Below are 144,179 nucleotides of genomic sequence, written 5' to 3' on the forward strand. Positions count from 1 at the left end.
GCAAGTTACTTGGGAAAGGGGGAAAACGCAAACTCCTGGGATTAGGTTTAGGCTGCAACTCCAATGGTTAGGGTTAGAGTAGAGAACAGGGGAGGGATAGCACGTTCGATCGCATTAAGACACTTGGAGACCAGGGTTGGTTCGGCAAGTTACTTGGGAAAGGGGGAAAACGCAAACTCCTGGGATTAGGTTTAGGCTGCAACTCCAATGGTTAGGGTTAGAGTAGAGAACAGGGGAGGGATAGCACGTTCGATCGCATTAAGACACTTGGGGAACCGGGAAAACGCATTAAGACACTTGGGGAACCGGGAAAACGCATTAAGACACTTGGGGAACCGGGAAAACGCATTAAGACACTTGGGGAACCGGGAAAACGCATTAAGACACTTGGGGAACCGGGAAAACGCATTAAGACACTTGTGGAACCCTAACCCTAACCCTAACCCTAACCCGGGGGTGGCGTTTTTAAGGCACTTCTCTAACCCTAACCCCAGGGGTCATTAAGACACTTGGAGACCAGGGTTGGTTCGGCAAGTTACTTGGGAAAGGGGGAAAACGCAAACTCCTGGGATTAGGTTTAGGCTGCAACTCCAATGGTTAGGGTTAGAGTAGAGAACAGGGGAGGGATAGCACGTTCGATCGCATTAAGACACTTGGGGAACCGGGAAAACGCATTAAGACACTTGGGGAACTGGGAAAACGCATTAAGACACTTGGGGAACCGGGAAAACGCATTAAGACACTTGGGGAACCGGGAAAACGCATTAAGACACTTGGGGAACCGGGAAAACGCATTAAGACACTTGGGGAACCGGGAAAACGCATTAAGACACTTGTGGAACCCTAACCCTAACCCTAACCCGGGGGTGGCGTTTTTAAGACACTTCTCTAACCCTAACCCCAGGGGTCATTAAGACACTTGGAGACCAGGGTTGGTTCGGCAAGTTACTTGGGAAAGGGGGAAAACGCAAACTCCTGGGATTAGGTTTAGGCTGCAACTCCAATGGTTAGGGTTAGAGTAGAGAACAGGGGAGGGATAGCACGTTCGATCGCATTAAGACACTTGGAGACCAGGGTTGGTTCGGCAAGTTACTTGGGAAAGGGGGAAAACGCAAACTCCTGGGATTAGGTTTAGGCTGCAACTCCAATGGTTAGGGTTAGAGTAGAGAACAGGGGAGGGATAGCACGTTCGATCGCATTAAGACACTTGGGGAACCGGGAAAACGCATTAAGACACTTGGGGAACCGGGAAAACGCATTAAGACACTTGGGGAACCGGGAAAACGCATTAAGACACTTGGGGAACCGGGAAAACGCATTAAGACACTTGGGGAACCGGGAAAACGCATTAAGACACTTGGGGAACCCTAACCCTAACCCTAACCCTAACCCTAACCCGGGGGTGGCGTTTTTAAGACACTTCTCTAACCCTAACCCCAGGGGTCATTAAGACACTTGGAGACCAGGGTTGGTTCGGCAAGTTACTTGGGAAAGGGGGAAAACGCAAACTCCTGGGATTAGGTTTAGGCTGCAACTCCAATGGTTAGGGTTAGAGTAGAGAACAGGGGAGGGATAGCACGTTCGATCGCATTAAGACACTTGGAGACCAGGGTTGGTTCGGCAAGTTACTTGGGAAAGGGGGAAAACGCAAACTCCTGGGATTAGGTTTAGGCTGCAACTCCAATGGTTAGGGTTAGAGTAGAGAACAGGGGAGGGATAGCACGTTCGATCGCATTAAGACACTTGGGGAACCGGGAAAACGCATTAAGACACTTGGGGAACCGGGAAAACGCATTAAGACACTTGGGGAACCGGGAAAACGCATTAAGACACTTGGGGAACCGGGAAAACGCATTAAGACACTTGGGGAACCGGGAAAACGCATTAAGACACTTGGGGAACCGGGAAAACGCATTAAGACACTTGTGGAACCCTAACCCTAACCCTAACCCTAACCCGGGGGTGGCGTTTTTAAGACACTTCTCTAACCCTAACCCCAGGGGTCATTAAGACACTTGGAGACCAGGGTTGGTTCGGCAAGTTACTTGGGAAAGGGGGAAAACGCAAACTCCTGGGATTAGGTTTAGGCTGCAACTCCAATGGTTAGGGTTAGAGTAGAGAACAGGGGAGGGATAGCACGTTCGATCGCATTAAGACACTTGGAGACCAGGGTTGGTTCGGCAAGTTACTTGGGAAAGGGGGAAAACGCAAACTCCTGGGATTAGGTTTAGGTTGCAAATCCAATGGTTAGGGTTAGAGTAGAGAACAGGGGAGGGATAGCACGTTCGATCGCATTAAGACACTTGGGGAACCGGGAAAACGCATTAAGACACTTGGGGAACCGGGAAAACGCATTAAGACACTTGGGGAACCGGGAAAACGCATTAAGACACTTGGGGAACCGGGAAAACGCATTAAGACACTTGGGGAACCGGGAAAACGCATTAAGACACTTGGGGAACCGGGAAAACGCATTAAGACACTTGTGGAACCCTAACCCTAACCCTAACCCTAACCCTAACCCGGGGGTGGCGTTTTTAAGACACTTCTCTAACCCTAACCCCAGGGGTCATTAAGACACTTGGAGACCAGGGTTGGTTCGGCAAGTTACTTGGGAAAGGGGGAAAACGCAAACTCCTGGGATTAGGTTTAGGCTGCAACTCCAATGGTTAGGGTTAGAGTAGAGAACAGGGGAGGGATAGCACGTTCGATCGCATTAAGACACTTGGAGACCAGGGTTGGTTCGGCAAGTTACTTGGGAAAGGGGGAAAACGCAAACTCCTGGGATTAGGTTTAGGCTGCAACTCCAATGGTTAGGGTTAGAGTAGAGAACAGGGGAGGGATAGCACGTTCGATCGCATTAAGACACTTGGGGAACCGGGAAAACGCATTAAGACACTTGGGGAACCGGGAAAACGCATTAAGACACTTGGGGAACCGGGAAAACGCATTAAGACACTTGGGGAACTGGGAAAACGCATTAAGACACTTGGGGAACCGGGAAAACGCATTAAGACACTTGGGGAACTGGGAAAACGCATTAAGACACTTGGGGAACCGGGAAAACGCATTAAGACACTTGTGGAACCCTAACCCTAACCCTAACCCTAACCCGGGGGTGGCGTTTTTAAGACACTTCTCTAACCCTAACCCCAGGGGTCATTAAGACACTTGGAGACCAGGGTTGGTTCGGCAAGTTACTTGGGAAAGGGGGAAAATGCAAACTCCTGGGATTAGGTTTAGGCTGCAACTCCAATGGTTAGGGTTAGAGTAGAGAACAGGGGAGGGATAGCACGTTCGATCGCATTAAGACACTTGGAGACCAGGGTTGGTTCGGCAAGTTACTTGGGAAAGGGGGAAAACGCAAACTCCTGGGATTAGGTTTAGGCTGCAACTCCAATGGTTAGGGTTAGAGTAGAGAACAGGGGAGGGATAGCACGTTCAAACGCATTAAGACACTTGTGGAACCCTAACCCTAACCCTAACCCGGGGGTGGCGTTTTTAAGACACTTCTCTAACCCTAACCCCAGGGGTCATTAAGACACTTGGAGACCAGGGTTGGTTCGGCAAGTTACTTGGGAAAGGGGGAAAACGCAAACTCCTGGGATTAGGTTTAGGCTGCAACTCCAATGGTTAGGGTTAGAGTAGAGAACAGGGGAGGGATAGCACGTTCGATCGCATTAAGACACTTGGAGACCAGGGTTGGTTCGGCAAGTTACTTGGGAAAGGGGGAAAACGCAAACTCCTGGGATTAGGTTTAGGCTGCAACTCCAATGGTTAGGGTTAGAGTAGAGAACAGGGGAGGGATAGCACGTTCGATCGCATTAAGACACTTGGGGAACCGGGAAAACGCATTAAGACACTTGGGGAACTGGGAAAACGCATTAAGACACTTGGGGAACCGGGAAAACGCATTAAGACACTTGGGGAACCGGGAAAACGCATTAAGACACTTGGGGAACCGGGAAAACGCATTAAGACACTTGTGGAACCCTAACCCTAACCCTAACCCTAACCCGGGGGTGGCGTTTTTAAGACACTTCTCTAACCCTAACCCCAGGGGTCATTAAGACACTTGGAGACCAGGGTTGGTTCGGCAAGTTACTTGGGAAAGGGGGAAAACGCAAACTCCTGGGATTAGGTTTAGGCTGCAAATCCAATGGTTAAGGTTAGAGTAGAGAACAGGGGAGGGATAGCACGTTCGATCGCATTAAGACACTTGGAGACCAGGGTTGGTTCGGCAAGTTACTTGGGAAAGGGGGAAAACGCAAACTCCTGGGATTAGGTTTAGGCTGCAACTCCAATGGTTAGGGTTAGAGTAGAGAACAGGGGAGGGATAGCACGTTCGATCGCATTAAGACACTTGGGGAACCGGGAAAACGCATTAAGACACTTGAGGAACCGGGAAAACGCATTAAGACACTTGGGGAACCGGGAAAACGCATTAAGACACTTGGGGAACCGGGAAAACGCATTAAGACACTTGGGGAACCGGGAAAACGCATTAAGACACTTGGGGAACCGGGAAAACGCATTAAGACACTTGTGGAACCCTAACCCTAACCCTAACCCTAACCCGGGGGTGGCGTTTTTAAGACACTTCTCTAACCCTAACCCCAGGGGTCATTAAGACACTTGGAGACCAGGGTTGGTTCGGCAAGTTACTTGGGAAAGGGGGAAAACGCAAACTCCTGGGATTAGGTTTAGGCTGCAACTCCAATGGTTAGGGTTAGAGTAGAGAACAGGGGAGGGATAGCACGTTCGATCGCATTAAGACACTTGGAGACCAGGGTTGGTTCGGCAAGTTACTTGGGAAAGGGGGAAAACGCAAACTCCTGGGATTAGGTTTAGGCTGCAACTCCAATGGTTAGGGTTAGAGTAGAGAACAGGGGAGGGATAGCACGTTCGATCGCATTAAGACACTTGGGGAACCGGGAAAACGCATTAAGACACTTGGGGAACCGGGAAAACGCATTAAGACACTTGGGGAACCGGGAAAACGCATTAAGACACTTGGGGAACCGGGAAAACGCATTAAGACACTTGGGGAACCGGGAAAACGCATTAAGACACTTGGGGAACCGGGAAAACGCATTAAGACACTTGTGGAACCCTAACCCTAACCCTAACCCTAACCCGGGGGTGGCGTTTTTAAGACACTTCTCTAACCCTAACCCCAGGGGTCATTAAGACACTTGGAGACCAGGGTTGGTTCGGCAAGTTACTTGGGAAAGGGGGAAAACGCAAACTCCTGGGATTAGGTTTAGGCTGCAACTCCAATGGTTAGGGTTAGAGTAGAGAACAGGGGAGGGATAGCACGTTCGATCGCATTAAGACACTTGGAGACCAGGGTTGGTTCGGCAAGTTACTTGGGAAAGGGGGAAAACGCAAACTCCTGGGATTAGGTTTAGGCTGCAACTCCAATGGTTAGGGTTAGAGTAGAGAACAGGGGAGGGATAGCACGTTCGATCGCATTAAGACACTTGGGGAACCGGGAAAACGCATTAAGACACTTGGGGAACTGGGAAAACGCATTAAGACACTTGGGGAACCGGGAAAACGCATTAAGACACTTGGGGAACCGGGAAAACGCATTAAGACACTTGGGGAACCGGGAAAACGCATTAAGACACTTGGGGAAACGGGAAAACGCATTAAGACACTTGTGGAACCCTAACCCTAACCCTAACCCTAACCCTAACCCGGGGGTGGCGTTTTTAAGACACTTCTCTAACCCTAACCCCAGGGGTCATTAAGACACTTGGAGACCAGGGTTGGTTCGGCAAGTTACTTGAGAAAGGGGGAAAACGCAAACTCCTGGGATTAGGTTTAGGCTGCAACTCCAATGGTTAGGGTTAGAGTAGAGAACAGGGGAGGGATAGCACGTTCGATCGCATTAAGACACTTGGAGACCAGGGTTGGTTCGGCAAGTTACTTGGGAAAGGGGGAAAACGCAAACTCCTGGGATTAGGTTTAGGCTGCAACTCCAATGGTTAGGGTTAGAGTAGAGAACAGGGGAGGGATAGCACGTTCGATCGCATTAAGACACTTGGGGAACCGGGAAAACGCATTAAGACACTTGGGGAACCGGGAAAACGCATTAAGACACTTGGGGAACCGGGAAAACGCATTAAGACACTTGGGGAACCGGGAAAACGCATTAAGACACTTGGGGAACCGGGAAAACGCATTAAGACACTTGGGGAACTGGGAAAACGCATTAAGACACTTGGGGAACTGGGAAAACGCATTAAGACACTTGGGGAACTGGGAAAACGCATTAAGACACTTGGGGAACCGGGAAAACGCATTAAGACACTTGGGGAACCGGGAAAACGCATTAAGACACTTGTGGAACCCTAACCCTAACCCTAACCCTAACCCTAACCCTAACCCGGGGGTGGCGTTTTTAAGACACTTCTCTAACCCTAACCCCAGGGGTCATTAAGTTACTTGGACACCAGGGTTGGTTCGGCAAGTTACTTGGGAAAGGGGGAAAACGCAAACTCCTGGGATTAGGTTTAGGCTGCAACTCCAATGGTTAGGGTTAGAGTAGAGAACAGGGGAGGGATAGCACGTTCGATCGCATTAAGACACTTGGGGAACCGGGAAAACGCATTAAGACACTTGGGGAACCGGGAAAACGCATTAAGACACTTGGGGAACCGGGAAAACGCATTAAGACACTTGGGGAACTGGGAAAACGCATTAAGACACTTGGGGAACTGGGAAAACGCATTAAGACACTTGGGGAACTGGGAAAACGCATTAAGACACTTGTGGAACCCTAACCCTAACCCTAACCCTAACCCGGGGGTGGCGTTTTTAAGACACTTCTCTAACCCTAACCCCAGGGGTCATTAAGTTACTTGGAGACCAGGGTTGGTTCGGCAAGTTACTTGGGAAAGGGGGAAAACGCAAACTCCTGGGATTAGGTTTAGGCTGCAACTCCAATGGTTAGGGTTAGAGTAGAGAACAGGGGAGGGATAGCACGTTCGATCGCATTAAGACACTTGGGGAACCGGGAAAACGCATTAAGACACTTGGGGAACCGGGAAAACGCATTAAGACACTTGGGGAACCGGGAAAACGCATTAAGACACTTGGGGAACCAGGAAAACGCATTAAGACACTTGTGGAACCCTAACCCTAACCCTAACCCTAACCCTAACCCGGGGGTGGCGTTTTTAAGACACTTCTCTAACCCTAACCCCAGGGGTCATTAAGTTACTTGGAGACCAGGGTTGGTTCGGCAAGTTACTTGGGAAAGGGGGAAAACGCAAACTCCTGGGATTAGGTTTAGGCTGCAACTCCAATGGTTAGGGTTAGAGTAGAGAACAGGGGAGGGATAGCACGTTCGATCGCATTAAGACACTTGGGGAACCGGGAAAACGCATTAAGACACTTGGGGAACCGGGAAAACGCATTAAGACACTTGGGGAACCGGGAAAACGCATTAAGACACTTGGGGAACTGGGAAAACGCATTAAGACACTTGGGGAACTGGGAAAACGCATTAAGACACTTGGGGAACTGGGAAAACGCATTAAGACACTTGTGGAACCCTAACCCTAACCCTAACCCTAACCCTAACCCGGGGGTGGCGTTTTTAAGACACTTCTCTAACCCTAACCCCAGGGGTCATTAAGTTACTTGGAGACCAGGGTTGGTTCGGCAAGTTACTTGGGAAAGGGGGAAAACGCAAACTCCTGGGATTAGGTTTAGGCTGCAACTCCAATGGTTAGGGTTAGAGTAGAGAACAGGGGAGGGATAGCACGTTCGATCGCATTAAGACACTTGGGGAACCGGGAAAACGCATTAAGACACTTGGGGAACCGGGAAAACGCATTAAGACACTTGGGGAACCGGGAAAACGCATTAAGACACTTGGGGAACCAGGAAAACGCATTAAGACACTTGTGGAACCCTAACCCTAACCCTAACCCTAACCCTAACCCGGGGGTGGCGTTTTTAAGACACTTCTCTAACCCTAACCCCAGGGGTCATTAAGTTACTTGGAGACCAGGGTTGGTTCGGCAAGTTACTTGGGAAAGGGGGAAAACGCAAACTCCTGGGATTAGGTTTAGGCTGCAACTCCAATGGTTAGGGTTAGAGTAGAGAACAGGGGAGGGATAGCACGTTCGATCGCATTAAGACACTTGGGGAACCGGGAAAACGCATTAAGACACTTGGGGAACCGGGAAAACGCATTAAGACACTTGGGGAACCGGGAAAACGCATTAAGACACTTGGGGAACTGGGAAAACGCATTAAGACACTTGGGGAACCGGGAAAACGCATTAAGACACTTGGGGAACTGGGAAAACGCATTAAGACACTTGTGGAACCCTAACTCTAACCCTAACCCTAACCCTAACCCTAACCCTAACCCGGGGGTGGCGTTTTTAAGACACTTCTCTAACCCTAACCCCAGGGGTCATTAAGTTACTTGGAGACCAGGGTTGGTTCGGCAAGTTACTTGGGAAAGGGGGAAAACGCAAACTCCTGGGATTAGGTTTAGGCTGCAACTCCAATGGTTAGGGTTAGAGTAGAGAACAGGGGAGGGATAGCACGTTCGATCGCATTAAGACACTTGGGGAACCGGGAAAACGCATTAAGACACTTGGGGAACCGGGAAAACGCATTAAGACACTTGGGGAACCGGGAAAACGCATTAAGACACTTGGGGAACTGGGAAAACGCATTAAGACACTTGGGGAACTGGGAAAACGCATTAAGACACTTGGGGAACTGGGAAAACGCATTAAGACACTTGTGGAACCCTAACCCTAACCCTAACCCTAACCCTAACCCGGGGGTGGCGTTTTTAAGACACTTCTCTAACCCTAACCCCAGGGGTCATTAAGTTACTTGGAGACCAGGGTTGGTTCGGCAAGTTACTTGGGGAATGGGGTAAACGCAAATTCCACTGATTAGGGTTAGGCTGCAATCCACTGTGATTAGGTTTAGGCTGCAACCTCCGAGGGTTAGGGTTAGAGTAGGGAACTGGGGAGGGATAGCATGTTCGATCGCATTAAGACACTTGGGGAACCGGGAAAACGCATTAAGACACTTGGGGAACCGGGAAAACGCATTAAGACACTTGGGGAACCGGGAAAACGCATTAAGACACTTGGGGAACCGGGAAAACGCATTAAGACACTTGGGGAACCGGGAAAACGCATTAAGACACTTGTGGAACCCTAACCCTAACCCTAACCCTAACCCTAACCCTAACCCTAACCCGGGGGTGGCGTTTTTAAGACACTTCTCTAACCCTAACCCCAGGGGTCATTAAGTTACTTGGACACCAGGGTTGGTTCGGCAAGTTACTTGGGAAAGGGGGAAAACGCAAACTCCTGGGATTAGGTTTAGGCTGCAACTCCAATGGTTAGGGTTAGAGTAGAGAACAGGGGAGGGATAGCACGTTCGATCGCATTAAGACACTTGGGGAACCGGGAAAACGCATTAAGACACTTGGGGAACCGGGAAAACGCATTAAGACACTTGGGGAACCGGGAAAACGCATTAAGACACTTGGGGAACTGGGAAAACGCATTAAGACACTTGGGGAACTGGGAAAACGCATTAAGACACTTGGGGAACTGGGAAAACGCATTAAGACACTTGTGGAACCCTAACCCTAACCCTAACCCTAACACGGGGGTGGCGTTTTTAAGACACTTCTCTAACCCTAACCCCAGGGGTCATTAAGTTACTTGGAGACCAAGGTTGGTTCGACAAGTTACTTGGGAAAGGGGGAAAACGCAAACTCCTGGGATTAGGTTTAGGCTGCAACTCCAATGGTTAGGGTTAGAGTAGAGAACAGGGGAGGGATAGCACGTTCGATCGCATTAAGACACTTGGGGAACCGGGAAAACGCATTAAGACACTTGGGGAACTGGGAAAACGCATTAAGACACTTGGGGAACCGGGAAAACGCATTAAGACACTTGGGGAACCGGGAAAACGCATTAAGACACTTGTGGAACCCTAACCCTAACCCTAACCCTAACCCTAACCCTAACCCGGGGGTGGCGTTTTTAAGACACTTCTCTAACCCTAACCCCAGGGGTCATTAAGTTACTTGGAGACCAGGGTTGGTTCGGCAAGTTACTTGGGAAAGGGGGAAAACGCAAACTCCTGGGATTAGGTTTAGGCTGCAACTCCAATGGTTAGGGTTAGAGTAGAGAACAGGGGAGGGATAGCACGTTCGATCGCATTAAGACACTTGGGGAACCGGGAAAACGCATTAAGACACTTGGGGAACCGGGAAAACGCATTAAGACACTTGGGGAACCGGGAAAACGCATTAAGACACTTGGGGAACTGGGAAAACGCATTAAGACACTTGGGGAACTGGGAAAACGCATTAAGACACTTGGGGAACTGGGAAAACGCATTAAGACACTTGTGGAACCCTAACCCTAACCCTAACCCTAACCCTAACCCTAACCCGGGGGTGGCGTTTTTAAGACACTTCTCTAACCCTAACCCCAGGGGTCATTAAGTTACTTGGAGACCAGGGTTGGTTCGGCAAGTTACTTGGGAAAGGGGGAAAACGCAAACTCCTGGGATTAGGTTTAGGCTGCAACTCCAATGGTTAGGGTTAGAGTAGAGAACAGGGGAGGGATAGCACGTTCGATCGCATTAAGACACTTGGGGAACCGGGAAAACGCATTAAGACACTTGGGGAACCGGGAAAACGCATTAAGACACTTGGGGAACCGGGAAAACGCATTAAGACACTTGGGGAACCAGGAAAACGCATTAAGACACTTGTGGAACCCTAACCCTAACCCTAACCCGGGGGTGGCGTTTTTAAGACACTTCTCTAACCCTAACCCCAGGGGTCATTAAGTTACTTGGAGACCAGGGTTGGTTCGGCAAGTTACTTGGGAAAGGGGGAAAACGCAAACTCCTGGGATTAGGTTTAGGCTGCAACTCCAATGGTTAGGGTTAGAGTAGAGAACAGGGGAGGGATAGCACGTTCGATCGCATTAAGACACTTGGGGAACCGGGAAAACGCATTAAGACACTTGGGGAACCGGGAAAACGCATTAAGACACTTGGGGAACCGGGAAAACGCATTAAGACACTTGGGGAACTGGGAAAACGCATTAAGACACTTGGGGAACTGGGAAAACGCATTAAGACACTTGGGGAACTGGGAAAACGCATTAAGACACTTGTGGAACCCTAACCCTAACCCTAACCCTAACCCTAACCCTAACCCGGGGGTGGCGTTTTTAAGACACTTCTCTAACCCTAACCCCAGGGGTCATTAAGTTACTTGGAGACCAGGGTTGGTTCGGCAAGTTACTTGGGAAAGGGGGAAAACGCAAACTCCTGGGATTAGGTTTAGGCTGCAACTCCAATGGTTAGGGTTAGAGTAGAGAACAGGGGAGGGATAGCACGTTCGATCGCATTAAGACACTTGGGGAACCGGGAAAACGCATTAAGACACTTGGGGAACCGGGAAAACGCATTAAGACACTTGGGGAACCGGGAAAACGCATTAAGACACTTGGGGAACTGGGAAAACGCATTAAGACACTTGGGGAACTGGGAAAACGCATTAAGACACTTGGGGAACTGGGAAAACGCATTAAGACACTTGTGGAACCCTAACCCTAACCCTAACCCTAACCCTAACCCGGGGGTGGCGTTTTTAAGACACTTCTCTAACCCTAACCCCAGGGGTCATTAAGTTACTTGGAGACCAGGGTTGGTTCGGCAAGTTACTTGGGGAATGGGGTAAACGCAAATTCCACTGATTAGGGTTAGGCTGCAATCCACTGTAATTAGGTTTAGGCTGCAACCTCCGAGGGTTAGGGTTAGAGTAGGGAACTGGGGAGGGATAGCATGTTCGATCGCATTAAGACACTTGGGGAACCGGGAAAACGCATTAAGACACTTGGGGAACCGGGAAAACGCATTAAGACACTTGGGGAACCGGGAAAACGCATTAAGACACTTGGGGAACCGGGAAAACGCATTAAGACACTTGGGGAACCGGGAAAACGCATTAAGACACTTGGGGAACCGGGAAAACGTATTAAGACACTTGGGGAACCGGGAAAACGCATTAAGACACTTGGGGAACCCTAACCCTAACCCTAACCCGGGGGTGGCGTTTTTAAGACACTTCTCTAACCCTAACCCCAGGGGTCATTAAGTTACTTGGAGACCAGGGTTGGTTCGGCAAGTTACTTGGGAAAGGGGGAAAACGCAAACTCCTGGGATTAGGTTTAGGCTGCAACTCCAATGGTTAGGGTTAGAGTAGAGAACAGGGGAGGGATAGCACGTTCGATCGCATTAAGTTACTTGGAGACCAGGGTTGGTTCGGCAAGTTACTTGGGAAAGGGGGAAAACGCAAACTCCTGGGATTAGGTTTAGGCTGCAACTCCAATGGTTAGGGTTAGAGTAGAGAACAGGGGAGGGATAGCATGTTCGATCGAATTAAGACACTTGGGGAACCGGGAAAACGCATTAAGACACTTGGGGAACCGGGAAAAAGCATTAAGACACTTGGGGAACCGGGAAAACGCATTAAGACACTTGGGGAACCGGGAAAACGCATTAAGACACTTGGGGAACCGGGAAAACGCATTAAGACACTTGGGGAACCGGGAAAACGCATTAAGACACTTGGGGAACCGGGAAAAAGCATTAAGACACTTGGGGAACCGGGAAAACGCATTAAGACACTTGGGGAACCGGGAAAACGCATTAAGACACTTGGGGAACCGGGAAAATGCATTAAGACACTTGGGGAACCGGGAAAACGCATTAAGACACTTGGGAACCGGGAAAACGCATTAAGACACTTGGGGAACCCTAACCCTAACCCTAACCCCAACCCCAACCCCTACCCCTACCCCTACCCCTAACCCTAACCCCTAACCCTAACCCTAACCCTAAAACCCTAACCCTAACCCTAACCCTAAAACCCTAACCCTAACCCTAAGATTCTCCTTTAACCCTAACCCCAGGGGTCATTAAGTTACTTGGAGACCAGGGTTGGTTCGGCAAGTTACTTGGGAAAGGGGGAAAACGCAAACTCCTGGGATTAGGTTTAGGCTGCAACTCCAATGGTTAGGGTTAGAGTAGAGAACAGGGGAGGGATAGCACGTTCGATCGCATTAAGTTACTTGGAGACCAGGGTTGGTTCGGCAAGTTACTTGGGAAAGGGGGAAAACGTTCGATCGGTCGCATTAAGTTACTTGGAGACCAGGGTTGGTTCGGCAAGTTACTTGGGAAAGGGGGAAAACGTTCGATCGGTCGCATTAAGTTACTTGGAGACCAGGGTTGGTTCTGCAAGTTACTTGGGAAAGGGGGAAAACGTTTGATCGGTCGCATTAAGTTACTTGGAGACCGGGATTGGCGTCATGTTCCCCTAACCCTAACCCTAACCCTAACCCTAACCCGGGGGTGGCGTTTTTAAGATTCTCCTCTAACCCTAACCCCAGGGGTCATTAAGTTACTTGGAGACCAGGGTTGGTTCGGCAAGTTACTTGGGAAAGGGGGAAAACGCAAACTCCTGGGATTAGGTTTAGGCTGCAACTCCAATGGTTAGGGTTAGAGTAGAGAACAGGGGAGGGATAGCACGTTCGATCGCATTAAGTTACTTGGAGACCAGGGTTGGTTCGCAAGTTACTTGGGAAAGGGGGAAAACGTTCGATCGGTCGCATTAAGTTACTTGGAGACCAGGGTTGGTTCGGCAAGTTACTTGGGAAAGGGGGAAAACGCAAACTCCTGGGATTAGGTTTAGGCTGCAACTCCAATGGTTAGGGTTAGAGTAGAGAACAGGGGAGGGATAGCACGTTCGATCGCATTAAGTTACTTGGAGACCAGGGTTGGTTCGGCAAGTTACTTGGGAAAGGGGGAAAACGTTCGATCGGTCGCATTAAGTTACTTGGAGACCAGGGTTGGTTCGGCAAGTTACTTGGGAAAGGGGGAAAACGTTCGATCGGTCGCATTAAGTTACTTGGAGACCGGGATTGGCGTCATGTTCCTCTAACCCTAACCCTAACCCTAACCCGGGGGTGGCGTTTTTAAGATTCTCCTCTAACCCTAACCCCAGGGGTCATTAAGTTACTTGGAGACCAGGGTTGGTTCGGCAAGTTACTTGGGAAAGGGGGAAAACGCAAACTCCTGGGATTAGGTTTAGGCTGCAACTCCAATGGTTAGGGTTAGAGTAGAGAACAGGGGAGGGATAGCACGTTCGATCGCATTAAGTTACTTGGAGACCAGGGTTGGTTCGGCAAGTTACTTGGGAAAGGGGGAAAACGTTCGATCGGTCGCATTAAGTTACTTGGAGACCAGGGTTGGTTCGGCAAGTTACTTGGGAAAGGGGGAAAATGTTCGATCGGTCGCATTAAGTTACTTGGAGACCGGGATTGGCGTCATGTTCCCCTAACCCTAACCCTAACCCTAACCCGGGGGTGGCGTTTTTAAGACACTTCTCTAACCCTAACCCCAGGGGTCATTAAGTTACTTGGAGACCAGGGTTGGTTCGGCAAGTTACTTGGGAAAGGGGGAAAACGCAAACTCCTGGGATTAGGTTTAGGCTGCAACTCCAATGGTTAGGGTTAGAGTAGAGAACAGGGGAGGGATAGCACGTTCGATCGCATTAAGTTACTTGGAGACCAGGGTTGGTTCGGCAAGTTACTTGGGAAAGGGGGAAAACGCAAACTCCTGGGATTAGGTTTAGGCTGCAACTCCAATGGTTAGGGTTAGAGTAGAGAACAGGGGAGGGATAGCATGTTCGATCGAATTAAGACACTTGGGGAACCGGGAAAACGCATTAAGACACTTGGGGAATCGGGAAAACGCATTAAGACACTTGGGGAATCGGGAAAACGCATTAAGACACTTGGGGAACCGGGAAAACGCATTAAGACACTTGGGGAACCGGGAAAACGCATTAAGACACTTGTGGAACCCTAACCCTAACCCTAACCCTAACCCTAACCCGGGGGTGGCGTTTTTAAGACACTTCTCTAACCCTAACCCCAGGGGTCATTAAGTTACTTGGAGACCAGGGTTGGTTCGGCAAGTTACTTGGGGAATGGGGTAAACGCAAATTCCACTGATTAGGGTTAGGCTGCAATCCACTGTAATTAGGTTTAGGCTGCAACCTCCGAGGGTTAGGGTTAGAGTAGGGAACTGGGGAGGGATAGCATGTTCGATCGCATTAAGACACTTGGGGAACCGGGAAAACGCATTAAGACACTTGGGGAACCGGGAAAACGCATTAAGACACTTGGGGAACCGGGAAAACGCATTAAGACACTTGGGGAACCGGGAAAACGCATTAAGACACTTGGGGAACCGGGAAAACGCATTAAGACACTTGGGGAACCGGGAAAACGTATTAAGACACTTGGGGAACCGGGAAAACGCATTAAGACACTTGGGGAACCGGGAAAACGCATTAAGACACTTGGGGAACCCTAACCCTAACCCTAACCCGGGGGTGGCGTTTTTAAGACACTTCTCTAACCCTAACCCCAGGGGTCATTAAGTTACTTGGAGACCAGGGTTGGTTCGGCAAGTTACTTGGGAAAGGGGGAAAACGCAAACTCCTGGGATTAGGTTTAGGCTGCAACTCCAATGGTTAGGGTTAGAGTAGAGAACAGGGGAGGGATAGCACGTTCGATCGCATTAAGTTACTTGGAGACCAGGGTTGGTTCGGCAAGTTACTTGGGAAAGGGGGAAAACGCAAACTCCTGGGATTAGGTTTAGGCTGCAACTCCAATGGTTAGGGTTAGAGTAGAGAACAGGGGAGGGATAGCATGTTCGATCGAATTAAGACACTTGGGGAACCGGGAAAACGCATTAAGACACTTGGGGAACCGGGAAAAAGCATTAAGACACTTGGGGAACCGGGAAAACGCATTAAGACACTTGGGGAACCGGGAAAACGCATTAAGACACTTGGGGAACCGGGAAAACGCATTAAGACACTTGGGGAACCGGGAAAACGCATTAAGACACTTGGGGAACCGGGAAAAAGCATTAAGACACTTGGGGAACCGGGAAAACGCATTAAGACACTTGGGGAACCGGGAAAACGCATTAAGACACTTGGGGAACCGGGAAAATGCATTAAGACACTTGGGGAACCGGGAAAACGCATTAAGACACTTGGGAACCGGGAAAACGCATTAAGACACTTGGGGAACCCTAACCCTAACCCTAACCCCAACCCCAACCCCTACCCCTACCCCTACCCCTAACCCTAACCCCTAACCCTAACCCTAAAACCCTAACCCTAACCCTAACCCTAAAACCCTAACCCTAACCCTAAGATTCTCCTTTAACCCTAACCCCAGGGGTCATTAAGTTACTTGGAGACCAGGGTTGGTTCGGCAAGTTACTTGGGAAAGGGGGAAAACGCAAACTCCTGGGATTAGGTTTAGGCTGCAACTCCAATGGTTAGGGTTAGAGTAGAGAACAGGGGAGGGATAGCACGTTCGATCGCATTAAGTTACTTGGAGACCAGGGTTGGTTCGGCAAGTTACTTGGGAAAGGGGGAAAACGTTCGATCGGTCGCATTAAGTTACTTGGAGACCAGGGTTGGTTCGGCAAGTTACTTGGGAAAGGGGGAAAACGTTCGATCGGTCGCATTAAGTTACTTGGAGACCAGGGTTGGTTCTGCAAGTTACTTGGGAAAGGGGGAAAACGTTTGATCGGTCGCATTAAGTTACTTGGAGACCGGGATTGGCGTCATGTTCCCCTAACCCTAACCCTAACCCTAACCCTAACCCGGGGGTGGCGTTTTTAAGATTCTCCTCTAACCCTAACCCCAGGGGTCATTAAGTTACTTGGAGACCAGGGTTGGTTCGGCAAGTTACTTGGGAAAGGGGGAAAACGCAAACTCCTGGGATTAGGTTTAGGCTGCAACTCCAATGGTTAGGGTTAGAGTAGAGAACAGGGGAGGGATAGCACGTTCGATCGCATTAAGTTACTTGGAGACCAGGGTTGGTTCGCAAGTTACTTGGGAAAGGGGGAAAACGTTCGATCGGTCGCATTAAGTTACTTGGAGACCAGGGTTGGTTCGGCAAGTTACTTGGGAAAGGGGGAAAACGCAAACTCCTGGGATTAGGTTTAGGCTGCAACTCCAATGGTTAGGGTTAGAGTAGAGAACAGGGGAGGGATAGCACGTTCGATCGCATTAAGTTACTTGGAGACCAGGGTTGGTTCGGCAAGTTACTTGGGAAAGGGGGAAAACGTTCGATCGGTCGCATTAAGTTACTTGGAGACCAGGGTTGGTTCGGCAAGTTACTTGGGAAAGGGGGAAAACGTTCGATCGGTCGCATTAAGTTACTTGGAGACCGGGATTGGCGTCATGTTCCTCTAACCCTAACCCTAACCCTAACCCGGGGGTGGCGTTTTTAAGATTCTCCTCTAACCCTAACCCCAGGGGTCATTAAGTTACTTGGAGACCAGGGTTGGTTCGGCAAGTTACTTGGGAAAGGGGGAAAACGCAAACTCCTGGGATTAGGTTTAGGCTGCAACTCCAATGGTTAGGGTTAGAGTAGAGAACAGGGGAGGGATAGCACGTTCGATCGCATTAAGTTACTTGGAGACCAGGGTTGGTTCGGCAAGTTACTTGGGAAAGGGGGAAAACGTTCGATCGGTCGCATTAAGTTACTTGGAGACCAGGGTTGGTTCGGCAAGTTACTTGGGAAAGGGGGAAAATGTTCGATCGGTCGCATTAAGTTACTTGGAGACCGGGATTGGCGTCATGTTCCCCTAACCCTAACCCTAACCCTAACCCTAACCCGGGGGTGGCGTTTTTAAGACACTTCTCTAACCCTAACCCCAGGGGTCATTAAGTTACTTGGAGACCAGGGTTGGTTCGGCAAGTTACTTGGGAAAGGGGGAAAACGCAAACTCCTGGGATTAGGTTTAGGCTGCAACTCCAATGGTTAGGGTTAGAGTAGAGAACAGGGGAGGGATAGCACGTTCGATCGCATTAAGTTACTTGGAGACCAGGGTTGGTTCGGCAAGTTACTTGGGAAAGGGGGAAAACGCAAACTCCTGGGATTAGGTTTAGGCTGCAACTCCAATGGTTAGGGTTAGAGTAGAGAACAGGGGAGGGATAGCATGTTCGATCGAATTAAGACACTTGGGGAACCGGGAAAACGCATTAAGACACTTGGGGAATCGGGAAAACGCATTAAGACACTTGGGGAATCGGGAAAACGCATTAAGACACTTGGGGAACCGGGAAAACGCATTAAGACACTTGGGGAACCGGGAAAACGCATTAAGACACTTGGGGAACCGGGAAAACGCATTAAGACACTTGGGGAATCGGGAAAACGCATTAAGACACTTGGGGAACCCTAACCCTAACTCTAACCCGGGGGTGGCGTTTTTAAGACACTTCTCTAACCCTAACCCCAGGGGTCATTAAGTTACTTGGAGACCAGGGTTGGTTCGGCAAGTTACTTGGGAAAGGGGGAAAACGCAAACTCCTGGGATTAGGTTTAGGCTGCAACTCCAATGGTTAGGGTTAGAGTAGAGAACAGGGGAGGGATAGCACGTTCGATCGAATTAAGTTACTTGGAGACCAGGGTTGGTTCGGCAAGTTACTTGGGAAAGGGGGAAAACGCAAACTCCTGGGATTAGGTTTAGGCTGCAACTCCAATGGTTAGGGTTAGAGTAGAGAACAGGGGAGGGATAGCATGTTCGATCGCATTAAGACACTTGGGGAACCGGGAAAACGCATTAAGACACTTGGGGAACCGGGAAAACGCATTAAGACACTTGGGGAACCGGGAAAACGCATTAAGACACTTGGGGAACCGGGAAAACGCATTAAGACACTTGGGGAACCGGGAAAACGCATTAAGACACTTGTGGAACCCTAACCCTAACCCTAACCCTAACCCTAACCCTAACCCTAACCCGGGGGTGGCGTTTTTAAGACACTTCTCTAACCCTAACCCCAGGGGTCATTAAGTTACTTGGACACCAGGGTTGGTTCGGCAAGTTACTTGGGAAAGGGGGAAAACGCAAACTCCTGGGATTAGGTTTAGGCTGCAACTCCAATGGTTAGGGTTAGAGTAGAGAACAGGGGAGGGATAGCACGTTCGATCGCATTAAGACACTTGGGGAACCGGGAAAACGCATTAAGACACTTGGGGAACCGGGAAAACGCATTAAGACACTTGGGGAACCGGGAAAACGCATTAAGACACTTGGGGAACTGGGAAAACGCATTAAGACACTTGGGGAACTGGGAAAACGCATTAAGACACTTGGGGAACTGGGAAAACGCATTAAGACACTTGTGGAACCCTAACCCTAACCCTAACCCTAACCCTAACCCGGGGGTGGCGTTTTTAAGACACTTCTCTAACCCTAACCCCAGGGGTCATTAAGTTACTTGGAGACCAGGGTTGGTTCGGCAAGTTACTTGGGAAAGGGGGAAAACGCAAACTCCTGGGATTCGGTTTAGGCTGCAACTCCAATGGTTAGGGTTAGAGTAGAGAACAGGGGAGGGATAGCACGTTCGATCGCATTAAGACACTTGGGGAACCGGGAAAACGCATTAAGACACTTGGGGAACTGGGAAAACGCATTAAGACACTTGGGGAACCGGGAAAACGCATTAAGACACTTGGGGAACCGGGAAAACGCATTAAGACACTTGTGGAACCCTAACCCTAACCCTAACCCTAACCCTAACCCGGGGGTGGCGTTTTTAAGACACTTCTCTAACCCTAACCCCAGGGGTCATTAAGTTACTTGGAGACCAGGGTTGGTTCGGCAAGTTACTTGGGAAAGGGGGAAAACGCAAACTCCTGGGATTAGGTTTAGGCTGCAACTCCAATGGTTAGGGTTAGAGTAGAGAACAGGGGAGGGATAGCACGTTCGATTGCATTAAGACACTTGGGGAACCGGGAAAACGCATTAAGACACTTGGGGAACCGGGAAAACGCATTAAGACACTTGGGGAACCGGGAAAACGCATTAAGACACTTGGGGAACTGGGAAAACGCATTAAGACACTTGGGGAACTGGGAAAACGCATTAAGACACTTGGGGAACTGGGAAAACGCATTAAGACACTTGTGGAACCCTAACCCTAACCCTAACCCTAACCCTAACCCTAACCCGGGGGTGGCGTTTTTAAGACACTTCTCTAACCCTAACCCCAGGGGTCATTAAGTTACTTGGAGACCAGGGTTGGTTCGGCAAGTTACTTGGGAAAGGGGGAAAACGCAAACTCCTGGGATTAGGTTTAGGCTGCAACTCCAATGGTTAGGGTTAGAGTAGAGAACAGGGGAGGGATAGCACGTTCGATCGCATTAAGACACTTGGGGAACCGGGAAAACGCATTAAGACACTTGGGGAACCGGGAAAACGCATTAAGACACTTGGGGAACCGGGAAAACGCATTAAGACACTTGGGGAACCAGGAAAACGCATTAAGACACTTGTGGAACCCTAACCCTAACCCTAACCCTAACCCGGGGGTGGCGTTTTTAAGACACTTCTCTAACCCTAACCCCAGGGGTCATTAAGTTACTTGGAGACCAGGGTTGGTTCGGCAAGTTACTTGGGAAAGGGGGAAAACGCAAACTCCTGGGATTAGGTTTAGGCTGCAACTCCAATGGTTAGGGTTAGAGTAGAGAACAGGGGAGGGATAGCACGTTCGATCGCATTAAGACACTTGGGGAACCGGGAAAACGCATTAAGACACTTGGGGAACCGGGAAAACGCATTAAGACACTTGGGGAACCGGGAAAACGCATTAAGACACTTGGGGAACTGGGAAAACGCATTAAGACACTTGGGGAACTGGGAAAACGCATTAAGACACTTGGGGAACTGGGAAAACGCATTAAGACACTTGTGGAACCCTAACCCTAACCCTAACCCTAACCCTAACCCTAACCCGGGGGTGGCGTTTTTAAGACACTTCTCTAACCCTAACCCCAGGGGTCATTAAGTTACTTGGAGACCAGGGTTGGTTCGGCAAGTTACTTGGGAAAGGGGGAAAACGCAAACTCCTGGGATTAGGTTTAGGCTGCAACTCCAATGGTTAGGGTTAGAGTAGAGAACAGGGGAGGGATAGCACGTTCGATCGCATTAAGACACTTGGGGAACCGGGAAAACGCATTAAGACACTTGGGGAACCGGGAAAACGCATTAAGACACTTGGGGAACCGGGAAAACGCATTAAGACACTTGGGGAACTGGGAAAACGCATTAAGACACTTGGGGAACTGGGAAAACGCATTAAGACACTTGTGGAACCCTAACCCTAACCCTAACCCTAACCCTAACCCTAACCCGGGGGTGGCGTTTTTAAGACACTTCTCTAACCCTAACCCCAGGGGTCATTAAGTTACTTGGAGACCAGGGTTGGTTCGGCAAGTTACTTGGGGAATGGGGTAAACGCAAATTCCACTGATTAGGGTTAGGCTGCAATCCACTGTGATTAGGTTTAGGCTGCAACCTCCGAGGGTTAGGGTTAGAGTAGGGAACTGGGGAGGGATAGCATGTTCGATCGCATTAAGACACTTGGGGAACCGGGAAAACGCATTAAGACACTTGGGGAACCGGGAAAACGCATTAAGACACTTGGGGAACCGGGAAAACGCATTAAGACACTTGGGGAACCGGGAAAACGCATTAAGACACTTGGGGAACCGGGAAAACGCATTAAGACACTTGGGGAACCGGGAAAACGCATTAAGACACTTGGGGAACCGGGAAAACGCATTAAGACACTTGGGGAACCGGGAAAACGCATTAAGACACTTGGGGAACCCTAACCCTAACCCTAACCCGGGGGTGGCGTTTTTAATACACTTCTCTAACCCTAACCCCAGGGGTCATTAAGTTACTTGGAGACCAGGGTTGGTTCGGCAAGTTACTTGGGAAAGGGGGAAAACGCAAACTCCTGGGATTAGGTTTAGGCTGCAACTCCAATGGTTAGGGTTAGAGTAGAGAACAGGGGAGGGATAGCACGTTCGATCGCATTAAGTTACTTGGAGACCAGGGTTGGTTCGGCAAGTTACTTGGGAAAGGGGGAAAACGCAAACTCCTGGGATTAGGTTTAGGCTGCAACTCCAATGGTTAGGGTTAGAGTAGAGAACAGGGGAGGGATAGCATGTTCGATCGAATTAAGACACTTGGGGAACCGGGAAAACGCATTAAGACACTTGGGGAACCGGGAAAAAGCATTAAGACACTTGGGGAACCGGGAAAACGCATTAAGACACTTGGGGAACCGGGAAAACGCATTAAGACACTTGGGGAACCGGGAAAACGCATTAAGACACTTGGGGAACCGGGAAAACGCATTAAGACACTTGGGGAACCGGGAAAAAGCATTAAGACACTTGGGGAACCGGGAAAACGCATTAAGACACTTGGGGAACCGGGAAAACGCATTAAGACACTTGGGGAACCGGGAAAACGCATTAAGACACTTGGGGAACCGGGAAAACGCATTAAGACACTTGGGAACCGGGAAAACGCATTAAGACACTTGGGGAACCCTAACCCTAACCCTAACCCGGGGGTGGCGTTTTTAAGACACTTCTCTAACCCTAACCCCAGGGGTCATTAAGTTACTTGGAGACCAGGGTTGGTTCGGCAAGTTACTTGGGAAAGGGGGAAAACGCAAACTCCTGGGATTAGGTTTAGGCTGCAACTCCAATGGTTAGGGTTAGAGTAGAGAACAGGGGAGGGATAGCACGTTCGATCGCATTAAGTTACTTGGAGACCAGGGTTGGTTCGGCAAGTTACTTGGGAAAGGGGGAAAACGCAAACTCCTGGGATTAGGTTTAGGCTGCAACTCCAATGGTTAGGGTTAGAGTAGAGAACAGGGGAGGGATAGCATGTTCGATCGAATTAAGACACTTGGGGAACCGGGAAAACGCATTAAGACACTTGGGGAACCGGGAAAAAGCATTAAGACACTTGGGGAACCGGGAAAACGCATTAAGACACTTGGGGAACCGGGAAAACGCATTAAGACACTTGGGGAACCGGGAAAACGCATTAAGACACTTGGGGAACCGGGAAAACGCATTAAGACACTTGGGGAACCGGGAAAAAGCATTAAGACACTTGGGGAACCGGGAAAACGCATTAAGACACTTGGGGAACCGGGAAAACGCATTAAGACACTTGGGGAACCGGGAAAACGCATTAAGACACTTGGGGAACCGGGAAAACGCATTAAGACACTTGGGAACCGGGAAAACGCATTAAGACACTTGGGGAACCCTAACCCTAACCCCAACCCCAACCCCTACCCCTACCCCTACCCCTAACCCTAACCCCTAACCCTAACCCTAACCCTAAAACCCTAACCCTAACCCTAACCCTAAAACCCTAACCCTAACCCTAAGATTCTCCTTTAACCCTAACCCCAGGGGTCATTAAGTTACTTGGAGACCAGGGTTGGTTCGGCAAGTTACTTGGGAAAGGGGGAAAACGCAAACTCCTGGGATTAGGTTTAGGCTGCAACTCCAATGGTTAGGGTTAGAGTAGAGAACAGGGGAGGGATAGCACGTTCGATCGCATTAAGTTACTTGGAGACCAGGGTTGGTTCGGCAAGTTACTTGGGAAAGGGGGAAAACGTTCGATCGGTCGCATTAAGTTACTTGGAGACCAGGGTTGGTTCGGCAAGTTACTTGGGAAAGGGGGAAAACGTTCGATCGGTCGCATTAAGTTACTTGGAGACCAGGGTTGGTTCTGCAAGTTACTTGGGAAAGGGGGAAAACGTTTGATCGGTCGCATTAAGTTACTTGGAGACCGGGATTGGCGTCATGTTCCCCTAACCCTAACCCTAACCCTAACCCTAACCCGGGGGTGGCGTTTTTAAGATTCTCCTCTAACCCTAACCCCAGGGGTCATTAAGTTACTTGGAGACCAGGGTTGGTTCGGCAAGTTACTTGGGAAAGGGGGAAAACGCAAACTCCTGGGATTAGGTTTAGGCTGCAACTCCAATGGTTAGGGTTAGAGTAGAGAACAGGGGAGGGATAGCACGTTCGATCGCATTAAGTTACTTGGAGACCAGGGTTGGTTCGCAGGTTACTTGGGAAAGGGGGAAAACGTTCGATCGGTCGCATTAAGTTACTTGGAGACCAGGGTTGGTTCGGCAAGTTACTTGGGAAAGGGGGAAAACGCAAACTCCTGGGATTAGGTTTAGGCTGCAACTCCAATGGTTAGGGTTAGAGTAGAGAACAGGGGAGGGATAGCACGTTCGATCGCATTAAGTTACTTGGAGACCAGGGTTGGTTCGGCAAGTTACTTGGGAAAGGGGGAAAACGTTCGATCGGTCGCATTAAGTTACTTGGAGACCAGGGTTGGTTCGGCAAGTTACTTGGGAAAGGGGGAAAACGTTCGATCGGTCGCATTAAGTTACTTGGAGACCGGGATTGGCGTCATGTTCCTCTAACCCTAACCCTAACCCTAACCCGGGGGTGGCGTTTTTAAGATTCTCCTCTAACCCTAACCCCAGGGGTCATTAAGTTACTTGGAGACCAGGGTTGGTTCGGCAAGTTACTTGGGAAAGGGGGAAAACGCAAACTCCTGGGATTAGGTTTAGGCTGCAACTCCAATGGTTAGGGTTAGAGTAGAGAACAGGGGAGGGATAGCACGTTCGATCGCATTAAGTTACTTGGAGACCAGGGTTGGTTCGGCAAGTTACTTGGGAAAGGGGGAAAACGTTCGATCGGTCGCATTAAGTTACTTGGAGACCAGGGTTGGTTCGGCAAGTTACTTGGGAAAGGGGGAAAACGTTCGATCGGTCGCATTAAGTTACTTGGAGACCGGGATTGGCGTCATGTTCCCCTAACCCTAACCCTAACCCTAACCCTAACCCTAACCCGGGGGTGGCGTTTTTAAGACACTTCTCTAACCCTAACCCCAGGGGTCATTAAGTTACTTGGAGACCAGGGTTGGTTCGGCAAGTTACTTGGGAAAGGGGGAAAACGCAAACTCCTGGGATTAGGTTTAGGCTGCAACTCCAATGGTTAGGGTTAGAGTAGAGAACAGGGGAGGGATAGCACGTTCGATCGCATTAAGTTACTTGGAGACCAGGGTTGGTTCGGCAAGTTACTTGGGAAAGGGGGAAAACGCAAACTCCTGGGATTAGGTTTAGGCTGCAACTCCAATGGTTAGGGTTAGAGTAGAGAACAGGGGAGGGATAGCATGTTCGATCGAATTAAGACACTTGGGGAACCGGGAAAACGCATTAAGACACTTGGGGAATCGGGAAAACGCATTAAGACACTTGGGGAATCGGGAAAACGCATTAAGACACTTGGGGAACCGGGAAAACGCATTAAGACACTTGGGGAACCGGGAAAACGCATTAAGACACTTGGGGAACCGGGAAAACGCATTAAGACACTTGGGGAATCGGGAAAACGCATTAAGACACTTGGGGAACCCTAACCCTAACCCTAACCCGGGGGTGGCGTTTTTAAGACACTTCTCTAACCCTAACCCCAGGGGTCATTAAGTTACTTGGAGACCAGGGTTGGTTCGGCAAGTTACTTGGGAAAGGGGGAAAACGCAAACTCCTGGGATTAGGTTTAGGCTGCAACTCCAATGGTTAGGGTTAGAGTAGAGAACAGGGGAGGGATAGCACGTTCGATCGCATTAAGTTACTTGGAGACCAGGGTTGGTTCGGCAAGTTACTTGGGAAAGGGGGAAAACGCAAACTCCTGGGATTAGGTTTAGGCTGCAACTCCAATGGTTAGGGTTAGAGTAGAGAACAGGGGAGGGATAGCATGTTCGATCGAATTAAGACACTTGGGGAACCGGGAAAACGCATTAAGACACTTGGGGAACCGGGAAAAAGCATTAAGACACTTGGGGAACCGGGAAAACGCATTAAGACACTTGGGGAACCGGGAAAACGCATTAAGACACTTGGGGAACCGGGAAAACGCATTAAGACACTTGGGGAACCGGGAAAACGCATTAAGACACTTGGGGAACCGGGAAAACGCATTAAGACACTTGGGGAACCGGGAAAACGCATTAAGACACTTGGGGAATCGGGAAAACGCATTAAGACACTTGGGGAACCCTAACCCTAACCCTAACCCGGGGGTGGCGTTTTTAAGACACTTCTCTAACCCTAACCCCAGGGGTCATTAAGTTACTTGGAGACCAGGGTTGGTTCGGCAAGTTACTTGGGAAAGGGGGAAAACGCAAACTCCTGGGATTAGGTTTAGGCTGCAACTCCAATGGTTAGGGTTAGAGTAGAGAACAGGGGAGGGATAGCACGTTCGATCGCATTAAGTTACTTGGAGACCAGGGTTGGTTCGGCAAGTTACTTGGGAAAGGGGGAAAACGCAAACTCCTGGGATTAGGTTTAGGCTGCAACTCCAATGGTTAGGGTTAGAGTAGAGAACAGGGGAGGGATAGCACGTTCGATCGCATTAAGTTACTTGGAGACCAGGGTTGGTTCGGCAAGTTACTTGGGAAAGGGGGAAAACGCAAACTCCTGGGATTAGGTTTAGGCTGCAACTCCAATGGTTAGGGTTAGAGTAGAGAACAGGGGAGGGATAGCATGTTCGATCGAATTAAGACACTTGGGGAACCGGGAAAATGCATTAAGACACTTGGGGAACCGGGAAAACGCATTAAGACACTTGGGGAACCGGGAAAACGCATTAAGACACTTGGGGAACCGGGAAAACGCATTAAGACACTTGGGGAACCGGGAAAACGCATTAAGACACTTGGGGAACCGGGAAAACGCATTAAGACACGTGGGGAACTCTAACCCTAACCCTAACCCTAACCCCATCCCCAACCCCAACCCCAACCCCTACCCCTAACCCTAACCCTAACCCTAACCCCTAACCCTAACCCTAACCCTAACCCTAACCCTAAAACCCAAACCCTAACCCTAACCCTAAAACCCTAACCCTAACCCTAAGATTCTCCTCTAACCCTAACCCCAGGGGTCATTAAGTTACTTGGAGACCAGGGTTGGTTCGGCAAGTTACTTGGGAAAGGGGGAAAACGCAAACTCCTGGGATTAGGTTTAGGCTGCAACTCCAATGGTTAGGGTTAGATTAGAGAACAGGGGAGGGATAGCACGTTCGATCGCATTAAGTTACTTGGAGACCAGGGTTGGTTCGGCAAGTTACTTGGGAAAGGGGGAAAAGGTTCGATCGGTCGCATTAAGTTACTTGGAGACCAGGGTTGGTTCGGCAAGTTACTTGGGAAAGGGGGAAAACGTTCGATCGGTCGCATTAAGTTATTTGGAGACCAGGGTTGGTTCGGCAAGTTACTTGGGAAAGGGGGAAAACGTTCGATCGGTCGCATTAAGTTACTTGGAGACCGGGATTGGCATCATGTTCCCCTAACCCTAACCCTAACCCCTAACCCTAACCCTAACCCTAACCCTAACCCGGGGGTGGCGTTTTTAAGATTCTCCTCTAACCCTAACCCCAGGGGTCATTAAGTTACTTGGAGACCAGGGTTGGTTCGGCAAGTTACTTGGGAAAGGGGGAAAACGCAAACTCCTGGGATTAGGTTTAGGCTGCAACTCCAATGGTTAGGGTTAGAGTAGAGAACAGGGGAGGGATAGCACGTTCGATCGCATTAAGTTACTTGGAGACCAGGGTTGGTTCGGCAAGTTACTTGGGAAAGGGGGAAAACGTTCGATCGGTCGCATTAAGTTACTTGGAGACCAGGGTTGGTTCGGCAAGTTACTTGGGAAAGGGGGAAAACGTTCGATCGGTCGCATTAAGTTACTTGGAGACCAGGGTTGGTTCTGCAAGTTACTTGGGAAAGGGGGAAAACGTTTGATCGGTCGCATTAAGTTACTTGGAGACCGGGATTAGCGTCATGTTCCCCTAACCCTAACCCTAACCCTAACCCGGGGGTGGCGTTTTTAAGATTCTCCTCTAACCCTAACCCCAGGGGTCATTAAGTTACTTGGAGACCAGGGTTGGTTCGGCAAGTTACTTGGGAAAGGGGGAAAACGCAAACTCCTGGGATTAGGTTTAGGCTGCAACTCCAATGGTTAGGGTTAGAGTAGAGAACAGGGGAGGGATAGCACGTTCGATCGCATTAAGTTACTTGGAGACCAGGGTTGGTTCGGCAAGTTACTTGGGAAAGGGGGAAAACGTTCGATCGGTCGCATTAAGTTACTTGGAGACCAGGGTTGGTTCGGCAAGTTACTTGGGAAAGGGGGAAAACGCAAACTCCTGGGATTAGGTTTAGGCTGCAACTCCAATGGTTAGGGTTAGAGTAGAGAACAGGGGAGGGATAGCACGTTCGATCGCATTAAGTTACTTGGAGACCAGGGTTGGTTCGGCAAGTTACTTGGGAAAGGGGGAAAACGTTCGATCGGTCGCATTAAGTTACTTGGAGACCAGGGTTGGTTCGGCAAGTTACTTGGGAAAGGGGGAAAACGTTCGATCGGTCACATTAAGTTACTTGGAGACCGGGATTGGCGTCATGTTCCCCTAACCCTAACCCTAACCCTAACTCGGGGGTGGCGTTTTTAAGATTCTCCTCTAACCCTAACCCCAGGGGTCATTAAGTTACTTGGAGACCAGGGTTGGTTCGGCAAGTTACTTGGGAAAGGGGGAAAACGCAAACTCCTGGGATTAGGTTTAGGCTGCAACTCCAATGGTTAGGGTTAGAGTAGAGAACAGGGGAGGGATAGCACGTTCGATCGCATTAAGTTACTTGGAGACCAGGGTTGGTTCGGCAAGTTACTTGGGAAAGGGGGAAAACGTTCGATCGGTCGCATTAAGTTACTTGGAGACCAGGGTTGGTTCGGCAAGTTACTTGGGAAAGGGGGAAAACGTTCGATCGGTCGCATTAAGTTACTTGGAGACCGGGATTGGCGTCATGTTCCCCTAACCCTAACCCTAACCCTAAATATTTTTGCATTACCAATATTTTGAGAGCTATAATATTTCCACATTTTGGTCCACATAGTCATGTGAGGTCTTGTTTTTTGCGGGACGACTTGACGTTTTTATTGGTAACATTTTCGGGCACGTGACCTTTTTTGATCGCTTTTTACTCCGATTTTTGTGAGTCAGAATGACCAAAAACCAGCTATTCATAAATTTCGTTTGGGGGACGTGTTTATACCGTTCCGCGTTTGGTAAAATGGATAAAGCATTTCTATTCTTCGCGTCAGTACGATTACAGCGATACCTCATTTATATCATTTTTTTATGTTTTGGTGCTTTTATACGATAAAAACTATTTTACAGAAAAAATAATTATTTTTGCATCGCTATTCTGAGGACTATAACTTCTTTATTTTTTCGCTGATGATGCTGTGTGGTGGCTCGTTTTTTGCGGGACAAGATGACGTTTTCATCGGTACCATGGTTATTTATATCCGTTATTCCACTGTTTGTTTGGCAGTATGAGAATGAAGCGTTGTTTTTTGCCTGTTTTTTTTTTTTTTTTTTTTTTTTACGGTGTTAACTGAAGGGTTTAACTAGTGATATAGTTTTATAGGTCGGGTCGTTACAGACGCGGCGATACTAAATATGTGTACTTTTATTGTTTGTTTTTTTATTTAAAGAAATGTATTTATGGGAATAATACATATTTTTTTTCATTATTTAGGTTTTTTTTTATTTTTATTTTTTGCACATTTGGAAAAAATTTTTTTTAACTTTTTTACTTTGTCCCAGGGGGGGACATCACAGATCGATGATGTGACAGTTTGCACAACACTCTGTCAGATCACCGATCTGACTTACAGCTGTGCAGGCTTACCAACCGCCTGCCCTGAGCAGGCACTTGGTAAGCCACCTTCCTCCCTGCAGGACCCTGATGCCGCGGCCATCTTGGATCCGGGCCTGGAGCAGGGAGTGAGGTAGGGAGACCCTCGCAGCAACGCGATCACATCGCGTTGCTGCGGGGGTCTCAGGGAAGCCCGCAGGGAGCCCCTCCCTGCGCGACGCTTCCCTGTACCGTCGGCACACCGCGATCATGTTTGATCGCGGTGTGCCAGGGGTTAATGTGCCGGGGGCGGTCCGTGACCTCTCCTGGCACATTGTGCCAGATATCAGCTGCGATAAGCAGCTGACACCCGGCCGCGATCGGCTGCACTCCCCCCGTGAGCACGGCCGATCGCTATGACGTATTATCCCGTTGAGGGTCAGATAGGCCCAGGGCACCTCGACGGGATAGTACGTCTAAGGTCAGAGAGGGGTTAAAAAAAAAAAAACAACAGGCAAACGTGAGATTTGAACCCAGGAAAGCTTTCTTATAGAGTCCGCAGCAAGCATCCTTACCATTGTACCACAAGCTCAAGTGATACCCAGCATTGATTTTCTTTACCTATGAAATATATGCACACTCTCAGGAACTGGAACTAAATCATTTTGATTTTTATTTCTGATATATGATATGTGACTTACTTAGACTAGTTTCACACTTGCGTTCGGCAAGGCTGCGGAGGGCTGCATAGTTCCTCCATGAAGCCCCGCCTCTTCATTCAGCTCCGCCTACGGCTGCATGCGACATGGGCACCCTATCTTTACCATTGGGCAGGCCGTGGCGATGTATGCGGATGCCTTGGCATGCGTCGATTTGACAGTGTGGCAACCGCACCAAATTGCAAGTCGCTGCATGCGGCACAGGTCGCCGCACCGTCAAAATGATGCATGTGGAGGCATCAGCATACATCGGCATGGCCTGCGTACCGACGTAGATGGAGCTGACCGGAGGAGGCGCGGCGGTGGGCAGAGCTTTACGGAAGAGGTACACAGCCCTCCATCAGCATGTCCGGTGTGGTGTAGTATATAAAGAATGTGTCCCGTGTGGTGTAGTATATAGAGGATGTGTCCTGTGTGGTGTAGTATATACAGGATGTGTCCTGTGTGGTGTAGTATATAGAGGATGTGTCCGGTGTGGTGTAGTATATAGAGGATGTGTCCAGTGTGGTGTAATATATAGAGGATGTGTCCTGTGTGGTGTAGTATATACAGGATGTGTCCCGTGTGGTGTAGTATATAGAGGATGTGTCCTGTGTGGTGTAGTATATAGAGGATGTGTCCTGTGTGGTGTAGTATATAGAGGATGTGTCCTGTGTGGTGTAGTATATACAGGATGTGTCCTGTGTGGTGTAGTATATAGAGGATGTGTCCGGTGTGGTGTAGTATATAGAGGATGTGTCCTGTGTGGTGTAATATATAGAGGATGTGTCCTGTGTGGTGTAGTATATACAGGATGTGTCCCGTGTGGTGTAGTATATAGAGGATGTGTCCCGTGTGGTGTAGTATATAGAGGATGTGTCCTGTGTGGTGTAGTATATAGAGGATGTGTCCTGTGTGGTGTAGTATATAGAGGATGTGTCCTGTGTGGTGTAGTATATAGAGGATGTGTCCTGTGTGGTGTAGTATATAGAGGATGTGTCCTGTGTGGTGTAGTATATAGAGGATGTGTCCAGTGTGGTGTAGTATATAGAGGATGTGTCCTGTGTGGTGTAGTATATAGAGAATGTGTCCTGTGTGGTGTAGTATATAGAGGATGTGTCCTGTGTGGTGTAGTATATAGAGGATGTGTCCTGTGTGGTGTAGTAGAGGATGTGTCCTGTGTGGTGTAGTATATAGAGGATGTGTCCTGTGTGGTGTAGTATATAGAGGATGTGTCCTGTGTGGTGTAGTATATAGAGGATGTGTCCTGTGTGGTGTAGTATATAGAGGATGTGTCCTGTGTGGTGTAGTATATAGAGGATGTGTCCTGTGTGGTGTAGTATATAGAGGATGTGTCCTGTGTGGTGTAGTATATAGAGGATGTGTCCTGTGTGGTGTAGTATATAGAGGATGTGTCCTGTGTGGTGTAGTATATACAGGATGTGTCCTGTGTGGTGTAGTATATAGAGGATGTGTCCTGTGTGGTGTAGTATATAGAGGATGTGTCCAGTGTGGTGTAGTATATAGAGGATGTGTCCTGTGTGGTGTAGTATATAGAGGATGTGTCCCGTGTGGTGTAGTATATAGAGGATGTGTCCTGTGTGGTGTAGTATATACAGGATGTGTCCAGTGTGGTGTAGTATATAGAGGATGTGTCCTGTGTGGTGTAGTATATAGAGGATGTGTCCTGTGTGGTGTAGTATATAGAGGATGTGTCCTGTGTGGTGTAGTATATAGAGGATGTGTCCTGTGTGGTGTAGTATATAGAGGATGTGTCCTGTGTGGTGTAGTATATACAGGATGTGTCCTGTGTGGTGTAGTATATAGAGGATGTGTCCTGTGTGGTGTAGTATATAGAGGATGTGTCCAGTGTGGTGTAGTATATAGAGGATGTGTCCTGTGTGGTGTAGTATATAGAGGATGTGTCCCGTGTGGTGTAGTATATAGAGGATGTGTCCCGTGTGGTGTAGTATATACAGGATGTGTCCAGTGTGGTGTAGTATATAGAGGATGTGTCCTGTGTGGTGTAGTATATAGAGGATGTGTCCTGTGTGGTGTAGTATATAGAGGATGTGTCCTGTGTGGTGTAGTATATAGAGGATGTGTCCTGTGTGGTGTAGTATATAGAGGATGTGTCCTGTGTGGTGTAGTATATAGAGGATGTGTCCAGTGTGGTGTAGTATATAGAGGATGTGTCCTGTGTGGTGTAGTATATAGAGGATGTGTCCCGTGTGGTGTAGTATATAGAGGATGTGTCCTGTGTGGTGTAGTATATAGAGGATGTGTCCTGTGTGGTGTAGTATATACAGGATGTGTCCTGTGTGGTGTAGTATATAGAGGATGTGTCCTGTGTGGTGTAGTATATAGAGGATGTGTCCTGTGTGGTGTAGTATATAGAGGATGTGTCCTGTGTGGTGTAGTATATAGAGGATGTGTCCTGTGTGGTGTAGTATATAGAGGATGTGTCCTGTGTGGTGTAGTATATAGAGGATGTGTCCAGTGTGGTGTAGTATATAGAGGATGTGTCCTGTGTGGTGTAGTATATAGAGGATGTGTCCTGTGTGGTGTAGTATATAGAGGATGTGTCCCGTGTGGTGTAGTATATAGAGGATGTGTCCTGTGTGGTGTAGTATATAGAGGATGTGTCCAGTGTGGTGTAGTATATAGAGGATGTGTCCTGTGTGGTGTAGTATATAGAGGATGTGTCCCGTGTGGTGTAGTATATAGAGGATGTGTCCCGTGTGGTGTAGTATATAGAGGATGTGTCCTGTGTGGTGTAGTATATAGAGGATGTGTCCTGTGTGGTGTAGTATATAGAGGATGTGTCCTGTGTGGTGTAGTATATAGAGGATGTGTCCTGTGTGGTGTAGTATATAGAGGATGTGTCCTGTGTGGTGTAGTATATAGAAGATGTGTCCTGTGTGGTGTAGTATATAGAGGATGTGTCCAGTGTGGTGTAGTATATAGAGGATGTGTCCTGTGTGGTGTAGTATATAGAGGATGTGTCCTGTGTGGTGTAGTATATAGAGGATGTGTCCTGTGTGGTGTAATATATAGAGGATGTGTCCTGTGTGGTGTAGTATATAGAGGATGTGTCCTGTGTGGTGTAGTATATACAGGATGTGTCCTGTGTGGTGTAGTATATAGAGGATGTGTCCTGTGTGGTGTAGTATATAGAGGATGTGTCCTGTGTGGTGTAGTATATAGAGGATGTGTCCTGTGTGGTGTAGTATATAGAGGATGTGTCCTGTGTGGTGTAGTATATAGAGGATGTGTCCTGTGTGGTGTAGTATATAGAGGATGTGTCCTGTGTGGTGTAGTATATAGAGGATGTGTCCTGTGTGGTGTAGTATATAGAGGATGTGTCCTGTGTGGTGTAGTATATAGAGGATGTGTCCTGTGTGGTGTAGTATATAGAGGATGTGTCCTGTGTGGTGTAGTATATAGAGGATGTGTCCCGTGTGGTGTAGTATATAGAGGATGTGTCCTGTGTGGTGTAGTATATAGAGGATGTGTCCTGTGTGGTGTAGTATATAGAGGATGTGTCCAGTGTGGTGTAGTATATAGAGGATGTGTCCTGTGTGGTGTAGTATATAGAGGATGTGTCCTGTGTGGTGTAGTATATAGAGGATGTGTCCCGTGTGGTGTAGTATATAGAGGATGTGTCCTGTGTGGTGTAGTATATAGAGGATGTGTCCTGTGTGGTGTAGTATATAGAGGATGTGTCCTGTGTGGTGTAGTATATAGAGGATGTGTCCAGTGTGGTGTAGTATATAGAGGATGTGTCCTGTGTGGTGTAGTATATAGAGGATGTGTCCTGTGTGGTGTAGTATATAGAGGATGTGTCCCGTGTGGTGTAGTATATAGAGGATGTGTCCCGTGTGGTGTAGTATATAGAGGATGTGTCCTGTGTGGTGTAGTATATAGAGGATGTGTCCCATTTGGTGTAGTATATAGAGGATGTGTCCCATTTGGTGTAGTATATAGAGGATGTGTCCAGTGTGGTGTAGTATATAGAGGATGTGTCCTGTGTGGTGTAGTATATAGAGGATGTGTCCCATTTGGTGTAGTATATAGAGGATGTGTTCGGTGTCGTGTAGCATTTAGAGGATCTCTCCTGCTGCAACCCACGGTTCACATTGTTACAACTGATTAAGGCTATATGCACACGTTCAGGAAAGTGTGTAAAATTTTCCTGAGCGAATCCGGACTACTTTTGCAGGAAATCCGCATGTGTATTTTTTGCATTTTTATTGCGTTATTTTTGCACGTTTTTTTTGCAGACTTTTCGCGGATGCTTAATGTAAGCGTTTTTAAGTGTTTTTTCAGCGGAAAACCTCCGAAAAAAGGAGAAAAAATGCTAAAATCCAGAACGTGTGCACATAGCCTTACATTAAAAACCCTAAAATTAAAGAGACATTATCAAGTGGAATTTCATCTAATGCCTGCATTTATTAGTGATGATACATGGAGATACGGAGGCCGTGCAATATTCAGTATAAAGACTTAGGGTGACAGCAAATATGTAATGACCTAATAGAAAAACATAGGAAGGCCACGATTATCACATTATTAATTAAATGTGACTCAATTATGGCAATCAGGAGAGAAACAAAGATAGCATCATCATCGTGTCCTGCGGTCAATGTGGGGTAGTGGAGTGGACAGAATGGCTGACACGCTAGCTTCTTACAATGGGTTTTATATTGGTGACCATTGCGCACAGCCTTACAAGTATACATATTTACAATGTACGGGCTTTACAGGCGGCAGCACTCATCATTATGCCAGATGCCGACGTGGCTCTCCTGCCATCTCCCCTCTGTTTTCAGCTGCTGATTTTGGTTAACATTTTGTTGAGAGCTTGTTTAACATGAGTTGTAGAGCTTCTTCTTCTTGTCTTTCCTTGAATCATTTTCCTTCGTCTTATCTCACGACACAACTCATAAAATACCTCGGTGATGTTCCCTTCGCCAGTGCAGGCGGAACACTCATAGAAGGCACAAGCCAGCTCTGTGGCAAGCTTCTCACCATCCTCAGTGCGAACCTGACGAGAGTGACCCAGATCCGCTTTGTTTCCCACTAGGATAAATGTCACATTTTTTGGTTTCTTGACTTCATCTAAGAGGTTCTTAAATATCATGACGTCTTCAAAGCTTCCCCTATCAGTTATATCATACACAATTATAAAGCCTTCTCCCCAGCGGATGTGTCCTTCCCTCTGCAAAGGGTCCTCCTGGAAAAAAAAACATGAAGAAAGAGAAATTAATAGAAGCTAATAACTAGAGATGAGCAGTGTTCGAGTCGAACTGTTCACCAATCTCAAATTCAAGCTGTTTTGGGCGGTGTTCGAGTCGTTCGACGTACCCGAACAATTTGCTTAAAATGCGGCTGTAGGTTTAGTGAGTAGGAGTCGGGACTAGTTGTAATATCAGCCCTTTTCAGGGTAGGTTACAGCAGTTCATAGCACTGTTTGCCAGGCAGGTCTGTGCCAGTGCTGTGCAAGTGTTTGTCACAGCATTTGGTGTAATCTAGATCAGCCAATCCTTTTAGGCTAGTAGCATTGTCTGATAGTCATCTGAGTAGCCCGCCTGTGAAACTAACTACACCACCTGTGTATCTCTTTTCACTAATCCAGTTAATAGTTTAGGGCAGTGGTCCCCAACTCCAGGCCTCGAGAGCCGCCAACAGTGCAGGTTTTCAGGATTTCTTTAGTATTCCACAGGGGTTGGAATCAGGGCCAGCGTCAGCACCCGCGTACCCGGGCAAGTGCCGGGGCCCTGGCGAGACAGGGGGGCCCATTCAGGGCTGGCATTAGGGGCAGGCTGCCCACATGCGGCCCCTGAGGCAGGCATCTGCAGTCCGAGGTACATGCTAGAAGAGAGGAGGCAGAGGCAGCACGGAGCTCTGGGACTTTTGCAGCTGCTGGAGAGCCGCCCACAATCCGTCGCCATGGATACGCAGAGCAGAGTGACTTCCGACCGTCCAGTGCCCGGAGAATGTGCCGAGTGTTGCCAAACAGGAAGTGTGCAGCACCTGCCACCTGGAACAAAGGATTGCGGGGGGATGCAGAGCCTGGCTGGGAGGACAAGGTATGGGCTCTTATATACTGGTTGGGCTGTGTTATATACTACGTGGGCTGCTATATGCTACGTTGGCTGCTATATACTACATGGACTGCGCTGCTATATACTACGTGGGCTGGGCTGCTATATGCTACGTGGGCTGCTATATGCTACGTGGGCTGGGCTGCTATATACTGCGTGGGCTGCTATATGCTACGTGGGCTGCTATATGCTACGTGGGCTGCTATATACTACGTTGGCTGCTATATACTACATGGACTGTGCTGCTATATACTACGTGGGCTGGGCTGCTATATGCTACTTGGGCTGCTATATGCTACGTGGGCTGCTATATACTACGTGGGCTGGGCTGCTATATACTGCATGGGCTGCTATTTGCTACGTGGGCTGCTATATGCTACGTGGGCTGCTATATACTACGTTGGCTGCTATATACTACATGGGCTGCTATATACTACGTGGGCTGCTATATACTATGGGGGCTGTGTTATATACTACATGGCTGTGTTTATATGCGATCATGAATCGTGGTATGTGTTAAAGGGGGGGCCCACTGAGACTCTTTCGCCCGGGGCCCTCAAAAACCTGGAGCCGGCCCTGGTTGGAATCATCACCTGTGCAGATGATCACATTACCACCGATGCAATACTAATGAGATCCTGAAAACCTGCACTGTTGGCGGCCCTCGATTCCTGGAGTTGGGGACCACTGGTTTAGGGCCTAGGAGCAGTGTCTGCAGGTCAGCAGAGTAGCCCGCCTGTGAAACAAACTATACCGCCTGTGTATCTCTATTTTCACTGCATCTAATCCAGTTATTAGTTTAGGGCCTAGGAGCAGTGTCTGCACGTCAGCAGAGTAGCCCGCCTGTGAAACAAACTACACCGCCTGTGTATCTCTATTTTCACTGCATCTAATACAGTTAATAGATTTGGGCCTAGGAGCAGTGTCTGCACATCAGCAGAGTAGCCCGACTGTGCAACAAACTACACCGCCTGTGTATCTCTATTTTCACTGCATCTAATCCAGTTATTATAGAACAAAAAAACTGTATATTACAGTATTTGTACCTGCGCTTAGATATATAACCAGTGGAGATCCAGTACTCAACTATAACGCTTAATTGAGATAAGTGCAACGCTTCCATTTGCTACTATTACCAACAAGTTGCGGACTTCTTTAGTGCCATTTTACCTAACTTCCTCCCTGTGGCTTATCATACGACAGGTACTGGATCTCCACTGGTTATATATCTGAAGCACCGATTGGAGTTTCATATATGCACGCATTATCTATGTTAGGTTGTGCACTGTCCGGGATGTCAGTTCACTAGTTCCCCCTCCCCCTTTATTTTTATAATGCTCTATATGAGCGACTTGCTATTCAGGGACTCAATAGTCCTGTATAGCCCACACTTCCTTGCTTGCGCTCCACTTTATTTTTAGTGGTCTATTATTTGTAATTTTATTTGTGATTTTATCTATATATTTATTGTGACATCGTTATTGCTCTCCCACTCTAGTCCCTGCACACCAGCTATCTCAGTCTCGTTATACATGCCCTAGACGGACTTACTACTGCTTTTCCACCCACAAGGTAATTACCCATCGTGTCTGTGTACTATAGTATCCTATTAGGCTAAGCGCAGGTACAAATACTGTAATATACAGTTTTTTTGTTCTATAGCTCCTTCTCTTCTCCTCGGTGTGGTGAGGAGCAATACCCGCAGCTACCTCCATCCATCTCACAAGCGCCGCTAGTACATATACTATTGTATTTATAGCTTAATCCAGTTATTAGTTTAGGGCCTAGGAGCAGTGTCTGTACATCAGCAGAGGAGCCCGACTGTGAAACAAACTATATCGCCTGTGTATCTCTATTTTCACTGCATCTAATCCAGCAGCTGTTGGCTACAGAAATGCTGCCTTTCCGCCTGTTGGACACAGAGGATTTTCGAGACCTTATGTCCGTCACAGTGCCCCAGTACCAGATGCCCAGTCACCACTACTTCTCAAAGAAAGCTGTGCCTGCGCTACACCTGCATGTCACACACAACATCACCACTTCCTTGAGAAACTCTGTGTATGACAAGGTACATTTCACCACAGACACTTGGACGAGTAGACATGGACAGGGGCGTTACATGTCAGTGACTGGGCACTAGGTAACTACGGCGACATCAGGAGAAAGGGCTGCTGTCCAAGTCTTGCCGTTTCCACGAGTTGCTCGTCGATCCTCTGTATCTAGAAGTTCCTCCACTGCTTCTGCCTCCTCAACCTCCTCTCGGTCCTCCACCTGCACCCAAAGCCTGTCTGGTAATACCACCCGCGTTGTAACTGCGCAGGAGGAATCCTGCACACCTCCTCACTATGCTGTCACCAGGGCTCAACGCCATCAGGCAGTGTTTACATTGAAATGTCTGGGAAATGTGAGTCACACAGCAGAGGAGTTGTGGTCAGCTGTGGAGACCGAGTTCCATCAATGGTTGTCTCCACTCAACCTGCATCCAGGGAAGGCTGTGTGCGACAATGCTGCAAACCTGGGTGCGGCCTTTCGCCGGGGCAATGTCACACACGTGCCTTGTATGGCTCACGTTTTGAACCTGGTTGTCCAGCAATATTTATCCCACTATCCCGGACTAGATGGGCTTCTGCAGAGGGCAGGGTCGCTGTGTGCTCACTTTCACCGTTCGCATCCCGCAGCTCGACGACTTGCATCTCTACAGAAGTCGTTGGGCCTGCCAGTTCACCGGCTGAAATGCGATGTGCCCACACGGTGGAATTCAACTCTTCACATGTTGCAGCGACTGTGGCAGCACCGACGAGCCCTGGTGCAATACGTTATGACGTATAGCCTGGGCCAACGAGATCAAGAGGTGGGGCAAATCACGCTGCAGGAGTGGTCTCAAATGAGGGACCTATGCAACCTTCTGTACAGTTTTGAAATAGCAACGAAGATGTTTAGTGCTGACGATGCCATTATCAGCATGACCATTCCGGTAATTTACATGGTGGAGCACACCTTACAGTGTTCGGAGTCAGGTGGTGGAACAAGAGGAGGAGGAGGAGGAGGAAGAACAGGAGGAGTCGTATGCGGAAGGGATCATATCTCCAAGGTCAAGAAGGTTGGCAGCACCAAGGCGGCTGGCATTGGAGGCTGGGGGAGAGGGGTTACCGAGGACACATGGTAGCAGCCAAACTGTTTAGGAACTCTCTACCACAACATATCAGACTCTCACCTACCATCGAAACCTTCAAAAAGAACCTGAAGACCCACCTCTTCCGGCAAGCCTACAACCTGCAGTAACCACCGATCGACCAAACCACCGCACGACCAGCTCTATCCTCACCTACTGTATCCTCACCCATCCCTTGTAGATTGTGAGCCCTCGTGGGCAGGGTCCTCTCTCCTCCTGTACCAGTTGTGACTTGTATTGTTTTCAAGATTATTGTACCTGTTTTTATTATGGATACCCCTCCTCACATGTAAAGCACCATGGAATAAATGCTATAATAATAAATAATAATAATAATAATAATCCCCCCCCTACCTTAGTTAGGGAAAAATAATAAAATAAAAAAAATGTATTTATTTCCATTTTCCCATTAGGGTTAGGGCTAGGGTTAGGGCTAGGGTTAGAACTAGGGTTAGGGCTAGGGTTGGGGTTAGGGCTGGGGCTAGGGTTAGGGCTACAGTTATGGTTGGGGCTAAAGTTAGGGTTAGGGCTGGGGCTAAAGTTAGGGTTAGGGTTGGGGGTGTGTTGAAGTTAGGGGTGTGGTTAGGGTTGGGATTAGGGTTAGGGGTGTGTTGGAGTTAGGGGTGTGGTTGGGGTTAGGGGTGTGGTTGGGATTAGGGTAAGGTGTGTGTTTGGGTTAGGGTTTCAGTTACAATTGGGGGTTTCCACTGTTTAGGCACATCAGGGCTCTCCAAACGCGACATGGCGTCCAATCTCAATTCCAGCCAATTCTGCGTTGAAAAAGTAAAACAGTGCTCCTTCCCTTCCGAGCTCTCCCGTGCGCCTAAACAGGGTTTACCCCAACATATGGGGTATCAGCATACTCAGGACAAATGGGACAACAACTTTCGTGGTCCAATTTCTCTTGTTACCCTTGGGAAAATAAAAATTTGGGGGCGAAAAGTTCATTTTTGTGAAAAAATATTATTTTTTATTTTTACCACTCTACGTTATAAACTTCTGTGTAGCACTTGGTGGGTCAAAGTGCTCACCACACATCTATATAAGTTCCAAAATGGTGTCACTTGTGGGGGGTTTCAATGTTTAGGCACATCAGTGGCTCTCAAAACGCAACATGGTGTCCCATCTCAATTCCAGTCAATTTTGCACTGAAAAGTCAAATGGCACTCCTTCCCTTCCATGCTCTGCCATGCACCCAAACAGTGGTTTACCCCCACATATGGGGTATCAGCATACACAGAACAAATTGCACAACAACTTTTGGGGTACAATTTCTTGAACGTGTTTCAATAAAAATTGCAAAAAGTCCTTGTTATCAAGTTAGGGAAGAGAAGGCTGTAGATCCTTGCCACACATTACCCCACCAAAGGAAACTTCATAGGATCCATCAAATAAAACCCCGAATTGCTCCTGTCACGTTTCATTTGTCAAATTATCAGGGGAGATAGAGACTGGATACTTGGGACTTAAACAGATTAATGTGATGGGTACATGCCCATCTTATATGTAAAGAGAAGAGGTCTAGTTTCAATTCAGGAACACCACTGGTGAGATTGTTCCTTTTTTATTTTTTGTCTACCATACAGTCACATACCTGGACATAGGTACACCTGCTCTAGCACTTGTGATTCAGATTGCAGTCAGTGTGTGCAAAGACTTTGTTCCTTGGTTTTCACAAGGGTATTGGGTTAAACACTAACTCGTATGTGATTTGATATTACTTTATGCAATAATACCCTTACCTCGGTGTTGAAAATTCTAACCGTCTGTCTATCACTACATATTAGTGATGGTCTCTATGTGACCTTACATGTTTTTTGTGTTTGTTTTTTGTGATTTACTGTTTGTCTCATTAGATTGAGGCCTTCTTATATTTTAATATACAAATTGAAAGTCAAATTTTATACAATACTCCTACCATGCTTATTCTACAACTATTTTTATGTCATTTTGTACGAGATGAGCTGTTTGTTTTTTAGGCATCATATATTTGGTCAGACACACATGTAAGCTTTGCATTTATATTCAATTTCAGTAACTCGATGTCCCTGCGGTCTGACTGTCCCATGTGACAGTATCAACAAGTGGAGTTGTTTTCTCTTTCGTTATTCCAGATTACTTACACTCTTGCACAAGGAAAACAGGGCAAAAGAAAGAAACAATCCCACTGTGTCGTACCATGTAGAGTCATGCTTGTCCCCAACAGACAAGACCGGGACAAGGCATTTTGGTACCCTAGGATGTCCCCTCATCCTCGATGAATCGTCAGCAACCAATAAAAGAAATGGGTCAGAGACTAAGGTAATAGGTCCCCGGCACTGTCCGGTATGGTTATCACACAGTCCTGACTCTGAAGTTTCTGAATTCTGCGGTCACATAACGGAGGTGGTCTATATTGGTCCTTCTGGAATACGCAGCCTTCCAGTATGGTCTTGAATGAGTCTTCAGCTGGGTATAACATTGGCTCAACCGGCTAGTGTCCCTCCCGGAGTTTATGGGTTATTGGGGATTTCTATTTCTGTGCCGTTCCAGCTGTTACTTGAATCTTCAGCTAGGTATAACATTGGCTCATCCAAGCTGGGGCATTGTGTAGTCCACATCGGCTGGTATTCCTCCTGGAGTTTATGAGTAGTGGGGATTTCTATCTCTGCGCCCTTCCAGCTGTTTCTGGCCTTCTGTGGTCACATAACGGAGGTTGCCTATCTTGGTCCATCTGAAATATGCAGCCTTCCAGTATGATCTTGTATGAGGCTTCAGCTGGGTATAACACTGGCTCATCCAAGCTGGAACATTGTGCAGGTGCCATCGGCTGGTGTTCCTCCTGGAGTTTATGGGTAGTGGGGATTTCTATCTCTGCACCCTTCCAGCTGTTTCTGGCCTTCTTCCACCTTCCTCTATCTTGTGGTTGGCATTTGATGGGACGCGTAATTAATCTCACGCCATTCTGTTGCCTATAATGTTAGTGTGGGAAGAACCGATGTTGCGCTTTATTTCCTGTGAGATTTTATGTTTTCTTGGCGAGTTGGTAGTAGATAACCCTACTATACCAGGTACTTGTAAAAATTCTCTGTATTTTACAACCTCTCCAGATTCAGTTCTGTCGTCACTCCAAATTCTGCCACCAGTAATTGTGTCCACAGATGTGATGATGGCGCCATATGTGTCAGCGGATTGCACCAGGTGATGAATAGATTCACATGTTCTCTTCAGGCGAGGTATTTCTGGTTTCCATACCTTACAACCCACGGCCGCACTTTCCTCCATTACACGGAGACAGAACAAAATGTGCACTTTCCTGTAAAAAGCCATTGATTGTTCCCAAGGACACATGATGCTGACATTTCAATAGAAACCTGTGATTTCTGCGTGGGAGCAAAAGGGACGGCGATGCTGACAGGATGCGGCAGATTCATTCCTGCTACTAGTGACACATGAGAAACACTCCCACCATTTACTTATCACCATATATCATCGGATTGATGGGTTGCACGGGTTGTTACAGATTCAGTTATACCAAATGTCCGGATAATTCGCTGATTTGTGATTTTTATTTTTGAAAGTGCTCTAAAAATAACATTATTATTATTGGTTTTCATTCTACCATTCTACTTTTGTAATAATTTTATAGGAAGAAAAAAATCTTACAGCTATTTTCACTGTAGAATACAGGTACCGTATTTTCTGGTGTATAAGACGATTGGGCGTATAAGACGACCCCCAACTTTTCCATATAAAATATGGAGTTTGGGATATACTCGCCATATAAGATGGGGGTCATCTTATACGCCCAGTCATCTTATACGGCGTGTGCAGTGCGGATGGTTCCCAGGGTCTGGAGGAGAAAAGACTCTCCTTCAGGCCCTGGGATCCATATTCATGTAAAAAAAAGAATACAAATAAAAAATATGGGATATACTTACCCTCCGACGACCGGTCACGCGACCGCGACGTCATCGAAGTTCCTTCGCTCAATGCATCCTTAGGAAAGGAGGCTGCCGCTTGCACCGCTGAGAGCCGTGGGCCATCGGAGGGTAAGTATATCCCATATTTTTTTTTTATTATTCTTTTTTTTTACATGAATATGGATCCAAGGGCCTGAAGGAGAGTATCTGTAAGGACCTGGATTGTATATCTGTTTCTGTTTGCTGTTTGCCCTCAGTTCAGTTACTTTTGCCCTTACCTAAGATGGAGCCATTGGCCTCACGGGGGCCATCTTGTTTCCTGTCAGATTTTCCTTGTTCCTGTCTGTGGTGTATTTAAGGGAGCTCTGTATATATACTCATTGCTTGAGTATCTTGTATCCTGACTTGTGATCAAGCTGGAAGAACTGCTATCTTGCTGGTTTCTTCATAGTAACATAGTTAGTAAGGCCGAAAAAAGACATTTGTCCATCCAGTTCAGCCTATATTCCATCATAATAAATACCCAGATCTACGTCCTTCTACAGAACCTAATAATTGTATGATACAATATTGTTCTGCTCCAGGAAGACATCCAGGCCTCTCTTGAACCCCTCGACTGAGTTCGCCATCACCACCTCCTCAGGCAAGCAATTCCAGATTCTCACTGCCCTAACAGTAAAGAATCCTCTTCTATGTTGGTGGAAAAACCTTCTCTCCTCCAGACGCAAAGAATGCCCCCTTGTGCCCGTCACCTTCCTTGGTATAAACAGATCCTCAGCGAGATATTTGTATTGTCCCCTTATATACTTATACATGGTTATTAGATCGCCCCTCAGTCGTCTTTTTTCTAGACTAAATAATCCTAATTTCGCTAATCTATCTGGGTATTGTAGTTCTCCCATCCCCTTTATTAATTTTGTTGCCCTCCTTTGTACTCTCTCTAGTTCCATTATATCCTTCCTGAGCACCGGTGCCCAAAACTGGACACAGTAATCCATGTGCGGTCTAACTAGGGATTTGTACAGAGGCAGTATAATGCTCTCATCATGTGTATCCAGACCTCTTTTAATGCACCCCATGATCCTGTTTGCCTTGGCAGCTGCTGCCTGGCACTGGCTGCTCCAGGTAAGTTTATCATTAACTAGGATCCCCAAGTCCTTCTCCCTGTCAGATTTACCCAGTGGTTTCCCGTTCAGTGTGTAATGGTGATATTGATTCCCTCTTCCCATGTGTATAACCTTACATTTATCATTGTTAAACCTCATCTGCCACCTTTCAGCCCAAGTTTCCAACTTATCCAGATCCATCTGTAGCAGAATACTATCTTCTCTTGTATTAACTGCTTTACATAGTTTTGTATCATCTGCAAATATCGATATTTTACTGTGTAAACCTTCTACCAGATCATTAATGAATATGTTGAAGAGAACAGGTCCCAATACTGACCCCTGCGGTACCCCACTGGTCACAGCGACCCAGTTAGAGACTATACCATTTATAACCACCCTCTGCTTTCTATCACTAAGCCAGTTACTAACCCATTTACACACATTTTCCCCCAGACCAAGCATTCTCATTTTGTGTACCAACCTCTTGTGCGGCACGGTATCAAACGCTTTGGAAAAATCGAGATATACCACGTCCAATGACTCACCGTGGTCCAGTCTATAGCTTACCTCTTCATAAAAACTGATTAGATTGGTTTGACAGGAGCGATTTCTCATAAACCCATGCTGATATGGAGTTAAACAGTTATTCTCATTGAGATAATCCAGAATAACATCCCTCAGAAACCCTTCAAATATTTTACCAACAATAGAGGTTAGACTTACTGGCCTATAATTTCCAGGTTCACTTTTAGAGCCCTTTTTGAATATTGGCACCACATTTGCTATGCGCCAGTCCTGCGGAACAGACCCTGTCGCTATAGAGTCACTAAAAATAAGAAATAATGGTTTATCTATTACATTACTTAGTTCTCTTAGTACTCGTGGGTGTATGCCATCCGGACCCGGAGATTTATCTATTTTAATCTTATTTAGCCGGTTTCGCACCTCTTCTTGGGTTAGATTGGTGACCCTTAATATAGGGTTTTCATTGTTTCTTGGGATTTCACCTAGCATTTCATTTTCCACCGTGAATACCGTGGAGAAGAAGGTGTTTAATATGTTAGCTTTTTCCTCGTCATCTACAACCATTCTTTCCTCACTATTTTTTAAGGGGCCTACATTTTCAGTTTTTATTCTTTTACTATTGATATAGTTGAAGAACAGTTTGGGATTAGTTTTACTCTCCTTAGCAATGTGCTTCTCTGTTTCCTTTTTGGCAGCTTTAATTAGTTTTTTAGATAAAGTATTTTTCTCCCTATAGTTTTTTAGAGCTTCAATGGTGCCATCCTGCTTTAGTAGTGCAAATGCTTTCTTTTTACTGTTAATTGCCTGTCTTACTTCTTTGTTTAGCCACATTGGGTTTTTCCTATTTCTAGTCCTTTTATTCCCACAAGGTATAAACCGCTTACACTGCCTATTTAGGATGTTCTTAAACATTTCCCATTTATTATCTGTATTCTCATTTCTGAGGATATTGTCCCAGTCTACCAGATTAAGGGCATCTCTAAGCTGTTCAAACTTTGCCTTCCTAAAGTTCAGTGTTTTTGTGACTCCCTGACAAGTCCCCCTAGTGAAAGACAGGTGAAACTGTACAATATTGTGGTCGCTATTTCCTAGATGCCCGGCCACCTGCAGATTTGTTATTCTGTCAGGTCTATTAGATAGTATTAGGTCTAAAAGTGCTGCTCCTCTGGTTGGATTCTGCACCAATTGTGAAAGATAATTTTTCTTGGTTATTAGCAGAAACCTGTTGCCTTTATGGGTTTCACAGGTTTCTGTTTCCCAGTTAATATCCGGGTAGTTAAAGTCCCCCATAACCAGGACCTCATTATGGGTTGCAGCTTCATCTATCTGCTTTAGAAGTAGACTTTCCATGCTTTCTGTTATATTTGGGGGTTTGTAACAGACCCCAATGAGAATTTTGTTACCATTTTTCCCTCCATGAATTTCAACCCATATGGACTCGACATCCTCATTCCCTTCGCTAATATCCTCCCTTAAAGTGGACTTTAGACAAGACTTTACATAGAGACAAACCCCTCCTCCTCTCCGATTTTTACGATCCTTTCTAAACAGACTGTAACCCTGTAAGTTAACTGCCCAGTCATAGCTTTCATCTAACCATGTCTCGGTTATTCCCACTATGTCAAAGTTACCTGTAGATATTTCTGCTTCTAGTTCTTCCATCTTGTTTGTCAGGCTTCTGGCGTTTGCGAGCATGCAGTTTAGAGGATTTTATTTTGTTCCAATCTCCTCACTGTGGATTGTTTTAGAAATGTTCTTACCTCCCTTCTGAGTATGTTTTCCTGGGTCGTCTTTGTTCGAGTCTAATGTTTTTCTTCCCGTCCCCTCTTCTTCTAGTTTAACGCCCTCCTGATGAGTGTAGCGAGTCTTCTGGCGAATTTGTGTTTCCCAGGTTTGTTGAGGTGTAGTCCGTCTCTGGCGAGGAGTCCATCATACCAGTAATTCACACCGTGGTCCAGGAATCCAAATCCTTGTTGTCTGCACCATCGTCTTAGCCAGTTGTTTGCATCAAGGATCCTGTTCCATCTCCTGGTGCCATGCCCGTCTACTGGAAGGATAGAAGAAAAAACTACCTGTGCATCCAGTTCCTTTACTTTCTTCCCCAACTCTTCAAAGTCCTTGCAGATTGTCGGTAGGTCCTTCCTTGCCGTGTCATTGGTGCCAACATGTATCAGAAGAAATGGGTGGACGTCCTTGGAGCTGAAGAGCTTTGGTATCCTATCGGTCACATCCTTGATCATCGCACCTGGAAGGCAGCATACTTCTCTTGCAGTTATGTCCGGTCTGCAGATGGCTGCTTCGGTGCCTCTCAGTAGTGAGTCTCCCACCACCACCACTCTTCGTTGCTTCTTGGCTGTACTTTTTGCTGTCACTTGTTGCTGTGTGCCCTTTTCTTTTTTGCTTGCTGGTATTGCTTCATTCTTAGGTGTGCCATCTTCATCCTCTACAAAGATTTGATATCGGTTCTTCAGTTGTGTGGTTGGTGATTTCTCCATGGTCTTCTTGCTTCTTTTGGTCACATGCTTCCACTCATCTGCTTTTGGAGGTTCTCTGACACTTTTTGCACCTTCTGTGACCAGTAGAGATGCTTCTGTTCTGTCTAGAAAGTCTTCATTCTCTTTGATGAGTTTCAAAGTTGCTATTCTTTCTTCCACCACTCTTCGTTACTTTGGGATACCCCGTCTGTCTCCGGTTCTACATCTCTTCATTGCAAAGACTTGTTTCCCTGGATCTGCTCTGCACTCATCTCTGCCATTGGACTGCTCCCTGCTAGGAGGCCTGGTCTGGTCTCCAGGTCTCTGGACCTGACATACTTGAACTTCCACAGTCTGTACACGTGCTTACTGCCTATCCAGCTCTGTCTGCTACTAACCTGCTGTGTCATAGCTGTTTACCTGCATATTATTATAAATATTCTTGAACTCTTAACCTATTGTCTCTCCTACAGATCCTGGGAACCATACTGGACCGCTCCCTGCACACGCCGTACCCGGCGTATAACATGACCCTCGACTTTTGAGATGATTTTCTGGGGTTAAAAAGTCATCTTATATGCCGGAAAATACGGTATATATACACTGGCGTACAGAGATGTAGCTCCATGTACCATTTGATCCAATACAAGTACAGGATATTCTCCTAGGAATCTCAGAGCAGGATGCTCCTGCCTGTAATGATGCAGGTTGGGTGTTCAAATCCCGGTGAGATCAGATCTCAAGAAAACATAAAACAATAGTATATTTAATAAAATATGAGTGCAGAATAGAAAGATGCTGGCGTGACGCCCCAGGGTCCTGACTGTTACAGTGGTATTGCTTGCCTCACAGGGAGAGTGATGTCACACTTGGAAGTGATGGAGGATTCCTTTTAACAGGTAATCAGCACATACAACACCGTTCTGACTCTAGGCCAGAAGGGGGAGCTCTGCACCCGACTTCAGGCAAGCTGCTCTCTCTGGTCGGGAGGAGGAGTTAGTTGCTAGGCAGTTGCTAGGCAGTTAGGAAGAGTTAGACAGTTTTTGCCGGACAGCAGACTGGAGCAGTCTGAGGCAGAACAATGGGTAAGGGGCCGTACAGCCTGAGGTGCTGTAGCTCCTAGATAGGGAGATACAGAAGGAAGAACAGCCTTTAGCTAACGTGCCGGAGAGCGAAGCACAGGAGAGTGACAACAAGGGAGAATAGCTACAACTGGGCTACATCCCTGATAGAGCGCAGATACCGGTAACTGGAAGACCGAGGTTGTGTCATGCTCTAGAAGGCACAGCAGAAACTGGTAGGACAGCTAGACTACATGTAACCTGTCCACCCTAATGCCCAGGAGACACAGTGGCACATAGAGCCCGGGTCATGATAGAGACCCTGTAAAAAGGCTCGAGGCACCTGTCATATGGGTTTGTGTCCCACTTCAATAAAGGACAGAGATAACTGAGAGGACCTTGCTTAGAAGCCATAGTCAGTAAGGGACTATAATACCACCATGCTAAGAGGAAGACTTTTAACTCCACCTGGTAAAACTAGACTCTGAACTCGCTTCCAAGCTGGCCGCACCCTGCCTGTACCTATCATCTGGTGCGATGGACTGTGGCTGCCTGCTACCATCAGTAAACCAGGTAAAAAGACTGCACAACTGCGTCCTTCGTTCTTTACTGCACAACTCACCATCTTACATCTATTCACCGGGAGCCCTGGGGACCTACTCCAGCTGTTGGAAGTTATACCATCTATCTGCCATAACATCACCCCAGAGGACCCCTTTAAGCAGTGTCGGTCCCTACTGACCGAACACCACAGGTGGTGTCACGAACTTTCTTTATTTCAAAAACCCCTTTAAAGACCTTTCCTTTAACACGGGAGCCCAGGGCCACTGAACGGGTCACCGCCGCCGTGACATGTCCCTTTAAGTACCGGACCCGGTAGTACCGAGTACCCAACAGCCCTGGTGGGCGTTTCACTGGCCCCAACCAAGAGGAGGAGCTACAGAGCAATAAAGACGGCAGAAGAGAAGACATTTATCAGAGTGAGTGGAAGGTATACAGAGTGTCCGGCAGTTGCTGGCCTGTGCTGCGGATGTCTCCGGTGCCCAGCGGTGCAGCGTGGGTGTCCAGCGCTGCCCGGGGCTCTGCCGACATTTTGCGACAGGCCAGAGCCCCAGAACTTCCACGGTTCCATGTGCGGTGGTCTCTGGGAATATGGCCGCAGTTGGCGCATGCGCAGATGGTATCACTGCTTCGGCATGTTAGCAATGGAGGTCTATGCACAGTGAACGCGTCCGTTTGCTGTGCGTTAGACCTAAAGCACCCGAAAACGTGGTAGACCACGTTTGCGGGTGTGTCACAAAGTAACACATCATCATTAACGCTTGCCGATTTTGACATGCGTTAGAGTGCATTACGATTATGGATGGCAATGAGTGCGTTAATGGAACCGTTACATAGCTTAGGTGTCGCTTAGTAACGGATCCGTTAAACGGATCGCCCTAACGCAATGTGAACCTAGCCTAAGACATTGCTTAACCTCTTGTGCATCATTAGCTCCAGAGAACTGTTTTGCCTCTGAAAGACACATCATTCCAATTTACAAGGCCGAGAGACAGCCCGGGTGGTAAAAAACACTCCATCGCCTTCCTGGAGTAGTGGAGTTGTGGTTTCTAGGGTCATGACACACCACTCACTATTTAGGGTTGTGATGCATCATGCTGGGGATGACGACTGCAAAATGTGATTGGGTTTCAAAGTCTTATATTGGTAGTAACAAGCTGCTCAGGAAAAACACGGTTGGCAGCTGCAGATCTATGTAGGAAAATACCGTCCATCACGCTGAGTCTTACCTCCCATTGGTCAGCTTTCAATCATTTCTTGATTAAAACAAACAGAAAATATAATGGATTTCTACATAAAGTTGTTAGGTAAAACTTTGGGTTGTCAAGCAATAAATTTAGTTGATAAGGCAGATGATGGATATTTTACCTGACCAGCAGTGTCCAGCAGCTCCATAGTAACTGCTTCATCGTCTATAGTTGTCTGATGTCGGTACGTAGACTCTGATGAGGAGAAAATGCTGTGAATAACAGGCAGCTTCCAAGTATGAAGCCACAAGCAGATGATATATGTGTCTCAGGGCATCACAGTACGTCTCTCCATCATCCATACTTATAAAGTGATCATGGCTTTAGTTGCGGACTGTGACTCCAGCTGATTTTATTACACAATGTTACAGGAAAAATCGATCTAATGTGCTGTCTCAATGGGACCAGCATGAAACCGCCTTAAGGATATTAATAACCTGTCCAGACTCCAGCTCTGGCTCGTCCTTTCCCTACAGCTGGCTCCTTCCATACTAGTGATAACCCAGCATGCTCTTCTGCTGTCATCATCCAAGGGTTTAGAATGGTGGCTCAGGTTACTTTCCATCAGCTGCATATTCAGGTCGTAGTACACACTGCTGTGATGTGTTTGTCAGGACCACACTCGTCAATAGACTCTGCTCAGCCAGGTGCCCAATCGTCTGTTCGGCTGCTCATAAGTGCTACACAGCATCCAGATCCAGAAAAGAAACCTGCTGTTTTTATGTGCTGCCTACTCTAATGAGGGGCCTAAATACCTAATCAACTCTGCTATTCCTGTGCACTAGCCTAGCCATACTCTAAAAACAAGGGTCCCCCGATTTCCAACTTTACAGGTACATAAGGACCTTCCGGCTTCTACTGCTACGCTGCATCAATGCCTTCAGGTTGTGTGTTTACTTTAACCTTAGCGAATCAACCTCCCTAGATTAGCCCCTAACAAATGACATCACAACAGAAGCGTGCCCTGCCTTAATGAGATTAGCGCAGTACCATGCACTGCCTCAGTGAGATCAGTACAGAATCATGTCCGGCCTCAGTGAGATCAGTACAGTACTGGTCTTCAACCATTTCCGCTCCCTATTTAACTTCACAACCTCCCCTCTCCCTCTATCTGAACACCATCTACTCAGTTTCTCATCCCTGTCCTCCTCACCTGTCACCCATGTCCTGCAACATGCATACCCCCGCAGAATCATCGCACATATAGACCCTCGCACACTTTCTGACTCTATTCAGCCACTGTCCTCCATAGCTTCACTCCATGACACAGACACTGCCACTAGTTTCTACAATGCCTCTCTGGCATCAGCCATCGACTCGGTCGCCCCTGTCATACATAGCAGAGTGCGACGAATCAATATACAACCCTGGCACAATAACATCACTAAAAAGCTTCGGCAAGTATCCAGAATTGCAAAACGGCATTGCAAGAAAACGCATTCACAAGGTGATTTCACTGCACTCAAACAAACAACACTCGCATTCAAATCAGCTCTCACCTCTGCTATGCAGGCCTACTTTACATCCCTTGTATCTTCCCTATCCCACAACCCCAAACAGTTGTTCACCACCTTTAACTCCCTCCTACGCCCACCACTGCCCTTTCCGACTTCCCTAATCTCTGCCAAGGACTTTGCCACACACTTCAAAACTAAGCTAGACCAAACAAGGCAAGTCTTTGTTGTCCGACTACCACAACCCCTTAGTATGCCAGACCAATGGCCTAACCCCATAACTTCCCTCTCCAAAATCACTGAAGGACAGTTCATCTTCTCTCCAAATCACACCTCACCACTTGTGCACTTGACCCCATCCCATCCCACCTCCTCCCAAACCTCACCACTACACTAATCCCATCCCTAACCCATCCTTTCCATCTATCACTAACTTCTGGTTCCTTCCCCTCTGCTTTCAAACATGCCACAATCACACCTATCCTCAAAAAGCCATCCCTTAACCCAAGTGCTATGTCCAGCTACTGCCCCATATCTTTGCTCCCATTTGCTTCCAAACTACTTGAGCAGCATGTCCACACTGAAGTTTCCTCTCACCTTGCATCTAACTCTCTCTTCGACAACCTACAATCTGGATTCCCTCCCCACCATTCCACTGCGACTGCCCTGACCAAACTTACGAACGACTTACTTACAGCCAAAGCTAACAGACAATTCTCTATACTCCTCCTTCTAGACCTGTCCTCTGCTTTCGACACAGTTGACCACTGCCTCCTACTACAGATCCTCTCTTCCTTTGGTGTCAAAGACCTTGCCCTATCCTGGACCTCCTCATACCTTACCAACCGCATTTAGCGTTTCCTACTCCCATACTACCTCTTCATCTCACCCCTTCTCTCTTGGAGTCCATCAAGGCTCTGTCCTAGGACCCCTTCTCTTCTTAGTCTATACCCTATGCCTGTGACAACTCATAAAGTCTTATGGCTTCCATTACCATCTGTATGCCAATGATACTCAGATCTACTTCTCTGGCCCAGATGTCACCTCTCTGCTCTCCAGAATCCCAGCCATATGTCTATCAGCCATATCCTCCTTCTTCTCCTCTCGCTTCCTCAAACTCAATGTGGACAAATCTGAACTAATTATCTTTCCTCCATCTCGCACACCTTCCCTAACTGATCTATCACAATAAATGAATTCATACTTCCCCTGTCCCGGTAATCCGCTGCCTCGGAGTAACCCTTCTCTCCGCCCTGTCTTTTAAACCCCGCATCCAAGCTCTCGCCAGCTCCTGTCTCCTGCAGCTCAAAAATATTTCCAGAATACATCCTTTCCTCAGCCCTCACTCTACCAAAACGCTTGTGCATGCCCTAATCATCTCCCGCCTCGACTCCTACAACAGCCACCTCTGTGGCCTACCTTCTAACGCTCTCGCACCCCACCAGTCCGTCCTTAACTCTGCTGCCCGACTAATTAATCTCTCTCCTCGCTGCCCTCCTGATTCCCCTCTTTGCAAATCCCTTCATTGGCTCCCAATTTCCCAGCATATCCAGTTTAAACATTTGTAATGCATCTTGATGTGTCACCCTTTCCCTGAACCGCATGGTCAGCCATGATATGAAAGAACCGTAAGTTTATTTTCTTCTGTTAATCCCTTTTTATTTGTAATCGTTCTCTATATATACAATTTGCCCCATTTATAATATCTTTTTACACTTTTGTAAACACTGCCTAACTTTTGGAGTAAAATATATAAAATTACTAGCTTCATTTATCCTTGCTCTATAATGTACTGCCACGTCCTCTGAAGTGAATTACGCTACTAATTGGGTTGGCTTCGGACCCGTTATTAATTAAGAAATCGGGGCTGGTGGCAGCGGATTTGTCCTGCGCCTTTGGGAAACCTGGTAGCGACGGACGGAATTGTAATTATTGTTCCTGCCTGAGTGGGAGTAGTTATATCGCCCTCGCTGCATTGTGCCCATTAGCCAGTACAAAGTAAGGCAGCCTTTCTGGCAAGTAATTATCCTAGGTGCAGTACCCTGTCTGACCTGAGGGTAGGGGGATGCCAGAGAGCGGCAAGTTCCAAACCGTAACTGGTTAGTGAGATATAGAGAAATCCTCTTCAGAAAAGAACCAGGGCAACCAAACAACCCCGGTTCATGACATATTGGTGTGAGCGGTGGGAATGATAAAGATAACCCCCTGTGATTCGTGACAGTCTACCTCAGTGATATCAGCACAGAATCGTGTCCTGCCTCAATGTCATCAGCACAGAATCATGTCCTACCTCAATGTCATCAGCACAGAACTGTGTACTGCATGACAGTGCTGAATTATACTCCTTCCTTGCAGATGTTTGCACCTGTCTCCGATGTGATCATGCAGGAGCCCTGAATATCCCTCTATAAGATATTGATCTTCTAAGGTGCCTCTTAGCTGTAAATGAGCATTTAATGAAGATTTAATGGACTTATCACTGTGCTTTACATGTGCAGAGCTTTGACTAGTTTGGGCATTTTACATTAGCCACATGATAGAATAGTGGAATAATGGCTGCAGAGTGGAATTGTCATGATAATATATAAAAAATGCCATGTTTTGAGTATATACCTAAAAGGCCCATGGCATTCAGACACACGCTATGGGCTTTTCCGACCCCCCTCTTCACTCTACCTAGAAAGCTCTTCTCTCTTAGCCTGCAGGCAACTCCCTCCCCCCTGCTATATAGCTGTAATGTGAGACCAGCGTGCCAGCTCCACGGAGAAATTTTTATGGCTCTGTGCTGCGAAAGCCAGTCTCTCCTTAAACCTCTCATCCCCCCTCCCGCATGATACTAGTTAAAACTGGTACAGCCATTTCCCAAACTGCATTGGACTCTTTTGTTCTTGAAAAGTTATGTATACTGGCACCGATGAGGGATAGCGAGATAAGGGTTACATATTCCGAATATCCACCGAGACATCTATAACTCATTGAAATCTCTAGGATCTAAGCCAACGAAATGCAAAACGGAAGCGGGTCATATACCTACTGTAACAACTCTGCCGGCATCACTGCATGGCCTCCCATCCCTCACGCACCATCTTACCCACTGCTCCAGGTCATGTTGTGGTCTGTCTGCTGCCGGCAGCATGCTCTGTGTCTCTTGCTTTCTGCCTGCTCTCTGCATGCTTCCTGGCTGTGTGCATAGGGGGGCGGCGCCAGAACTCTCTGGTTCTTATAGAATCAGAGCGCACCTGTCTAATGTGTTCCTGACCAATTACCAAGAGGCCTCCAGTATTTAGGGCAGCTCCACCCTGTGGACTGGGCCTGTGCAATGTCTAAACTCAGATAGTGTCTAGCTTCTGAGCTGCCAGGCCTTGCTCTGTGTTACTCCTTCTCTAGAGGCTTTTCTCCTTGCCTAGCCTTGATATTGTCTGCCCTGTGTCTCAGCCGTGCCTCCCTGCCTTGTGTCCCAGCCGTGCCTGCCAGCCCTGTGTCTCTGCCGTGCCTGCCAGCCCTGTCTCTGCCATGCCTGCCAGCCCTGTGTCTCTGCCGTGCCTGCCAGCCCTGTGTCTCTGCCGTGCCTGCCAGCCCTGTGTCTCTGCCGTGCCTGCCAGCCATGTGTCTCTGCCGTACCTGCCAGTCCTGTGTATCTGCTGTACCTGCCAGCCCTGTGTCTCTGCCGTTCCTGCCAGCCCTGTGTCTCTGCCGTTCCTGCCAGCCCTGTGTCTCTGCTGTACCTGCCAGCCCTGTGTCTCTGCTATACCTGCCAGCCCATTGTCTTTGCCATACCTGCCAGCCCTGTGTCTCTGCCAGCCGTGTGTCAGCCGTGCCAGCCTACTCGTCAGAGTTTCAGCCGTGCTCATCTGCCAGTGCTACCTGATGCACGCACCTTTCCTAGTGTTCCTGTTCTCCAAGTGGGATCAGCAGCCACAGCCAGACCCCACCCTGGAGTAGCACTTGGCAGCTGCCTGCCGCACAAGTCTAATCTCACCATCAGAGGCTCCAGAGAAGACCAAGGCAGCTGTCATAGTCATGCCCCTTCCAGGGTAGTTTGGTTCGTGGCACAGTGGGGTCACAAACCCCCTGGCTCATGCCCACCAGTCAGGGCGTGAGCGTGACACCTAACACTGTGTTTAAGCTTAAACGAACACCCCTGACGTGGTGAGCCTCATTATCTTTGTGTTGTTTTTCTACGAGGTTCATACAGCGAGTTATGTATAGAAATGGCTTGTCATAACTCTAAGAAAGGGGAGTATTCAGCCTCTGAGTGAGGTAACCACATGAGAGTGCCTTGGTTTTGGGCACGTAGATAACTGAGAGAGACCTCAGTCTTCACTAGTCTTTTGCCCTGGGTCTAACTGCGAGACAAATCTGTAATGCATCTGAATATATGTTCGCCTATCCCCCACAGCACATGGTCAGCCATGAGATGAAATGATATGAATGAAATGTAAGTGTTTTTCAACTTTAATCCCATTTTATTTGTAATTGTACTGTATATACGCTACTTGTCTACTTTTATAATACCTTTTTATACTTCTGCAAACACTGCCTACCTTTTTTGGAGTAAAATATATAAAATTACTCGCTTTGTTTCTCCTTGCTCTATAACGTACTGCTGGATTTGTCCTGTGCATTTGGGAGACTTTGTAGCGACGGACGGCGTTGATAATTATTGTTCCTGCCTAAGTGGGAGTAGTTATATCGCCCTTGTTGCAGTGTGCCCATTAGCCAGTACAAAGTAAGGCAGCTTTTCTGGCAAGTAATTATCCTAGGTGCAGTACCCTGTCTGACCTGAGAGTAAGGGGAGCGCCAGAGAGCTGCAAGTTCCAAACCAGAACTGGGAAGTGGCATATAGATAAATCCCATTCGGAAAAGAAATGAGCAACCAAACAACCCAGGTTCATGGCATATTAGTGGGAGCGGCGGGGGGTGATAAAGGCATCCTCCCTGGGATCCGTGACACCCTGTTGTTCGGCCAGCCAGGAAGAAAGATTACTGAATTGTAGTGATGAGCGAATATACTTGTTACTCGAGATTTCCCGAGCACGCTCGGGTGACCTCTGAGTATTTTTTAGTGCTCGGAGATTTAGTTCATCGCCACAGCTGAATGATTTACATCTGTTAGTCAGCTTGATTACATATGGGGATTCTCTACCAACCAGGCAACTTCCCACATGTACATATGCTGGCTACCAACTGTAAATCATGCAGCTGTGTCAACAAAAACTAAATCTTCGAGCTCTTACAAATACTCGGAGACCCCCCGAGCAGGTCTTCAGCAGCGAGTATACTCGCTCATCACTATTGAGTTGGAGTTGGATACAGAGGAGGACTACCCACGGACGGGGATGTCCACCTGGGTCCGGGAACATCATCATCGCCTGCAGACACTACATCCCTTGGTGCAGACTGAGTTTCGGGAACTTGAGCATTCAGCGACAGCTCCATTGGTCCGAGATAAACGTCCTCGGTATAAGATGGAATATCGGTGGGAGAAGACTCCGTATTGAATAAAGCGATAAATCAGTCCCGAAGGTCCTGTCTATGAAGTTCAACCTGAAGGAAAAGAAGATGCTTCCAGTTGAGTAGTTCACCAAAATATTTTACACCCTTGCTTGTCAAAAGATCCTGATCAAGCGGAAGAGATGACAAATGCTCCTGAAATACTGCGTCCAGCAGTTGTTGATTATGAGGATGAAGAGTCTCCTGATTTGCCGCCAGTAGATCCAAGGGAGGCATGGGAACCTGAAATTCCTGAACTGGATGTTCCATTCGAAATGGGCACGTTCCCGTTCTCGCCTATTCAGCCTGACTCAACTACTCAACCTGACTCGATTACTCCTTCTGACTTACAACGCACAGAACGAGCAACGGCCGGGAGACACTCCCCATAGATACAACCAAGAACAATTCGTTTGGCAGCAAATTGTCCATCCTCTTATTGACACCGCTCCATTACTAAGCCAGGCTTGATGTCACCTTACAATACAAAGGTGACATTAGCCTCCAAACTATTACCCCACTTGCCACTGCTACAGGGCAAGTGGGAAGAGCAAGGCTAAGTGCCAGAATCGAACATCTTAGAGATGCACCATTTCTGGGGCGGATGTGAGTTGGTGTTTGTAGCCAGGAGGGGCCAATATCCATGGTCCCTTCCTAGGCTATTAATATCAGCCCGCAGCTGTCTGTTTAGCCATTGCTGGTTATTAATTATGGGGAGACCCCATGTCATTTTTTGGGGGGAGTCCCCCTATTTCAATAGCCAGTAAAGGCTAAGTATACAGCTGTGAGCTGATATTAATAGCCTGGGAAGCTCCATTGGGTATTACTCCTGTCTCAGGCTATAAACATCTTCCCCCAGTCACTGGCTTTCCCTCTGCTTGTTTGGAAAATTGCGAGCGAGCCCACGACATTTTTTAAAATATATATTTATTTAGTAAAAAGAAAAAGGAATGGACATTGCATATTCCTCTCTCTGCTTTAAGCAACTTCATGTGTGACCAATGTCACACTTGCGAGTGTGATGTGAGAAACTTGCGCCGCGAGTCTCTCGCATCCACACCCAACACTCGGGACCGGAGTGTGCAGCTGCATGAATTTCTATGTGTGAGTGCCAGCGGCAGTGCCAGGTATTAATGCGAGAGACTCACGAGAGTTTCTCGCATCACACTCGCAAGTGTGACTCCAGCCTGTCACGTACTTCCAGATGTGACACAAGATTCAACATATGTAAATTAGTACACATGCGTAGTAAGCTGCATTCCCGCAGTTATTACTAATGTGACTAATAGTTAAATGCGGGTTTAACTAATGATAGTCTATGGGAAATTTACACTGTGGGGACTGAGCGTCTCCGTATTGTAAATAGACATGCTGTGGTCTGGAAAGATGCGCCGCATGTCCTTTTAAGCAGGTCTGCGTCTATTTCTTGAAATCCCATCCACTATGCTGTAACATCTGGTCACTGTGGGTTTGACACTGCAGATGTACGCAGCGTCCAACCTGCAGCATAAAACATAATGAAACATAATAATAATATTTTTTATTTTTATAGCGCCAACATATGCCGCAGCACTTTACATTATAGAGGGGGCTTGTACAGACAATAGACATTACAGCATAACAATAAACACAGATCAAAACAGATAATAATAATTTTATTTATATAACGCCAACATATTCCGCAGCGCTTAGATACCAAGAGGAATGAGGGCCCTGCTCGCAAGCTTACAAACTATGAGATACCCTTAGGGAATGTTTCTACGAGCGTCTCTGCAAGATAGACATGCTGCGGTCTAGAAAGTTGCGCCGCATCTCCGGTTCACTCAGGTCTGCCACCTGCGTGTTTGTACGCATAGTGGAGATGGGATTTCATAAAATCCCCTCCACTATGCTGTAACACCCATCCACTATGCTGTAACATCTGGACGCTGCGACTGTATGCAGTGTCCAATCCGCAGCAAATACTGAAAGAATACGCCCCGTGGAAACATACCCTTACACCTCGAACACCGAGCCTAATCCCCCTTCCACCACGACCTCGCTTTTTCCCAGTCATGTTGCTCAGATAATGTGCTATGAGTACAGTATTAGCAACTACAAATTAGATTTTTTTATGCTGCACCACCTCTGCACAGCTGAATTTCAGTGGCACTGAATGATAAGGTGAAATATGGAGTGTTGAATCGAGTTGGTCAGAGAAAAAATATTTTTTTCAATCTGGATGACTCCTGCATGACAAAGATGATGTGTTTCAAACAATTTAAAAGTGACATGTCCCCTGCTGTAAGACATTAGTAACAGAATAATTTATTTGGGTCTGTCGATAAGGCCTGTATAAGATTCAGTGGATGCTCAAAACAATTTAAAAGTGACATATACCCTACTGTATGACATTAGTATCAGAAGATTTTTTGGGGGGCCTATCAAAAAGGTCTGTATAAGATTCGGTGGATGCTCAAAACAGTTTAAAAGTGACATGTCCCCTAATGTATGACGTTAGTAACAGAAGAATTTATTTGGGGTGGGAATGGGAATGTACAACAGGATCAATAACAGGGCGGCTATGGGAAGTACAAGATCCATGATCCAGCCTACAGCTACTAGTCATCTACCCAACACCAGTTACCAGAGAGCGTTTGTTGCTCGTCAGAAGATAGGTGTTACAGATGTGTGTCTCAAGCTAGGTATAAAAGATGCCCATGAGAAATTGGATGCTAAAGAAGCACATAATCTCTAGAAGAGAGGCTCAAAATAATATCAAACTCAGATCTTGCCTGCTGTATTACGTTTGTAAAAGAAAAAAATATTAATGTGCAACAGCACTGCACACAGAAGAATTTCAACGGCACTAAATGAAAAGGTTGGATATAGCAGGCTGTATCACATTTATCAACAGAAAAAAATATAATTTTCTGTAATGCGCGTTAGGTCTGCAGACAGGTACATATCAATGCCACGACATGACAATGTATGATACGTGGGCTGTATCACATTCAGCAAGATAAAATATTATATTTTTTTGTAATGCGCAGTAGGTCTGCAGAAAGGTACATATCACCGCCACAACATGACAGTGTGAGATACGGCGGGCTGTATCACATTCAGCAAGATAAAATATTATATATATTTTTTTAATGCACGTTAGGCCTGCAGACAGGTTCATATCACCACCATAACATGACAATGTATGATATGACGGGCTGTATCATATTCATCAACAGAAAAAAATCTTTTTTGTAATGTGCCTTAGGTCTGAACACAGTCTCATATCACCCTCTTACTGACTTAAGGACCTACTAAGGCCAGCTTCACATTTGCATCTGTGTGCGCAGTGTACGATCAGCATGCGTCATGCGTACATGTCTTTAACATGGTGTACGCAGGGACATGCATTCACTAGCGGATGCATAAGCATGCGTCGTTTTGAGGTGTGCGGAGGGGTCTGGCAAATGCAACATGTTGCATTTTTTGAGGCGTCAAAAATATTGCGCAATCATCCACATGCAGACGAATGCTGATGATTGCGTCAAAAAACACATTGTTGTCTTCGAGAACGCATTGAAGCGCAAGGTCATGTGTACGCCTGCGTTCGATAAACATGCGTACTTCTGACTACTTTTGTCTTGGAAATGATGTAACCACCTGAAAATTGCCAGCTGTATAAAAGAGGGTCTGGAGACAGGAAGTCCATTACTCTCAAGACTCATGATGCGGGCACAGGAAATTGGATGAAGGCAGAAGACTCTGGATGTAAGTATAGAAGCTTTGAAATGTCTATCTGTCTCTCACTGCATTATGTACTTTGTATTTATGTTTTTTTCTGTTGCTTCTAGACTGTTGCTGCCATCCCGATGCTGCTGTCTTGGTCCCAATGCTGCTGTCTATATGTAAGTATAGAAGCTTTGAAAATGTCTTTCTGTCTTTGCACTCTACAGATTTTTTTCGCATTCCTTGTAGATTAAGTGCTGCTTTCCTGGTCCTGGTGCTGCTGTCTTGGTCCCAGTGCTGCTGTCGTGGTCCCAGTGCTGCCGTTTATATGTAAGTGTAGAAGCTTTGAAAATGTCTGTCTTTGCACTGTGTACAGATTTTTTTTCCATTCCTTGTAGATTAGGTGCTGCTGTCTTGGTCCCAGTGCTCTTTCTTAGTCCCAGTCCTGCTGTCTTGGTCTCAGTGCTGCTGTCTACAGTACAGACCAAAGGTTTGGACACACCTTCTCATTTAAAGATTTTTCTGTATTTTCATGACTACGAAAATTGTACATTCACACTGAAGGCATCAACACTATGAATTAACACATGTGGAATTATATACTGAACAAAAAAGTGTGAAACAACTGAAAATATGTCTTATATTCTAGGTTCTTCAAAGTAGCCACCTTTTGCTTTGATGACTGCTTTGCACACTCTTGCCATTCTCTTGATGAGCTTCAAGAAGTAGTCACCGGGAATGGTTTTCACTTCACGGGTGTGTCCTGTCACATTTAATAAGTGGGATTTCTTGCCTTATAAATTGGGTTGGGACCATCAGTTGTGTTGAGCAGAAGTCTGGTGGATACACAGCTGATAGTCCTACTGAACAGACTGTTAGAATTTGTATTATGGCAAGAAAAAAGCAGCTAAGTAAAGAAAAACGAGTGGCCATCAGTACTTCAACAAATGAAGATCAGTCAGTCCGAAAAATTGGGAAAACTTTGAAAGTGTCCCCAAGTGCAGTGGCAAAAACCATCAAGCACTACAAAGAAACTGGCTCACATGAGGACCACCCTAGGAAGGGAAGACTAAGAGTCACCTCTGCTTCTGAGGATAAGTTTATCCGAGTCACCAGCCTCAGAAATCGCAGGTTAACAGCAGCTCAGATTAGAGACCAGGTCAGTGCCACACAGAGTTCTAGCAGCAGACACATCTCTACAACAACTGTTAAGAGGAGACATTGTGCAGCAGGCCTTCATGGTAAAATAGCTGCTAGGAAACCACTGCTAAGGACAGGAAACAAGCAGAAAAGACTTGTTTGGGCTAAAGAACACAAGGAATGGACATTAGACCAGTGGAAATATGTGCTTTGGTCTGATGAGTCCAAATTTGAGATCTTTGGTTCCAACCACTGTGTCTTTGTGCAACGCAGAAAAGGTGAACGGATGGACTCTACATGCCTGGTTCCCACCGTGAAGCATGGAGGAGGAGGTGTGATGGTGTGGGGGTGCTTTGCTGGTGACACTGTTGGGGATTTATTCAAAATTGAAGGCATACTGAACCAGCATGGCTACCACAGCATCTTACAGCGGCATGCTGTTCCATCCGGTTTGTGTTTAGTTGGACCATCATTTATTTTTCACCAGGACAATGATCCCAAACACCTCCAGGCTGTGTAAGGGCTATGTGACCAAGAAGGAGAGTGATGGGGTGCTACGCCAGATGACCTGGCCTCCACAGTCACCAGACCTGAACCCAATCGAGATGGTTTGGGGTGAGCTGGACCGCAGAGTGAAGACAAAAGGGCCAACAAGTGCTAAGAATCTCTGGGAACTCCTTCAAGACTGTTGGAAAACCATTCCCGGTGACTACCTCTTGAAGCTCATCAAGAGAATGCCAAGAGTGTGCAAAGCAATCATCAAAGCAAAAGGTGGCTACTTTGAAGAACCTAGAATATAAGATGTATTTTCAGTTGTTTCACACTTTTTTGTTAAGTATATAATTCCACATGTGTTAGTTTATAGTTTTGATGCCTTCAGTGTGAATGTACAATTTTCATAGTCATGAAAATACAGAAAAATCTTTAAATGAGAAGGTGTGTCTTTTGGTCTGTACTGTATGTAAGTATAGAAACTTTGAAAATGTATTTCTGGCTTTGCACTCTGTACAGATTTTTTTTCCATTCCTTGTAGATTAATTGCTGCTGTCCTGGGCTGCTGTCTTGGTCCCGGTGCTGCTGCCTTTGTCCCAATGCTGCTGTCTTGGTCCCAGTGCTGCTGTCTATGTAAGTATAGAAGCTTTGAAAATGTCTTTCTGTCTTTGCACTCTTTACTCTGTGCAGATTTTTTCCATTCCTTGTAGATTTGGTGCTGCTGTCCTGGTCCTGGGGCTGCTGCCTTGGTCCCGGTGCTGCTGCCATGATCCCGGTGCTGCTGCCTTGGTCCCGGTGCTGCTGCCTTGAACCCGGTGCTGCTGCCTTGGTCCCAGTGCTGCTGTCTTGGTCCTGGGGCTGCTGCCTTGGTCCCGATGCTGCTGTCTTGATCCCGATGCTGCTGCCTTGGTCCCGGTGCTGCTGACTTGGTCCCGGTGCTGCTGCCTTGAACCCGGTGCTGCTGCCTTGGTCCCAGTGCTGCTGTCTTGGTCCCAGTGCTGCTGTCTATTTAAGTATAGAAGCTTTGAAAATGTCTTTCTGTCTTTGCAGTCTGTACTCTGTAGTGATTTTTTCCAGTCCTTGTAGATTAGGTGCTGCTGTCCTGCTCCCGAAGCTGCTGCCCTGGTGCTGTTCTTCAGTCTGTCCTGGTGCTGTGCTGCGGTTCCTGTTGTTTGGTGGCTGCCTGCTGTGTGGTCGGACTACTGTCTGCAATGTAAGTATCTGAGTCCCTTTGTGTTTTTGGCCTACATTGTGTGTGTTGTAAAACAAGTTTATTTTTTCTTTACTCTAGTGTTTCACTAGACTGCTGCCTGGGATTCAAAGATGTCCTCCAGTGAGGCTTCACAGACTGGACATGACACAGATTATGTAATCACATTTGATATACTGATTGGTGTGTATTGACTTGCAATACTATACATGTGTTAAATCATGTATTTTCTTTGCAGGTTCCATCCAGTGAGGAAAAGCAGGAGCAGAAATGAGTCTTCATACTCACCTCCCCGGCGCTCAGGCCCCCGGGCACTTTCAATATTCACCTGACTTCGTTCCGGTGCCGCTCCATCTTCAGCGTCTTCTACACTGACGTTCAGGCAGAGGGTGCGCACTAACCACGTCACCGCGCCCTCTGACCTGAGCGTCACTGCAGAAGAAGCTGAAGATGGAGCGGCGCCCGGAACGAGGAGCAGGTGAATATCACGCAGCGCTGCGCTCCCCATTATACTTACCTGCTCCTGTCGCTGTGCAGTCCCTGCTTCCCGGAGCCACAGCTTCTTCCTGTACTGAGCGGTCACCGTTACCGCTCATTACAGTAATGAATATGCGGCTCCACCCCTATGGGAGTTTGAGCAGCATATTCATTACTGTAATGAGCGGTACCATGTGATCGCTCAGTACAGGAAGAAGCTGCCGGCGCCGGGGAAGCCAGGGACCTGCAGGGACCGTGCCAGGAGCAGGGGAGTATTATTAGAGCTGGAATGATACACGGACCATGGCTCCCATATGTTCCGGAAAGAAGCGAGAGACTCTTGAGTGTTAGCAACTAACTCGGCTGTATAGAATAGTAGATCTATTTTGTCTAGAACTTGTTTTTTAGTGGGGATAAGAGTAGACTTCCACATGGTGGGGATTAGATATTTTCAAGCCGCTATAATATTACTAGCCAGTTTGGATATCGATGATTCTTTGGGCCAAGAGAGGGGGACTTTCAGCCCCAAAAAATGGGATGAAAATCTCGGCTTATACTCGAGTATATACGGTATTTATTTATTTATTTATTTTTTTAATTTCCTCCTCTGTTGGAGCGGCCCCTCATCAACCAACCAACGAACCTGCACCATCCCAATCATCCACCAGCGATGGAGCAGCCAGGTAGACTTCACAGGCTGGGGAACAGGAAGTCGGTTCTTCTGGTTTTCCCCTCTCCCAGCCCTCTGCCACTACTTTACTTGGGTCTGCTCGCCAGCGGCAGAGGCCCTGGGAGAGGTCAGTCATGCCCGAGATTATTCCCTTAAGCTCGGTCTTACAGGCTGGGATGAAGGCTTTTGTGGATAGAATGGAGAGTGGGTTCATTCATGTGAACACACTTTTCCAGGAAGTCCACAGATGCCTTGACCGTCTGGAAGGTGACCTTAATAGACCGGCGCAACATTATTTTTCCACTACAGAACGGGGCGTGACGGAAAGCCTTAGTTTGAACTCCAGCTGTTTGTGATGAAGGCCTGTCATGATGTTTATACTGAGACCATGCAGCGGTCCCGATATCAACAGCAGGCACAAAGTTTATTCCCTACAGCAGCTGTGGCAGAATCCGCCAGCATCGACTCGCCAAGGGACTTATCTACCACCACCACCACCGTTGGACATTACAACATTGCCAAGAATACCCAGCTTCACCATGCAGCCGAGTGCAGCAGCCCAGCCGTCCTGTTCCACCATCAAGTCGAGTGCAGCAGCCCACACTTCTACTACACCAACGCAGCATCAGGAACAAAAAGCAGCAAAACTAAAGTCCTGGAGGAGAAAACCCAGGGAAAAAATAAACACCCCCTCAACCCTCACATCCTAATGTGTCTTGGTTTTCTAGTCTGTCCACACCTTCCCTTCATTCTTTCCCTTCCAATGTGTCAATCCCTTCCAACTTGTTCTCCACTCCTAATGTATCCTCTTCCCTCAATGTGTCTGACCCAATCTTCCAATTGTCTTCCACTTCCCCTCTAACCAACTTCCCCAACCACTCCTGACCTACAATCACAGTCCGACACCCCCCTGGTCCACCATGTTACTCCCTCCCACAGACCCCAAAAGTAAATAATCATTAAATCATTTTTCCTTTTTTTTTTTAAATTGTAACATTTTTATTTTTGTTAGTAAAAATTGTTTTGATTCACATTACCGGTCTCACTGTGTTTTCTTTATCTCTTTATTTAACCATCTGCATATTGTTGAGTGAAGTATGAACGGGTATAACAGTTAATGTGTTTATTATACAAGTTACATTCAAGGTGTTAATATTAGAGTCAGAAAACATTACAGGTACATAACATTACAGGTTAAACCATTTCATCTTGCCATGCCACATGTCCAATAGCAGAAACAAAATAGGCTGCAAATGTATCCCTCATTTGGGCTACTTCTACTGTAGTCCTCAGAAAGTGATGTTGGTAATCCTGCAATGTGGTTCTAACAGTTTCCTCAAATTCAAAGTGGGGTTGCTCTTTTGGCAGGATGCAGTAATGCAGAACAACACATGCTTTCACAACCTCAATTGCCTCTATTTTTGGATTGATGGCTGTTCCCAAAATGCGCCATTTGGATGCCAGCAAACCAAAGGCACACTCCACAGTTCATCATGCCCTTGTCCGTCTGTAGTTGAAAATCTTTTTTTGTGTGTCTCAAATTCTGACTTCAGTACAGTTTTATTAAGTTGGCACACATTTGAAAGGCCTCATCCCCAACAATAACAAATGGCATTGGCGGTCCTTCAGTGTTAGGAAGAGGTTTGTGGCGGTGGAAAATTAAAATCATTCCAATACAATCATTGTCACATGTCAGTTTTTGAAAGTCTGTGAGTCATTTCCTCGTCCAAATGAGCCAAAGTCAATGGCGACAAATCGGCAATCTGCAATCACCAAGAGAACAATTGACAAGTATTTTTTATAATTGAAGTACTCGGATCCACTTCCTGCAATTTTCAGAATCCGAATATGTTGCAGTCCACAGCCCCCTCACAGTTAGGAAAATTACAAACTTCATTGAATTTTGCTGCATTTAGCAGCCACATTTCAGCTGTGGGTTGGGGGAGAAATTCTGCATGCAAAACGTCACACAATGCACGGCAGCTGTCTCCAACAATCCCAGAAAGCGTGGTCAGTCCAATCCAATACTGAAAATGTAGAGATCTTAAGGTCTCTCCGGTAGCCAGGAATCTGCGGGACAGACAAAGGAACAAATTAATCAGTACATGGCTTTTCTAACAATAATAGTAACGACAGGTATTTGTTGTTCAAAATTACGTACCTTAGGGACACCAACAAACGTTCCGCAGCAGAAATTGCTCTACGTAGTTGGGTGTCCTGCCTGCTGATGGATCCTCAGAGACAAAGCAGGAAGTCATCGAACCTCTGTTCCGACATCCTTGTGTAGTCAAAAAACTTCTCCAGGTTTTCACAAAGCTCTGTGGACAATGAGTGGTAGGCTCCACGGCTCTGTCGAAGTTCAGCAATAGGGTGCTGCTAATAGTGACAACAACGTCTTCTCTGTCTTTCTCTTCTCCTTTCTTCCTCACAAGGCACTGGGAAAGCAAAAGTCAATTTCAATGACAAATCCAGATTTTGATTGAAGCTCTCCACGCTATCCATCTTTGCAGCAGCATCCAGCATCCAAAGAAGTGGATTTCAGCTGTGCAGTGTCTCTATATATAGAAAACCCCTAAGCCACGCTCATTGGGAAATAACGTACGCATGTGCATAAACAACGCAAATGCATGCAAAAACGCATACAAACGCATGTAATCACAGCTTTTTTTATGTCATGCGTAAGAGCGTGCGTCTAAAAACGCATGCAGATGATACGCTGCTTACAGATACGCAAATGTGAACTTAGCCCATGTCCATGGCAATTCGCTCGATTGGCATCTCTATAACCGATAACGGGACAAGAGCACTTCGGAAGTGAGAAGAGGGAGCGGTTATCTGGCAGGTGAGGTAGGACCGACAATATTTCAGTATCTCCCGGTAACATCCCGGCCCATAGAACCTCTGCTATATTCTCTCATGTGTTTTCTCCACCCCCAGATGTACCCCCAAAACATGTGAATGTGCCATGTCTAGAACCCTTCGCCGGTATGGCTCTGGAACCAACAGCTGCTCCACCATTTCACCTCCCCGCAGTGTAGTCACTCAATACAACAATTCAACTGGTGGGGAAGCGTGGCCCTTATCAGGGTCACCAAGCTTCTCGAATCCAAGAGTCTTGACACCAGTACTCCATTTATGGTCACAGGACATGACTGCGGCCCCTCTCCGGGCTGATAGTTCACACTGCAGGATGGGTAGGCATAATAAGAGCAGCGCCTGACCAGGCTGCAATCCATCTGGTCAGCAGACATAGGACAACAGGCTGCTATGTGTCCAGGACCGTGACACCGGCAGCAGATCAGGTCTTTAGCAGCAGCCTTTGGTAGCCCCTCAGCGGCTGTTTGGGACCTTGGACTCCCCCTAATGGTGGGTCTGTTACCCCTCTTTTGGGACTCGGCCTACTGCTGGGTATCCCAGTATGGGGATGTACCACCCCTGGTTTCCTCGGGGACCTCTCGACCACCTGGTACCTTTCTACGAGGCCCACCAGGTCATCCGCATTCAGAGGGTCTCCTTGGGCAACCCAGGTCTGCACCGGCCTGGGGAGCGAGTGAACAAATCTGTCCATGATGACCCGCTTGACCATCTGGGCTGGAGTGGAGGTTTATCACCATGATACCCCCAGTGATGAACCCGTTGGGCTCTGACAGACATAGTGACCCCTGAGTGTGCCAAAATCTCTGTTTTCAACTTGGCATATTCTCAGGCATCTGTTAGGCCAAGTGAAATTAGGCTTTCTGGGGTTCACCTGTCAGATAGGGGGCAAACACCTCCACCCACTGCTTCGGGGGCAGACTCTTCCGCTCTGCAACCCATTCAAAAACAGTCAAAAATGCCTCTATATCATCCCCGGGGTCATCTTTTTCATGGCTCGTCTTACCACTTTCCTGATGTCATCATGATGTGGGGGAGGGGCGATTTATCTGCTGCAGACATCTCACACCAGGAGTTCCATCTGCCTTTGCTGTCCCTGGCGCTGTTGTTGCTGGCTCAAGATCAGGTGTTTGAGTAGCTCCTCCATTTTTCTCCGACAGCTGTTCCATCTCCGCAGTTGCCTTAACCCAGGACATACGATTTGTCCACCACTATGTGAGGTGTTGACACGCTTATCTGCTTCTTGAGGTAGACGAAGGCAAACTTGCCGTTAAGGTCTCTGGGTGGTTTATTGCATCATAAACAAAGAAACAAACAAAATGGTACCAGATAAACAGCCTGTCTGGCTCAAAAGGAAATAGTTCACACACAGTCCTGCCCAGGTCCTCTGGGACAACACATACAGCAGCTCTCTCAGGAGCTAGCAATCAGGAGGGTTGCTTTCCTCCATACACACAGACAGACAACAAAAATGGCTGGACATTTAACTCTCTCCAGCCACATCCTGGAGGAGGAGATATGGTGGGTAGGCGTCCTGCCCATCTCTGACCCACCCACCATAAAAGCCATGCCCATGTAGTGACTGGATTGCTCTCAGCACATATCAAGCTGGAGAAAACACTTATGGATTTTACATCATGCAGGAAAGCAACCTTTGTGACACATGTCTTCCCTCATGTATATGTGAGAGAGTGCCAGTGCCGTAGTCATGGCTGAGGATACCGGGGCATCTGTGCCCTGCCCTCTCCTCCATTACTTTGCATACCTGTGGCTCCACTTTCGGCGCCGTCAGATTCCCCTCTGCTCTGCTTTAGAATCCCTTCAGACGATGTTGCACAGATTGAGACCCAGTTCTTTTCAACTTTCAAATAAACAACTTTACTATTTTCTTTAAGAAGCACATCCATATTTTTCACAGCATTTACAACAGGTTTCACTTTGCTCATTTCTTCCTCTTTCTCTGCACTTTCCTTTCTGTCACACAGCAAGTACCCAGGTCGGACCGTACCACACGGTTCCTCAGCATCCTCCCAATTCAGCTCTGCTACGGTTAGACCCGCTCTAGTGTGTTTTGCCCCAGACATGAGAATATCAGCATCCGAATTCAATTGCCACATGGCAAGTGACCTGCCCATCTGTGCTGTCATTTGCTGTGACACATTGTACTCCAGGTCCAAACTCACTGCAGTTGAGACAGTTCCCTCAGCCATATCGCGCCAGATCTGAGTGCATCAGCCAATGCTATAAGTTGCCACATAATGGAGTCACCTGAGTCCCCGTACTGCCACTGATTCCATCTTATGTCTCCTTTCCTGCTGCTGTACTGGTTCACTGCTGTTCAGGCCCGGTGCTGCAGATGGCTGGCCTTCTCCCTTGATAAACGTTACGTGGTCTCTGCTAACATTCCGGGCACTTAAGCCCGTGCAGGCGGTTTGGGAACCCGGGGTCGACTGACTCAAATCAGGAAATTCTCCCTGTCTTAGCTGCAGCTGACCCTTCCTATGTTGAACTGTTTTCTAACTGTACTATACTATACTATACTGTACTATATTACTTCTACTATAATGCCCCATTTAGTGGCCAGAAATGAGTACTATGCTTTCCCTAATTAACAGGTACACACAATAGCAAATATATACATTACGTTATGCTCGTAGAAGCATTGTAAAATATTCACAGTAGGGGAAAGCAATGTACACATACTTCACATTGATTACAACCGTACAAAGGTATCAACACAAGGGATGGGAGTGGAGTATTACACGGTCCCGGTACACCCCTTATATACGACACCAGTGAACCTGTCACAGATGGAATTGAGGGATTTATAGATTGTGTCATTTGGTTGTTTCTATGACCAGAGTTCATATCAGATATTCCTGTTCTGCAGAGTGTTCTCTCCTAGAGTCAGGATGAGATGCAGTAGTATGTACTGTATGTCATACACAGATGTAACACAGAAACTAATTCTGCTCATTGACCATCATGTACATGATATCGGGGATCTTACCTAAAGTAGGGTCATACTCCCAAATGAATCGTTTTGTTAGAAACCTCACCAAGAGAGCTGGGAAAAGAAGAAAACATGTTCATGGTTAAGTTAATGGCGATTAAAGCTGGAGAAGACACAATTTACAATGTTGTTATTGTACATGGAGGTCATCTATAGGCTGTGAGTGCACAACCATCTATTCATGTACTGATAATAGTTCTGGTGCTGTATTCATGTACTGATGCTGGTTCTGGTGATGTAGTCATGTAAAGGTGATGGTTGCTGTACTGTATTTCTGTACTGATGTTGGTGCTGTATTCCTGTACCAGTACACATACAGCCGGTGAAACAAGTATGGAACATACCACCAATTTTCTAACTATATCTATTTCTAAAGGTGCTGTTCACATGAAATTATCATCATATGTCAGTAACAACCCATGCAATCCACAAAGGCAAAGAAATAAATCCGCGTAAAGAAGGCATCATTGAAACACATGTCAGGGTGGGCGCATCATAAGGGAGTTCCTGCTGCCATTCCAGTATGTAATAACTATATTCGATTCTTTTGCACTCATGCTGACTATTGCAAGTGTGATAAACATACCTAAACACCTGTGTTAACTACTTACTTATATATCCAATTGTATTATTAACTACATCATATTTCACATGCATTTTATTTATACTACATACAGTATCTGTATTTACTTGACTTTGGTTATATATTAAATATACACCATTGTTCATGCCATCCCCACTTATTGCCACATCACTTTTATTACCTAATCTGTCTTTTGTGCCCTTCTCCTTTTATTTGTGTGTCCTCAACAATTTTTATACTTGATCAATAAATCTATTTTTTTATATATTCACGTACTGTCCTACTGACTTCAGAGGTTTTTTTTTTGTGTCTGGCTAATCTCTATTGTACGGATTAGTCTTCTAGCATTTATATTCAGGACGCATGCACACATCTATTCATATAATCCCTCCTAGCCCTCTATACTCATGTGCACATAGACTCTTCTGGTCCCTTCCAGTCTTTCTGCTCATTGAAAGACTCAGGACTAGCTGCTGGTTGGCACGTGACCATATTCAGGATGAGCAGCTGGTCGGCACATGACTGTACTCAGGATAAGCTGCTCGTTGGCATGTGACCGTACTCAAGAGAAGCTGCTCGTTGGCACATGATCGTACTCAGGACGAGCTGCTCGTTGGCACATGACTGTACTCAGGATAAGCTGCTGGTTGGCACGTGACCATATTCAGGATGAGCAGCTCGTTGGCACGTGACCGTACTAAGGACGAGCTGCTGGTCGGCACATGACTGTACTCAGGATAAGCTGCTCGTTGGCATGTGACCGTACTCAAGAGAAGCTGCTCATTGGCACATGATTGTATTCAGGACGAGCTGCTTGTCAGGACATGACTGTACTCAGGACAAGTTGCTAGTCGGCACATGACTGTACTCAGAACAAGCTGCTTATCGGCATGTGATCATACTCAGGATGAGTAGCTCATCACAAGTGCCTGTACTCAGGACAAGCTGCTGGTCGGAATGTGCCCGTACTCAGAACAAGCTGCTCGTCAGCACATGACCGTACTCAGGATAAGTTGCTGGTCGGCACTTGACCGTGCTTAGAACATGCTGCTTGTCGGCACATGACAGTACTCAAAACAAGTTGCTAGTCAGCACATCACCGCACTCAGGACAAGCTGCTCATTGGCAAGTGACCATACTCAGGATGAGTAGCTCGTCACAAGTGCCTGTACTCAGGACGAGCTGCTGGACGGCAAATGTCCGTACTCAGGATGAGCTGCTGGTTGGCACATGACCGTACGTAAGACGAGCTGCTGGTCGGAATGTGACCATACTCAGGAAGAGCAGCTGGTCGGAACCTGACCGTACTCAGAACGAGCTGCTTGTCGGCACATGACCGTACTGAGGAAGAGCTGCTAGTCGGCACATGACCATAAGTATAAGTATGCAAATCACATATAAGCAGCTGCATGACAACCGCTCCAAGTACTCAAACTGTGTATAGGAGGTGGCGCCAAACTGAAGCTGCAGGAAAACCTATTATCTCCTCTGTTAAGGGTTTGCTATAAAGGAGGCCTCCACTTGGAGTGATTCTTGTGGGTGGAAGCACTGATATCTGGAAAAACCTTAGTGGAAGCATCTGGTGTGTACAGATCCAATCATGTTCTGCTCAATATCCTTGATGGACATATAACGTTGTGGGAACATCCTTCACCATGCCATGGAATATCAGCAATGCCAACAGCCATGTTTCTACGTGCAGTCTTCGCATCTTCCTCACCATAAAAAGAGAAATTTTCTGATCATTATACTAAAAAATAGACCAAATAAGTCACTTGGAAGCTTCGTAAAAAGTCGTTGCTGCCAGCAGTGACGCAAAACTTTATGTAAGCAAAGAGCAATTTATGAAGTGTGCTTCCATTATGGAGAATATTTCTCTAGCCGCACATGTCACCAATAATCCAACACTTATTTCTGCTGTGTACACAGAATGTCCTTTTCAAACAGCTTTAATGAAAAGCAAGGGTATAAGGATCAAAGTCTTCTAGGGTGCAACGGTGACCAGGACCATGGAGTCAAGAGGGCAGCCAACGACAGCATAATTTTCAACTGAATGAATGTGCTGCCTCGGACACACATTCAACTGAAATGTACAACGTAGCAGGGCTATAGCTATACACAATGCCGGCCAAACAGTGGCAGCAGCTGTTATCCGAGTGCCCATCGAAAGCAGCACAGACCGGTACTGTCACAACCCACCTGCCCCCTGCAGCCGCTATGGAGCAGTAACACGATGCTGTCTGTCATGGAAACACGGACAGGAAAGAAGAATAGTTACTTTTTTTAAATGTGTTATTATATTATTACAGTAAGAGTCCCAGGATGGGGGGCAATATTACTAGAAGGGTCATAGGATGGGAAACAATATCACAAGTAGAGGTCCAGGGGACATTATTACAGTATAGGTGGTCAGGACAGAGGACATTATTTTAGGATGTGGGCCATGAATGTTACAGGATATGGCCAGGTTAGAGGACATTACTACAGAATGAAGAACATTATTATAGGAAGGGTTACATTATTACAATATAGAAGCTAGGACAGATATTGTTATAGGGGCCAGTACATCTGACCAGCATGTTGGTGGGGGCCTAGGTCCAAATTATTCACTGGGGCACCTAGGACTCTAGATAGTCCACTGATGAATAGTCCCCCAAACTAGCGGAAGGCATTGGCTGCCATAAGGTCTGGTCTAAGTGTCCAAACTTCGAGGCACAAAGGCTGAGGCAAACAATGGTTTAAAACTCATTGGCAGGAATTTACTGAAGCACCTAAAACCAACTCATGAATTTCAAGACTCACTATGGCCATCACATTTTTCCAAAAGAGTCCAGTGAAGCACATAATTTTGTACTTGTACAGAAGTCACGACTTATCCCAGAATTATAAAAGTAAATGTTGGAGTTGGAGAGAGCCATGGTTGTCCCATTTCTGAACAAAATTTCAGGAAAGAGGGAGGGGAATCCCAGAAATGGTCATCATTTCTCTGCTTTTCTCCTATCAGGCCACAGACTTTCAGGCCTCAGGAGATTTTCTTGAATAATCTGAGCTTCCTTGACTTTTAAAAGAACAAATCCTTGATGGGAAACCCCATCCCAGCAGCACAGCCACGTCCGACCCTGGACAATCATCATCTGTATACGCAAAAGGTTTAGAAAATACCACAAAAAATGAAACCCTTCCAGGACCTGTGTGGATATCCATGTTCTTCACTATTCGCTCATACAATTTTTTACAAAAAAGTGAACTTAAGCAATTGATTCCAATATTCCAAGCAAATACAGTACATCTGGCCATTGAAATCCTCATTACATGTAAAAGCGCTGAACGCTCTTGTGTTCTCTAAGTGAAAGCTGCCGGATGAGAACCTTAAGACCTCCAGTCTTATTCAAGAGAATGGCGTAGCTTCCCAGTGCACATGCTCATATGCATCTGTCCTATCATTCTAGAGAGAGGGTGGAGCTTCCCACTGCACATGCTCATAGGCATCTGTCCTATCATTCTAGAGGGCGGAAATCCCCACTGCACATGCTCAGAGGCAGCTGTCCTATCATTCTAGAGAGAGGGTGGAGCTTCCCAGTGCACATGCTCATATGCATCTGTCCTATCATTCTAGAGAGAGGGTGGAGCTTCCCACTGCACATGCTCATAGGCATCTGTCCTATCATTCTAGAGGGCGGAAATCCCCACTGCACATGCTCAGAGGCAGCTGTTTTATAATTCTAGAGAGATGGCAGAGCTTCCCACTGCACATGCTCACAGGAAGATGTCATTGTATTATTCTAGAGAGGGTCAGGGCTTCCAACGTCACATGTTCACAAGCACCTATCAAATTAATATTCTAGAGATGCAGCAAAGCGCCCACTGCATATGCTCACAAGCTCCAGAGCTATTATTATTTGAGAGCGGTAGGTACTTCCCACTGCACATGTTCACAGGCACCTGTCCTATTATTTGAAAGAGGGAGGAGCTTCACATTGCACATGCTCACAGGCACCCATCCGATTACTATTTGAGAAAGGGAGGAGCTTCCCTCTGCACATGTTCACAGGCCCCTGTCCTATTATTATTCAAGAGAGAGAGGTGCTTCACACTGCACATTCTCATAGGCACCCATCCTATTATTATTCAAGAGAGGAAGGAGCTTTGCATTGCACATACTCCCAGGCACCTGTCCTATTATTTGACAGAGGGAGGAGCTTTGCATTGCACATGCTCAAAGGCACCCATCCTATTACTATTTGAGAAAGGGAGGAGCTTCCCTCTGCACATGTTCACAGGCACTGTCCTATTATTATGCAGGAGAGGGAGGAGCCTCACACTGTACATGCTCACAGACACCTGCCCTATTATTATGCAAGAGAGGGAGGAGCCTCACACGGCACATTCTCATAGGTACCCATCCTATTATTCAAGAGAGGGAGGAGCTTCACTCCATACATGCTCACAGGCACCTGTCCTATTAATATTCACACTGCACATGCTCACAGGTGCCCACTATATTATTTGAGAGCAGGAGGTTCTTCCCACTGCACATGCTCACAGGCACCTATCCTATTATTATTCGAGAGAGGGAGGAGCTTCACACTGCACATGCTCACAGGCACTCCTTATATTATCAATTGAGAACAGGAGGTGCTTCCCACTGCACATGCTCACAGGCACCCATCCTATTATTATCTGAGAGAGGAAGAAGTTTCATACTGCACATGCTCACAGGCCTTTGAATATTCTCACCAACATCTGTCCTATTAATATGTTAGATAGGCTTCTGTCAGTGTAACAGGATGCAGACATTGTAATTCTATAGTAATTATCTCCTTAGACAAAAGAGTATTTTTTTTACTACTTCTGGAGAACCATTTAAGGGTCAAACTAGCTTCTTTTTATCAGTGCTATTCTAAAGCAAATTATTAAGCAAAAATTGCTTAAAAATATATTTAGGCTTAAAAAAAAATTTCTGCTCAGACTGCAGCAAAAAATTGTGCATGTAGACTCCCATTGACCTGTACGTCCTCACTGCAGCACATGATCTAGCAAGATATTTGGAATAATGCAGAGCTAAAAGTCTACAACTTGTATTCTCTGAAGCTCTCTCAGAAAAGAAATACTGTAGGTGACATTATGGAACATGCACAAACCCACCAGACTTGCCAACTCCAGCTCGGCCAAAAACAGCAATTTTCACTTCTGTGCTTTTCGCCATGTTGACCCTGTTGATCTTCTTAGAGGTTTCCGTCTTAATGACTCATTGTTAATCCTGACAAGTCTTCAAATCTACAAAAAGAAGAGACGAACATAATCCAGACAATGGAGCCCATGTTACCAGGGCATTTATTAGACAAGGCACCTATTAGGGAAACTATTCCTGATGACCTGATGTTGCCAAAACCCTACCTACATAAATCAGACACATGCGCTACATAAACTAGAAGAACTAGAAGATAAGAGCATGGGCATCACATGTCAGATCCAAAGACACAGTATATGACACTGGATTATAGCAGAAAAACAGCTGACAAGAGCCTTTTCATGCCGGCCACCAAGCAGCCAGTATCATGCAGGTCTTCTGTGGATCTTCTGTGGACTATAGCCACCCACACAATCAGCCTTAGCCCTCTACACCAGCTTTTTGGTCTACAGCAGATGTCTCCTCGTCTTGTTACAGAGTATTTTTATTAGTACGGGTCGGGGATAGCTTGCTGTTCACTGGAGGTAGGATTGCCAGGACCCAAAGCGATCCTGACATCACATATTTGAACATATTATTTAATAAGATGCTTAACTTGTTTAGAAAAAGTTGACAAGCTGAGCAATTAATAAATGTAAAATACGCCTCCAGCTCTAGCCACCGTCATACAGTCTTACTATGTACACATGGAGTTTATTGGAGCAGGTCCTTGTCAAAAAACGCTGGTGGCTTATTAATGCCTGAGAACTTTTCCTATTCATTTCTATTGTAAAACACATTATTGTTCATATCTTCACACTTTTCTGCATTTTTCTCTAGTTCAGGCTTTGAAAAAAGGTGACTCTTGATGGAAAATGCTCCAAACTAAGGACTGTCCTATCAGAAAAACTCTTTGAAAATGTTTCAGGAAACAAAATAATTTACCAAATCTTCCACACGAAAGGAGCATATCCTGAAAAGGTATTCACTAGAAAATTTGTCATTTTCGACCATCTCAAAAAAGGTCTATCTGCGCATGGTCTAAATCATGCTGATGGCAATTTCGACTGTGATTCTGCAAAAAAATAGAAAATTTCCATCTTAGAAAGAATATGATGGGCGTTAGAGACCTGAAGGTTATAGTAAATGAAGATTCAGGCGAAGACTGAGAAGTTTAGAAATGGTTTTGGGCTCCTGTTCTCTGTGATCGGCTATATAAAAGACGTCTGTAAATGTCCTTAATGTATGTAGAAGACGTCTGTAAGGTTCTAACTTGCCGCCATGGCCATGACGACATGGCTGGTCATCAGGGAGAGTGGAGGAATGGAAAGAATGTGCTAATGTAAATCCACTAGACCGACAATCGGTGTATAGATCTCAGCTCTGAAAACCGCCAGGGAAGATGTATCCAACTTTTCTAAACATTCAAAGAGGGTCCAACAATCTTAGGATCAGAGACCTCGGCAGTCCCCCAAATATACACAACTCATTTATAGTTAGAGGCATCCTTCAAGGAAAAGTCTAAGACTCTACAAGAGACAGAACACAAAACTAATAATGCAGCTCGAAAGACATAAGAATGGCAATCTGTGAAATGTTCCTACAGACTGGGTTAAATATTGGGTCATTTAGCACTATGGATATCATAAAAGTGAACAAAGCCACTTATGATGGCTGCACAGATTTCAGTGCACGAGGCTCTCAGACGAGGAGTCGAAGAAGATTTGTGGACCACGGCTCAAGAGATTACCTGGATCACAAGACTTGACAATGTCATGGAAAGTGGGACCAGCCCTGTCTCAGAGCAGCAGATCTCAGCCTTTCCGACACTGGTACACCCTAGTCAAAGAAATAAAGCCCCCAAAGCTATGGTCGGTGGCAATAGAAAGCACCTGTCCTCAGATAGCAGCATATTACACTGCAATATTACAGGGAGGACAACTCATATGTAAAAATAAGTTAAGGTTCAACTAAACTCAGGTCAACCTTCAATCTTAAAAATCACAAAATATACTGTATGCCTCATCTAACTCTAATCAATGTCCACTTAGGGTACCGTCACACAGTGCAATTTTTATCGCTACGACGGCACGATCCGTGACGTTCCAGCGATATAGTTACGATCTCGCAGTGTCTGACACGCTCCTGCGATCAGGGACCCCGCTGAGAATCGTACGTCGTAGCAGATCGTTTGAAACTTTCTTTCATCGTCTAACGTCCCGCTGTGGCGGCATGATCGCATGGTGTGCACGATATTGTATACGATGTGTGCATAGTAACCAACGGCTTCTACATCGCACATACGTCATGAAATTATCGCTCCAGCGTCGTACATTGCAACGTGTGACAGCAGTCTACGACGTGCCGTCGTAGCGATCAAAATGCCACTGTGTGACGGTACCCTTAGGACTGCAGTGTAGTACTCAACCCTAACCCCAGCCCAGAAGGTGTTAATTAATGCTACCATGCAGTGATCACTGATACCAAAGGCTGCCATAATGCCATCATATACACCTGCTATCCACCCCAGTATAATTATTGCTATCACCCACCCCAGTATAATTCATGCTTCCACCCACACAAGTACAATTACTGCTACAATTACAGATTACATTTTCGAATAATATAATCTTATCTGCAATTCATGTAGGGTTAGCTGGCGGAGTAGGGATAGTGTCTTAGAGGCATTTAGACAGGGTTCATTACGTTACAGTTCTTATTGCTTCCATGTACAATCAAAAGTACTTTCAAGCCAATTAAAGTAGATTATATTCTCTAATAATACCACACTAACGGTACCGTCAGGCTCAGCAACTTTACGAGAACGACAACGATCCGTGACGTTGCAGCGTCCTGGATAGCGATCTCGTTATGTTTGACACGCAGCAGCGATCTGGATCCCGCTGTGCCATCGCTGGTCGGAGCTAGAAGTCCAGAACTTTATTAGGTCGTCAGGTCAGCGTGTATCGTCATGTTTGACATCAAAAGCAACGATGCCAGCAACGAGCATAGGGCCCCTAGATGTGTCAGATCGGTACACTCCGGCTGTTTGACATGGAGCTAACAACCAGCGAGAACGAGAAGTGAGTCGCCGTTACGTCACTGGATCGCTCCTGCATCGTTCTGGAGTTGCTGTGTTTGAAGTCTCTACAGCGACCTAAACAGCGACGCTCCAGCGATCGGCTCGTTGGCTATATCACTGCAGCGTCGCTGAGTGTGACAGTACCTTTAGCTGAAAGTATTTTAGGGTTAGCTGCTGGAGTAGGGATAGATTAGAGGCTTCCAGTCAGTGATTATTGCATTACAGTGCCTCCTGATGCACCCTAAAACCAACAGTCCTTATCAATGTTATATCTATTCTATTCCCTATTAAAACCGCTGTTAGCTGCATTTAGAGTAGGGCTAGGTGCTGGAGGAGGACTACTTTTGGATTAGAGGAAGAGGAGGAGGACAAGAGAAAGAAGAAATCATGAGGGACAGGCGTAGAGGGACAGTTCATGCCATGTGTGTAGCTTGGATATCCAATACTTGTACGGAACAGAGGAATAGAACGGTTGGGTATGTGCTCCTTCACCATCTTAAAAAACTTTTCCCTTCTTGTCAGACTGTCCCAGGCATCACGGATGGGTGCTGAAATGGTATAATGAAATTGCTGCAGACCTTTGATTGTGTTCGCCTGCCTCTCTTGGACCTGAGTGTGCCTCCCTCAGCTCTCCTCATGGGTTGCCCAAGGATCTATGAACTCTGCCGCCAGCGTTGTCAGATGGGATTTTTTGTACTAATTCTTTGACTAGAGCCTTCTGGTATTGCACCATTTTACTAGCCCTCTCTGCCTGAAGGAAAGATGTAAAGTTCTTCTTGGAGCAAGGGTCAAGAAGGGTGAGAAACCAGTAATCAGTGTATAATATGCATATAATGTTAAGGTCAGGAGAAAGGCAGCGGGACATACAGTCATGTGTGCCAGACTCCCAACAGGCAAGACTTCCCTGTCCCCACCAAGAGGGCGACTGTCCATCTCCTCCCCCTCTTCAGCCAATCCACATTGAACAGACAGGATGAAGCAGGTGTGGGAGCAGGCAACCATCTCTTGCTCCTCCTCAGCCTTTTCCACCTCATTATCACTCAACACGCACTGAGAAGATGAGTTGGGTCTAGGTATTATCACCCTGTGTACTTTTTTTCCTCCATCTCCACTTGGTCCATATGCAAAGCTTCCTATTTAATTGTGAACAGCGAGAGTTTGAGTAGACACAGAAGCAGGATGGTTAAGCTGATTATGGAGATATTATTATTATTTATTATTTTAGTGCCATTTATTTCTTGGCATTTAACATGTAAAAAGATTATATATAAGATTTATATACACAGTCTTCATCCCAACTCTAACCCATCTCTTCAACCTATCACTAACAACTGGTGTTTTCCCCTCAAGCTTTAAACATGCCTCAATCACACGTATCCTCAAAAAGCCTTCTCTTGACCCATCCTCTGTATCTAACTATCGCCCTATATCACTTCTCCCCTATGCCTCAAAACTACTGGGCAGCTCGTTGGCGCTGTGGTTAGCACAGCAGCCTTGCAGGGCTGGAGTCCAGGGTTCAAACCCCACCAAGGACAACATCTGCAAAGAGTTTGTATGTTCTCTCCGTGTTTGCTTGGGTTTCCTCCGGGTACTCCGGTTTCCTTCCACATTCCAAAGACATACTGATAGGGAATTTAGATTGTGAGCCCCAACAGGGACAGCGATGATAATGTATGCAACTTATAAAGAGCTGCGGAATATGTTAGTGCTATATAAAAATAAAGATTATTATTACTGGAACAACACGTCCATCTTGAACTGTCCTCCCATCTATCTTCCTGCTCCCTTTTTGACCGCTTACAATCAGGCTTCCGGTCACACCACTCCACTGAAACTGCCCTAACTAAGGTCACCAATGACCTATTAATCGCAAAGAGCAAGTGACACTATTCTATCCTCCTCCTCCTGGACCTGTCCTCTGCCTTTGACACAGTGGACCATTCCCTGTTGCTGCGGACCCTCTCATCCCTTGGGATCAGACTTGGCCCTATCCTGAATCTCTTCATACCTAACTGACCGAACATTCAGCATCTCCCATTTTCACACCACCTCCTCACCTCGCCCCCTATCTGTCGGAGTCCCGCAAGGTTCAGTCCTAGGGCCCCAGCTCTTCTCCATTTACACCTTTGGCCTGGGATAGCTCATAGAATCTCATGGTTTTCAGTATCATCTCTATGCTGATGACACACAGATCTACATCTCTGGACCAGATATCACTTCCCTACTAACCAGAATCCCTCAATGTCTATCCGCTATTTCATCCTTCTTCTCCGCTAGATTTCTAAAACTTAACATGGACAAAACAGAATTCATTGTCTTTCCCCCATCTCACGCGCCCCCCCCCCAAGTAACCTATCCATTACAGTAAATGGCTGCCCACTCTCCCCAGTCCCACAAGCTCGCTGCCTCGGGGTAATCCTTGACGCTGATCTCTCCTTCAAACCACATATCCAAGCCCTTTCCACTTCCTGCCGACTTCAACTCAAAAATATTTCACGAATCCGTACATTCCTCAACCAAGAATCTGGAAAAACCTTAGTCCATGCCCTCATCATCTCTCGCCTTGACTACTGCAACCTCCTGCTCTGTGGCCTCCCCTCTAACACTCTCGCACCCCTCCAATCTATTCTAAACTCTGCTGCCCGACTAATCCACGTATCCCCCCGCTATTCCCCAGCCTCTCCCCTCTGTCAATCCCTTCACTGGCTCCCCATTGTCCAGAGACTCCAGTACAAAACCCTAACCATGACGTAGAAAGCCATCCACAACCTGTCTCCTCCATACATCTGTGACCTCGTCTCCCGGTACTTACCTACACGCAACCTCCGATCCTCACAAGATCTCCTTCTCTACTCCCCTTCCCACAATCGTATACAAGATTTCTCTCGCGTATCACCCCTACTCTGGAACTCTCTACCACAACACATCAGACTCTTGCCTACCATTGAAACCTTCAAAAAGAGCCTGAAGACCCACCTCTTCTGACAAGCCTACAACCTGCAGTAACCACCGATCGACCAAACCACTGCATGACCAGCTCTATCCTCACCTACTGTATTCTCACCCATCCCTTGTAGATTGTGAGCCTTCGCGGGCAGGGTCCTCTCTCCTCCTGTATCCTCACCCATCCCTTGTAGATTGTGAGCCCTCGCGGGCAGGGTCCTCTCTCCTCCTGTATCCTCACCCATCCCTTGTAGATTGTGAGCCCTCGCGGGCAGGGTCCTCTCTCCTCCTGTATCCTCACCCATCCCTTGTAGATTGTGAGCCTTCGCGGGTAGGGTCCTCACTCCTCCTGTACCAGTTATGACTTGTATTGTTTAAGATTATTGTACTTGTTTTTATTATGTATACCCCTCCTCACATGTAAAGCACCATGGAATAAATGGCGCTATAACAATAAATAATAATAATAATATAATAAAAACGAGTACAGTAATCTTAAATAATAAAAGTCACAAATGGTACAGGAGGAGAGAAGACTCTGCCTGTGAGGGCTAACAATCTACAACGGATGGGTGATGATACAAGAATTGGTGTAGGAAGGAGGGGTTTGGGTTCCTTCAGAACTGGGCCGACTTCTCAGTTCGCTACAGGCTCTACGCTAGGGACGGGCTGCACCTCAATGGGGAGGGTGCAGCTGTGCTGGGGGAGAAAATGGCTAGAAGGTTGGAGGAGTGTTTAAACTAGGGATTGGGGGGACGGTATTCATTTTATAGGAGGGGAAGATAGTGCAGATAGAGACCTGGGCACAAATAAGGAAGTTAGGGTGGCGGTGGCATGGGGGGTGGGGTTAGAACAGTTAATAATTTAAGAAAGAGTAGAGGTACAGAGAGGAACATCAAGTGCATGTATACTAATGCCAGAAGCCTCACCAACAAAATGGACGAATTAGAACTAATGTTGTTGGAGCATAATTATGACATAGTGGGGATATCTGAGACGTGGCTGGATGAGAGCCATGACCGGGCTGTTAACTTGCAGGGTTATAGTCTGTACAGAAATGACCGAATGGATAGGCGAGGGGGAGGGGTGTGTCAGTATGTAAAATCGTCCTTAAAACCCATCCTGCGTGATAATATAGGTGAATTTAATGAAAATGTAGAGTCCCTGTGGGTGGAGATAAGGGGAGGGCGAAAAATAATAAATTACTGATAGGGGTCTTTTATAAATCTCCAAAAATAATGGAAGCAATGGAGAATATCCTCGTAAAGCAAATAGATGAAGCTGCGACTCAAGGAGAAGTCATTATTATGGGGGACTTCAACTACCCTGAAATAGATTCGGGAACAGAAATCTGCAGTTCCAGCAAAGGTTATCGGGGTCTGACAACTATGAGAGACAATTACCTCTGACAACTGGTTCAGGACCCAACAAGAAGGGGGCACTGCTAGACCTAATATTAACCAACAGGCCAGACCGCATAGCAAATATAAGGATTGGGGGTCACTTGGGGAATAGCGATCACAAAATAATAAGTTTTCATGTATCCTTTAATAAGATGTGTAGTAGAGGGGTGACAAGGACACTAAACTTCAGGAGAGCAAATTTCCAACGGATGAGAGAGGATCTTGGTGCAATTAACTGGGACGATATCCTGAGATATAAAAATACACAAAGAAAATGGGAGACGTTTATTAGCATCCTGGATAGGACCTGTGCACAGTATATACCGTATGGGAATAAACATACCAGAAATAGGAGGAAACCAATATGGCTAAATAGAGCTGGAAGGGGCGCAATAAGTGACAAAAAGAAAGCATTTAGAGAATTAAAGGAAGTAGGTAGTGATGAGGCATTAAATAAATACAAAAAATTAAATAAATTCTGTAAAAAGCAAATCAAGGCAGCAAAGATTGAGACAGAGAGACTCATTGCCAGAGAGAGTAAAAATAATCCCAAAATATTCTTTAACTACATAAATAGTAAGAAACTAAAAAATGATAGTGTTGGCCCCTTAAAAATGGTCTGGGTGAAATGGTGGATGAGGATGAGGAAAAAGCCAATATGCTAAATGACTTTTTTTCATCAGTATTTACAAAAGAAAATCCCATGGCAGACACAATGACTAGTGATAAAAATTCCCCATTAAATGTCACCTGTTTAACCCAGCAGGAAGTGCGGCGGCGTCTAAAAATCACTAAAATTGACAAATCTCTGGGCCCAGATGGGATACACCCCCGAGTAACATAGTAACATAGTAACATAGTTAGTAAGGCCGAAAAAAGACATTTGTCCATCCAGTTCAGCCTATATTCCATCATAATAAATCCCCAGATCTACGTCCTTCTACAGAACCTAATTGTATGATACAATATTGTTCTGCTCCAGGAAGACATCCAGGCCTCTCTTGAACCCCTCGACTGAGTTCGCCATCACCACCTCCTCAGGCAAGCAATTCCAGATTCTCACTGCCCTAACAGTAAAGAATCCTCTTCTATGTTGGTGGAAAAACCTTCTCTCCTCCAGACACAAAGAATGCCCCCTTGTGCCCGTCACCTTCCTTGGTATAAACAGATCCTCAGCGAGATATTTGTATTGTCCCCTTATATACTTATACATGGTTATTAGATCGCCCCTCAGTCGTCTTTTTTCTAGACTAAATAATCCTAATTTCGCTAATCTATCTGGGTATTGTAGTTCTCCCATCCCCTTTATTAATTTTGTTGCCCTCCTTTGTACTCTCTCTAGTTCCATTATATCCTTCCTGAGCACCGGTGCCCAAAACTGGACACAGTACTCCATGTGCGGTCTAACTAGGGATTTGTACAGAGGCAGTATAATGCTCTCATCATGTGTATCCAGACCTCTTTTAATGCACCCCATGATCCTGTTTGCCTTGGCAGCTGCTGCCTGGCACTGGCTGCTCCAGGTAAGTTTATCATTAACTAGGATCCCCAACTCCTTCTCCCTGTCAGATTTACCCAGTGGTTTCCCATTCAGTGTGTAATGGTGACATTGATTCCTTCTTCCCATGTGTATAACCTTACATTTATCATTGTTAAACCTCATCTGCCACCTTTCAGCCCAAGTTTCCAACTTATCCAGATCCATCTGTAGCAGAATACTATCTTCTCTTGTATTAACTGCTTTACATAGTTTTGTATCATCTGCAAATATCGATATTTTACTGTGTAAACCTTCTACCAGATCATTAATGAATATGTTGAAGAGAACAGGTCCCAATACTGACCCCTGACATATGAGAGATGAGAAGTAGGTTTGTTCTGCTGCAGCGAGTGTTGCCTTGAAAGTAGAGAGGGACTGTTTGAATGCAATGAAATGCTAGTTGGAGTGGGATCTTTTCCATCTCAACTCAGCAACCCTGGAAGCTCGGCATAGAGGTAACACCAAATGTCATCCAACAGCACCAGAGAGGAAGTAAGCAGACTGCTATAGCTCCAAGCCTTCCCAAGGGGAAAATGTGAATATCACCGTCGACTCCCTGAAGGTGACTGGGAGTCTATAAACACCCAGGTCCACGTGTATCACTTAGAGCCGGAGGGAGGTTGTCACTGGATCCAAAAGTCAGAAAGATTAAGAAGGTGTCTGCAATGCCAAACTCAGAGACCTTCTGCAGCCAGATGCAGAGCGACTGTCTGCTGCATCTGACACACCATGACATCACACACAATAATGCCTGGTTGAATGTTCAACAGCGAGAGCCACAGATCTGTCTGGTCTGTTATACCTTTCCAAAACTGTGTGGTGGTGGACTGTTTGTCACCTAAACAAATTAGTTTCAGCAGAGCCTGTTACCAATTCATCGAGACAATGCTTGCAGTTTGCAACTGATATGGATAACGTGCTCTGAGATGACAATTCAGAGATAGAGGATGAGGAGGAGGAGGGGGTGCAGGAACTGTTGTAGAAGGTGGAGGAAACCCTGATGAAACTAGCATCCACAGTCCTTGGCGTCAGTAGCATGTGTGATGTCCCAGGGTCCAGGTTAGTCCTGGCCTCCACAAGTTTTACCCAGTGTGCCATCAGGGAAATATAGTGACCCTGGCCACAAGCACTTGTCTTAATGTCACTCGTTAAGTGGACCTTCCCAGTAACAGCATTGGTCAGGGAATGATATTGAACACGTGCTGGAACGGCACCCGGGTAAAAAAGAGTGATGGCTGGGGACCTAGTATGAGGATACAGAAAGCCTCAGTGTCCTAAACGACAACATTTCTAGTACATGCAGTCTTGAAATTAATTTAGCATGAGGGCAACCTGCTGGATTTCCAAAATTAATGACTGAGGGATGCCTGATGGCCTTTCAAAATATATGTCAGGGCCGCCTGATGGGCCTTCAAAATCTACGAGTGAGGGCTGACTGATGGCCCTCAAAAATTTATGGCTGAGGGCAAGAAGGCCACATGATAACCCTGTTGATATGGTGTAGTAAGAGAAGTACAAGAAAAATAATAAACCATGAACTATATACTCTGTTTGGGGTCGGAATGGGTGCATGGGAATACACCAGAAAAAAAAATTGAATTGCCTTTATATTCACTGTTGTCATCCCCTGGGGTTGAGAAGCCTTGGCCAATCCAGGATTTGTTCATTTTGAGAACAGTCATCTTGTCAGCATTTTCAGTAGACAGGAGGCACTAAAAACCCACAGAATCAACTTAAGTAGGGAGGCCTGTGAGCCTTAAATTTGCCTCATGTAAAAAAAAAACAGAGATGCATTCACACAATGGGAGAAAGGCCCAAATACACCTCTTGTGTGAATAAATGGACAAATAACTTGGGGATTTCTTTCCCCAGATCGGGTTGGAGAAGTTTTCCTTACATGGTTCATGAATTGTCGTTGGCAAAGGTCTCCAAGGAGATAAAAAAAAATGTTTTGAATCCCCTGCTTCAATCTATTTGAAGCCCAGGGGTTGCCTGATGCCCTGAACTGGTACAGAAGGAACTGCGCCCCCCCCTTAGCTGGAGCAAAGTCTGAGTCGGATGCATGACTATAGGTGGACAGACAGGTTCATCTGCCGCCGAAACGTGAATAAGACCTCTCCTATATTACACAGGTTTAAGGCCTCTTGTATTTTACACGGGATGGAGGCCTGTCCTATGTTACACGGGATGTAGGCCTCTCCTATATTACACGGTGTGGCAGGGGGTCAGTCGGTGCTCTTGTCTGCTGGCCCGAGACAGTATCGACCAGGGCTCATTCCACTGAATGCCCGCTCTCCTTCCCAGTAAGCATAATACTAAGACAACACAGAGTGAGGGTAAAACAGTGGGGCAATACATTATTGAACCACCAACAAACAATAACATATAGAACAGTCCTCACAAAACTACGAAGGTAGTGCAAAATTACAGATTCTCACCCCTACGCTGGCTCGCAGAGATTAGAGCAACTGTGAATTTGGGGCTTCCAGGACTAACTACCCCCATCCCGCTTTTGGCAGCCCCCCAAAGAGAAGAGGTAACGTCAAGCTTAGGAAGCTGACAGCCTATTGGACATACATGGCCAGGTGACCTGATTGTCCCAACTAGGGTTGTGCGAAATGGATCGGACAAATTCAAAAATCGCCGACTTTCGGCAAAGTTGGGTTTCATGAAACCCAACCCGATCCTAGTGTGGGATCGGCCATGAGGTCGTCGATCTTCGCGCCAAAGTCGCGTTTCGTATTACGCGCTCAGCGCCATTTTTCAGACAATGAAGGAGGACACAGAGTGTGGGCAGCGTGATGACATAGGTCTCGGTCCCCACCATCGTAGAGAAGGGCATGACAGTGATTGGCTTGCTTTCTGCGGCGTCACAGAGGCTATAAAAGTGCGTGCACGCCGACCGCCATCTTCTGCCGATCTTAGCATAGGGAGAGGTTGCCGCAGCTTCATCAGAAGAAGGGATATAGTTAGGGAGGGAAGATTAAGCCCCAAAACTGCTTGTGCTGTAGCGATTTCCACTGTCCAACACCACCTTTTCTTTGCAGGGACAGTGGAGTTTATATTTTTGTGCATCAGCTTTGTAGCTTATTAGGCTGCCCTATAAGGCTCCCTGATAGCTGCATTGCTGTTTGTACGCCGCTGTGCAAACCAACTGCTTTTTTAAAAGCAAAAATCCTGTTGCTCCTTTCTGCACAGTTATCTTGTTTATTTGTCCACACTTTTGTGTGCAGCAGTAACATACATAGTAACATAGTCCTTTTTCTTGCTGCCATACTTGTCCTGAGATCACTGTAGGGAGATTGAAATTGTACTACAGCCCTTGTATTTTTTCATATATCTTCCAGCCACTTAGGCTACGTTCAGACTAGCGTTGTGCGCTGCTGCGTCGGCGACGCGACGCACAACGCACCGAAAAACGCGGCAAAACGCACGCAAAAATGCTGCGTTTTGCGACGCGTGCGTCGTTTTTTGCCGAAAATCGGACGCAAGAAAAATGCAACTTGTTGCGTTTTCTTGGTCCGACGCTTGCGGCAAAAAAGACGCATTTGTCGCAAAACGCAACAAGCAAAAACGCATGCGTCCCCCATGTTAAACATAGGGGCGCATGACGCGTGTGTCGCCGCTGCGTCGCCCGACGCGGCGCCGACGCACACTAGCACAACGCTAGTGTGAACGTACCCTTACATTGTGTTGTTTTATGCACAGGGCCTGAGGTTTGCTTTAGTCTCTCCCCAAAAAAAGTGAGACCAGACACCGGAATGTAAGTATGTAGTGTTTTTTTTTTTACATTTACAACGGTAACCAGGGTAAACATCGGGTTACTAAGCGCGGCCCTGCGCTTAGTAACCCGATGTTTACCCTGGTTACCAGTGAAGACATCGCTGGATCGGCGTCACACACGCCGATTCAGCGATGTCAGCGGGAGATCCAGCGACAAAATAAAGTGCTGGACTTTCCCCAACGAGCAACGATCTCCCAGCAGGGGCCTGATCGTTGGTCGCTGTCACACATAACGATTTTGTTAACGATATCGTTGATGCGTCACAAAAAGCAACGATATCGTTATGTGTGACGGTACCTTTACATTGTGTTGTTTTATGCACAGGGCCTGAGGTTTGGCTTAATCTCACCCCCCCCCTCCCCCCCCCCGCAAAAAAAAAAGGGAGATTCAAATTATCACAAAGTAGATGTATTTCAGTCCTGTTAGTTTGTGGTATATCAGCCAGCCACTTTCTGCCACTTACATTGTGTTGTTATATACACTGGGCCTACGTTGTGGTTCAGTCTCCCAAAAAAAAGGGGAGATTCAAATTATCACAAAGTGGATATACTTCTGTCCTGTTAGTTTGTCGTATGTCAGCCAGCCACTTTCAGCCACTTACATTGTGTTGTTTTTTGCACAGGGCCTGATTTTTTGTTCAGTCTCCCCCCAAAAAAGGGAGATTTAAAATCTCAACACGTTTATATACACCTTCTACCTTGTTTTACAGTACCATATAACGGTTGTTATTTTGGTTAGATTTTCCAAAAAATGAGGAAATCTGGCGGAAGAGGCCGTGGGCGGTGGTTGCGAGCTGGTACTGATGGTGGTGGTGGTGCATCTGGTGGTAGTGGCAAAAGCACAATAGCACCTAAGGCTGGAGGTGTTGAGCCAGCGTCATCGTTTGGCTACACAAGGCCTTGAAGGCTCCCTTATCTGGCAGTAGGAAAACGGCTTTTAAAGCCAGGGCACCAGGAAAAAGTTTTGGCTTTCCTTGCTGACTCAGCCTCCAGCTCTTTCGCCTCCTCTTCAGAAAGTTCCAAATATAAAAGCAGTGAGTCGTCAGTGGCTGCTCCCAGTCAGGAACAAGACGTTTCCTTGTGTCCTTCACCCAAACCAAAAGTGAAGGATGCGTCAGGCGACACTACAGGTTACTCCATGGAGCTCTTTACACATACGGTGCCTGGGTTAGAGAGGGAAATTGTTAAAAGCCCATTACAAGATGAATCAGACATGGAGTGCACTGATGCACAGCCACAGCTAGATTATAATGCTGCTCCATTGACTCAGATCACTACATTGCCCTCGCAGTGTACTGAGCCAGAATCTGACCCTGATGAGACTATGGTGCCCCGTCACGAACGCTATAGCACCTTACACGGTGACACAGAGGAAGGTGCACATGACATTGAAGAGGAGGTGATAGATGACCCAGTTGTTGACCCAGATTGGCAGCCATTGGGGGAAGAGGGTGCCGCTGCCAGTAGCTCAGAAGCGGAGGAGGATGATCCACAGCAGCCATATACATCGCAACAGCTGTCATCTGGCAGGCCCGTATCAGGCCAAAAACGTTTGTCAAAAACAAAAAACAGTTTTAGGACAGCGTGGCCATCTGGTGAAAGTAGAACAGCGTGCAATGCCTGAAAAGGTATTCCATAGTAGGAAGAGTGTGGTGTGGGAATTTTTTAACCAAGATCCGAATGATCAGTCAAAAGTTATCTGTAAGAAATGCTCAAAGACCTTTAGCAGAGGGAAGAATCTTCAAAATTTAAATACAATGTGCATGCTTAGACATTTAAACAGCATGCACTTGCAAGCCTGGACTAACTACCAAATGTCCCGTACCGTTGGTGCACCTGCTCAGAATGAAGGTAGTCAGCAATGCTACATTGCTTCCCTCACTGTAAGCCCACCGGTTAGGATACCACCAGCAGCAAATGTGGAGGTATCGTCGCAAGGCCAAAGCAGTCAGGGAATCATTGTATGTAGGCCAACATCGAGAATACCATTACCAACCCTCTCTCAATCCGCCATGTCCACCACCACCACCCCCGCTAGTTCCACCATATGCACCTCTCCAGTCCAGCTCACCCTACAAGAGACTCTCATTAGGAAAAGGAAGTACTCATCCTGTCATCCGCGTACACAGGGTTTGAATGCCCACATTGCTAGACTAATCTCGTTAGAGATGATGCCCTAACAGTAGGTTGAAAGCAAAGCTTTCAAAGCCCTGATGGCCTACGCAGTACCACGCTATGACCTACCCAGTCGACACTTCTTTGCGAGAAAAGCCATCCCAGTCCTCCACCAGCATGTCAAAGACCGCATTGTCCATGCACTGAGGCAATCAGTCAGTAGAAAGGTGCACCTCACAACAGATGCATGGACCAGTAGGATGGCCAGGGACGTTACGTGTCCATCACGGCGCACTGGGTTAATGTTGTGGATGCAGAATCCACAGGGGACAGCCATAGTGGGACAGTTCTGCCTAGCCCATGGTCTAGGAAACAGTTGGCTGTAGGCGTTCACCACCCCTCCTCCTCCTCCAGAAGCGAAAGCTCGTCCACAGAGCGTAGTCGCACGACCATTCCATCCACAGCTGCCAGTGTTGCACACAAGGTGTCCCATTATCGAACAGCTAGTGGTAAGCGTCAGCAGGCTGTGTTAGAAATGAAGTGTTTGGGTGACAAGAGACACACCGCGGAAGTACTGGCCGAGTACTTGCAGCAACAAACTCAGTCATGGCTGGGCAGTGTACATCTTGAGGCAGGCAAGGTAGTCAGTGATAACGGAAGGAATTTTATGGCTGCCATAGCCCTTTCAAAACTTAAACACATACCTTGCCTGGCTCACACCTTGAACCTGGTGGTGCAGTGCTTCCTCAAAAATTATCCGAAGATACCAGCCCTGCTCCTGAAGGTGCGAAGACTTTGCTAGCACATCCGCCGGTCGCCCGTACACTCCAGCCGTATGCTGAACCATCAGCAATCGCTGAATCTTCCCCAGCACCGCCTAATAATCAACGTTGCAACAAAGTGGAACTCCACACTGCACATGGTTCAGAGGCTGTGCGAACAGAGGCGTGCTGTCATGTATTTGTGGGAGTATACACATACACGGGCAGGCAGTTGGATGGCAGACATGGAGTTGTCTAGTGTGCAGTGGTCGAAGCTCTGTCAAGTCCTTCAGTGTTTTCAAGAATGCACACGGCTGGTAAGTGGTGTAAGGTGGTAGAGGTGCACAAATCAAAAGTGGCCTTGGACAGAGGGGTTTTCTGACCAGGTTGTGGAGTGATTTCGCAATGACCGCAGAGACGACAGGTACTGCTGCATCGATTCAAAGTGACAGGAGACAGCATTTGTCCAGTATGGTTACGAACTATTTTTCCTCCCTTATCGATCTTCTCCCTCACAGGTCATTCCTCTTTGATTACTGGGAATCAAAAATAGACACCTGGCCTGAATTGGCATTACAGCAGCTCGCTTGCCCAGCTGCTAGTGTGCTATCAGAAATAGTCTTCAGTGCTGCTGGTTCAATACTGACCGAAAAAAGGACTCGTCTGGCTACCCGAAATGTTGATGATCTAACCTTCATTAAAATGAACCAATCATGGATTTCAAATTATTTTGCCCCACCTTCCCCTGCTGACACGTAGCTTGCCTAAAAAATGTCTTGCTTTTGGCCTCCTCTTACTGACTGCTCCAATTCCTCCATTTGCAGCTGCTGAATGTCCACCATAGGCCATTTTTATACCTCCCTAAATGGTCTGACTCCCCCCCACAGGGCCGTGGTCACCACTTGGCGCAAGCACCCGTGCGAGTGCCGTTTGCCTGGACAGGTGGGTGTGCCCACTTTTGGGCGACGGCACTGGCACAGGGTCCCTCATAGTACAATGAAGTGTCTCTGACGGTGGTGGTGCACACCCAACGTCAGACACACCGTCGTATTATGAGGGGCCCTGTGCCAGTACCGCCACCCACGAGAGAGTGTTTCCCCCAGCTCGAACAGTGCTCTACCACTGGCAATACTTACCTCTCCCTGCTCCACCACTGTGTAGTCTGTGCTGATAAATCCTTCAATGGCACTGCCAATACAAATTTGTTGAAATGATAGATGATAGTTAAAATATACAGGGGCCTTAGCCTCCATTTTGACCAGTTAATACTTTGCGCCTACTACCACTGTCTGCTACTCAGCAGAGGAGCCCACCCCAGTACCTAGCTATGCCGCCTGTTTAGTCCTGTTACCAATTTTGAACACCTTTGAGCATACTTTGGTATTTGAGCCTACTAACCGTGTCTGCGTCACTCATTACAGTTGTCCTCCACTGAACAAAGCTAAACCGCCTGTTTACTCCTGTTACCAATTTTGAACTGCTTTTAGCCTACTTTTTTATTGTGGGCCTACAAACTGTGTCTGCGCCACTCATTACAGTTGTCCTCCACTGAACAAAGGTAAGCCGCCTGTTTACTCCTGTTACCAATTTTGAACTGCTTTGAACCTACTTTTTTGTGGGCCTACAAACTGTGTCTGCGCCACTCATTACAGTTGTCACCCACTGAAAAAAGCTAAGCCGCCTGTTTACTCCTGTTACCAATTTTGAACTCCTTTTAGCCTACTTTTTTATTGTGGGCCTACTAACGGTGTCTGCCCTCCTTGATTTTCTCCTCCACTGAACAAAGCTGAGCCTCAATTTTCATCCTGTTTCGGATATTAAACTGCATTTGGCCTACTTGTTTGGTTGGGCCTACTAACGGTGTCTGCTGCTCCTTGCTTTTCTCCTCCACTGAACAAAGCTGAGCCTCAATTTTCATCCTGTTTCGGATATTAAACTGCATTTGGCCTACTTGTTTGGTTGGACCTACTAACGGTGTCTGCCGATCCTTGCTTTTCTCCTCCACTGAACAAAGCTGAGTCTCAATTTTCATCCTGTTTCGGATATTAAACTGCATTTGGCCTACTTGTTTGGTTGGGACTACTAACGGTGTCTGCCGATCCTTGCTTTTCTCCTCCACTGAACAAAGCAGAGCCTCAATTTTCATCCTGTTTCGGATATTAAACTGCATTTGGCCTACTTGTTTGGTTGGGCCTACTAACGGTGTCTGCCGCTCCTTGCTTTTCTCTTCCACTGAACAAAGCTGAGCCTCAATTTTCATCCTGTTTCGGATATTAAACTTCATTTGGCCTACTTGTTTGGTTGGGCCTACAAACAGTGTCTTCCACTCCTTGCTTTTCTCCTCCACTGAACAAAGCTGAGCCTCAATTTTCATCCTATTTCGGATATTAAACTGCATTTGACCTACTTGTTTGGTTGGGCCTACTAATGGTGTCTGCAGCTCCTTGCTTTTCTCCTCCACTGAACAAAGCTAAGCCTCAATTTTCATCCTGTTTCGGATATTAAACTGCATTTGGCCTACTTGTTTGGTTGGGCCTACTAACGGTGACTGCAGCTGCTTGTTGTTCTCCTCCACTGAACAAAGCAGTGCCGCCTGTTTACTCCTGTTACCAATTTTGAACTGCATTTGGCCCACTTTATTACTTGGGCCTACTAACTGTCTGCCACTCATTACAGTTGTCCTCCACTGAACAAAGCAATGCCACCTGTTTAGTCCTGTTACCACTTTTGAACTGCATTTAGCCTACTTTATTATTTGGGCCTACTAACTGTGTTTCCTTCTCATCCTGCCCATTGCCCAGCCACTGCTAGATGAGTCTGCTGGTACATTGACCCAGACCACTACATTCCCCTTGCACTCTACAGAGCCAGAATCTGACCCTGCTGAAAGTCAGGTTCCCTTTCCCGCATACTATACCAACTTACACGGGGACAAAGAGGAAGGTGCAGATGAAAGTGCAGGTTCCTTCATCAGGTGGGAGGGGCATACTCGTTGGTGACGTCACTGGCACAGGGCCCCTCATAGTACGCAAAAGTGCCTCTGCCGGTGGGAGGCGCCCCCGCCATCAAACACACCGCCGTACTTTGAGGAGCCCTGTGTCAGTGCCAATGACTGGGCCCCCCTGCTTGCTCAGGATCACAGCACTTGCAAAGTTTAAATACTTACCTCTCCCTGCTCCACTGCCGTGACGTAGTGCGCATTTCCTGGGCCCATGAAAAACTTGAACCAGCCCTATCCCCCCACAACTTTAGCCAAATGACCCCTAATTTTCAATGACTAACTATTATTATAAGGCAAATTAAGATTGACAAGCTTAAGTAACAAGAATTGATGTTTTTGGCATTAAAATGGGCACTGTAGGTGTTTTCCTGTCCTCCTCTCACTGCAGACTTTGATTCCCCATTGACTTGCATTGGGTTTCGTGTTTTAGCCGATCACCGACGTTTTGCAATAATCGGCCGATTTCACCCGACCCGACTTTTGACAAAGTCAGGTTTCGCGAAACCCGACTCGATCCTAAAAAAGTAAAAATCGCTCAACTTTAGTGAGGACAGAGGAGGAAAATGGTGCCAGACTTTTCTGTCTGTGGCTCAAGTCACCTAAAAACAAGAGGATTAGCACACACCTCATACAGAGTGCACACACAGACACTACTCAAACAGTTCACACACAACTTGTACATTACACACACCAATCATACAATACGTACACACAAGCATAACACCACATACACTGCACACACGCAGCTCAAACAGTACACATAGACTTCACACAGCACATCATACACAGTTTACACACCTTATACAGTGCACACACATTGCAGTGCACATATACATCACATACAGTTGTAAGATGGCTGCTGGACAGGTCCTTGTGGAGAGATATCTATCATTGTGGTTGGTAGCTTCGGTAATGTAAGCTTGGGAAAGCATGTTCCAGCACATATAGTACTGAAAGAGTTATTAGGACATTCCAGGGCCGGGTTTTACGAGCAGTCAAAAGAGATGGGTGGAAATGACTGCTCACATATCCCCACTCCAGGGGAATGGTTTGGCAGATAAAAGTGTCTCATTCAGTGTCTGGAGATGTGTGGGTCTCCTGTGTGCTGAGCTGTGCTAAGGCCTTAAGAACCCCTGGACCCTAACCCTATGAACCCATAATATCACTTTGTGGTTCCACTTTGTGCGGGAAAAGGCTTTGATTTAGTTTGGTTCCCTGTGCGGTTTATGCAGTGTTAATAAATCTGCTTGGACGCCTTGACGAAACCGCTTCCTGTGCCTACCTCAACCGCAGCTGAGTGAGTAAAACCTTACACGGTGCACACATACAGCTCAAACAGTAGACTCATAGCTTATAGAATTTGTAGATTGTAAGCTCTCACCAGCAGGGTCGTCTTGTGTTGCTTTAATTATTGTATTGTTAACATTGTTACTTATGACTGTTGTGATTGAAGCTGTTAAACTGTAAAGCGCTGCGGAATATGTTGGCACTATATAAAGATTATTATTATTATTATTACACATACAACTTAGGCCTCTTTCACACTTCTGTTTTTAAAATCTGCACAGGATCCGTCAAAATGTTGAAAAGAGGGATCCTGTGCCGATTGTAAAAAACGGATTCACTGGAGCCATTTTTTTGACGGTTCCAGTGCATCCTAGAAGGCTATGTGCACACATTGTGTATGAGTCTTCGCCGCTGTTTTTCGCTGCGAAAACGCATACACAACACAACCCATGATAAAAATAATAAAAAAAAATATTGTGATGTTCTTACCTTCCGGCGTCCCGCACAGCCCCTGCAGCCTTCCCGATGCTCGCGATACTGCCGGCAGCTCCGGTTCCCAGTGATGCATAGCGAGACAATGACCTGTGATGACATAGCGAGACCGCTACATCATTTCGCTATGCATCACTGGGAACTGGAGCTTCCGGCAGCATCGCGAGCATCGGGGGGGGGGGGGCAATTTTATGACGGATCCAGCACACGACAAATGAAACATGTGGCCATTCATCACAATCCGTCGCTAACACAAGTCTATGAGAAAAAAATGGATCCAGCAGCACCATTTGCTTGATCCATTTTTTTTTTCCCAAAACGACAGTTTGTGACGGAAAAAGAAAGACAGAAGTGTGAAAGAGGCCTTAGGCTACTTTCACACTTCCATCTTCCAAATCTGCACAGGATCCGTCAAGACGTTGAAATGACGGATCCTGTGCAGATTGTGGAAAACGTGTGCACTGGGCTCGTCTTTCTGATGGACCCGTCGAGGCTCTGTGCACCTGTTGTGTATGCATTTTCGCAGCGGTTTTCCGCTGCGAAAATGCATACACAACACAAACCAGGTTAATAATAATAAAAAAAATAAAAAAATCGCAATATCCTCACCTACCGGAGTCCCGCGCCGCGATGCTCACGGCAGCTAGCATTCATAGTAATACATTGCGAAATCTCGCGAGAAGTGGCGGTCTCGAACTAGCGTTCATATTAATACATTGCGAAATCTCGCGAGCAATGTATTACTATGAATGCTAGCGCCGGGAGCATCACGGCGCGGGACTCCGGTAGGTGTGGATATTGCGATTTTTTTTTTTTTTTTATTATTTTTAACATTATATCTTGTTACTATTGATGCTGACTGATTTTCCGACGTGCAGAAAAACGTTCCTCTGAACATTTTCTCTGCCCGATGGACCGTTTTTTTATGCAGGATCCGGTGAAAGATGGATGAAATGGATGGCCATCCGTCACAATCCGTCGCTAATATAAGTCTATGAGAAAATGCAGGATCCTGCTAAATTTCTTTCAGAATCCTGCATTCTCAAAAAACGATGGATTGTGACGGAAGCTGAAAGACAGAAGTGTGAAAGAGGCCTTACAGAGCACACCACACACAGTGCACAAACACCTCATACAGTGCACACACATTGCAGAGCACATACACACCTCATACAATATATACATACAGCACACATCTCATACACATCATAGATACAGCACACACCTCATACACAGCATACATACAGCATGTCTGGAAAATATGAATTATTTTCCATTGTTTGGGGTACACAGCCAGAGCTACTCCTTCCACCAATAGTTTCTCTACAGCCAAAATCCTTCTTGCAGCCCATTTACCCCTCTCTGTGAATTTCCATTCTTTCCTCCTCCCTTCCACCAAATGGTCATTGTGGAATGTGAGTTTATGGCTTTGTCAGCTAGCAGAGAGCAGAATGTGTTTGTCCACCAAAATCCTTTAGTCTGCTAGGCATAGCACATAACGTTTTGACACATAAAGTCAAAGTTCAATAACACACATTAATCCTAAAAACATGAAAATTAGATTTCCAAGATCTGGGTAATTAGGGCTACGCATGGCAGCGTTTTGTGGCATTTAGGGCCATTGGAATCCTGGGAAATGAATTTCTGCCCACCAGTAAATCACAGACATACTGTGTTTGGACTCTAAAGAACAGTAAAATCACAGGGTAAAAAATAATGGCAATATTGCAGGCCCATGAGTAGGGTATCTCCCAGAAAACAGCCTACATGTGAGGTCAGCCAAAATGCGAGTCCTTAAGTTTATGGCCTAACCATAAAACAAGAATGTCCATTTTGCGAGGCATTCAGAGCCGGAGAGACAGCTGAGAACACCATGCTGGGGTGCTGAATCATTCCTTTGGGAACTCTCCTCCCCTTTATCGACACATCATACCTGTGACTGAGATTAAGTAAGTTTTGTACCTATTATCCCTTTATTTTATAACTATTTGTACATATTTGTATTTGTCTCTTTTGTAGTATCTTTTTGTAATTTTTATAAACACTGCCAATTTTTTCTCGAGTAAACTTATCAATTTGCTAGCTTCATTCTTTTGGCTCTATGATCGAACCGACACATACTCCATGCAAATTCACGCTACCTGTGGTTGGTTTCTGACCCGATATAAGCTTGGTAACGGACCAGCTTACATCTAACGAGGAATTGGTGGCAGCATAGCATTCTGGTGTTGTTGGGGGATCCTGGAATTGACAGATCGGAGGTTTATATATATATACTCACGGCCTGGGACTGGGGATATATATACTGCCTTCACTGCAGAGTGCCCCAATAACCAGCACGTGACAGGGCAGTCTCTCCGGCAACTATTTATCCTAGGTGCAATACCCTGACTGACCTGAGGGTAAGGTGGGCGCCACAGAGCTGCAAGTTCTTGACTAAACGTAAAAGAGGTTTTCCTGACACAGTACACACCTCATACACTGTATATAGCACACACCTCATACACAGCATACAGGACACAGACACACCTCATACACTAAATACATACAGTACACACCTCATATACTGCATACATACAGCACACACCTCATACAGTGCATACATACAGCACACACCTCATACACTGCATACATAGAATCATAGAATGTTGCAGTTCAAGGGTAATTGTTCTTGACTAAACGTAAAAGAGGTTTTCCTGACACAGCGCACACCTCATACACTGTATATAGAACACACTTCATACACAGCATACAGGACACAGACACACCTCATACACTAAATACATACAGCACACACCTCATACATTGTATACATAGAATCATAGAATCTTAGAATGTTGCAGTTCAATGGTCATTGTGTCCAATCCCCTGCTCAGTGCAGGATTCACTAAACCATCTCAGGCAAATGTCTGTCCAGCCTCTGTTTGAAGACTTCCATTGAGGGACAACTCACCACCTCTCGTGGCAGTTTTGTTCTACTCATTCATCACCCTCGCTGTCAAAAAGTTTTTTATAAATCTAATCTGCATCTTCTCCCTTTCAAGTTCCATTCCATGGCTTCTTGTGCTTCCATGTGCAAATGAAAATAATGATGATCCCTCTACACTGTGACAGCCCTTCAGATATTTGTAGACAGGCATTAAGTGTACTCTTAGCCTTCTTTTTTACAAGCTAAATATTCCCAGACCCTTTAACCATTCTTCATAGGATATATTTTGCCGTCCGCTCACCATTCTGGTTGCTCTTCTCTGCACTTGCTCCAGTTTTTCGATGTCTTTTTAAAAATGTGGTGCCCAGAACTGGACACAGTATTCCAGATGATTCCTGACCAAGGAGGAGTAGAGAAGGACAATTACTTCATGTCATCTACACTATGCTTCTCTTAATACCTCCTAGAACTGTGTTTGCCTTTTTTGCTGCTGCATCACACTGTTCACTTATGTGCAGTCTGTGATCTATTAAGGCCCCTTCACATTAAGCGACGCTGCAGCGATACCGACAACGATCCGGATCGCTGCAGCGTCGCTGTTTGGTCGCTGGAGAGCTGTCACACAGACAGCTCTCCAGCGACCAACGATGCCGGTAACCAGGGTAAACATCGGGTAACTAAGCGCAGGGCCGCGCTTAGTAACCCGATGTTTACCCTGGTTACCAGCGTAAAAGTAAAAAAAAAAAAACACTACATACTTACCTACCGCTGTCTGTCCCCGACGCTCTGCTTCTCTGCACTCCTCCTGTACTGGCTGTGAGCACAGCGGCCGGAAAGCAGAGCGGTGACGTCACCGCTCTGCTTTCCGGCTGACCGACGCTCACAGCCAGAGCAGGAGGAGTGCAGAGCACAGCGCCGGGGACAGACAGCGGTAGATAAGTATGTAGTGTTTGTTTTTTTTTTACTTTTACGCTGGTAACCAGGGTAAACATCGGGTTACTAAGCGCGGCCCTGCGCTTAGTTACCCGATGTTTACCCTGGTTACCAGTGAAGACATCGCTGGATCGGTGTCACACACGCCGATCCAGCGATGTCCGCGGGAGATCCAGCAACCAAATAAAGTTCTGGACTTTGTTCAGCGACCAACGATCTCCCAGCAGGGGCCTGATCGTTGGTCGCTGTCACACATAACAATTTCCTTAACGATATCGTTGCTACGTCACAAAAAGCAACGATATCGTCAACGATATCGTTATGTGTGACGGTACCTTTAGTGTACCCAAGTCTTCACACGTGTTGTTACTTAATTCTATTCCCCCCATTCTATAGATGTAATTTTCATTTTTCTTTCCCAGATGTAGAATCTTGCATTTTTCCCTGTTAAATACCATTTTGTTAGTCGCTGCCCATTGTTCAAACTTATCTAGATCCTTCTGAATCCTTTCTCTCTTTTCTCTAGTGTTAGCTATCCCTCCTAGCTTTGAATCATCTGCAAATTTCATTAGATTACTTTGTTTCCTTATCTAAATCATTTATAAAAATGTTAAACAACACTGGGGCCAGGACAGAGCCTTGTGGTGCCCCACTTGAAACACTATTCCTATTGGATGTGCAACCATTTATCACCACTCTTTGAATACGATCACTGAGCCAGTTACGAATCCACCTAACCGTAGCCTTGTCAATCACACACTTGGTCATTTCTTCAATAAGGATAGTATGAGATACTGTATCAAATATTTTGCTGAAGTCGAGATACACCGCATTTTCCTGATTCATCTAGTGATTCCATCATAGAAGGAAATTAGATTAATCAGGCATGACTTGCTTGCTAGAAACCCATGCTGGCTCTGGTTAATTGCTGTATTCCTATGCAACTACTTACATGCTGATTAAGAATTTGTTCAAATATCTTTCCTGGTATAGAAGTAAGGCTCACTGGCCTATAATTTTCTGGCTCTGTCTTTCCTTTTTTGAAGACAGGGCCATTTTCCCTTATCCAATCTTCTGGGACACATCCTGTTTTCCAGGATTTTTCATAGATTCTGGCTATTGTTCTGCAATTTCCTCTGCTAAATCTTTCAGTACCCTAGGATGTAATTCATCTGGACTAGGAGGTTTAAATTCATGTAAATTAGCTCAGTGTTCCCTCACCATCTCTCTGGTTACAGGTAGTGTGGATTCTTCTATTCCTTCAATGGCATGGTGAAGATCAGTTGATGTTACATTTGCTTTATTAGAGAACACAGATGCAACATAGAAATGTAAAAGTTCGGCTTCTCAACATCATTTTTGACCACTTAACCCTTTTCATTCTGTAAAAATCCTATCACATCTTTAACTTTTTTTTTTAATTTGACATACCCCCAAAATCCTTTTTTACTGCTTTTGGTCTCCCTTTAAAGTCTTACTTCATTACTGGCTTTAGCTCTAATAACTCTTGCCCTCCATTCTCTGCAAACAGCATTATATTCTTCTTTAGATATGCCCCCTCTTTCCATTTGATAAACATTTTCTTTCCTTTTTAACAAGTGATTCATTTCTGTGTTCATCCACCCTGGTCTCTTTAAATGCTTCCAATTCTTCCTTCTTTTCAAATTATTCTTACCGAGTGAGAATTTCATTCAGCAAAATCTCCCATCTTTCTTGGACATTTCCGTCCCTTAGGACATCCGGCAATTGGACTGTCATGATTCACACCGTGACCATCACCCCCATGTCACGGATCGGGGTGACTTTAGGCCTACAGACGGCTATCACATGTGCAGGGGGGCTTATCTTAGTTATCCCTCCACTGATACAATGTGATGAAAAAACACACACAAGGCTATTGACCTCTTAGTTTACAGCAGGGGCTTATTTTAGTTATCCCACTGCTCTGCAATATTGTAAAAAAGAACCTAGCACTCAACTGATGCTTTAGTGCAGCTTTTATTGTAGTGGTAGTGTGTACCACTACAATAAAAGCTGCACTAAAGCATCAGTTGAGTGCTAGGTTCTTTTTTACAGTTTATGAAGGTGTGGGAACCTAACCTTAGCACCATCCTTTCCAGTAGTGCACACGGTATATTTTGTGAGACTGCTCTGCAATATAACATGAACTGCAGGGATTTATGTATATCCTGCTTTACAGTTCCGCTTGAACTTGCAGCTTTCTGATGCCCCCTTACCCTCAGGTCAGATTAGATACTGCACCTAGGGTAATTAGTCGCCAGAAAGGCTGCCTGCTATGTACTGGCTATTGGGTACGCTGCAGCGAAGCAATATAACTACTCCCACTCAGGCAGGAACAATAATTATCAACGCCGCAGTCGCTGCAACGACTCCCAAAGGCACGGCACACGGTATGCTGCCACCAGCTTCAATTAAACGGGTCCGAAGCTAACCCAAAACAGTAGCGTAATTCCCTTCAGAAGACTTAGGGTACGTTTTAGAGCAGGAAGAATGAAAACTAGTAATTTAAATATTTTACTCCGAAAGATTAAGGCAGTGTTTACAAAGGTATATAAAGATGTTACAATATGAGACAATTGAAAATATGTACAAGGTAATTATAAAATAAAGGGATGAAATGAGAAAAGGTAAAACTCACATGTTCTCAGTTCATATCAGGCAAAACCATGCTGGTAGGCGGAACCCCAAATGTCCCAGTGCATCCGGAGGTCTGGATAGGAACAGCTCCTCAAGTAAAAAAAACACTGCTGGGTGCCTGGCATAACACTTATAGCTCAGCCTGGTGACATCTGTTGTGAATTCTGTTGTCGGGCTCCCTCCTGTGGTCATGAATGGTACTTCGGCTGGTTCTGTCCATGGACTTCCTCTGGTGGGTGTTTCTGAGTTTCCTTCCACAGGTGACGAGGTTAATTCGTTAGCTGGCTGCTCTATTTAACTCCACTTAGATCTTTGCTCCATGCCACCTGTGTTGTGTTAGGCAATTCAGTAACACAATGTACATAGCGATCAGAGCACATACAGTGATCTGACAATAACCCAAAATAATAGAACGAGCTCTGAGACGTGGAAACTCTGTAGACCGCAATTCCTGATCCTCTCCAAACACAACTAGAGGCTGCTGTGGATTGCGCCTAACGCTCCCTATGCAACTCGGCACAGCCTGAGAAACTAACTAGCCTGAAGATAGAAAAATAAGCCTACCTTGCCTCAGAGAAATACCCCAAAGGAAAAGGCAGCCCCCACATATAATGACTGTGAATAAGATGAAAAGACAAACGTAGGGCTGAAATAGATTCAGCAAAGTGAGGCCCGATATTCTAGACAGAACGAGGATAGGAAAGATAACTTTGCGGTCTACACAAAACCCTAAAGAAAACCACGCAAAGGGGGCAAAAAGACCCTCCGTACCGAACTAACGGCATGGAGGTACACCCTTTGCGTCCCAGAGCTTCCAGCAAAACAAATAGACAAGCTGGACAGAAAAAATAGCAACAAATAGCAAGAAGCACTTAGCTATGCAGAGCAGCAGGCCACATGAATGATCCAGAGAAACACAAGTCCAACAATGGAACATTGACAGGAAGCATGGATCAAAGCATCAGGTGGAGTTAAGTAGAGAAGCAGCTAACGACCTCACCAGATCACCTGAGGGAGGAAACTCAGAAGCTGCAGTACCACTTTCCTCCACAAACGGAAGCTCCCAGAGAGAATCAGCCGAAGTACCACTTGTGACCACAGGAGTGAACTCTGCCACAGAATTCACAACAGTACCCACCCCTTAAGGAGGGGTCACCGAACCCTCACCAGAGCCCCCAGGCCGACCAGGATGAGCCACATGAAAGGCACGAACAAGATCGGGAGCATGGACATCAGAGGCAAAAACCCAGGAATTATCTTCCTGAGCATAACCCTTCCATTTAACCAGATACTGGAGTTTCCGTCTTGAAACACGAGAATCCAAAATCTTCTCCACAATATACTCCAATTCCCCCTCCACCAAAACCAGGGCAGGAGGCTCAACAGATGGGACCATAGGTGCCACGTATCTCCGCAACAATGACCTATGGAATACGTTATGTATGGAAAAAGAATCTGGAAGGGTCAGACGAAAAGACACAGGATTAAGAACCTCAGAAATCCTATACGGACCAATAAAACGAGGTTTAAACTTAGGAGAGGAAACCTTCATAGGAATATGACGAGAAGATAACCAAACCAGATCCCCAACACGAAGTCGGGGACCCACACGGCGTCTGCGATTAGCGAAAAGTTGAGCCTTCTCCTGGGACAAGGTCAAATTGTCCACTACCTGAGTCCAAATCTGCTGCAACCTGTCCACCACAGTATCCACACCAGGACAGTCCGAAGACTCAACCTGTCCTGAAGAGAAACGAGGATGGAACCCAGAATTGCAGAAAAACGGCGAAACCAAGGTAGCCGAGCTGGCCAGATTATTAAGGGCGAACTCAGCCAAAGGCAAAAAGGACACCCAGTCATCCTGATCAGCAGAAACAAAGCATCTCAGATATGTTTCCAAGGTCTGATTGGTTCGTTCGGTCTGGCCATTAGTCTGAGGATGGAAAGCCGAGGAAAAGGATAGGTCAATGCCCATCCTACCACAAAAGGCTCGCCAAAACCTCGAAACAAACTGGGAACCTCTGTCAGAAACAATATTCTCTGGAATGCCATGCAAACGAACCACATGCTGGAAGAACAAAGGCACCAAATCAGAGGAGGAAGGCAATTTAGACAAGGGTACCAGATGGACCATCTTAGAAAAGCGATCACAGACCACCCAAATGACTGACATCTTTTGAGAAACGGGAAGGTCAGAAATAAAATCCATAGAGATATGTGTCCAAGGCCTCTTCGGGACCGGCAAGGACAAAAGCAACCCACTGGCACGAGAACAGCAGGGCTTAGCCCGAGCACAAATCCCACAGGACTGCACAAAAGTACGCACATCCCGCGACAGAGAGGGCCACCAAAAGGATCTAGCCACTAACTCTCTGGTACCAAAGATTCCAGGATGACCAGCCAACACCGAACAATGAAGTTCAGAGATAACTCTATTCGTCCACCTATCAGGGACAAACAGTTTCTCCGCTGGGCAACGATCAGGTTTACTAGCCTGAAATTTTTGCAGCACCCGCCGCAAATCAGGGGAGATGGCAGACACAATTACTCCTTCCTTGAGGATACCCGCCGGCTCAGATAAACCCGGAGAGTCGGGCACAAAACTCCTAGACAGAGCATCCGCCTTCACATTTTTAGAGCCCGGAAGGTACGAAATCACAAAGTCAAAACGGGCAAAAAACAACGACCAACGAGCTTGTCTAGGATTCAAGCGCTTGGCAGACTCGAGATAAGTCAAGTTCTTATGATCAGTCAATACCACCACGCGATGCTTAGCTCCTTCAAGCCAATGACGCCACTCCTCGAATGCCCACTTCATGGCCAGCAACTCTCGGTTGCCCACATCATAATTTCGCTCAGCAGGCGAAAACTTCCTGGAAAAGAAAGCGCATGGTTTCATCACCAAGCAACCAGAACCTCTCTGTGACAAAACAGCCCCTGCTCCAATCTCAGAAGCATCAACCTCGACCTGGAACGGAAGAGAAACATCTGGTTGACACAACACAGGGGCAGAAGAAAAACGACGCTTCAACTCTTGAAAAGCTTCCACAGCAGCAGAAGACCAATTGACCAAATCAGCACCCTTCTTGGTCAAATCGGTCAATGGTTTGGCAACACTAGAAAAATTGCAGATGAAGCGACAATAAAAATTAGCAAAGCCCAGGAACTTTTGCAGACTTTTCAGAGATGTCGGCTGAGTCCAATCATGGATGGCTTGGACCTTAACCGGATCCATCTCGATAGTAGAAGGGGAAAAGATGAACCCCAAAAATGAAACCTTCTGCACACCAAAGAGACACTTTGATCCGTTCACAAACAAAGAATTAGCACGCAGGACCTGAAAAACCGTTCTGACCTGCTTCACATGAGACTCCCAATCATCCGAGAAGATCAAAATGTCATCCAAGTACACAATCAGGAATTTATCCAGGTACTCACGGAAGATGTCATGCATAAAGGATTGAAACACTGATGGAGCATTGGCAAGTCCGAACGGCATCACTAGATACTCAAAATGACCCTCGGGCGTATTAAATGCAGTTTTCCATTCATCGCCTTGCCTGATTCTCACCAGATTATACGCACCACGAAGATCTATCTTAGTGAACCAACTAGCCCCCTTAATCCGAGCAAACAAATCAGATAACAATGGCAAGGGGTACTGAAATTTAACAGTGATCTTATTAAGAAGGCGGTAATCTATACACGGTCTCAGCGAACCATCCTTCTTGGTTACAAAAAAGAACCCTGCTCCTAATGGCGACGATGACGGGCGAATATGCCCCTTCTCCAGGGATTCCTTCACATAACTGCGCATAGCGGTGTGCTCAGGCACAGATAAATTAAACAGTCGACCTTTTGGGAATTTACTACCAGGAATCAAATTGATAGCACAATCACAATCCCTATGCGGAGGCAGGGCATCGGACTTGGGCTCATCAAATACATCCCGGTAATCAGACAAGAACTCTGGAACCTCAGAAGGGGTGGATGACGAAATTGACAGAAATGGAACATCACCATGTACCCCCTGACAACCCCAGCTGGACACCAACCTGGAATTCCAATCCAATACTGGATTATGGGCTTGTAGCCATGGCAACCCCAACACGACCACATCATGTAGATTATGCAACACCAGAAAGCAAATAACCTCCTGATGTGCAGGAGCCATGCACATGGTCAGCTGGGTCCAGTATTGAGGCTTATTCTTGGCCAAAGGTGTAGCATCAATTCCTCTCAATGGAATAGGACACTGCAAGGGCTCCAATAAAAACCCACAACGTTTAGCATAATCCAAGTCCATCAAATTCAGGGCAGCGCCTGAATCCACAAACGCCATGACAGAATACGACGACAAGGAGCATATCAAGGTAACAGACAGAAGAAATTTTGACTGTACAGTACCAATGGCGGCAGACCTAGCGAACCGCTTAGTGCACTTAGGACAATCAGAGATAGCATGAGTGGAATCACCACAGTAGAAACACAGCCCATTCAGACGTCTGTGTTCTTGCCGTTCAATTCTGGTCATAGTCCTATCGCACTGCATAGGCTCAGGTTTAATCTCAGGTAATACCGCCAAATGGTACACAGATTTACGCTCACGCAAGCGTCGACCGATCTGAATGGCCAAAGACATAGACTCACTCAAACCAGCGGGCATAGGAAATCCCACCATGACATCCTTAATGGCTTCAGAGAGACCCTTTCTGAAAATGGCTGCAAGCGCAGATTCATTCCATTGAGTGAGCACGGACCATTTTCTAAATTTCTGGCAATATAGCTCTATCTCATCCTGAGCCTGACAAAGAGCCAGCAAATTTTTTTCTGCCTGATCTACTGAATTAGGCTCATCGTACAGCAATCCAAGCGCCAGGAAAAACGCATCGATATCACTCAATGCAGGATCTCCTGACGCAAGAGAAAATGCCCAGTCCTGAGGGTCGCCACGCAAAAAAGAAATGACGATCCTAACCTGTTGCGCTGGGTCACCAGAGGAGCGAGGTTTCAAAGCCAGAAACAGTTTACAATTATTCTTGAAACTCAGATATTTAGTTCTATCTCCAAAAAAACAAATCTGGAATAGGAATTCTCGGTTCTAACAAAGAATTCTGAACCACAAAATTTTGAATATCTTGAACTCTTGCCGTGAGCTGATCTACACATGAAGACAGACCTTTAATGTCCATTGTAACACCTGTGTCCTGAACCACCCAAATGTCTAGGGGGAAAAAAAGACAAATCACAGTGCAAAGGAAAAAAAATGGTCTCAGAACTTCTCTTTTCCCTCTATTGAGAATCATTAGTACTTTTGGCTTCCTGTACTGTTGTGTTAGGCAATTCAGTAACACAATGTACATAGCGATCAGAGCACATACAGTGATCTGACAATAACCCAAAATAATAGAACGAGCTCTGAGACGTGGAAACTCTGTAGACCGCAATTCCTGATCCTCTCCAAACACAACTAGAGGCAGCTGTGGATTGCGCCTAACGCTCCCTATGCAACTCGGCACAGCCTGAGAAACTAACTAGCCTGCAGATAGAAAAATAAGCCTACCTTGCCTCAGAGAAATACCCCAAAGGAAAAGGCAGCCCCCACATATAATGACTGTGAGTAAGATGAAAAGACAAACGTAGGGATGAAATAGATTCAGCAAAGTGAGGCCCGATATTCTAGACAGAACGAGGATAGGAAAGATAACTTTGCGGTCTACACAAAACCCTAAAGAAAACCACGCAAAGGGGGCAAAAAGACCCTCCGTACCGAACTAACGGCACGGAGGTACACCCTTTGCGTCCCAGAGCTTCCAGCAAAACAAATAGACAAGCTGGACAGAAAAAATAGCAACAAATAGCAAGAAGCACTTAGCTATGCAGAGCAGCAGGCCACAGGAATGATCCAGAGAAACACAAGTCCAACACTGGAACATTGACAGGAAGCATGGATCAAAGCATCAGGTGGAGTTAAGTAGAGAAGCAGCTAACGACCTCACCAGATCACCTGAGGGAGGAAACTCAGAAGCTGCAGTACCACTTTCCTCCACAAACGGAAGCTCCCAGAGAGAATCAGCCGAAGTACCACTTGTGACCACAGGAGTGAACTCTGCCACAGAATTCACAACACACCTGTCAATGTTCCAGTATTGGTCTAGTTCACTCCTGGATCATTCTTGTGACCTGTCTTCCCAGCAGAAGCTAAGTTCCTGCTTGTATTTTCTTTGGTTTGCTATTTTTCTGTCCAGCTTGCTATTTTTATTGTTGTCTTGCTTGCTGGAAGCTCTGGGACGCAGAGGGAGCGCCTCCGCACTGTGAGTCGGTGCGGAGGGTCTTTTTGCGCCCTCTGCGTGGTCTTTTTGTAGGTTTTTGTGCTGACCGCAAAGCAACCTTTCCTATCCTCAGTCTGTTCAGTAAGTCGGGCCTCACTTTGCTAAATCTATTTCATCTCTGTGTTTGTATTTTCATCTTTACTCACAGTCATTATATGTGGGGGGCTGCCTTTTCCTTTGGGGAATTTCTCTGAGGCAAGGTAGGCTTTATTTTTCTATCTTCAGGGCTAGCTAGTTCCTTAGGCTGTGCCGAGTTGCATAGGGAGCGTTAGGAGCAATCCACGGCTATTTCTAGTGTGTGTGATAGGATTAGGGATTGCGGTCAGCAGAGTTCCCACGTCCCAGAGCTCGTCCTTTATTATCAGTAACTATCAGGTCATTCCGTGTGCTCTTAACCACCAGGTCCATTATTGTCCTGACCACCAGGTCATACCAGTACAGGTGGCCCAAAGTACTAATGCATCTCAATAGAGGGATAAGAGAAGTCCTGAGACCATTTTTTTTTCTTTGCAGTGTGTTTTGTCTCTCTTTTCCCCTTTACCTCTGGGTGGTTCAGGACACAGGTGTAAACATGGACATTCAAGGTCTGTCCTCTTGGATGGATAATCTCACTACAAGGGTACAAAACATTCAAGATTTTGTGGTTCAGAATCCGATGTCAGAGCCTAGGATTCCAATTCCTGATTTGTTTTTTGGTGATAGATCTAAGTTCTTGAATTTCAAAAATAATTGTAAATTGTTTCTTGCCTTGAAACCTCGCTCCTCAGGTGACCCTGTTCAACAAGTAAAGATCATTATTTCTTTGTTACGTGGTGACCCTCAAGACTGGGCATTTTCCCTTGCGCCAGGAGATCCGGCATTGCGTGATGTTGATGCGTTTTTCCTGGCGCTTGGATTGCTTTATGATGAACCTAATTCAGTGGATCAGGCAGAGAAAATCTTGCTGGCTCTGTGTCAGGGTCAGGATGAAGCGGAGATATATTGTCAGAAGTTTAGAAAGTGGTCTGTGCTCACTCAGTGGAATGAATGTGCCCTGGCAGCAATCTTCAGAAAGGGTCTCTCTGAAGCCCTTAAGGATGTCATGGTGGGATTTCCCATGCCTGCTGGTCTGAATGAGTCTATGTCTTTGGCCAATCAGATCGATCGACGCTTGCGTGAGCGTAAAGCTGTGCACCATTTGGCGGTACTATCTGAGCATGGGCCTGAGCCTATGCAATGTGATAGGACTTTGACCAGAGCTGAACGGCAAGAACACAGACGTCGGAATGGGCTATGTTTTTACTGTGGTGATTCCACTCATGCTATCTCCGATTGTCCTAAGCGCACTAAGAGGTTCGCTAGGTCTGCCACCATTGGTACGGTACAGTCTAAATTTCTATTGTCCGTTACTCTGATTTGCTCTTTGTCATCCTATTCTGTTATGGCATTTGTGGATTCAAGCGCTGCCCTGAATTTGATGGACTTGGAGTATGCTAGGCGCTGTGGTTTTTTCTTGGAGCCCTTGCAGTATCCTATTCCATTGAGAGGAATTGATGCTACGCCTTTGGCCAAGAATAAGCCTCAGTACTGGACCCAATTGACCATGTGCATGGCTCCTGCACATCAGGAGGATATCCGCTTTCTGGTGTTGCATAATCTGCATCATGTGGTTCGTTTACATGGTATCCCGGAGAACATCGTTTCTGACAGAGGTTCCCAGTTTGTTTCGAGGTTTTGGCGATCCTTTTGTGCTAGGATGGGCATTGATTTGTCTTTTTCCTCGGCTTTCCATCCTCAGACAAATGGCCAAACCGAACGAACTAATCAAACTTTGGAAACATATCTGAGATGCTTTGTTTCTGCTGATCAGGATGATTGGGTGTCCTTTTTGCCGTTGGCTGAGTTCGCCCTTAATAATCGGGCCAGCTTGGCTACTTTGGTTTCGCCGTTTTTCTGCAATTCTGGTTTCCATCCTCGTTTCTCTTCAGGGCAGGTTGAGTCTTCGGACTGTCCTGGTGTAGATACAGTGGTGGATAGGTTGCAGCAGATTTGGACTCATGTGGTGGACAATTTGACATTGTCCCAGGAGAAGGCTCAACGTTTCGCTAACCGCCGGCGCTGTGTGGGTCCCCGACTTCGTGTTGGGGATTTGGTTTGGTTGTCGTCTCGTTATGTTCCTATGAAGGTTTCCTCTCCTAAGTTTAAGCCTCGTTTCATTGGTCCGTATAAGATTTCTGAGGTTATCAATCCTGTGTCATTTCGTTTGGCCATTCCTGCTTCTTTTGCCATCCATAATGTGTTCCATAGGTCGTTATTGCGGAGATACGTGGCGCCTGTGGTTCCATCCGTTGATCCTCCTGCCCGGTGTTGGTTGAGGGGGAGTTGGAGTATGTGGTGGAGAAGATTTTGGATTCTCGTATTTCGAGACGGAAACTCCAGTACCTGGTCAAGTGGAAGGGTTATGGTCAGGAAGATAATTCCTGGGTTTTTGCCTCTGATGTTCATGCTGCCGATCTGGTTCGTGCCTTTCATTTGGCTCATCCTGGTCGGCCTGGGGGCTCTGGTGAGGGTTCGGTGACCCCTCCTCAAGGGGGGGGTACTGTTGTGAATTCTGTTGTCGGGCTCCCTCCTGTGGTCATGAATGGCACTTCGGCTGGTTCTGTCCATGGACTTCCTCTGGTGGGTGTTTCTGAGTTTCCTTCCACAGGTGACGAGGTTAATTCGTTAGCTGGCTGCTCTATTTAACTCCACTTAGATCTTTGCTCCATGCCACCTGTCAATGTTCCAGTATTGGTCTAGTTCACTCCTGGATCGTTCTTGTGACCTGTCTTCCCAGCAGAAGCTAAGTTCCTGCTTGTATTTTCTTTGGTTTGCTATTTTTCTGTCCAGCTTGCTATTTTTATTGTCTTGCTTGCTGGAAGCTCTGGGACACAGAGGGAGCGCCTCCGCACCGTGAGTCGGTGCGGAGGGTCTTTTTGCGCCCTCTGCGTGGTCTTTTTGTAGGTTTTTGTGCTGACCGCAAAGCAACCTTTCCTATCCTCAGTCTGTTCAGTAAGTCGGGCCTCACTTTGCTAAATCTATTTCATCTCTGTGTTTGTATTTTCATCTTTACTCACAGTCATTATATGTGGGGGGCTGCCTTTTCCTTTGGGGAATTTCTCTGAGGCAAGGTAGGCTTTATTTTTCTATCTTCAGGGCTAGCTAGTTCCTTAGGCTGTGCCGAGTTGCATAGGGAGCGTTAGGAGCAATCCACGGCTATTTCTAGTGTGTGTGATAGGATTAGGGATTGCGGTCAGCAGAGTTCCTACGTCCCAGAGCTCGTCCTTTATTATCAGTAACTATCAGGTCATTCCGTGTGCTCTTAACCACCAGGTCCATTATTGTCCTGACCACCAGGTCATAACAGACATCACTAAAAGGGGTTGGTTTACCCAGTCCGTCCTCTCTCTTCAGACTTACCAAATTTAACTCTAATTCTTATAAGTGTCGTATTTTCTTTCCCAAACATGTCAGAATCATAACACACCCAGCTTTATTCTTATTTTACAATTGGCTTTCTAATAAGATCAAATTTGTCCTAGTTTGGACACACAGTTTCAGAGAAATCAGTACTTTTTTACCTGTTGGAATAAGAGGCTCGTGCTTACAGTGGCTGATAGATTCGCCGATGGACTTTAGCAATATGTACTTATTATTTTCCTAGCCCAAATCGGTGGCCCAGAATCTTACAAGATTATGACAAAGAGCCTCATGTTTTAAAAGAGAGATCAGACCAGTTTCAGCTGGTACCATTGTCTATGTAGCTATACCAATTGTAAAAATTTATTTGCTCCCAGAGCTGGAAGCAATAAAACCTCTTCTACACACACATTGCAGGAACACAAAGAAAAGGGGGGGTTTTAGCCCACAGCATGGCACTAACAGGCAAGAGAAACTAAAACTTATATTATATAGTATCCTCACATGGACCTTTCCTGCCCTCTTTCTGAGTCCATTAAAATTTGCCTTTCTGAAGTCCAACCTTAAAGTCTGAGTCCCCGCTGGTCTTCTTCTAATCTTGTAATCATAAAATTCGAGGACAGCATGATCGCTACCTCCTAAATTTCCAGACACCTTTACTTCCACAACCATATCCTCCCTGTTGATAAGAATTGGGTCCAAGAATGCAGATCTTCTTGTTCTCCCTTCTACCTTTTGAAAGATAAAGTTGTCAGCAAGAGAAGATAAGAATTTTCTGGACCCATTACTTTTGCCTAAGCGAGTTTCTGAACAAATTATTGGAAAGTTAAAACCTCCCATGATCATTATGTTGTATTTTGTACATCTCATGCATTACATACATACCTAACATATCTCGTACACTGAATACATACAGCACACACTCATACACTGCATACATACAGCACACACCTCATACACTGCATACATACAGCACACACCTCATACACTGCATACATACAGCACACATCTCATACAGTGCATACATTCAGCACACACCTCATACACTGCATACATAGAATCATAGAATGTTGCAGTTCAAGGGTAATTGTTCTTGACTAAACGTAAAAGAGGTTTTCCTGAGACAGCGCACACCTCATACACTGCATACATACATTACACACCTCATATAATGTGTATATACAGCACACACCTCATACAGTAATTACATACAACACACACCTCATACACTGCATAAATACAGTACACACCTCATACACTGCATACATACAGTACACGCCTTACAAAGTGCATACATACAACATACACCTCATACACTGCATACATACAGCACACACTTCATATACTGCATAGATACAGCGCACACCTCATACAGTACTTACATACAACACATATCTCATACACTGCATACATAAAGCACACTCCTCATACACTGCATACATACAGCACACACCTCATATACTGCATACATACAGCACACATCTCATACACTGCATACATACAGCGCACACCTCATATACTGTATACATACAGCACACCTCTAATACACTGCATACATACAGCACACACCTCATACAGTAATTACATACAACACATACCTCATACACTGCATAAATGCAGCACACATCTCATACACTGCATACATACAGTAGACGCTTTATAAAGTGCATACATACAGCATACACCTCATACACTGCATACATACAACACATGCCTCATATACTGCATACATACAGCACACATCTCATATACTGCATACATACAGCACACACCTCATACACTGCCTACATACAACACACACCTCATATACTGCATACATACAGCACACATCTCATGCACTGCATACATACATCACACACCTCATATAATGTGTACATACAGCACACACCTCATACAGTACTTACATACAACACATATCTCATACACTGCATACATACAGCACACACCTCATACACTGCATACATACAGCACACACCTCATACACTGCATACATACAGCACACATCTCATATACTGCATACATAGAGCACACACCTTATACACTGCATGCATAAAGCACTCTCCTCATACACTGCATACATACATAACACACCTCATATACTGCATACATACAGCACACACCTCATAAAAGTGCATACATACATAACACACCTCATACACTGCATACATACAGCACACACCTCATACACTGCATACATACAGCACACACCTCATACACTGCATACATACAACACACGCCTCATATACTGCATACATACCGCACACATCTCATGCAATGCATATACAGCGCACACCTCATACACTGCATACATACAGCACACTTCTCATATGTGTACATACATAACACACCTCATACACTGCATACATACAACACACGCCTCATATACTGCATACATACCGCACACATCTCATGCAATGCATATACAGCGCACACCTCATACACTGCATACATACAGCACAATTCTCATATAATGTGTACATACATAACACACCTCATACAGTACTTACATACAACACATATCTCATACACTGCATGCATAAAGCACACACCTCATACACTGCATACATACAACACACATCTCATACACTGCATACATACAACACACACCTCATATACTGCATACATACAGCACACACCTCATAAAAGTGCATACATACATAACACACCTCATATACTGCATACATACAGCACACACCTCATACACTGCATACATACAGCACACACCTCATACACTGCATACATACAGCACACACCTCATACACTGCATACATACAGCACATACCTCCTACACTGCATACATACAGCACACACCTCATACACTGCATACATACAGCACACTCGTCATACACTGCATACATACAGCACACACCTCATACACTGCATACATACATAACACACCTCATACTGCATAAATACAGCACACACCTCATACACTGCATACATACAGCACACTTCTCATACACTGCATAGATACAGCACACACCTCATACACTGCATGCATACAGCACACACTTCATATACTGTATACATACAGCACACACCTCATACACTGCATACATACAGCACACTTCTCATACACTGCATACATAAAGCACTCTCCTCATACACTGCATACATACAGTACACACCTCATACACTGCATACATACAGCACACACCTCATAAAAGTGCATACATACAGCACACTTCTCATACACTGCATACATAAAGCACTCTCCTCATACACTGCATACATACAGCACACACCTCATACACTGCATACATACAGCACACACCTCATACACTGCATACATACAGCACACTTCTCATGCACTGCATACATACATAACACACCTCATATACTGCATACATACAGCACACACCTCATACACTGCATACATACAGCACACACCTCATAAAAGTGCATACATACATCACACACCTCATACTGCATAAATACAGCACACACCTCATACACTGCATACAGTACACACCTTATAAAGTGCATACATACAACATACACCTCATACACTGCATACATACAACACACATCTCATACACTGCATAGATACAGCACACATCTCATACACTGCATGGATACAGCGCACACCTCATACAAGACATACATACAGCACACATCTCATACACTGCATACATACAACACACACCTCATATAATGTGTACATACAGCACACACTTCATACAGTAATTACATACAACACACGCCTTATAAAGTGCATACATACAACATACACCTCATACACTGCATACAAACAGCACATGCCTCGTTCACTGCATACATACACTACACATATCATACATACAGTGCACAATTATACAGTGCATATTTATAGCACACATCTCATGCACTACATACAGCACACACCTCATACAGTGCATACAGATACACCTCATACACTGCACACATACAGCACACATTAAATACATACAACACACTGCATACATCACATACCTCATACACTGCATACATACAGCACACACCTCATACACTGCATACATACAGCACACACCTCATAAAAGTGCATACATACATAACACACCTCATACTGCATACATACAGCACACACCTCATGCACTGCATACATACAGCACACTTCTCATACACTGCATACATACAGTACACACCTTATAAAGTGCATACAGACAGAATACACCTCATACACTGCATACATACAACACACATCTAATACACTGCATACATACAGCACACACCTCATACACTGCATACATACAGTGCATACATAAACTACACATATCATACATACAGTGCACAATTATACAGTGCATATTTATAGCACACATCTCATGCACTACATACAGCACACACCTCATACAGTGCATACAGATACACCTCATACACTGCATACATACAGCGCACGTTAAATACATACAACACACTGCATACATCACATACCTCATACACTGCATACATACAGGACACACCTTATACACTGCATACATACAACACACATTAAATACATACAACACACTGCATACATCACATGCCTCATACACTGCATACATACAGCACACACTTCATACACTGCATACATACAGTGCATACATAAACTACACATATCATACATACAGTGCACAATTATACAGTGCATATTTATAGCACATACCTCATACACTGCATACATACTGAACAAAACTCACACTGCACACATAGAACAATGAACATTACAGAAACATATCAATTCACAGCTACAATCCTCTCATTAAAGACCGCACACGACGCAGAACTCTGTCCCGACTCAGGGAGGCAAAATTTCAATCTATACCTGAAATTCAGCGCGATCGTCATCCTGATTATCAACCCTGCACCGCTCACCTCCTCCTCCGGCTGCAGCTGCTCTGATGTCAGTGCTGCAAGGAGAACACGGCGAGTGGGAGGCTGCGCCGCCTGTGCCGGGGAGTGATCGCCACCTGCTGGTGAGCGCGGAAATGGCAGCGAAGGTGCAGAGATCACTGTCAGCTGATAACTGTCTGTCTGCTATGAGGTTCATACACCAAAATATGTGTAAAAATGGCTTTTCATAATGTTAAGAAAGGAGAGAATTCAGCTCCGAGTGAGGTCACCACAGGGGGAGTGCCTTGGTTTTGGGCACAGATGAGTGAGACATCAGACTTCACTAGTATTTTGTGTAGGGTCTAGCTGAGCCTCAAATCTGTCATGCACTGGGATATATGCCCTTCCGCCGAGCCACATGGTCAGCCATGATATGAAAGAACTGTAAGTCGATTTTCTTCTGTTAATCCCTTTTTATTGTAATTGTTTGTACATACGATACTTGTCTACTTTTAAAAGATCTTTTTATACTTTTGTAAACACTGCCTACCTTTTTGGAGTAGAATATATAAAATTGCTAGCTTTGTTTCTCCTTGCTCTATAATGCACTGGCACGTCCTCTGCAGTAAATTATGCTACTAATTTGGGTTGGCTTCGGCCCAATATCTACTATATAATTGTCTAAGGGTCACTTCCGTCTGTCTTTCTGTCACAGATATTCATTGGTCGCGGCCTCTGTCTGTCATGGAAATCCAAGTCACTGAGTCACTGATTGGTCGCGGCAAAACAGCCACGACCAATCAGCGACGGACACAGTCCGGAAGAAAATGGCCGCTCCTTATTCCCTGCAGTCAGTGCCCGGTGCCCACATACTACCCTCCGGTCACCGCTCACACAGGGTTAATGCCGGCGGTAACGGACCACGTTATGCCGCGAGTAACGCACTCAGTTACCGCCGCTATTAACCCTGTGTGTCCCCAACTTTTTACTATTGATGCTGCCTATGCGGCATCAATAGTAAAAAAATGTAATGTTAAAAATAATTTTAAAAAACCTGCTATTCTCACCCTCCGTTGTCCGAAGAGCCATTCGCGCCGGCCGCCATCTTCCGTTCCCGGCGATGCATTGCGAAATTACCCAGAAGACTTAGCGGTCTGGCTGCTATATACTACATAGGCAGTGTGCAATATATTACATGGCTCTGTGCTGTATACTACATCGCTGGGCAATTTACTACGTTTACTGGCCAATATACAACGTGACTGGGCAATATACTATGTGACTGGGCAATATACTACGTGGCTGGGCAATATACTACGTGACTGGGCAATATACTACATAGCTGGGCAATATACTACGTGGCTGGGCAATATACTACGTGACTGGGCAATATACTACGTGGCTGGGCAATATACTACGTGACTGGGCAATATACTACATAGCTGGGCAATATACTACGTGGCTGGGCAATATACTACGTCGCTGGCCAATATACAATGTGACTGGGCAATATACTACGTGAACGGGCAATATACTACGTGACTGGGCAATATACTATGAGGCTGGGCAATATACTACATGAACGGCCAATATACTACGTGACTGGGCAATATACTACGTGACTGGGCAATGTACTACATGACTGGGCAATATACTACGTGACTGGGCAATATACTACGTGGCTGGGCAATATACTACGTGACTGGGCAATATACTACGTGACTGGGCAATATACTACGTGGCTGGGCAATATACTACGTGACTGGGCAATATACTACGTGACTGGGCAATATACTACGTGGCTGTGCAATATACTACGTGGCTGGGCAATATACTACGTGAATGGGCAATATACTACATGACTGGGCAATATACTACGTGACTGGGCAATATACTACGTGACTGGGCAATATACTAGGTGGCTGGGCAATATACTACGTGACTGGGCAATATACTACGTGACTGGGCAATATACTACGTGGCTGTGCAATATACTACATGGCTGGGCAATATACTACGTGAACGGGCAATATACTACGTGGCTGGGCAATATACTACGTGACTGGGCAATATTCTACGTGACTGGGCAATATACTACATGGCTGGGCAATATACTACGTGACTGGGCAATATACTACGTGAATGGGCAATATACTACGTGACTGGGCAATATACTACGTGGTTGGGGAATATACTATGTGGTTGGGCAATATACTATGTGGTTGGGCAATATACTACGTGGCTGGGCAATATACTATGTGACTGGGCAATATACTACGTGACTGGGCAATATACTACGTGGCTGGGCAATATACTACATGACTGGGCAATATACTACGTGGCTGGGCAATATACTACGTGACTGGGCAATATACTACGTGACTGGGCAATATACTACGTGGCTGGGCAATATACTACATGAACGGGCAATATAATACGTGACTGGGCAATATACTACGTGGCTGTGCAATATAATACGTGGCTGGGCAATATACTACGTGACTGGGCAATATACTACGTGAACGGGCAATATACTACGTGACTGGGCAATATACTACGTGGTTGGGGAATATACTATGTGGTTGGGCAATATACTATGTGGTTGGGCAATATACTACGTAGCTGGGCAATATACTACGTGGCTGGGCAATATACTATGTGGCTGGGCAATATACTACGTGACTGGGCAATATACTACGTGGCTGGGCAATAAACTACGTGACTGGGCAATATACTACGTGACTGGGCAATATACTACGTGAATGGGCAATATACTACGTGACTGAGCAATATACTACGTGAACGGGCAATATACTACGTGAACGGGCAATATACTACGTAGCTGGGCAATATACTACGTGACTGGGCAATATACTACGTGAACGGGCAATATACTACGTGGCTGGGCAATATACTACGTGAACGGGCAATATACTACGTAGCTGGGCAATATACTACGTGACTGGGCAATATACTACGTGAACGGGCAATATACTACGTGGCTGGGCAATATACTACGTGGCTGGGCAATATACTATAATATACTACATGGCTGGGCAATATACTACGTGACTGGGCAATACACTACGTAGCTGGGCAATATACTACGTGGCTGGGCAATATACTACGTGAACGGGCAATATACTACGTAGCTGGGCAATATACTAAGTGACTGGGCAATATACTACATGAACGGGCAATATACTACGTAGCTGGGCAATATACTACGTGGATGGGCAATATACTACATGAACGGGCAATATACTACATAGCTGGGCAATATACTACATGAACGGGCAATATACTACGTGGCTGGGCAATATACTACGTGACTGGGCAATATACTACGTGAACGGGCAATATACTATGTGGCTGGGCAATATACTACATGAACGGGCAATATACTACGTGGCTGGGCAATATACTACGTGAACGGGCAATATACTACGTAGCTGGGCAATATACTACGTGACTGGGCAATATACTACGTGGCTGGGCAATATACTACGTGACTGGGCAATATACTACGTGAACGGGCAATATACTATGTGAGTGGGCAATATACTACGTGAACGGGCAATATACTACGTGACTGGGCAATATACTACGTGAACGGGCAATATACTACTTAGCTGGGCAATATACTACGTGACTGGGCAATATACTACGTGGCTGGGCAATATACTACGTGACTGGGCAATATACTACGTGGTTGGGGAATATACTATGTGGTTGGGCAATATACTATGTGGTTGGGCAATATACTACGTGACTGGGTAATATACTACGTGGCTGGGCAATAGACTACGTGACTGGGCAATATACTACGTGAATGGTCAATATACTACGTGGCTGGGCAATATACTACGTGACTGGGCAATATACTATGTCGCTGGGCAATATACTACGTGAACGGGCAATATACTATGTGACTGGGCAATATACTACGTGACTGGGCAATATACTACGTGGTTGGGGAATATACTATGTGGCTGGGCAATATACTACGTGACTTAGCAATATACTACGTGACTGGGCAATATACTACGTGAACGGGCAATATACTACGTGACTGGGCAATATACTGCGTGACTGGGCAATATGCTATGTGGCTCGGCAATATACTACGTGGCTGGGCAATATACTATGTGGTTGGGCAATATACTACGTGGCTGGGCAATATACTATGTGGTTGGGCAATATACTACATGACTGGGCAATATACTACGTGACTGGGCAATATACTACGTGACTGGGCAATATACTACGTGGCTGGGCAATATACTACGTGATTGGGCAATATACTACGTGACTGGGCAATATACTACGTGAACGGGCAATATACTATGTGACTGGGCAATATACTACGTGAACGGGCAATATACTACGTAGCTGGGCAATATACTACGTGACTGGGCAATATACTACGTGACTGGGCAATATACTACGTAGCTTGGCAATATACTACGTGACTGGGCAATATACTACGTGACTGGGCAATATACTACGTGACTGGGCAATATACTACGTGGCTGGGCAATATACTACATGGCTGGGCAATATACTACGTGGCTGGGCAATATACTACGTGAACGGGCAATATACTACGTAGCTGGGCAATATACTACGTGACTGGGCAATATACTACGTGACTGGGCAATATACTACGTGACTGGGCAATATACTACGTGACTGCGCAATATACTACATGGCTGGGCAATATACTACGTGGCTGGGCAATATACTACGCGGCTGGGCAATATACTACATGGCTGGGCAATATACTACGTGACTGAGCAATATACTACGTGTGTTATGGCTGGCAATCAGGCAACACAGCGTGCAGTAATCAGCGCACATACAGAGATCTGGCAAAAACCCAAAACAATAGGACGAGCTCTGAGACGTGGAATCTCTGTAGACTGCAGTACCTGAACTGTCCTCACACAACTGGAAGCAGCAGTGGATTGCGCCTATCACTACCTATGCAACTCGGCACTGCCTGAGGAGCTGACTAGCCTGAAGATAGAAATACAAGCCTGACTTACCTCAGAGAAATACCCCAAAGGAATAGGCAGCCCCCACATATAATGACTGTTAGCAAGATGAAAAGACAAACGTAGGAATGAAATAGATTCAGCAAAGTGAGGCCCGATATTCTAGACAGAGCGAGGATAGCAAAGAGAACTATGCAGTCTACAAAAAACCCTAAAACGAAAACCACGCAAAGGGGCAAAAAGACCCACCGTGCCGAACTAACAGCACGGCGGTGCACCCCTTTGCTTCTCAGAGCTTCCAGCAAAAGATAATAACAAGCTGGACAGAAAAAACAGAAAACAAACTAGAAGCACTTATCTAGCAGAGCAGCAGGCCCAAGGAAAGATGCAGTAGCTCAGATCCAACACTGGAACATTGACAAGGAGCAAGGAAGACAGACTCAGGTGGAGCTAAATAGCAAGGCAGCCAACGAGCTCACCAAAACACCTGAGGGAGGACGCCCAGAGACTGCAATACCACTTGTGACCACAGAATTCACAACAGTACCCCCCCCTTGAGGAGGGGTCACCGAACCCTCACCAGAACCCCCAGGCCGACCAGGATGAGCCACATGAAAGGCACGAACAAGATCTGGGGCATGGACATCAGAGGCAAAAACCCAGGAATTATCTTCCTGAGCATAACCCTTCCATTTGACCAGATACTGGAGTTTCCGTCTAGAGACACGAGAATCCAAAATCTTCTCCACAATATACTCCAATTCCCCCTCCACCAAAACAGGGGCAGGAGGCTCCACAGATGGAACCATAGGTGCCACGTATCTCCTCAACAACGACCTATGGAATACATTATGTATGGAAAAGGAGTCTGGGAGGGTCAGACGAAAAGACACCGGATTGAGAATCTCAGAAATCCTATACGGACCAATAAAACGAGGTTTAAATTTAGGAGAGGAAACCTTCATAGGTATATGACGAGAAGATAACCAAACCAGATCCCCAACACGAAGTCGGGGTCCCACACGGCGTCTGCGATTAGCGAAAAGCTGAGCCTTCTCCTGGGACAAGGTCAAATTGTCCACTACCTGAGTCCAGATCTGCTGCAACCTGTCCACCACACAATCCACACCAGGACAGTCCGAAGACTCAACCTGTCCTGAAGAGAAACGAGGATGGAACCCAGAATTGCAGAAAAATGGAGAGACCAAGGTAGCCGAGCTGGCCCGATTATTAAGGGCGAACTCAGCCAACGGCAAAAATGACACCCAATCATCCTGGTCAGCGGAAACAAAACATCTTAGATATGTTTCCAAGGTCTGATTGGTTCGTTCGGTCTGGCCATTAGTCTGAGGATGGAAGGCCGAGGAAAAAGATAGGTCAATGCCCATCCTACCACAAAAGGCTCGCCAGAACCTTGAGACAAACTGGGAACCTCTGTCAGAAACAATATTCTCAGGAATGCCATGTGTTGTGAATTTGCTTTTTGGCTCCCTCTAGTGGTTACTAGTTTTTTGACTCTGGTTTTTCTGTCTTTCCTTTTATCCGCACCTGGGTCGTTAGTTAGGGGCGTTGCTTTATTAGCTCCCTGGACACTCAGTTCTATGCCTGGCAACGTAGTTATCAGAGCTAATCTGCTGTGCTCTTGTCTACTGATCCTGGTCCGGTTATTCAGCTAAGTCATTTACTTTGCTTTTTGCTATTTGTTTTTGGTTTTGTATTTTTGTCCAGCTTGTTCCTAATCTGTATCCTGACTTTTGCTGGAAGCTCTAGGGCGCTGGTGTTCTCCCCCCGGACCGTTAGACGGTTCGGGGGTTCTTGAATTTCCAGTGTGGATTTTTGATAGGGTTTTTTGTTGACCATATAAGTTACCTTTCTATATTCTGCTATTAGTTAGCGGGCCTCTCTGTGCTAAACCTGGTTCATTTCTGTGTTTGTCATTTCCTCTTACCTCACCGTTATTATTTGTGGGGGGCTTCTATCCTGCTTTGGGGTCCCTTTCTCTGGAGGCAAGAGAGGTCTTTGTTTTCCTCTACTAGGGGTATTTAGATTCTCCGGCTGGCGCGAGTCATCTAGGATCAACGTAGGTATGACCCCCGGCTACTTCTAGTGTTGGCGTTAGGAGTAGATATATGGTCAACCCAGTTACCACTGCCCTATGAGCTGGATTTTTGTATCTTGCAGACTTCCACGTTCCTCTGAGACCCTCGCCATTGGGGTCATAACAGTTTGCCAGGCCAATATTAAATGTTTAATGCATTGCAAAAGAGGGATTATAAGAAAGAAGATTCTGAGTTTTTTTTTTTCTCCTCTCTCATTTTTTTTTTTTTTTTTCTTCATCCCCTTTACCTCAGAGTGGCTTATGCTTGCTGCAGACATGAATGTCCAGACCTTGATTACAAGTGTGGACCAGCTGGCTACTCGTGTGCAGGGCTTACAAGATTATGTTATCAGAAGTCCTGGGTCAGAACCTAAGATACCGATTCCTGAACTGTTTTCCGGAGACAGGTTTAAGTTTAGGAATTTCAAGAATAATTGTAAATTGTTTTTGTCCCTGAGACCCTGTTCATCTGGAGACTCCGCTCAGCAAGTAAAAATTGTTATTTCGTTCTTACGGGGTGACCCTCAAGATTGGGCTTTTTCGCTGGCGCCAGGAGATCCGGCATTGGCTGATATTGATGCGTTTTTTCTGGCGCTCGGTTTACTTTATGAGGAACCCAATCTTGAGATTCAGGCAGAAAAGGCCCTGCTGGCTATGTCTCAGGGGCAGGACGAGGCTGAAGTGTATTGCCAAAAATTTCGGAAATGGTCCGTGCTGACACATTGGAACGACTGTGCACTGGCCGCTAATTTTAGAAATGGTCTTTCTGATGCCATTAAAGATGTTATGGTGGGTTTTCCCATTCCCACAGGTCTGAATGATGCTATGGCACTGGCTATTCAAATTGACCGGCGATTGCGGGAGCGCAAGACCGCAAATTCCCTCATGGTGTTGTCTGAACAGACACCTAATTCGGTGCAATGTGATAGAAAAACCGCAAATTCCCTCATGGTGTTGTCTGAACAGACACCTGATTTAATGCAATGTGATAGAATCCTGACCAGAAATGAGCGGAAAATTCATAGACGCCGGAATGGCTTGTGCTACTACTGTGGTGATTCTACACATGTTATCTCAGCATGCTCTAAACGTATAGCTAAGGTTGTTGGTCCGGTCACCGCTGGAAATTTGCAACCTAAATTTATTCTGTCTGTAACTTTGATTTGCTCACTGTCGTCTTATCCTGTCATGGCGTTTGTAGATTCAGGTGCTGCCCTGAGTCTTATGGATCTGTCATTTGCTAAGCGCTGTGGTTTTACTCTTGAACCATTAGAAAATCCTATTCCTCTTAGGGGTATTGATGCTACGCCATTGGCAGCAAATAAACCGCAGTATTGGACACAGGTTACCATGTGCATGACTCCTGAACACCGCGAGGTGATACGTTTTCTTGTTTTACATAAAATGCATGATTTGGTTGTTTTAGGGCTGCCATGGTTACAGACCCATAATCCCGTCCTGGACTGGAAGGCTATGTCAGTTTCTAGTTGGGGCTGTCGTGGTATTCATGGGGATATCCTGCCTGTGTCTATTGCTTCTTCTACGCCTTCGGAAGTTCCGGAGTATTTGTCTGATTATCAGGATGTCTTTAGCGAGTCCAGGTCCAGTGCATTGCCTCCTCATAGGGACTGTGACTGTGCTATAGATTTGATTCCAGGCAGTAAATTTCCTAAGGGAAGACTCTTTAATCTGTCGGTACCTGAACATACCGCTATGCGTTCGTATATCAAGGAGTCTTTGGAGAAAGGACATATTCGTCCGTCTTCTTCCCCTCTTGGTGCAGGATTCTTTTTTGTGGCTAAAAAGGACGGATCTTTGAGGCCTTGTATTGATTATCGGCTTTTAAATAAGATCACTGTCAAATTTCAGTATCCTCTGCCGCTGTTGTCTGACTTGTTTGCCCGAATTAAAGGTGCCAAGTGGTTCACCAAGATAGACCTTCGTGGTGCGTACAACCTTGTGCGCATTAAGCAAGGTGATGAATGGAAAACCGCATTCAATACGCCCGAAGGTCATTTTGAGTACTTGGTGATGCCTTTTGGGCTCTCCAATGCGCCTTCAGTTTTTCAGTCCTTTATGCATGACATTTTCCGGAAGTATCTGGATAAATTTTTGATCGTTTATCTGGATGATATTTTGGTTTTTTCTGATGATTGGGACTCGCATGTGGAGCAGGTCAGGTTGGTCTTTAAAATTTTGCGTGAAAATTCTTTGTTTGTCAAAGGCTCAAAGTGTCTCTTTGGTGTACAGAAGGTTCCCTTTTTGGGGTTTATTTTTTCCCCTTCTGCTGTGGAGATGGACCCGGTCAAGGTCCGAGCTATTCTTGATTGGACTCAGCCCTCGTCAGTTAAGAGTCTTCAGAAGTTCTTGGGTTTCGCTAACTTCTACCGTCGTTTTATCGCTAATTTTTCTAGCGTTGTGAAACCTTTGACGGATATGACCAAGAAGGGCTCCGATGTAGCTAACTGGGCTCCTGCTGCCGTGGAGGCTTTCCAGGAGTTGAAACGCCGGTTTACTTCGGCGCCTGTTTTGTGCCAGCCCGATGTCTCACTTCCCTTTCAGGTTGAGGTGGATGCTTCGGAGATTGGAGCAGGGGCCGTTTTGTCGCAGAGAGGCCCTGGTTGCTCTGTTATGAAACCTTGTGCCTTTTTCTCTAGGAAGTTTTCGCCTGCCGAGCGAAATTATGATGTGGGCAATCGGGAGTTGTTGGCCATGAAGTGGGCATTTGAGGAGTGGCGTCATTGGCTCGAGGGTGCTAAGCATCGTGTGGTGGTCTTGACTGATCACAAAAATCTGATGTATCTCGAGTCTGCTAAACGCCTTAATCCGAGACAGGCCCGCTGGTCATTGTTTTTCTCCCGCTTTGATTTTGTTGTCTCGTATTTACCAGGTTCAAAGAATGTGAAGGCCGATGCTCTTTCTAGGAGCTTTGTGCCTGATGCTCCTGGAGTCGCTGATCCTGTTGGTATTCTTAAGGATGGAGTTATCTTATCAGCTATTTCTCCGGATCTGCGACGTGTGTTGCAGAGATTTCAAGCTGATAGGCCTGAGTCTTGTCCACCTGACAGACTGTTTGTTCCGGATAAGTGGACCAGCAGAGTCATTTCCGAGGTTCATTCCTCGGTGTTGGCAGGTCACCCGGGAATTTTTGGCACCAGAGATCTGGTGGCCAGGTCCTTTTGGTGGCCTTCTTTGTCAAGGGATGTGCGGTCATTTGTGCAGTCCTGTGGGACTTGTGCTAGAGCTAAGCCTTGCTGTTCTCGTGCCAGCGGGTTGCTCTTGCCCTTGCCTGTCCCGAAGAGACCTTGGACACATATCTCCATGGATTTCATTTCTGATCTTCCGCTATCTCAGGGCATGTCTGTTATCTGGGTGATATGTGATCGCTTCTCCAAGATGGTCCATTTGGTTCCTTTGCCTAAGCTGCCTTCCTCTTCCGATCTGGTTCCTGTGTTTTTCCAGAACGTGGTTCGTTTGCACGGCATCCCTGAGAATATTGTGTCAGATAGAGGATCCCAGTTCGTTTCCAGGTTCTGGCGATCCTTTTGTAGTAGGATGGGCATTGATTTGTCGTTTTCCTCTGCTTTCCATCCTCAGACTAATGGACAGACGGAGCGAACCAATCAGACTTTGGAGGCTTATTTGAGGTGTTTTGTCTCTGCTGATCAGGACGATTGGGTGACATTCTTGCCGTTGGCTGAGTTTGCCCTTAATAATCGGGCTAGTTCCGCCACCTTGGTTTCGCCTTTTTTCTGCAACACTGGTTTCCATCCTCGCTTTTCTTCAGGTCATGTGGAGTCTTCTGACTGTCCTGGGGTGGATTCTGTGGTGGATAGGTTGCAGCGGATCTGGAATCATGTGGTGGACAACTTGAAGTTGTCACAGGAGAGGGCTCAGCGCTTTGCCAACCGCCGCCGCGGTGTGGGTCCCCGACTACGCGTTGGGGATTTGGTATGGCTTTCTTCCCGCTTTGTTCCTATGAAGGTCTCCTCTCCCAAATTTAAACCTCGTTTTATTGGTCCTTACAAGATATTGGAAATCCTTAATCCTGTATCTTTTCGTCTGGATCTTCCTGTGTCGTTTGCTATTCACAATGTATTTCATAGGTCCTTGTTGCGGCGGTACGTTGTGCCTGTAGTTCCTTCTGCTGAGCCTCCTGCTCCGGTGTTGGTTGAGGGCGAGTTGGAGTACGTGGTGGAGAAGATCTTGGATTCTCGCCTCTCCAGGCGAAGACTTCAGTACCTGGTCAAGTGGAAGGGCTATGGTCAGGAGGATAATTCCTGGGTGGTCGCCTCTGATGTTCATGCGGCCGATTTAGTTCGTGCCTTTCATGCCGCTCATCCTGATCGCCCTGGTGGTCGTGGTGAGGGTTCGGTGACCCCTCACTAAGGGGGGGGTACTGTTGTGAATTTGCTTTTTGGCTCCCTCTAGTGGTTACTAGTTTTTTGACTCTGGTTTTTCTGTCTTTCCTTTTATCCGCACCTGGGTCGTTAGTTAGGGGCGTTGCTTTATTAGCTCCCTGGACACTCAGTTCTATGCCTGGCAACGTAGTTATCAGAGCTAATCTGCTGTGCTCTTGTCTACTGATCCTGGTCCGGTTATTCAGCTAAGTCATTTACTTTGCTTTTTGCTATTTGTTTTTGGTTTTGTATTTTTGTCCAGCTTGTTCCTAATCTGTATCCTGACTTTTGCTGGAAGCTCTAGGGCGCTGGTGTTCTCCCCCCGGACCGTTAGACGGTTCGGGGGTTCTTGAATTTCCAGTGTGGATTTTTGATAGGGTTTTTTGTTGACCATATAAGTTACCTTTCTATATTCTGCTATTAGTTAGCGGGCCTCTCTGTGCTAAACCTGGTTCATTTCTGTGTTTGTCATTTCCTCTTACCTCACCGTTATTATTTGTGGGGGGCTTCTATCCTGCTTTGGGGTCCCTTTCTCTGGAGGCAAGAGAGGTCTTTGTTTTCCTCTACTAGGGGTATTTAGATTCTCCGGCTGGCGCGAGTCATCTAGGATCAACGTAGGTATGACCCCCGGCTACTTCTAGTGTTGGCGTTAGGAGTAGATATATGGTCAACCCAGTTACCACTGCCCTATGAGCTGGATTTTTGTATCTTGCAGACTTCCACGTTCCTCTGAGACCCTCGCCATTGGGGTCATAACAGCCATGTAAACGAACCACATGCTGGAAGAACAAAGGCACCAAATCAGAGGAGGAAGGCAATTTAACCAAGGGCACCAGATGGACCATTTTAGAAAAGCGATCACAGACCACCCAAATGACAGACATCTTTTGAGAAACGGGAAGGTCAGAAATGAAATCCATCGAAATATGTGTCCAAGGCCTCTTCGGGACCGGCAAGGGCAAAAGCAACCCACTGGCACGTGAACAGCAGGGCTTAGCCCTAGCACAAATTCCACAGGACTGCACAAAAGCACGCACATCCCGCGACAGAGACGGCCACCAAAAGGATCTAGCAACCAACTCCCTGGTACCAAAGATTCCTGGATGACCGGCCAGCACCGAACAATGAAGTTCAGAGATAACTTTACTAGTCCACCTATCAGGGACGAACAGTTTCTCGGCCGGACAACGATCAGGTTTATTAGCCTGAAATTTCTGCAACACTCTCCGCAAATCAGGGGAGATGGCAGACACAATGACTCCTTCCTTGAGGATACTCGCCGGCTCAGATAACCCCGGAGAGTCGGGCACAAAACTCCTAGACAGAGCATCCGCCTTCACATTTTTAGAGCCCGGAAGGTATGAAATCACAAAATCAAAACGAGCAAAAAATAACGACCAACGGGCCTGTCTAGGATTCAAGCGCTTGGCAGACTCAAGATAAGTAAGGTTCTTATGATCAGTCAAAACCACCACGCGATGCTTAGCACCCTCAAGCCAATGACGCCACTCCTCGAATGCCCACTTCATGGCCAGCAACTCTCGGTTGCCCACATCATAATTACGCTCAGCAGCAGAAAATTTCCTGGAAAAGAAAGCACATGGTTTGAACACTGAGCAACCAGAACCTCTCTGTGACAAAACCGCCCCTGCACCAATCTCAGAAGCATCAACCTCGACCTGGAACGGAAGAGAAACATCTGGCTGACACAACACAGGGGCACAGCAAAAACGACGCTTCAACTCCTGAAAAGCTTCCACGGCAGCAGAAGACCAATTAACCAAATCAGCACCCTTCTTGGTCAAATCGGTCAATGGTCTGGCAATGCTAGAAAAATTACAGATGAAGCGACGATAAAAATTAGCAAAGCCCAGGAATTTCTGCAAACTTTTTAGAGATGTCGGCTGAGTCCAATCCTGGATGGCCTGAACCTTAACCGGATCCATCTCGATAGTAGAAGGGGAAAAGATGAACCCCAAAAATGAAACTTTCTGCACACCGAAGAGACACTTTGATCCCTTCACAAACAAGGAATTAGCACGCAGTACCTGGAAAACCATTCTGACTTGCTTTACATGAGACTCCCAATCATCTGAGAAGATCAAAATGTCATCCAAGTAAACAATCAAGAATTTATCCAGATACTCACGAAAAATGTCATGCATAAAAGACTGAAAAACAGATGGAGCATTGGCAAGTCCGAACGGCATCACCAGATACTCAAAATGACCCTCGGGCGTATTAAATGCCGTTTTCCATTCATCTCCCTGCCTGATTCTCACCAGATTATACGCACCACGAAGATCAATCTTAGTAAACCAACTAGCCCCCTTAATCCGAGCAAACAAGTCAGAAATCAATGGCAAGGGATACTGAAACTTAACAGTGATCTTATTAAGAAGGCGGTAATCAATACACGGTCTTAGCGAACCATCCTTCTTGGCTACAAAAAAGAACCCTGCTCCCAATGGTGACGACGATGGGCGAATATGTCCCTTCTCCAGGGACTCCTTCACATAACTGCGCATAGCGGTGTGTTCAGGTACGGACAAATTAAATAAACGACCCTTAGGGAATTTACTACCAGGAATCAAATCGATAGCACAATCACAATTCCTATGCGGAGGAAGGGCATCAGACTTGGACTCTTCAAATACATCCTGAAAGTCCGACAAGAACTCTGGGATGTCAGAAGGAATGGATGACGAAATAGACAAAAATGGAACATCACCATGTACTCCCTGACAACCCCAGCTGGTTACCGACATAGAGTTCCAATCCAATACTGGATTATGGGTTTGTAGCCATGGCAACCCCAACACGACCACATCATGCAAATTATGCAGTACCAAAAAGCGAATAACTTCCTGATGTGCAGGAGCCATGCACATGGTCAGCTGGGCCCAGTACTGAGGCTTATTCTTGGCCAGAGGTGTAGCATCAATTCCTCTCAACGGAATAGGACACCGCAAAGGCTCCAAGAAAAATCCACAACGTTTAGCATAATCCAAATCCATCAGATTCAGGGCAGCGCCTGAATCCACAAACGCCATGACAGAATATGATGACAAAGAGCACATTAAGGTAATGGACAAAAGGAATTTGGACTGTACAGTACCAATAACGGCAGAGCTATCGAACCGCCTAGTGCGTTTAGGACAATTAGAAATAGCATGAGTAGAATCACCACAATAGAAACACAGTCTGTTCAGACGTCTGTGTTCGTGCCGTTCTACTTTAGTCATAGTCCTGTTGCACTGCATAGGCTCAGGCTTACTCTCAGACAATACCGCCAGATGGTGCACAGATTTACGCTCGCGCAAGCGACGACCGATCTGAATGGCCAAGGACATAGACTCATTCAAACCAGCAGGCATAGGAAATCCCACCATTATATCCTTAAGAGCTTCAGAGAGACCCTTTCTGAACAAAGCCGCTAGTGCAGATTCATTCCACAGAGTGAGTACTGACCATTTTCTAAATTTCTGACAATATAGTTCTACATCATCCTGACCCTGGCATAAAGCCAGCAGATTTTTCTCAGCTTGATCCACTGAATTAGGCTCATCGTAAAGCAATCCCAGCGCCTGGAAAAAAGCATCAATATTACTCAATGCAGAATCTCCTGGTGCAAGAGAAAACGCCCAGTCCTGTGGGTCGCCGCGCAAAAAAGAAATAATAATCAAAACCTGTTGAATAGGATTACCAGAAGAATGAGGTTTCAAGGCCAAAAATAGCTTACAATTATTTCTGAAGCTCAGGAACTTAGTTCTGTCACCAAAAAACAAATCAGGAATCGGAATTCTTGGTTCTAGCATCGATTTCTGATCAATAGTATCTTGAATCTTTTGTACATTTACAACGAGATTATCCATTGAGGAGCACAGAGCCTGAATATCCATGTCCACAGCTGTGTCCTGAAGCACTCTAATGTCTAGGGGAAAAAAAAGACTGAAGACAGAGCTAAGAAAAAAAAATGATGTCAGGATTTCTTTTTTCCCTCTATTGGAAATCATTGAATAGGCTCCTTGTACTGTTATGGCTGGCAATCAGGCAACACAGCGTGCAGTAATCAGCGCACATACAGAGATCTGGCAAAAACCCAAAACAATAGGACGAGCTCTGAGACGTGGAATCTCTGTAGACTGCAGTACCTGAACTGTCCTCACACAACTGGAAGCAGCAGTGGATTGCGCCTATCACTACCTATGCAACTCGGCACTGCCTGAGGAGCTGACTAGCCTGAAGATAGAAATACAAGCCTGACTTACCTCAGAGAAATACCCCAAAGGAATAGGCAGCCCCCACATATAATGACTGTTAGCAAGATGAAAAGACAAACGTAGGAATGAAATAGATTCAGCAAAGTGAGGCCCGATATTCTAGACAGAGCGAGGATAGCAAAGAGAACTATGCAGTCTACAAAAAACCCTAAAACGAAAACCACGCAAAGGGGCAAAAAAGACCCACCGTGCCGAACTAACAGCACGGCGGTGCACCCCTTTGCTTCTCAGAGCTTCCAGCAAAAGATAATAACAAGCTGGACAGAAAAAACAGAAAACAAACTAGAAGCACTTATCTAGCAGAGCAGCAGGCCCAAGGAAAGATGCAGTAGCTCAGATCCAACACTGGAACATTGACAAGGAGCAAGGAAGACAGACTCAGGTGGAGCTAAATAGCAAGGCAGCCAACGAGCTCACCAAAACACCTGAGGGAGGACGCCCAGAGACTGCAATACCACTTGTGACCACAGAATTCACAACATACGTGACTGCGCAATATACTACATGGCTGGGCAATATACTACGTGACTGGGCAATTGTTATGAAAACTGATATGAAGGCAATTCAGTACCACAATGGACATAGCGATCAGAACACATACAGTGATCTGACAAACACCCTACATAATAGAACGAGCTCTGAGACGTGGGAACTCTGCAGACCGCAAACCCTAATCCTATCAAACCACACTAAAGGTAGCCGTGGAGCGCTCCTGACCAGAACCTAGGCGCCTCGTCACAGCCTGAGAAACTAGCTAGGCCTAAAGATAGAAAAATAAGCCTACCTTGCCTCAGAGAAATTCCCCAAAGGAAAAGGCAGCCACCCACATATAATGACTGTGAGTAAGATGAAAACACAAACATAGAGATGAAACAGGTTTAGTAAAGAGAGGCCCGACTAGCTGAATAGAACGAGGATAGGGAAGATAACTTTGCGGTCAGCACAAAAACCTATTAAAAACCACGCAGAGGGGACAAAAAGACCCTCGGCACCGACTAACGGTACGGAGGTGGTCCCTCTGCGTCTCAGAGCTTCCAGCAGGCGAGAAAAACCAATAAAGCAAGCTGGACAGAAAAATAGCAACAAAATAACATAAGCAAAACTTAGCTTTGCAGAGCAGCAGGTCACAGGAATGATCCAGGGAAAAAACAAGTCCCACACTGAAACATTGACAGGAAGCATAGATCAAAGCATCAGGTGAAGTTAAGTAGAGAAGAAGCTAACGAGCTCACCAGATCACCTGAGGGAGGAAACTCAGAAGCTGCAGTACCACTTTCCTCCACAAACGGAAGATCCCAGAGAGAATCAGCCGAAGTACCACTTGTGACCACAGGAGTGAACTCTGCGACAGAATTCACAACAGTACCCCCCCCCCTTGAGGAGGGGTCACCGAACCCTCACCAGAGCCCCCAGGCCGACCAGGATGAGCCACATGAAAGGCACGAACAAGATCGGGACCATGGACATCAGAGGCAAAAACCCAGGAATTATCCTCCTGAGCATAACCCTTCCATTTAACCAGATACTGGAGTTTCCGTCTTGAAAGACGAGAATCCAAAATCTTCTCCACAATATACTCCAACTCCCCCTCCACCAAAACCGGGGCAGGAGGCTCAACAGATGGGACCATAGGTGCCACGTATCTCCGCAACAATGACCTATGGAATACGTTATGTATGGAAAAAGAATCTGGAAGGGTCAGACGAAAAGACACAGGATTAAGAACCTCAGAAATCCTATACGGACCAATAAAACGAGGTTTAAACTTAGGAGAGGAAACCTTCATAGGAATATGACGAGAAGATAACCAAACCAGATCCCCAACACAAAGTCGGGGACCCGCACTGCGTCTGCGATTAGCAAAACGTTGAGCCCTCTCCTGGGACAAGGTCAAATTGTCCACCACATGAGTCCAAATCTGCTGCAACCTGTCCACCACAGCATCCACACCAGGACAGTCCGTAGACTCAACCTGTCCTGAAGAGAAACAAGGATGGAACCCGGAGTTGCAGAAAAATGGCGAAACCAAGGTAGCCGAGCTGGCCCGGTTATTAAGGGCGAACTCAGCCAAAGGCAAAAAGGACACCCAGTCATCCTGATCAGCAGAAACAAAACATCTCAGATATGTTTCCAAGGTCTGATTGGTTCGTTCGGTCTGGCCATTAGTCTGAGGATGGAAAGCCGAGGAAAAAGACAAATCAATGCCCATCCTACCACAAAAGGCTCGCCAAAACCTCGAAACAAACTGGGAACCTCTGTCAGAAACGATATTCTCTGGAATGCCATGTAAACGAACCACATGCTGGAAGAACAATGGCACCAAATCAGAGGAGGAAGGCAATTTAGACAAGGGTACCAGATGGACCATCTTAGAAAAGCGATCACAGACCACCCAAATGACTGACATCTTTTGAGAAACGGGAAGATCTGAAATAAAATCCATAGAGATATGTGTCCAAGGCCTCTTCGGGACCGGCAAGGGCAAAAGCAACCCACTGGCACGAGAACAGCAGGGCTTAGCCCGAGCACAAATCCCACAGGACTGCACAAAAGTACGCACATCCCGTGACAGAGATGGCCACCAAAAGGATCTAGCCACTAACTCTCTGGTACCAAAGATTCCAGGATGACCAGCCAACACCGAACAATGAACCTCAGAGATAACCTTATTCGTCCACCTATCAGGGACAAACAGTCTGGACAACGATCAGGTTTACTAGCCTGAAATTTTTGCAGCACTCGCCGCAAATCAGGGGATATGGCAGACACAATTACTCCTTCCTTGAGGATACCTGCCGGCTCAGACAAACCCGGAGAGTCGGGCACAAAACTCCTAGACAGAGCATCCGCCTTCACATTTTTAGAGCCCGGGAGGTACGAAATCACAAAGTCAAAGCGGGCAAAAAACAGCGACCAACGAGCCTGTCTAGGATTCAACTGCTTGGCAGACTCGAGATAAGTCAAGTTCTTATGATCAGTCAATACCACCATGCGATGCTTAGCTCCTTCAAGCCAATGACGCCACTCCTCGAATGCCCACTTCATGGCCAGCAACTCTCGGTTGCCCACATCATAATTTCGCTCAGCAGGCGAAAACTTCCTGGAAAAGAAAGCGCATGGTTTCATCACTGAGCAATCAGAACCTCTCTGCGACAAAACAGCCCCTGCTCCAATCTCAGAAGCATCAACCTCGACCTGGAACGGAAGAGAAACATCTGGTTGACACAACACAGGGGCAGAAGAAAAACGACGCTTCAACTCTTGAAAGGCTTCCACAGCAGCAGAAGACCAATTGACCACATCAGCACCCTTCTTGGTCAAATCGGTCAATGGTTTAGCAATACTAGAAAAATTGCAGATGAAGCGACAATAAAAATTAGCAAAGCCCATGAACTTTTGCAGACTTTTCAGAGATGTCGGCTGAGTCCAATCATGGATGGCTTGGACCTTTACAGGATCCATCTCGATAGTGGAGGGCGGGAAATGATGAACCCCAATAATGAAACCTTCTGCACACCAAAGAGACATTTTGATCCCTTCACAAACAAAGAATTAGCACGCAGGACCTGAAAAACCGTTCTGACCTGCTTCACATGAGACTCCCAATCATCCGAGAAGATCAAAATGTCATCCAAGTACACAATCAGGAATTTATCCAGGTACTCTCGGAAGATGTCATGCATAAAGGACTGAAACACTGATGGAGCATTGGCAAGTCCGAACGGCATCACAAGATACTCAAAATGACCCTCGGGCGTATTAAATGCAGTTTTTCATTCATCGCCTTGCTTAATTCGCACCAGATTATACGCACCACGAAGATCTATCTTTGTGAACCAACTAGCCCCCTCAATCCGAGCAAACAGATCAGATAACAATGGCAAGGGGTACTGAAATTTAACCGTGATCTTATTAAGAAGGCGGTAATCTATACAAGGTCTCAGCGAACCATCCTTCTTGGCTACAAAAAAGAACCCTGCTCCTAATGGCGACGATGACGGGCGAATATGCCCCTTCTCCAGGGATTCCTTCACATAACTGCGCATAGCGGCGTGCTCAGGCACGGATAAATTAAACAATCGACCTTTTGGGAACTTACTACCAGGAATCAAATTGATAGCACAATCACAATCCCTATGCGGAGGTAGGGTATCAGACTTGGGCTCATCAAATACATCCCGGTAATCAGACAAGAACTCTGGGACCTCAGAAGGGGTGGATGACGAAATTGACAGAAATGGAACATCACCATGTACCCCCTGACAACCCCAGCTGGACACCGACATGGATTTCCAATCCAATACTGGATTATGGGCTTGTAGCCATGGCAACCCCAACACAACCACATCATGCAGATTATGCAACACCAGAAAGCGAATAACCTCCTGATGTGCAGGAGCCATGCACATGGTCAGCTGGGTCCAGTATTGAGGCTTATTCTTGGCCAAAGGCGTAGCATCAATTCCTCTCAATGGAATAGGACACTGCAAGGGCTCCAAGAAAAACCCACAACGCTTAGCATATTCCAAGTCCATCAAATTCAGGGCAGCGCCTGAATCCACAAATGCCATGACAGAATACGATGACAAAGAGCAGATCAAGGTAACGGACAGACGAAATTTTGACTGTACAGTACCAATGGTGGCAGACCTAGCGAACCGCTTAGTGCGCTTAGGACAATCAGAGATAGCATGAGTGGAATCACCACAGTAGAAACACAGACCATTCAGACGTCTGTGCTCTTGCCGTTCAACTCTGGTCAAGGTCCTATCACATTGCATAGGCTCAGGTTTAAGCTCAGGTAATACCGCCAAATGGTGCACAGATTTACGCTCACGCAAGCGTCGACCGATCTGAATGGCCAAAGACATAGACTCACTCAAACCAGCGGGCATAGGAAATCCCACCATGACATCCTTAATGGCTTCAGAGAGACCCTTTCTGAAAATGGCTGCAAGCGCAGATTCATTCCATTGAGTGAGCACGGACCATTTTCTAAATTTCTGGCAATATAGCTCTATCTCATCCTGAGCCTGACAAAGAGCCAGCAAATTCTTTTCTGCCTGATCCACTGAATTAGGCTCATCGTACAGCAACCCAAGCGCCAGGAAAAACGCATCAATATTACTCAATGCAGGATCTCCTGACGCAAGAGAAAACGCCCAGTCCTGAGGATCGCCGCGCAAAAAAGAAATGACGATCCTAACCTGTTGAACTGGGTCACCAGAAGAACGAGGTTTCAAAGCCAGAAATAGTTTACAATTATTTTTGAAACTCAGAAATTTAATTCTATCTCCAAAAAACAAATCTGGAATAGGAATTCTCGGCTCTAACATAGATTTCTGATCAATAGTGTCCTGAATCTTTTTTACTCTTGCCGAGAGCTGATCCACACATGAAGACAGACTTCTAATGTCCATCGCTACACCTGTGTACTGAACCACCCAAATGTCTAGGGGAAAAAAAAGACAAAACACAGTGCAAAGAAAAAAAAATGGTCTCAGAACTTCTTTTTTCCCTCTATTGAGAATCATTAGCACTGTTGGCTTCCTGTACTGTTATGAAAACTGATATGAAGGCAATTCAGTACCACAATGGACATAGCGATCAGAACACATACAGTGATCTGACAAACACCCTACATAATAGAACGAGCTCTGAGACGTGGGAACTCTGCAGACCGCAAATCCTAATCCTATCAAACCACACTAAAGGTAGCCGTGGAGCGCTCCTGACCAGAACCTAGGCGCCTCGTCACAGCCTGAGAAACTAGCTAGGCCTAAAGATAGAAAAATAAGCCTACCTTGCCTCAGAGAAATTCCCCAAAGGAAAAGGCAGCTCCCCACATATAATGACTGTGAGTAAGATGAAAACACAAACATAGAGATGAAACAGGTTTAGCAAAGAGAGGCCCGACTAGCTGAATAGAACGAGGATAGGGAAGATAACTTTGCGGTCAGCACAAAAACCTATAAAAAACCACGCAGAGGGGACAAAAAGACCCTCCGCACCGACTAACGGTACGGAGGTGGTCCCTCTGTGTCTCAGAGTTTCCAGCAGGCGAGAAAAACCAATAAAGCAAGCTGGACAGAAAAATAGCAACAAAATAACATAAGCAAAACTTAGCTTTGCAGAGCAGCAGGCCACAAGAATGATCCAGGGAAAAAACAAGTCCCACACTGAAACATTGACAGGAAGCATAGATCAAAGCATCAGGTGGAGTTAAGTAGAGAAGAAGCTAACGAGCTCACCAGATCACCTGAGGGAGGAAACTCAGAAGCTGCAGTACCACTTTCCTCCACAAACGGAAGATCCCAGAGAGAATCAGCCGAAGTACCACTTGTGACCACAGGAGTGAACTCTGCCACAGAATTCACAACAGGCAATATACTACGTGACTGGGCAATATACTACGTGACTGGGCAATATACTACGTGACTGCGCAATATACTACATGGCTGGGCAATATACTACGTGGCTGGGCAATATACTACGTGGCTGGGTAATATACTACGTGGCTGGGCAATATACTACGTGGCTGGGCAATATACTACGTGAATGGGCAATATACTACGTGACTGGGCAATATACTACGTGGCTGGGCAATATACTACGTGAATGGGCAATATACTACGTGACTGGGCAATATACTACGTGAACGGGCAATATACTACGTAGCTGGGCAATATACTACGTGACTGGGCAATATACTACGTGACTGGGCAATATACTACGTGAATGGGCAATATACTACGTGACTGGGCAATATACTACGTGAACGGGCAATATACTACGTAGCTGGGCAATATACTACGTGACTGGGCAATATACTACGTGACTGGGCAATATACTACGTGAACGGCAATATACTATGTAGCTGGGCAATATACTACGTGATTGGGCAATATACTACGTGACTGGGCAATATACTACGTGAACGGGCAATATACTACGTAGCTGGGCAATATACTACGTGACTGGGCAATATACTACGTGACTGGGCAATATACTACGTGAACGGGCAATATACTACGTAGCTGGGCAATATACTACGTGACTCGGCAATATACTACGTGGCTGGGCAAAATACTACGTGACTGGGCAATATAGTATGTGGTTGGGGAATATACTATGTGGTTGGGCAATATACTATGTGGTTGGGGAATATACTACGTGACAGGGCAATATACTATGTGACTGGGCAATATACTACGTGACTGGGCAATATACTACGTGGTTGGGGAATATACTACGTGGTTGGGGAATATACTATGTGGTTGGGCAATATACTACGTGACTGGGCAATATACTACGTGACTGGGCAATATAGTATGTGGTTGGGGAATATACTATGTGGTTGGGCAATATACTATGTGGTTGGGGAATATACTACGTGACTGGGCAATATACTACGTGGTTGGGGAATATACTATGTGGTTGGGCAATATACTATGTGGTTGGGCAATATACTATGTATCTGGGCAATATACTATGTGGTTGGGCAATATACTATGTGGTTGGGGAATATACTACGTGACAGGGTAATATACTATGTGACTGGGCAATATACTACGTGACTGGGCAATATACTACGTGGTTGGGGAGTATACTATGTGGTTGGGCAATATACTATGTGGTTGGGCAATATACTACGTATCTGGGCAATATACTATGTGGTTGGGCAATATACTATGTGGTTAGGGAATATACTATGTGGTTGGGCAATATACTATGTGGTTGGGGAATATACTACGTGACAGGGCAATATACTATGTGACTGGGCAATATACTACATGACTGGGCAATATACTACGTGGTTGGGGAATATACTACGTGGTTGGGGAATATACTACGTGGTTGGGGAATATACTATGTGGTTGGGGAATATACTACGTGACTGGGCAATATACTACGTGACTGGGCAATATAGTATGTGGTTGGGGAATATACTATGTGGTTGGGCAATATACTATGTGGTTGGGGAATATACTACGTGACTGGGCAATATACTACGTGGTTGGGGAATATACTATGTGGTTGGGCAATATACTATGTGGTTGGGCAATATACTACGTATCTGGGCAATATACTATGTGGTTGGGCAATATACTATGTGGTTGGGGAATATCCTACGTGACAGGGCAATATACTATGTGACTGGGCAATATACTACGTGACTGGGCAATATACTACGTGGTTGGGGAATATACTATGTGGTTGTGCAATATACTACGTGACTGGGCAATATACTACGTGACTGGGCAATATACTACGTGACTGGGCAATATACTACGTGGCTGGGCAATATACTACATGACTGGGCAATATACTACGTGGCTGGGCAATATACTATGTGGTTGGGCAATATACTACGTGACTGGGCAATATACTACATGACTGGGCAATATACTACGTGGTTGGGCAATATACTATGTGGTTGGGCAATATACTACGTGACTGGGCAATATACTACGTGACTGGGCAATATACTACGTGACTGGGCAATATACTACGTAGCTGGGCAATATACTACGTGACTGGGCAATATACTACGTGACTGGGCAATATACTACGTGAACGGCAATATACTATGTAGCTGGGCAATATACTACCTGACTGGGCAATATACTACGTGACTGGGCAATATACTACGTGAACGGGCAATATACTACTTAGCTGGGCAATATACTACGTGACTGGGCAATATACTACGTGACTGGGCAATATACTACGTGAACGGGCAATATACTACGTAGCTGGGCAATATACTACGTGACTCGGCAATATACTACGTGACTGGGCAATATACTACGTGACTGGGCAATATAGTATGTGGTTGGGGAATATACTATGTGGTTGGGCAATATACTATGTGGTTGGGGAATATACTACGTGACAGGGCAATATACTATGTGACTGGGCAATATACTACGTGACTGGGCAATATACTACGTGGTTGGGGAATATACTACGTGGTTGGGGAATATACTATGTGGTTGGGCAATATTCTACGTGACTGGGCAATATACTACGTGACTGGGCAATATAGTATGTGGTTGGGGAATATACTATGTGGTTGGGCAATATACTATGTGGTTGGGGAATATACTACGTGACTGGGCAATATACTACGTGGTTGGGGAATATACTATGTGGTTGGGCAATATACTATGTGGTTGGGCAATATACTACGTATCTGGGCAATATACTATGTGGTTGGGCAATATACTATGTGGTTGGGGAATATACTACGTGACAGGGTAATATACTATGTGACTGGGCAATATACTACGTGACTGGGCAATATACTACGTGGTTGGGGAGTATACTATGTGGTTGGGCAATATACTATGTGGTTGGGCAATATACTACGTATCTGGGCAATATACTATGTGGTTGGGCAATATACTATGTGGTTAGGGAATATACTATGTGGTTGGGCAATATACTATGTGGTTGGGGAATATACTACGTGACAGGGCAATATACTATGTGACTGGGCAATATACTACGTGACTGGGCAATATACTACGTGGTTGGGGAATATACTACGTGGTTGGGGAATATACTATGTGGTTGGGGAATATACTACGTGACTGGGCAATATACTACGTGACTGGGCAATATAGTATGTGGTTGGGGAATATACTATGTGGTTGGGCAATATACTATGTGGTTGGGGAATATACTACGTGACTGGGCAATATACTACGTGGTTGGGGAATATACTATGTGGTTGGGCAATATACTATGTGGTTGGGCAATATACTACGTATCTGGGCAATATACTATGTGGTTGGGCAATATACTATGTGGTTGGGGAATATCCTACGTGACAGGGCAATATACTATGTGACTGGGCAATATACTACGTGACTGGGCAATATACTACGTGGTTGGGGAATATACTATGTGGTTGGGCAATATACTACGTGACTGGGCAATATACTACGTGACTGGGCAATATACTACGTGACTGGGCAATATACTACGTGGCTGGGCAATATACTACATGACTGGGCAATATACTACGTGGCTGGGCAATATACTATGTGGTTGGGCAA

General features: G+C 46.2%; 1 protein-coding gene and 1 long non-coding RNA gene across 4 annotated transcripts; both read right to left on the reverse strand.

Moving 5' to 3' along the window:
• Nucleotides 1-34,834: 34,834 nt before the first annotated feature.
• On the reverse strand, nt 34,835-118,416 carry LOC138674913 (ras-related and estrogen-regulated growth inhibitor). 3 transcript variants are annotated; one of them, XM_069762741.1, is made up of 6 exons: nt 103,778-104,102; nt 100,487-100,580; nt 76,825-76,956; nt 71,094-71,150; nt 50,687-50,760; nt 34,835-35,643 (listed from the first exon to the last, which is right to left on the reverse strand). In XM_069762741.1, the coding sequence occupies exons 3-6, from the start codon at nt 76,883-76,885 to the stop codon at nt 35,236-35,238; spliced, it is 600 nt and encodes a 199-aa protein (XP_069618842.1). In that variant the 5' UTR covers nt 76,886-76,956; nt 100,487-100,580; nt 103,778-104,102; the 3' UTR covers nt 34,835-35,235. The 3 variants fall into 3 exon arrangements, with proteins under 3 accessions (XP_069618842.1, XP_069618840.1, XP_069618841.1); XM_069762739.1 differs by lacking the exons at nt 100,487-100,580; nt 103,778-104,102 and adding an exon at nt 118,330-118,416; XM_069762740.1 differs by lacking the exons at nt 100,487-100,580; nt 103,778-104,102 and adding an exon at nt 118,380-118,413.
• LOC138674914 (uncharacterized) lies at nt 66,195-69,362 on the reverse strand. The gene is made up of 3 exons (XR_011320614.1): nt 69,090-69,362; nt 67,371-67,644; nt 66,195-67,279 (listed from the first exon to the last, which is right to left on the reverse strand). It is a non-coding gene; the product is annotated as an uncharacterized lncRNA (long non-coding RNA).
• Nucleotides 118,417-144,179: the final 25,763 nt, after the last annotated feature.

This window comes from Ranitomeya imitator, chromosome 4 (genome assembly GCF_032444005.1).
Source record: "Ranitomeya imitator isolate aRanImi1 chromosome 4, aRanImi1.pri, whole genome shotgun sequence".
In the NCBI taxonomy this organism is placed as follows: Eukaryota; Metazoa; Chordata; class Amphibia; order Anura; family Dendrobatidae; genus Ranitomeya; species Ranitomeya imitator.

Bases quoted from the DNA above. Each gene is read 5' to 3' on its own strand.
- LOC138674913 (XM_069762739.1), bottom strand. From the start codon at position 76,885: ATGGCGAAAAGCACAGAAGTGAAAATTGCTGTTTTTGGCCGAGCTGGA. The intron at 71,151-76,824 runs GTGGGTTTGTGC...TTCTTTTCCCAG, and splicing joins AGCTGGAGTTGGCAAGTCTG to CTCTCTTGGTGAGGTTTCTA. The intron at 35,644-50,686 runs GTAAAATATCCA...TTTTTTTTCCAG, and splicing joins TGCTGGACACTGCTGGTCAG to GAGGACCCTTTGCAGAGGGA.